Source organism: Seriola aureovittata, chromosome 7, assembly GCF_021018895.1.
Source record: "Seriola aureovittata isolate HTS-2021-v1 ecotype China chromosome 7, ASM2101889v1, whole genome shotgun sequence".
NCBI classification, from domain to species: Eukaryota; Metazoa; Chordata; class Actinopteri; order Carangiformes; family Carangidae; genus Seriola; species Seriola aureovittata.
Genome location: NC_079370.1, coordinates 7,206,779 through 7,340,666, shown reverse-complemented (window position 1 = coordinate 7,340,666; position 133,888 = coordinate 7,206,779). Strand labels below are relative to the sequence as shown.

Sequence of the window (133,888 nt, the reverse complement as noted above, 5' to 3'; positions counted from 1 at the left end):
AGCTCCTGGTCTGTTCACAGGCTCTGCGAGAAAAAAAAAAAAAAAAAAAAAAAAAAAAAATATACAGAAAACCTAAAATGGGTTGAGCTAACTTTTCATCCCCTTTGACCATGTTCTGGGCCCATCATCACTTCAATACAAGGTACATCTCAATTGCAGTCAGCCTTCCCTTAAAAAGGCATTACAGTTCATATTTAACCCAGTTTGGCCACGCTTTGAGCACTGGCAAAAACTTGTTTAAGAGCCCCCCCCCCCCCTTTATTTTTGTTCCTCTGAACAGCATTGACGGCATCTTGCAAGCATGTACCTTTGTAATGACTAATGGTCAGACCCAGTTGGCACTCGGCTGGTTTTGATCACCCACCCAAACCAGTCACATAAACCCAGCCCTATCCACAACCCCCGAGTGAGCCATCCCCACAAATCCCTCAAGGTCCCGACAACAGAAAGTACAGAAAACACTTAGCAGCAGCCTTGAAATCTCTGCGCACAGTGAGTGAGGGATACCAGAAATTCATTGTCTGAGTGTGACTATGACTGTGAGGTGAGAAAAGTGCAGTCATGGAAGACACTGTTGTGCTTCCTGCTTCCTCGCTCCAACTCCTTCACTTCTCATTGGCTCATCCATTATCAGCACGGTCAGAGTAGTCCAGTAGTCTCTTCAGGGCGCAGGCTGGGCCTGGACCTTCTCCGTCATCTGTCTGGCACTATAGTAGGACAAACTCAGGCCCATGATGGCCAGCATCATGGCTATCTGGTTGACAGCACGGTCCTGTGGCTGCGTCTGCACCTCACCAGCAACTTGCCTCTGCAGAGACAAAAAAACAAACAGGCCAAAAGGTCAGAGGTCAGCCTGAGCCAACAGTGAAAACAATGAGCCATTGAGATGTTCAACCCTGGATGGCCAAACCTGTGTAGAAGCAAACAAGTAACCATAGTTTGTCCTGAGATGTTTCTTCCTTTTAAAAAAAAAAAAAAAAAAAAAAAAAAAAAAAAAAAAAAAAAAAAAGATCTGAAATCTCCAACTTTAGTTCCATAGCCCTCTGAGCAAACCTTTGGCAAGAGCAGTGATTAAACATTTAGGAGGGGGAGAGATTTCAACAAAATGGGAACACAATGTCCCGAGTACAAACCATGCACCCAGAATCAAACGGTGGGTTGTGTATGATAAGGAATTACTGCCTACTTCAGATCATGCCCTCTGTATGTGGTTTCTATATGTACAGCCCCTCCTTGCGCTCTTCGAACCTTACAGGGCCTGAAGCAGTGACATAGGAATATCTCAGGCATCTGAGACAGCTGGCCACACACACACACAGCGCCAGACAAGACTTGACTTCTGGCGATACAGGTAGGACGAGCTACACGTGTTAGCAAAATGCTAGTATAGCACACAGTTAGTGTTAATGTGTTATAGAACCAACAAATAAGATTTTTTTTTTTTTTTTTTTTTTTTTTTTTTTTTTTTTTTTTTTTTTAAAAACAGATGTTTAGCACTCTCTTTGGATCATGCCAATTAAGCATGTAGTTGAACTGAGCAAAACATACAGTAACGTACAGTGGAACTGGCTGCTGAAATCCAGGTCAGACAGCTACCTGTCCCTACGTACTGAATTCAACCGCAGCTTCAGAATCTATCACGTCTTTGTCTCTTTACTAAGTCAGCATTTATCTGAGTTGATTTTATTTTTTTATAATGAACCATGTTGAAATATTTGTCCATTTAAACCAAAGAGCTGCATTTAAACAATCAACTGAAAAGTGGCCTGTGGTAGTGAAATCTTCAGTACAATTACTCAGCATTAGCAAAGTGAATTTACTGTCGTGCCCATGTGTCAAATCTTATGTAACAGCAATCAACTTTTCTACGGTGTGTTAAGCATTTGAGTCACTGTACAGCTATACGAGGGGACAGCCTTTGTTTTCAAATTAAAAGTAAATAGACGAACAAAAACGTCTACACAATGGCGAGGCATACGGAGGATCACTACTGATGAGTGGATTACGATGAGAGCAGGAGGAACAAAAGAAACTGAGGAAATGATATCACAATGATTAGTGTCACCCCTGATTATACTGGTGATGAAAGCGGATTGTGGGTCACAGAACAGCACTGGGCCCCTTGTCTGACAGCAGTTCAGATTATAGCCCGTGTAGGTAGGATAAAGACAACAGTGATGGATAAAAAGTGTAAACTTAAATTCCACAATTCTCCTGCAGACGGTTTAGTGGATGAAGATTAGATATAATTTCCCTGTATAAAGTATCCGTCACTCATTTTCCACATCAGAAACAATTAAAATCAAACAGTATGAAATTACAGGTCTGAAATTAAGAGTATTTGATCAGTTCAGTGTTCATTTGTAAACAGTGGTGAAGCTGAATATACCTGGAGGAGGCGGAAGTATCCAGGTGTCAGCCTGCCCAGTCTGATGATCATGTCTACAGATGTCGTGTTAGATGGGTTGGAGGGAAGAGCTGGGGCGGCTCTCAAGACCTATAAAGAAAATGGAGAATGCAATTGGTATCTGCAGAGCAATCAAACAGGAAAAAAAAAGGAGTAATGACGGATAAAGTTGCCAACACAGAAATAAAAACTAAAGTATCCACCTGATTGTTGCATCCCCGAAATACATCGAAAATATAAATCTAATATTGATATTAATATAGTCCTGTCTCGAGGGAGACAAATCTAGATATGACTTATGCTTTTATAGAAGTATCAGATACAACCGACTTTCCCTGTCAAACTTTCAATAATAAAAAAAATTAAAAGCACTTCTGCCAAAAGAGGAACAACAAAACTGCTGTTGGATTCCAAACTAAGCAAAGCAGTCTGATCCATGCATGAGGAAGGAACATCTCACGCCTGAGGCCATGGCACAAAACTGCACTGTGTGCAGATCCAATGATCGCCACACATAGAAACACAACATATACAGTAAGATTCTATGATCATATGTCTCACATCTGGAATTCCTTTGGGTCTGCCCCACTTCACACAGTTTGGCAAGTAGGTCAGATCCAAAAACCCTCTTTATTAAATTATCATGTTTGAACTATATCTGGACCGGAGCAACAGAGCCTCTATTCATGCTGCGTCATAACATTATGCAGCAAAGAAAAAGGACGATTTCATTAATTCACACAGACAATATTATATGTAACTGATCAATTAAGTGAAGTTTTATATGGTTACTGGACACAAATTGTTCAGACAGAATATCAGATAAAAGCTTATGGCGGGACAGACGTCCATCCAACTGTGAGTTTAGAACACAAAGTACTCAACAGGCAAAGCCCAAGATTTTAGCATTTTAAAACTGTACAAAGTGGATCATCTTAACGGGTGCAAGGTTGGGAAAATGGTCACCTTAAAAAGGCATCCCAGCAAGACTAGATGAAGAAGCAGAAGAGATTGTACATCACAAGACATAAGCTGCTAGGTGTTCGCTTCATAAACAAGAACAACCACCTGTCAAAGCCCATTTTCAGATGGGCTTCGATCAGTGCATCTGAGATTAGGGGTCCAGGGAAGGTGAGGTGGAGGATTGCGGAGAAGGTGAGACATATGTGAAGCATCAATGTACCAAACTGCTTGAGTTTCACCCCCAAGAGAAAAAGTAATGCAATCCAAGCTTAAAAAGTCACTCCGCGTGTCAAATCATGAAAAACCAACAGCTTGGGATTCCTCACCTTCAAAAAACAAAAACAAAAAGCCAGTCCAATGGGCCAGCAAGACCTTCTACTCCCCAGCCACGCTGAAAATCCAAACAGATGCCAAATGGTGATGAACTTGAGCTACTGAGAGCTCCTGCGCTGTGCTCCGCCTTTTTATACAACCATGCTCTCACCCAACCAGATCTGCGGGCTCGCCTACAAAATCCGCCCACTCTCAAACACATACACACTGCTGTCGAAATGCATTACTCTCTGTGGGTTGCTTTCCCAAACACACCCATTCCCACCTCCTTCCAAAACAAGAAAAACCCTTTGTGAGCTGTCGGGTATGATTTGCTCATTTGGTCAACACAAAGTAAAGAGGAATCAAACACAACAATAAGACATAGCAATGCTCTCTTAGAGCTTGCATGTCAAAGTGTAGGGTTACATAACCAGCTTGATTTATCCATTTAATCTCAAACTAGGGCAGAAATTAAATGACACAGACCTCAGGATTGTCAGTCAAGAACATCATAAACCTCCAGATTCTAAACATGGGACGATAAGTTCCCCTTTATTAACATTTATTTATTTTAGTTGAGTGTTTCAATTACTCCAGTGGCTGTTTGTGTTATATAATACGTTTCCATTTCACTGAACAAATAGTTGCAGTCTCTCTGCAAGGATCTTTGATAGAGACAGCCAGTGTTTACTTCATGCATTTTGAGTTTTAAGGGGTTTGATTGACATGGGATCTGCAAAAATACAGCATGACTTTTTTTTTTTTTTTTTTTTTTTAAAAAACAGTGAATAGTTTTGTAAGCAGTAAGCAGATACAAGTTGCACCTTGAACAAACACTACAGGAGCGTGGCTCAAACTCAGAAATGACTCATGTGTCTGATCTGCTACGACAAACAATTATCCAGGGCTTTTGGTTTTATTATCAACACTATGATTAGGAGATTAGGTTGGATTAAGTTGGTATATGACTCCCAGCAAGTCATTAATCTGATACAAGTAGGAGCCAAGACTAGTTAAACACCCAGTATATGGCTGGACCGCAATTTGGGAACACAGCAGGCACTTTGAAAAAGTAATGGCCAACAGAGAAACTCCAACACTGGCTGACTGAAGGTGTAACTTCATGACTCAGTCACGCAGCATTTGGCCAAATCTTTAAAATAGTGTAACTTGATCAGTCAGTCAGTCACTCACTCAGTCAGTCAGTCAGTCAGTCGCGTTTATAGAACTGGCCCCACTGTTGCGGTCTAACCAAAAAGGGGCTGACGCTTTTGACATCACTTTCCAGTGATCAATTGGCAATCTAATGGGCTGGATACCTGCAATGTGCCAGGCTGCCAGCGACTATGATTAGAAGCAGGGATGATGGCTTGTTTCCAAATGACAGGGACAACACGGGGAATGGCATTGCCTCTTCCACACAACAACAAGCACTTTCACCTCATTCACCTTTTGTGTCTTCTACTCACAAGCTAAAACTGAAAATCATCCAGCTGCTATATAATGTACACACAGCTGTCATTTCTTTTACCAGCTTCATGGACTTTATTATAACTTGAGTAGGTCAGAACTATTTTTAAGTTCTCTATTGTCATCTTCCTCAGCTAATTTGTTGACTACACATATCACAAATAGTTGAAATGCTTTGGCCTGTTTGCAAATACACCCTACACACACACACACTGCATGTCAGCTCAGGTATCACCTGCTAAGAGCTTGTAATGGAAACAATCACCTGGTCAGTACAGAAGTATGCCATACTTTGCTTAAAAAGGAGCACTCCGCCAATTTTACACATTTAATTCAATTTACTCACCATGCAGATCACTTCTCAGTCTGTCGTGTAATGTTTACAATTCTGACCCGGCTTTAAAAATATGTTTGTGTTAACACAGATAATCTCAGCTGCTGCTCAAAGACGTGTACAGTACCAGGAACAAAACGTCAAGTCATAACTTCTGAATGCCGCAAATACTAGCAGCTGATTCAGTTGCTGAGTAAGTGTGAAGGAGTGGTTCACTATACGCTCGGGTGCGAGGCCAAGTGAATCACCTGCAAACTATTCAGGTTTATCTGAGGCTTAACAAATGAATGAGGGTGTTTCTCATTTGTGTGGCACTTGTGGCCACATTTCAAAACACTGGCATGCGGGCTCAATGAGTGACTCGGAAGGACGTAGTAAAAACATTGGACTGTATGCTTAGGCATCTACGGACTCACGTCTCCTAACTGGCCAAAACTACGTCTTACTTAAAAACATTTCTTCATTTTCAGAGACACAAAATTGGCCTCGCCTGTTCATCTAAGTTGAATGCCATGAAAACACAAAGAGGGATAGGTCTGAATTAATTTACTTCATCTCTCCCTGAGACATTGTTAAAATGGGGGGGGGGGACAAAAAACACACACACACACACACACACACACACACACACACACACACACACACACTGCATGTCAGCTCAGGTATCACCTGCTAAGAGCTTGTAATGGAAACAATCACCTGGTCAGTTCAGAAGTATGCCATACTTTGCTTAAAAAGGAGCACTCCGCCAATTTTACACATTTAATTCAATTTACTCACCATGCAGATCACTTCTCAGTCTGTCGTGTAATGTTTACAATTCTGACCCGGCTTTAAAAATCCGTTTGTGTTAACACAGATAATCTCAGCTGCTGCTCAAAGACGTGTACAGTACCAGGAACAAAACGTCAAGTCATAACTTCTGAATGCCGCAAATACTAGCAGCTGATTCAGTTGCTGAGTAAGTGTGAAGGAGTGGTTCACTATACGCTCGGGTGCGAGGCCAAGTGAATCACCTGCAAACTATTCAGGTTTATCTGAGGCTTAACAAATGAATGAGGGTGTTTCTCATTTGTGTGGCACTTGTGGCCACATTTCAAAACACTGGCATGCGGGCTCAATGAGTGACTCGGAAGGACGTAGTAAAAACATTGGACTGTATGCTTAGGCATCTATGGACTCACGTCTCCTAACTGGCCAAAACTACGTCTTACTTAAAAACATTTCTTCATTTTCAGAGACACAAAATTGGCCTCGCCTGTTCATCTAAGTTGAATGCCATGAAAACACAAAGAGGGATAGGTCTGAATTAATTTACTTCATCTCTCCCTGAGACATTGTTAAAATGGGGGGGGGGGACAAAAAACACACACACACACACACACACACACACACACACACACACACACACACACACACTCTAAAGGATGTCAATCAGCATTAAAGCCACATGTGATGGGGCCTGTAAACAGTTACTGGGTACACAGTGTACCATCCCTGAAACGGCCAATCAAAACCAGTCAGCGCTGCTTCCTCGTTCTCTTGGTCCCGCCTTTTCACGTCACTTTTCACTCCCCGCTGCGGCCCGTCCATCTACAGCTGGGGCTCTCCTGTGAATGAGCGTCTTCAACAATAGCTGAGCTGTCATTGGCTGCAGCCGGACTATAGGCCGAGTACAAAATCTCCAGACAACAGTGTCTCAGGATTACGACATCATCATTATCATCATCAACAACCTCACTGTCTGTCTAGATGTGCTGTCACTGTGCTCCTCTGTCTGAGTATCTTCCACATTCATGAGTATGGCATGAACATGACTGTTGCCATGGTTTCTTGGTGTCACCAGGGTGGTTTTGCTGTGCTCTCCATCTGCACAAGCTCTTACTGGGTTGCTGTAACTGGCTACTACTAAACAAAGAAAACATAAATTCAGACTTCTGAAAAAACCCAAACTATTCAATAATTATGGGTCAGTATCTGAAAAAAAAAAAAAAAAGAATCTAGAAATTAATAAAAAATAAGGGTCGCAACTAATGATTATTTTACTAATCCCAAAAAATAAATGGCTTTTTCTTGAAGTTAGTTAAAAACGGTTTTGTGCATTAGCGGAAGACATACTCAAGGTGTACATGACAATGAAACCCAAGAAGCGGCCTCCATTTTGGGCCCCAGCTGTGAGGAAGCCAACATGGCTGAACCACAGACAAAGAAAAAGTTCTTGGGGGCAATTAACAGAAGAATAAAGCTTTGTCACTTAAATGAGCCAGATCAAGCTTTTTAAGCCAAACTGTTTGCCCACCCATTGTCACAGAGCCTCCCACCTAACTGGGCTGACACATGAGTGTAAATTCTTAAGGAGGGAAAAGTGAATACAACCTGTGATTTGTAGAGCAAAAGAAAAACCCAGGGTGGTAAACATTTAGCTTTTTGTGCCATCTGAAATGCCTTCATGTCAATTAAAAAGGCATCAAATAAATCACAAACCTTAAGGCGCATCAGAGTAACCATTAACACTTAATCTACATTCAAGTGACCCAGTTCACCTCGAGCTCTAACTGACTGTACTTCCAAGAAAACACCCTTTAAAGAGGAGGAGAAATGTGTTTTCCAGTATCTATATCTATACTGCCAGAGCACTAAATGTATAGATGACATGCCATGCACTAGAGGCCTCCACATGAAAAGGTCAGTTAAGATCCAGTCGGCAGTGCAGAGGAACTGAATGTATATAATTAAGCACTTTAAGATTCAGTTTTGGCATTTGCAGGATCTTTAGAAGCAAAAAGCCAAAAACTTACAAGATTTTCACATCAGTTTAACTCACACTTGCAATCTCAATCAAAGATGATGAAATTACAAAAAAGAATGCTGCCTGGACATTTAGAAAAATCACAGAAATGGTCTTGTAACACCCTCGTGGTCTCTTCTCTACATGTTCAAGAAATAAAAAAGGGGGGAAAAAAATCAAGTGCTTTTTTTTATTTTTCCTTTCCCCTTTTTCTATTATTATTTCTAAATTAAATGTTATTATATCCAATGGATATAATCCAGTTCATTTCTAATCTTTATTTGATTCCAGTCAGCAGCACTAGCTCTTTATTTATTTTTGTTTTGTTTTTTAAACTTCCTGATAATTTACTTAATGCAAAAGTTTCAATGAGTTTTTCTTTTTTTTAAAAACCTTGGACCAAACCGACTCTCTCATAATCAATCATCTGAGGAGGATGAACAAACATTTTAGATGGATCAAGTGGGGTTTTTTTTTTTTTTTTATAAGTCAGTATGAACTCTTGAAATAAAGATATCCAGTGTTTGTAAACGCGGGCTCAGAACTAAAAATGGATTTAGTTGAAGTTTTAAGTGAGAAAATAGAACTGACAAACAAAAAACATCACAACAGAGACAATGGGACACTTTTCTTTTCTCAGTCGGACGCTGAAGTTGAGAACCAGCCGCGTGTTTTATCACGGGTCACTCCTTCACTCTTTTCTTTCAAGCCCGGAAAAAAGCACAAGGAGTAAATGTGTGATCTTACCTGCAGCTGCTGTGAGGTTTGGGGCAGTTTTTTTTGGGAGGCCGCTCGGTCTGAGGAGGTTAAAGTAATACGCTGTGTTCAAGCTGTAGTCTTTATAGGAAGCCGGTAACATGTTGTATAGGGGAGGGGGGTGGGGCACTCAGAGCCCTACAGCACACACAAAGCATGTCACTGTGCATGTGAAGCACACAGACCCCCACGTATAGGCCGAATGAGCTCGTCCAACATATGTGCTTGCATGTCCTATGCATCTGGGGCACTTTGTGTTCCAGGTCATGCTGAAACACGTAGACGACTCATGCATGCCGTGTGTACCAGCTATGTTTCTTGGTGTATTTTGGTTTTTAAAAATGGCCTCTATGTGATGGCAGAATGCATTTGTTCATTTAAAAGACCTTAATTTATATTGAAAGGTCAAAGCGATTGTGGTACAAGTGGGAAAAGATCATCCTGCACGTTCAATAATGTGTTTCAGATTGACTGTAATTGCAGATGTGCACAAGTTTTATAACCTACAGTCTTTAATATTGTAGCCTGTATTTGCATCAGTTGAAATTGAAAGTTCAAGCTTGCCCTTGAAAAAAGCATCAAACTAAAGGTCCACTTTCTAAGTTCTGGAGCTTTTCACTATTATCATGGAAATTATTCAGATTTCCATTTTCGGATCACTCAGGAAAAAAAAAAAGAATCTTCAGTCCTCCAAACTGATCTGATTCAAAGGTCAGTCTTGACATTAATAACGTCTACACAATCTCAACACAAGGTCCACTCCTTAGCTGTTCTGGAGCTTTCGATCACTTCACACAACCTTCCTCCGCAGGTAGAGTTTTCACTGTTGTCACGCAACTGTGTGTGTTCAAGTTTCAATTACTTTCTGAACATTTTGAAGATGACCTCACCCTCGATGGCTAAGAAACATCTCTTTCAGCCTCAACTTTTAAGCCAACAAAAGATGTAACGCCCTTGAATTCCTCCGAAAAAATGGAAATTTCCTAAATATGTGAAAAAGATTTGGATTTGTAGTTTAGTTGTGAGCTTGAAAACAGCAGTTGACCTGCACATGGAAGTTACTCTGGACATAAATGTTCAAATTTCCATTTTGTATGTGAGCACACAAGCTTCAGGCAGTTAACTACCAGGAGAAGGACTTCAGATTCATGACGGCTTATTTCTTTCAGTTTCTTTGTGACTTTTAAAATTGTGCAGTTTGAGTAAATACACCTGTGTTTCTTTGTGTCACTGGTTTACTTTGGTTTAATATCAATCTAGTGCATTAAGTCTGAGGTATTCAGCCTTTTACTTGACTTGGTGTAAGCTAAGTGTGTTGCAGCTCACACTCCTCTCTATGCCACCCCTGACATATTTCTTCTGGTATCACCTTTCTCCGCGGCATTACCACATGTGAAGTAACATAACAGTTAACTGATTTATAATATGTGTTTACTCTATAGTATGTATAGGATATCATACTTTCTCTTCTAGTTCAGGAATGCATATGAGCCCAATGAGCCCGAGCATGATGGAGGGTGTTCCTACAGTCACCTTGACGGGTAATTTATCCACACACATACTTGCTTCTTGTTCGGCTCAAATATTCTGATATGTTCTGATGTTGTGAGATTGCTGATCTCTCACCCACAGTCCCAGTAAAACTTACGCAGTCATTGGTCATTATATAAATTTAGAGAAAGAAAGAAATTTAACCAGAAATATATTCAAGTTATTTTGATATTTTTATTTATTCTCAAGTGCTACCACAGTTTCCTGCATTGTACCTCAAAATGTAGGTGCCCTTTACTCACCATGTGTTGTCTGTTTATTTAAGAAAGAAAGAAAGAAAGAAAGAAAGAAAGAAAGAAAGAAAGAAAGAAAGAAAGAAAGAGAAAAGAAAAGGAAAGTTACATTTGACCCATATTTGAGCACTACTGTCACCGCTGAATCCTTACCGGAGATCACGGGAAATTAAACACACCAATTAACTATAGAGAAAAAAGAAAGCATCAGTGTCAAATCAAAACAAAACGCGTCATATTTGACCAAGTTTCTCAGGCTGTCCGAGTTACAGCAGAGGGAGACCCCAGCTGGAATAAACTCAAGTATTTGATCTGTCTGCGGTGATGTGGTACTGCCCTCTAGTGGCGTTATACTGTAAAGACACTGAGGGTTTTCCAAAGGTGGGAACCACTCTCAGCTTGGTGTTGCTTTTTTTTTTTTGAGAATATTTAGTTTTTGTACAAACTTTAAACATCCATGTCAATATTCCAGATAAAAATATTGTACTTCTCTGCCACTGCTTCTGTTTTGGCCAAAGATTTTACACTGAAAAGCAGTGGTTGGGTAACTGCAAAGGAACTGGCAGGGTGAAATGTAGTGGAGCAAAGTACAATATTCCCCCCGTGTATACCCAAGTATACCTATAAAGCAGTTTGTAATTAAAATATTCAAGTATCACTTCCTTAGAATGTACTTGAGTACACATACTTCACATAAAATATGATGTACTGATTATTAAACTGCCCAAAATTGAACCAAATTCAATATTGAAATTCTTCTCAGTGCATCAGTAATATCAGACTCAATACCTTTCTTCCATGTGTACCTTTAAATACATTTATTTTTGTAGTTAATTATTATTATACTACATCTCAGACAAATATTGTACTTTTTACTCTCGTTTATCTGATTGCTGGAGTTACTTTGTCAATTAACATTTTACACACAGCAGACGTCTTCGTTTTACCAAGTAATTATTGAGTACTAGATCTTATTTTCTTAAGACAAGTGAACCAAAAATTCTATATGCCATAATCTGCAACATTAAGATGGCATTTTTTAAAATAATGATCACTTGTAACAAGCACTTTCATTTTTAATAGTGTATTTTGCTATCTGTACTTCCTGCAGCTCTTATACTTTATTTGGAGTATTTTCAAACTGCAGAACTGGTACTTTTACCTGAGTAAGGGAAACTTCTTCCACTCCTGAGTTTGTGGTTTTCTTCCACTGCTGTTTTTTTCCAAGTCAGCCAAAGTTTAGTCATGTACAGTTATGGGGATTCATACAGGAGAGGAGCTGATGTTGTCAAAAATACACATCAGCTGTTTGAAAGACAGGCATGTGGGGAAAAAACCTAAAATTAATGTGGCCCTTTGAGATGAAGTAGCTTGCATTTGTTTTGTGACTGTCAGTTAAGACAATTCAAAGATCACTTCATCCTAACCCCCCCCCCCCCCGTCTCTTTAAGGTTTTCATCTCACGACAAAGTCACAGCAAAATGACATTTTGAAAATTTTTATTCAAGAACATTTAGATCAACCATGAAGTCAGAAAAGCTTCCTTTCCCCTAACAGAAACATAACTTAACAGAACTTTATATCAGATGATCAGGTTCACATCATACATGTTTTTGGGATGTATCAAACTTTTGACCTAATAACAGTATTTTTCTGTGGCATTTTCACTGACTACATCTAATGTCGACATACAGTGTTTCAAAACATTTGGTAAGCAAATCTTGTCATTAGTTAAACATTAAAATACAAGGGATAAAAGGTAAAATTCCTATTCTCCCTCAAATTTTAACAATATTCTTTAGCTGCCTTATGTTTAAAATTAGATTTAAAATCCAACTTGTTGGAAAATATCTATTATTCAGCAGTTTAAAATAAAAAAAACAGGATTAGACAAACTAAAAATGCCACTTCTACAAGATATGGACGGTATCGTTTTTAAATCGATATAAAATGGATATGAATGTGACGACAAAGTTTTGTTACATCAAGTGCAAGCCCAAAACAAACCTATAAATGACATTTGTAATATAAAACTTGGTAAAAAATACTTATTTAAAACTGTACAATCACCAAGTACACAGAGTGAGCACATCGACCGTTATTCATTTGGCTTCAGTGGCTTCGGCCTTTGGCTCCTAGGGACAGAAAATAAAACTGTGTTACATGCAGTGCTTGTTTTGGCATGACAGTACATTACCCTCAACTCTGACTGCCATATCATATTTTTCATCTTATTTAGTGTATTGCAGGGTGCTTGCAAGTTTGATGAAGTCAGAGACAGATCCTTTTAATACCAAATAAAATGGGAGGGGGTAAAAAAAATGTATTGACACAAGGTAAGTGCACCAATAAAACAACAACTTCTGATGTCTGAAACTTTATTCAAGATGCATAAATGGTAATAGTCCAAAAATGTGTTTGTGAATTTTCAGACATTTCCAGAACTTGCAGAAAGTCTATTGAGTTTGATTGGCAGTGTGTTTTTGAGTAAGTCATTTTGTATGCTTAAATTAACATTAAGCACCAAGTGTATGTGACAGGTCAGCAGCTGCGTTTTAGTATTGAGGAGTCTGCAAATAAAGAATCAATTCCTTCACACTAATATTAGTATCTTACATTCAGTGTGTTCTTTCTGTGTACCCTCAACACTCCTCACATATGAAGAAAAAGCAATAAACAACTCAATGTTATATTTGACTACTGTTTAAGGGAAACTTATAAAAACATGTTAATAATATTACAGAGTGGTGGATTATGGTAATTTGCCAACATGAATCATGTCCTACAGACACAAACCTCAGCCTTGGTGCTCCCGTTCTCAGCTGGTTTGGCCTTCTTTGCTTTGGGTCCCTTCTGCAAATTAACATGACAATTGATTAATAACAGATTACAGCTCCCTTGCTCGTATACAATTATCACATGCTTAAGAAAAATGAAGAAAAACAAGTGTACCAAAACATCTAAAACGTTTCTCAAAGGCTTTTGCCCTGAACTTATTGTCCTTTCCAGGGCCATGGATCTGTTTCACATGTGACACAGACAGAGGTGTTCTGCTGAGATCAGTGTTATCAATCAGTTTCATACTTTTGCTGCAGCTTTTTTCTTAGTCTCCACTGGTGCCGCTTTAGGTTTCTGCAAAACAAGAAGAAGGACATTTCAAATTGTATGTGACAATAGATAACACAATAGAAGTGCATGGGTGAAAAAACAACTGCTTGTGACACTAAGCATATTATCAATTAATAATCCCTGCTTTTTACTCTAACTGCAAAACACTGATAATAGGGTCTGTTACTTCCACTTGTACCTTACAAAAAGAAAAATAATTAAAAACTGATTTAATAAATTGATATAGAAAGGGAATTTATGTGCAATTAAAATAACACAGGTGATGGGCTTATCAATTTTAATGCTTCCTCTAAGTTATTCCTTGGAGGAAGCTGTTATCTCGAATCAACTATCTTGTGGATGAGAAATAAGAATTACAATCGTTCATAATTAATTGCTTAAGAGTGTTTCTCAGGAGCTTACCAAGGCCAGCCGTGGCGAACATCTTCTTTGCTATAGAGATATCAGGAAGAAAAACTTTTGTGATAAATGCAGATGTAGTTGCCTTATTTTTAATACATGACTGTAACTAAATACTTAGAGGCCCAAAGTGGCCATTGGACAGCTTATCCAGTCAAAATGACTTTAAACAGAAAAATTACATTTAAGGCGGGATTTAACCACAAATGTAGATATACTGAAAAATTCAAATACATTCTGAATTACTTTCTGACAAAAGAGCATCAGTGTAATATGAGTAATATAAATAAATACAAATATAAACAATATTTTTTTTTTTTTTTTTTACAAACCTCAGGGGGCACAATTTGCTGAAAAGACAAGAAACAGAAAAGCAGAATATTACAATTAGAATACCATCTTTATGACAAACTCATAACAACTCAAACATCACAATAATATTAAAAAGTCACAGGGTATCTTTCAGCAGACACGATCATGTACCGGCAGAAAAATAAAACACACAAGGCCTAAAGACAAATTAAGAAAATTTCCCCACTGCTGCCGATTCTCAAATTCACAAAGAACTTCCCGCGCATATTTGAATTCAAATTTGGGCTGTCCTGTCACCAGTACACCGCCTTGGCGCCCTGACAGCTTCCTTTGTTTTGTATCAGTGCGCGCCGACACACAGCTGTTGGGAAACTGATAAGATTACTACTTCACTAATCTGTACCTACCGCGATACGGTAAATGCAACCATACGTAAGGCTGCAGAGGTTGCGTACAAATCAACATTACATTTGAGCTGAGATTTTAATATACCCGAGTCATATTTATTTTTCTTAATATCTCATTTTTAAATGTTAAATTTGTATTTTTTTTTAAGAGCACAAGATGTTGCTACAGGATCGTGTAACCACTAATTACACGCAAAATTAACATAATCCTGGTGTAGCATTATAGCAATATATTATAAATGTTTATACAACTCTACATTTGTGCATTTACTGATACGCACTGGTGCACATAAACATCAGCAGATTTCGATATTTCAAAGCTATGGTTGAAAAACTGGCTAATGAAATATAAAAACAGCTTTAAAATCAACATACACGAACACGCCTGACTTTTCTGATTCAAAACAGTGGAGGAGGAGAAAAAAAAAAAAAAAAAAAAAACTCCCCTCCCCCCGCTCTTTCCTCAAATTTGCAGGTTATGTTTGAACTTATTTTGATAATTTCATTTGTTGACCATCTGTTCATTTCAAATCAACAGTTATGCATTCGTGTTAATGTTTTAACTATGCATTTGCAGCGTGAATCGAAAGTTTATTGTTGCGTTTTAACCTGTCAAGATTCCCCCCCAAATGAAGAGGGAAAACACAGACGGTGCCAAGAATTTAACACAAGCCCAATGACAACGACTGCACTAGTAAGAGCTTTGACGCAGACATGAAATTATCACCGTGTATTTTATAAAACTGTTTTTTTTTTTTTTTTAATCTGAATCGAAGATATTTTACATGACTAGCAACAATATAAACTTTTATTTTTTCGACGAATGGGAGGATGCCTGAACAGGTCTCCTGTCAGACCGCCATTGCTGTAACGTTTGTTGGGGATGATGACGTTCCTCTGATGCAGAAATGTCAAACGCTGCCTAACGTTAACCCCAAGTTAACAACACGAGCCTAATGCGCAGAGTTAAAATAAAATAAAAATACGAAATCTTACCTTCGTTTTGCCCATGTTGCTGGCAGGAAATGAACGGAAAGCTCAGAAAAAATTTACGTAAAATTTGGCTTTTTCGCGGAGAGATGACACACAACAACCAACCAGTCGCTGTGTAAAATGGCGAATGTATAATGCAAACGAATGTTTTTGTAGTTTATACACTGAAATATAAGAACGAAACCGGTTTGAACCAGTTTTGTATTTCGAAGTCTGTCATTGGATGTAGATATGTCACGTGTTTACAGGTACCACCCATTTGTTAAAGAGGCAGGAGGCAGCCTGGAAAATGCTTATTAGTGCCGCAGGGAGGCGCTGTATTCAAAGTTTCTCAGGGTATCTGCAGGAAAAGTTTTTAAAAAGGCACTGATTTTAGTTTCTTCAAAAAGTCCCTCAAAGGTAGGAGATGAAATTTACAAAGGTCCTAAATATTTTCTCTGGCCTGATATTAGCAGGTATTCTAATTGTAATATTCTGCAAATTCTGCAGTTTGTAAAAGTAAATTAGATTGTATTTCACCTTTTCAGTATATCGATGCTTGAGATTTGTGATTAACTGCTGCATTTAATGTAATTTTTCAGTTTGAAGTCATTTTGACTGGATAATCTGTCCAGCACCCACCTTAGGCCTGTAAATATTTAGTTAAAGTCATGCATTAGAAATAAGGTAACTCCATCTGCAATTATCACAGAAGTTTTTCTTCCTAATATCGCTATAGCAAAGACGTTCCCCATGGCTGGCCTTGATAAGGTCCTGAGAAACACACTTAAGAAATGGATTATGAACAATAACTATTTTGGCTTGTGATTATACTAACAGCTTCCTCTCCAAGGAATAACTTCAGCCTCTAAAAATTAATAAACCCATCTTATTTGAATTGCACATACATGTTCCATTTTATATCCTGTTATTAAAATCAAATTTTTAATTATTATTTTTTGTGACAAGAGGAGGTAACAAACCCTATTATCAGTGTTTTGCAGTTGGGATTATTAGCTAATAATATGCTTAGTGTCACAAGCTGTTGTTTTTTCACCCATGCACTTCTATTGTGTTATCTATTGTTACATACAGTTTCAAAATTTCCTTCTTCTTGTTTTGCAGAAACCTAATGCGACACCAGTGGAGACTTAGAAAAAAGCTGCGGCAAAAGTATGAAACTGATTGATAACACTAGCTGATCTCAACAGAACACCTCTGTCTGTGTCACATGTGAAACAGATTCATTGCCCTGGAAGGGACATTAAGTTTGACCAAGTTCAGGGCAAAAGCCTTTGAGAAACGTTTTAGATGCTCGGTAAATTAGTCTTAAGCATGTGATAATTGCATACCAGCAGGGGAGCTGTAATCTGTTTGTAATCAATTGTTATGCTTTTTTTGTAGAAGGGAACCTAAGTAATGGTCAAACCTGCCGAGAATGGGAGCTGCAAGACTGAGGTTTGTTTCTTTACGAGAGAGAGAGCTTCCTCTGTAATTGTTACACAATATATTTTTTCTTATAATATAAAAATACTCAGTTATAATTAAAAGTCCTGAAATGAAAATGTTATTCAAGTAGAACTACAGAAGTCTTATCAGTATATTACTTTATGTATCAAAAGTAAAAGTATTATTATACGATTATTATTACTGTTGCATGTTGATGTGTACGCAGCATTTTACTGCTGTAGTTGGTTGACGTTTGTTAATAATAATGTCTTAAGTATAGGTTAAGATATTAGATATCAGTACACTGAAAGACTGATGTAAGAACTGGGGCAACTGTTAATTGACAGTCAACAGTGACGTGTGCTACACAAGTACAAAGGTATGAGTCATACATCATTCAATCATATCTGACATACAGTAATCACTTTATTCTGTTAAGAAAGCTGGTCAAAATTTAGTTACTAGTTCATCAACATCACACTCAAGAGACAACACTTTCTTTGGGCCTCAACAAATATTAAAACAGCACTGATTTAGATTAATCCGGGTTACTGCTTTGGAAGCATTTCCAAAACAAAGGATCTCTGGGTTTCATTCGTAGAATCAGATCTTCCAAGCAACGGCATGCATCTGACACATAACTCACACAATTATTTAACTATATCTTGACCAGACATTTCCATGTATTAGACTTCTTTTCTTTTCTTTTTTCAAATCTACAGTCATAAATATCACAATTATTCTACAGCCCCATAGGGGTAAAATTGCCCTCTCATATCATACAAATAAGCAACAAAATGAAACTGTTCCCAGTTACTGTTCACTCTTCTCTTTTCCACAGAAGCCCTTTTGGGAAGGGGACGAGACAGATTTCATCCCCATTCCACCAACTGCTTTCGTCTTCAGAGTTTTCCTAGGCTAAGACACCTTCAGTGCATAAGTCATTAAAGAAAGAGTCTCTCTTGTGCTTCAGTGCTTCTAGGAAATCATGAACTCGTTCTTCCCGGCAGGCGGTGTGGTGCAGCAGTGCCTCTTGTCTTCTCTGGGCGTCGGCAGGTTTTCCATTCCCATGATGCTGCAGGTGCTCTGCTACACAGGCACGATCTGCCTCTAGCTGCAGTAAGGCCTGGTGATCTCGATGGAGGTCTCTAGCTTTCTAAAATAGAATACACACTGAGTTTTAATTAGACCTACATAAGCAGGAATTGTTTTAATTACTGATTAAAGACATGTCCTTTTTATTTTGGTGTCATTAACATAGATGTATGCTGTACAAACCGTTTTTGCAAGTAATAGGCCAGTATTACTTGCAAAAACGGTAAAAGATATTTCCTTTGTCTGTGAAAAAAGTGGCTGTGATAAACTGACCCATTCAGGTAAGGTAAGGTTGTCAGTCTTAGCTGTTTTGCAACAAAACATGCAGTTCTTTTAAATTTAATTTCTGTGATTTGGGCCCAAATAACTGATGTGCATATAACAATGTTTGGCATTTGTTGAGATTGTCCGAGTTGCTGAATCATTTCTGATGCAATACTTTCATATAGCAAATATCCTTAATTTTGATGAATATATTGATAACCAGTTATTTTTAAACTTGCCGACAAAGTTTCTCCTGCATTTGGAATATATTCCTTTGCGTTTTGATGTTTCTCACCTTGCTACATTGCATCAGTTTGTGAGTGTTTTAAAGTCATGATTGACTTTCCAAACCAACATACAACCAACTAAGGTTTGAGGAGGTCAGACAGACTCTGACCGTCTCCTTTAGTACTTTCGGTCCAGACAGATACACTGACTGAAAAGATACCTGCCACAATATTTCAAGGAGTGCAGTTGAATCAATAAAGGGTCAAAAAACAAACAAACAAATCTACACTCAGTTGGCAGTCAATATTCGATACACCTGGCTGAAACTAATGCAATAATACAACAGTCCTGCAGTAAATCCTCCGCTCATGACAGTTATAATGTTCAGTTTGTGTACTGTATTGTGTTATACGAACATGTGCTTCTATTATTTTGTCCACCCCATTTATATCAATAAAGGTAGGCTAACTATAACTGAAACATTTAATACAATGAAAAACAAATGGTGTCACAATAAAAGTCTTACCTGAATAGATTTGTGATTTAACTGATACTGGAGAATGGCTTCACACAAGTTCCAGAAAGAGTACTCTGGCCACAGAACTGACTGAAACACTAGACAGGAGTGGGAAGTCTGCGGGATAGAAGATAAAAGTGAATCAATACAAATGTCAGAGGTGAAGCTGTGAAGTGTTTGATAAAGTGTGATTTTGCAGGTCAAATTATTACTTGGTTAATAGTGTCTGTCATGGACTGAACCCCTAATTTGGTGTATAATACTTTATAGGCATAAAAGCAGTTATAGCAAAAATTTTATGTGAAAAACAGAGTGCTTTTCTAAGAGAAGTCCGATGATAAACATGTAAAGAAGGCAATCGAGTCTGTTATAGCTGACATGAACATGCTGTTTAAGACTGATGGCTTTATAAGATAACCCTTCATTAAAAATCAATTTAAAATTTTAAAGTCCTATGGAATGCAATTGCATAGTAACACATAATGTCATTCCAACCAGTTTTACGGGAAAAACAAAAAACACACTTGTATCATGTCTGTATCATGCATCATGACATGCATTCACAGGTCTTGCAGATATTTTTTGTCGACATCAAAGACACAGTAGTTGCAATGTCCACGTAAACTGAAAGCCTTATTCAAAGTTGTGGTTGGAGGTGAATACTTTGAGCAGAATAACCTGACATACAAGTCTAACTACCAAGGACTACAGCTACTGTAATTTCAAAAAATGTAATCATTACTGCTAATTTGCAGTGATCAACAAACACTAAATCAAGCTTGGAAATTCATATCTTCAATCTTACTTTAATGTTGTCAAAGTTTAAGTGAGATCCCTCAGGGGACATATTAAAAGACAACAACTCTCATCTTCAATTGGTGTCATCTTCCCACACAGTCATTCTCATCCTCACCTGCCAAAGAAGGAAGTCGCTGAGGCGCACCTCTCCAGAGGTGCGGATGAGCAGATCAGGATTGGGAGAGTTATTGCTGTACAGACACTCACTTAGCAGCGCTTCTGAAACATCACTGAGCACCACATAAAACACAAAACAGCTCATTAAAGAAACAGCTCCCCTGATTAAGATATAGACAGTTTAACTCAGTACTGTCTTGCCCATTGTTTACCTTGCTTTGATCAAGCCCTGCTCCACTCCCCAGGCCATTTCCCTGACTGCATTTGTGATTTCATATCTTGACGTGTAGGCGAAACACACATTCAGGAAACATCTGCAAAACAAGCATTTGTATAATTGAGGTGATTTATAATGTATAATCTATTTATGTCAGGTGCGTCTTAAAGTGATAACACTGAGTTACTAATGATGAGGGTCATAGAGGGAGAGGCTAAATTAATAAACATACTTATTGTGAGCCTTGGTTGTGATCACAGCTTTGGCAATCAGCTGCTGAAGGTCGAGTGGCAGCATGTCTAAGTCACCCAGCACCCGGATACACACACCATGCTTTTCCAGATTGTCCCTAAAGGAGGAGAGAGAAGCATGAAGAACAGGGAGAACAGCATGACTACAAAGCCGCTTAAAACGTGTCTGTCTGCATTTCCCATCCAGGATTGCACAAAGTGTTAGTATTCAGTGAGTACAGTTTGACACAGTCTGAAGTCCAGTGTCTTGTGTATGGGTAGTTAGTCACATGTTGGTGTTCAACACTAATCAGCCTCCATCATAAACCATCGTCTTGGTATCATCAGCCTTGTAAACATTAAAAGAATGGTTGCAAGATATCTTGATCCACATACTGAAAATACCCAGTGCCACAACAATCAAGATCAAAGATATTTCACAACTGCAGAGCCACAACAAATTCTAAACGCGCATTATATTTTGAGTTGATTGTGCTCATCAACTTCAGGGAATTGAGACATTTTCCAAAGAATGACGTGTTTCTTAAGAAAGGAGGAACAAAGTAAACATAAGCAGTGAAGCCAACATGCCACTTGACATCTTGGCCAAGGCAGAAGAAATTAGTCATGAGTAAAATATTCCTCTGTCTAAAAACATGAGGGTAGCTCTGGCAATCCAATAGCAGAGCTCTCTCTCTCTCTCTCTCTCAGCATCTAGTGGCTATTTCTGGAACTGTGGATTAACACACCTCTCTATTGGCTTCAAAATCCAACCATGGCAGATGTCAGTTAGATAAGTGTTTTTTTTCGACATCTATATTTGCACAGTTATAGCAAAATCCATGGGTGTAAACTAGACATCATGGCATATTGCATGTGAAAGAGACAGTATCAGTCAAAGTTGCAACAGAAATAATTGATATTGTGCACTCCTATTTATAAAGCAGCCTTTCTTCCCTTTGGTCACCCTGGCATCAGTCCATAGTAACTTACTCTGTGGGCAACACAGTGTTTATTAGTCGGTGTTGTTGTCTAATGTAATAAATTACGGGAAAAAAAATCCAATGTTTCTTCCCAGAGTCCTGTCGATGTCAACGTTATTGAGATTAAAACATCAACAGTGAGCTTTAATAGGACACAAAAACATCTGTGGCCCCATTAGCTGGCAACATTTAACAGGTGGTTTGATTCAATTTGGCAAAGCCTGATAATGAAATATGCAAGTTTCAGTCCTGCAAAGACACTTACTTTAAGTACACAGCAGTGCTGCAGCACTTCATCTGGTTCCTCTAAACTTTACTTTGAGTGTCTTATGATGTGTAAAATGTGACTAAGATGTCCCACAATCAACAGCAAAGTGAAAACCTATTTTAAAATGTTTAGAATCCCGAACTTGAAACTCACCGTTCCTCCAACAGCCTTTCAAATTTCTGCTTGGCCAGCTCCATCAGCCCATCCACTTCATCTTTAGTGCGTTTGAAGTTCTCAATGCTGAAGGCGTACACTGTCACCTCCGGGATGTTGAGATGCTTACACCAACGTAGTGTCTGGTGGGGAAGGGACAATGGATTACACATACATGAACAACCTATTTTATGCCCAGACTACATGTTTTTGCAAAGACAAGCTTTAAATCCAGTGCAGCCTCACCTCTGCCAGCTTGTTGAAGCCCTGCATATGCCCTTCCTGCCGCTCCATGTTTTTCTTACGTGCAAAGCGACGGTTGCCATCCATGATGAAGGCCACATGTTTAGGCATGGGTCCAGCCTGGGAGACACAGCACAGAGCAGGACAATCAAAGGAGATGTCAGGTGTACTGTTAATATTACAGCGATACAGAGCTGAAAGGATTTGTCAATCAAAAGAGAGGAAATAAAAAAAACAATTGTGATAATCAATCATTCAGTCATGGGTGATGTAAAATTCTGTCTTCTGTGACAGTAAACTCAATCTACATACTAGCTTCCAGACATTTCACAGTATTCATTAGCAGATGGCATATGAGGAACTTCCATCAGCTGACAAAGATCATGAGATACAGTTTAAAGCATGGAAAAAGTGGTTGCGTTTTCAAAACAAATATCTTGCTAAAAGCATTTTGCACTATTTACTGGCATTTCACAGACTTATGATTAATATAATTAATTAAGAATATCAATTGCAGATTACTTGATAAGAATTGTTAGTTGCAGCCCTACAGTGGTAGCTGATTGCTTCTGGGTGATAGAAACTAGTTACAGTTTCTGTCAGTTCTCATGTATGAAATTTACATTCAAGTCACATAACTAAGCCTCTGTATTTTCAAAAGAGACAGATGTATGCAAAAGAGACTTACCAAGTACTAACTTAACATGGTGAACATTTGCAAATGTCACAATTAATCAGTTTATTATTTCTCTATTTCCTAAGTTCATGGAGAAAAAAGTGACAGTATATTAACATTTGAAGAAAAGGGGTTTTTATATGTTTGCTGCAGGGGTAGTTTTTACTTCTATTCACTTCAAAAATCAGTAAAAAATGTAATTTGCCCAAACCTCTGCATTCAACTGTAGCCTCAATATAAATTGACAAACAACACATAACACCGTTCTTAATATATTTTTCTTTTACCCATTTGGATGATAACAATTTCTGACTGCTGTGCAATAAAAAAAAATAATTAAAATTTCTCAATTTCCTCTCCAAGTTGCCAGAAAAATGACATCTCCTTGCTCATTTCATAAAAAGTAAAAATAAAAAATAATATGAATATATGTTTTTTGTAAGGAAATATACAATGCAATGTAACACAAATTTAACTGATACTAAAACATAGTTTATTTTGTTCAAGGCATCTTGGCACAACTTGAGAAACAAATGAAAAATCTTTTTTATTGTGCAATGAAGCTAATGTTTCTTCATCTAGATGGTTTGAAGAGTCTCTGAGGATTCTGCAAATGCCTCCAGAAGTGGGGTAAGTGTTGTTTAATGATCTTGTGGGGTTTTTTTTCCAGAAATAAATTATGCTTAGCTGTGTGGCTCAAATGTATTGGCAGCACATGAGAGGCACTAACTGGAGCTAGACAAAGAGGTATAAGAGTACAGATTTAGGCTTACCTTTAGGACATTGGCTGAAATCTTTTCAAGCAGGTTTAATTCACCTTCCCGTATCCACGACATTTTCAGGCTTTAAACGGTCTGAAAATAGGCGATTAATGGTCTTATAAATATTTGTGAACGTTAACCTCATAAGCCAGCCTACTCTTGACGTTGAAAAAAAATCAAGTTACTATTTAAATCAAAGAATAATTATTCGAGTGTCTTATAATCGTCATTTTAAAAAATATTTCATTTTACATGCAGCCAATGAGGGATTCATCCGTTAACTGACAGCCTGTCTCACAAGACATGCAATGAACTTAACTGCTATGATGCTTAAAAAGCTCAAACCTAGACTCACATGGTCCAGAAAACACCTACTCTTAATGGCAACTGCTCAGTTCATTCAGACTATTGAAGCACACGCTGTCCTTCTTTCAAATTACTCTCATTTTATCACATTTCACAGACCTTCCAACTCACAGCTTTTTTACGATGACGACCTCTTCCGCACTGAAGTCAAGTGACGTTCGCACACGATGACGACTTCCTGTCACGTGCTAGTAGATTTCAGAGTAAATGGATGGACTGCTTTATTTTTTTTTTTCTCAGAGATGGGCGTTATCCTGCCCTTAATTGGCTACTGCTCTGTTAGGTTGTGGAATGAAAAGTGATGATTGGGTAGAGTTAGACTAATATTTCAGGGTAAAAACCAAACAGAGGCAGGGTAGATGCGGGTCTTCGCCCTCTGAGGGTCTGTAAAAAAGTAATGTGGATGCGTCTGCAGCCATAGGCGGAGCGAGGAGGGTGGCTTATGGGGATCCAGCCCCAGATGTTTTCCCAAAAGCCTCGAATCTTATATGGAGTTTATAAGAACATTATTTATATTTATATCTTAAACTTGGTGTCATTTCCTCTCTAGCTGGACCGGCAAATCAATGTAGCTCTATTAGTACTCTACTGGGGAAGTAGCCACATACAGGTCATGGACAACTTGTGGAGCATTTGGGCTTTACTCAAAAAACTTGATGGAAGCATCAGTAGGAATAGGAGTAGAGATGATGAGGGGAGTGGGAAATGAGTAAAAAGCTGAAGTTAAGGGAAGAAGAGAGGAGAAAAATATGTGATGAAGAACCAGGAGGAGAGGGGATGAGAACGGGTGAGAAGACCGTTTGGACCGCGGACTGTTCTCTGAGCCAGGCATGGACTCACTGAGGCCTTCCTGCTTTTTGTCTTCCATATTTAAAGCAAAGTTGGCGCCTTTCGCCCCAATGCCCGTATGCTCGCAGTCCATTAAAGCAGACAGATGCGCGCACTGAAAACTGTCACAGGTGAAAAGTTTCGGCGTTTGTTTGTTCCCCAGTTCACTTTTCTTATGCTGTTATTCAAATTATTCTGGCAAAGACTCGACCAGGTCTGGGCCCAGAGATCCGGCTGAAGTGCGGTCTGCCTGGTTTTCTGAGTCCAACAACCCACAACCAGGCACAAAGCACGCCACACGTGCCAGACGGCCATTACTGTTCTGGCGGTGGGCCTGAACGGCGTTTGTTAATTTCTTGCTAGTTTCCCCATACCAGCCCTTCCCTTAGATGAAGGATGGAATCAGATTACATAACATGCTGTTTTATTAAAAGACATATTTACACACAGAGTAAACCAGCATGAAGTCCACACGCAGCAGCAAAAATCAATAAGCTGCAGCTGTAAGTGAAGGTAAGTCCAACAGCAGCTGTGCACGAAGTTCAAGTAACTAATAAATAATAATCACAACGTTCATAAACATACAGTTCATTAATTTGAAAGCAATTCTGACTAAATGAAAGGCTTAAATGTCACATGAGTTACTCCTGGACCCAGAGACAGTTAAGTCTGTATTATCTGTCCTAAAGCTTTTAATTGAACCTCCCACATTAAGAGCAATTGAGTGCAAATCATGAACTAATACGGCAGAAGAACAGACTCTGGACACAAAGACTTGCAAATGTCATTCTAAAAAAGTGAAAGGCTTGTTTTCATCAGTCAGGCTATTAGAGTTATATAGCTGAAATTACTTTGAGCCACTAAATTACTTCACTAAACCCATAATCTACAGTAGCTGTGTAATGTACCGCCTAACAGGTCTCATCCAGATTTTGAATTGGATATGAAAATAACAATCAAAGCAAGCGTTTTATGGGAAGAAAGAGCAAACAAAAGCGGGAAAGATTTTTACCTTTCTGTTTCATCCAACTAATCAGCTGTATGAGAGACACACAGTTCAGGCAGTGGCCATCAGATATGTTTATATATTCAGTTACCTTGTGAAAACTGGTAATTAAGACATGTATCAAAGCTGACACATACTTTCAGTTGGTATTTATTTTGATTAGAACCAGATATGTAGCCACATTGGTAATTATGATTAAGAGTTGGCTGCTTAAATTACTGTTGCATCAATATTTTACTTTGGAATATTGTATAATGTGGCAAGTGAGAGATTCTCAGACTAACAAGACAGATCCTCACCAACACTGACTGACTTTTAAAGACACCTGCTGATCACTTCAACAAACTGCAGCCTCAGCAATGATTGAAATATGACTAAAAATAATGATTCCTGTCCCAAAACAGCAACAGGGCTGCTTTGTGACAGTGGTTGTAACTTGTTCATGTCAAAATGTTTTAACAAGTTGTCAAAAATCTGCCAAAGAGGCTGTGAAAGCAGACGAACTGAACCAATTATTTGTTGACATTTTACTTGATATGTGGTCTGGATTTAAATGTAGATTTATCATCTAAACATTAAATCTGTGAATTCTACTCCAGCATAATGTACAAAAATAGGTGTCAAAATTAGTGATGCTGTTCATGCCAAATTCACTCCCCACCTAAATTCAAAATAGCAACAACAGAAAATTTTTGCCTCTTTTTATGTGGCAGTAATGAATATTAGTCATGATTTTTTTCTTGGGCAACGATCATATTTTTCCCAAATGATGTACAAATGGCTTGATACAGTAAATTGTGCATGTAGCTGCTGAGAAAAATTCCCTGGGGGAGCATGTTCCCCTAAATATTGACTTAAGTTGGGGCCCAAATGTTTACATTTTTGCTAGTAAAATGGTAATCTTTGGGTTTTGTACATTTGGTAAATTTGAAGACATCAGGAAATTGTGAAATTTTTCACTCTTTCTGACATTTTAAATACTATTGCATTTATTTCACAGTATCATTTTCCCCAATGAGAGTTTGTTGAATGTGATTTAACAAATAAGACCATACATGCCCTGATGAGGAGTATGAAGAGAGGTGTGGTCCAAATAACTCCAAATTTACTCTGATTAAGCTGAAGAAAGTTGTGTTAGTTTGCTGTTATGATTACATCCTAGGGGATGAATACTCTGAGTGTCGTCAGCATAACAACAGAAACAGAGGTTTTGCCTCATGTGACCTAATGGGAACATTAAGATGGTGAAAAGAATGGGACCAAGTGTATAACTCTGAGGAATGTCACAGGAGATAAAGGCAGAGGATGAGGATGAGTTGCCAGTACAGACAGGGAAGGATCTGTTGGATAAATATGAAGACTGGTTTATCAGTTATGGTTTATGTATTTATTTGAAGTACTTGAGTATTTTCTTTTCATGCCACTTCTACTCCACTATTCGCGCCATCTCAGCCAACTACAACAGTAAAATGCTGCTTACACACTGATGTATCAGTACTAATAATCTAATGATATAATACAGTATAGCAGAACAGTCACTAGGGCCATTTTTCTGCACTGAGCCTACTGTGGTAAATATCAGGGGTACCTGAGTTTTTAAATTTTTTTTCACAGTCCATTAATACTACTTATACTTAACTGAAGGATTTGAATACTTTTAACACCACTATGTCATAATCACAGATTCATAACATTGATTTTGCCCTGACACTTACCCCTATTTCACATTTGCATATCTGCAGTGCAGTTCCCCCTTCAACCTCTGGGGTGTGACAGCAAGTTCATCAACAGTTCCTTTGCACTTTTTTAATGGCAAAGAAGAAGTTTCAGATTTTTGGGGGGTGAGGGGCTGGCCTTTTTTGTTCCGCTGGAGAATCCTGCTTGAACGGTGAGCAGGAGCACAACAGACCGACAAGAAATCACAACGCCGCGGATTAATCGGCTAAATCACGGCGCCGGGAGGGAGCACACTGCCCCGCGAAGGAAGAGTGGGTGGATTTAAGACGGTATCGCCCTCCAGCTCTGCCGTTACTAGCTCCAGGGTCAACGGGCAGGCAAGCAGCTGGCAGCTATCGTCGTTAGCCTCAACTCCTCTGCGGGTCTGGGGGGTACTGGTAGGGGCAGGGGGCGGGGGTACACCGAGAAGGGAGAAGACTACACGCCGAGGGGAGGGGGCTGGAAGTCTGAGACGCTTCCAGCCTGAAGGGGCCGGCGGTTTGGCCACAGCACCCCGGACTAGCTAGCTTGTACCCGCGCGGCTAAGTGAATGGGATGGAGCCGGGACCGTCTGGCGCTGGTAGGTTTATTTTTTTACTTTAATGGTTTAACGTGGGATCAATCAGGATATCCGAGTTATGGCTGCAGACACAGACTGCAGCTGCAAAAACGAGGCAACCGTAGCCTGGCCTTAGCGTCAGGGGGATGTACAAGGAGGTTTGGTGACAACCCCGTCTGTTGCACCGCAACGTTTAGAGAGGAGAGAGTGGGAGATGGAGGGGGCTCTCTTGCAGTCTGCATGCACAACACCTTGTAGGAAACGATATTATTTATCCAGATTTATAGCTGTAGACAAGCCTTTTGGAGCGCTGACAATATCCCCAGCCATGCGCGGGGGCAGGGAGGTCGTGGGAATCTCGGTGAGGAGGGACGAGATGAAGCCCGCCTTCAAGAAGCAGCAGCAGCGGCAGCACAGCAGCAGCTGGCTGCACCCCGCACACCACACCAGCCTCCCTTTTCAGTGACAGGTTATGGCTGCTCACACTGTTCAGGTTGGCTAAATAGTGTTTAATAACTGTACCTTACATGCGCACACTAGAGTCACAAGCATAGGCCTAACATCTGCGGAGACAGATGAATTATTTATTTATGTGAAACCAAAAATAATCTTAATTGTGATATGTGCACATCTGCTGTTGGAGTTGACAGAACCTGTTTTTAGACTTGGAAAGACTGAGAAGCATGTGTACTGCATTTGTATGTCGGGTTTTTCTCTGCATGCTTCACTTTAAGATTTACAGCTAGTGCTTATCACTGCCAGTGATTAACTTTATTTGGCAGTTTTCTTGGATGACACAGAGGTCCGGAAGCAACCAATTCAAACACAAACTGACTTTATACCCAGTTCTGAAGTGCATCTACTGAGGAAACTCTTGGACTCTTGCATTCATAAAACAGCTTTGAATCTGTCTTGAACTTTTGGAGGGCAGGGTTTATATATTGAATGTTTTTGTATACACAGGTAGTGATTTGAACTCTGAATCGTTTATGGATATGTTGTAAGCCTGGTTTTGAAATGACATTGTCATCCACGATACTGAACTTTGAATTCAGTTGAATAGGCTTGTTTTTATTTTTGAAGATGGGGGAAGGGTCCCCGGGGGCCCCTCATCTCAAAGTCTGCTTTTGTATTTGAAGTGCGATGATTCAATGTGCTATTTTCCAACATTGAGCTGATTGCCATGTTTAGTTCATGTTCAACAGCCAATTATTCAAAAAGCCAACTAGTTTTGCCAAAACAATTGATGCATAATTGGCTGTTCCTTCTCATTCATGTACTGTGGTGTCCTGACATGGGACGGGGTCTCCTACTAAACTTACGCTTTTGCTCTGTATTTGTAGGATTTAAAGGGTGTTTTCATCCAGCCATCCATTAGCTTATCGCTTATCCTTTGAGGGTTGCCTGGGGGGGCTTGAGGGGTCTTTTCATTGTGATAATTTTTTTTATTTCAATTGCAATTTGTTTTTGCATTGAAGCTCAGCATTAGCTTCACGGGAGATCTGCTAATGTCAAAACTGAATTATTTACAAGCTACATCGGAACTCAGAATGTAAAAAAAGATGTAATGTCTATTTTGAAAATGTGCTGAACCGTTGTTGTACTGCAAAGCTGACCAAAGGATCCTGAAACAGGCATTCGCCAGTTGGCCGTAAATGAACCAAACTTCAATGCACAAAAAACATTCATGATCCCCCAGATGAAATGTTAAAGTAGTCATTCCCATGTGACATGTGTTTATTATGTGTTATGTCACTGTAAAGACAGTAAATGGTGAGTGTCTTCACGTTATGATGCATCACTGAAACTCTGCCTTTAAGTCTTACCGCCCGGGAAAGACTGCTATTGTCTCGTGATATGTGAGTGCTGGCTGCGCTTCTCACCATCTGCCTTCACTGGCACGGGGGTGAAGTGTGTGTCATTGTGTGTGAGTGTGCGACGATTACAACGCACTCTAGACACTCGCATATTCACACACATACATGTTTTCTTGCACATAGAGTATGTGTGGTGAACACATGCCTAGTGTCTGTATTTATTGTGTTTTGTAAGATGTGTTGTGGTGATGTGTGATTCTACACATAGATACAGCATATTTATGTGTTTTATTGCTAATGTTACTCTTCCTGCCAGTTTGGCATTTTCTGAAGGCTTAGTGAACATGTGCTTGAGTAGTGTGTTTGACCCAAGGATTTCCATAGCAGCTATTTAAAGCAGGGCTTGTCCAGTTTGGGATACCCAGGCACGTTGGCCTGATGTGGGAACATGCTCAGCACAGGACCAGAGAGGCCAAGGTCTCTTCAGCATGACCACAGTGGCACCCTGCCTCCTCCCATCTCCTCCAACAGCCCTACACACACACACAGGTCCCCTGATATCCATGACAATAATGTGTTGCCGTGGTGTCTCCATGGTGAGGCTGGGAATGTAGAGGGGGGCCCCCTGCGTTTGTGTGTATCAGTGTGTGTTCGCCGTAGCAGGGGCGCTCCCTCTGTCATACACCCGTATTTGTGTGTGTGAGTGTGAGACAGAGGAGCAGGGCAGCTGGGGTCTTTGTTGTGGTGGAGGAGGGCTGTTCTCTAGGGACCCAGAGGTTAAGGCACTGGGGCCCTCTCAGGCAGGAGTCACAGCTAGCCTCACATCCAGCACCCAGTCTAGGACCCCCTCTGTATTAGACCTCCTGACTGGCTCAGACTTGTTTTTAAGACATGACGCTATTATGAACACTGAAGTCGCTGATCAGACAGAGAAAAATCTCATAGGTATATAGAATGTTGAAAAAAATAGTTGAACATGCCATAGTATGTTCCCCGGGCGCTCTGTGATGCCCTGAACATGATTGTTTTTGTCAGATCAACAGTTCAAATCCCAAGTACAATCGATTTACAGCAGGAAAAAACAGAAAATCCTGATCCTTGATAATCTATCCTTGATATCCTTAATTATCAAAATATTTGTTGACCTGTTTGTCAGGAACCACAAAACAGAAGTTTGTGTATTAAAAGAGCAGCAGTTGAATTACCAATATCCTCAAAAATCACATTTAAGCTTCAGACTGACATGAAATAACCAGATGGAACAAAATTGTCTCTTTAAACTTTTAACCACTTTGTGTAGAATTTCCATAAATGAGTTTCTGTTAATGATATGTAAAGATGCGTTTTTCTAATGTGTTGTTTTTCTTTCCCTTGCTATCATTTCTCCTTCTGTTTTCACCCCCCTCTCTTTCTTTTCCATCCTCATTTGACCTAATCTGGTTGTTCCCCCTCCTTCACTTCATGCCTTGTCAATATTCTCCTCCATCACCCTTTATCTTACTCCCTCTGTATCAAACTTCTCTCTCCCTCTCCCTGCACCCAAATACACAATTTGCTGCTTAACTTTTTCCTTCACATTGTTTTTCTTCTTTCCTATCACTCCCCTCCCTCTTCTTTCCGTTACTACCATTTGCTCTTGCGTCCACCTGTCATGTCCTCATGGCCCCTGCCTACGCTTCCTTCCTTCCTGGCTTTTGGCCACATTTCTTGTCCTCTTTGCCCTGCCTCTGCTGTTCACAACCACTTCCTTTGCCACCTCCTTACTTAACTGGCCATGCCTGTCCTCCGCTTTGACTTGTTCATTTTCTGTACTTGCTGTTGCTCTGTTCACACCCACTTTCCTCACCGTCATTGCTCCGAACCTCTTCCCCTCTGTTACCTGTCCTTGTCGATGGCTCGCTATCCCCTCTCTGTGCAGTGCCCATGGGGGTCTTCCCCCCACCCCTGCAGCAGGTGTTCCATGCCCCCCGCCGGCCAGGCATGGGTACCGTGGGCAAGCCCATCAAGCTGCTGGCCAACTATTTTGAGGTGGAGATCCCAAAGATGGACGTCTACCACTATGAGGTGGACATTAAGCCCGACAAGTGCCCACGACGAGTCAACAGGTAACGGCACATCCCAGTCATGGTATTTCCTGTATTTTCTGTGATGTCCTGCATTAAACTGAAAGATCAGTACTTGTCAGTTGTCATTTGTCATGAGTGGTTATTAACTTGTGGCAACAAAGCATGCATTTGAAGAAGTCAACAAGAGGCTGAAATGTCTGCTGTGTTTGAAATTGGATAATGAAACAGCCAACAGCCACTTGTAATCACTGTGTTGTCAGTCTTTCACAAGGCAGCCGTACCAGCTGCTTTCAACATGAACAAATCAATTGTAATTCTTTGTAATAGCTATTTATTTATTTTTACAGGTTGATTACCATATTTTATGTGGGGGAAATAATGAAAAGACTGTTGCAGCCAAAGCAAAGCTCTCCAGCACTCAAGCATGCTTTACCTAGACTGGTCTCAGTCATTTATGAAGGAGAACAAATATTGAATAGGGGTGCAGTATCAGTGGATATTCAATCATAAATTGCTCGAATCAGAGGAAAATAACCTGAACCTTGTGACCTACTTCAGCTATTTAAGCCAGTGAAACTTATTTTCCAAGCTTTATATTGTGTTATGTACTGTGCTTATTATGGAATGTTTATCTTCTGTGAAAAGGGCCTTGAAGGGCAAAAAACCAATGTGAAAGAAGCCCAAGTATCTGTGCAGAATCAGGCAAAAATTAAACACCAAGTATGCATGGGTTTCAGATCATATTGAGCAGCAGGAAGCCTTCTCTTCCTGCAGTAGCTGTGCCCAAGTGACAGGACAGATGGTGGAGTCACAAGTGAATCTGACTTAACTGACCCTTTCATCTCTGCTGGTGTTTACGCTGCGGAGTGTGCCTGAAGAAGCACTTGTATGCGTGGCCTAATCGTTTGCTGTCTGATGTAGGTTCAGTCAAAATGGTAGTTTCACAATCTATATGAAAAGGGTTCTGAAGATGTTATTGGATAGCAATAACATACTGTAAGTGGCTTTCCAATCGATGTTGGGATATGATGCAAGAGCAAGCGAGGCATGTTGCAGTTTACAAAAATTAGGATGGAACAGATTTATTGCAAACGAAATTCAAAATTCTATTTACTGTGAAAAGGGGATCTTTTTTTTTTTAGTTTGTTTAACTGTTCAGGTTAACATGAATTGCTATGTTAGTTGCTACATGCTCGTAAGCTTCAGTATTAGCTGTTTTTTCATGAAACTAATAAATAGTTCCATCCATTTTTTTTTTCAGCTGTAACAAATAAAAAAAAACAAAAAAGAGCTGCCATGTTCATGATTTGTCACATTTATTACTTTAATCCAGGCAATAAACAGTACATAAACATAAATTACGAAATTCAGGAGGGAATTGTGCTGTATGCTGTGCTGACCTCCGACTCTCCGGAGAGTCAATTCCTCTACAAAAAAAAAGAGACTGTCTTGCCTTTGAGGCAAAAGGGCAAGACGCCACAAAATACGTGTTTCATCATGTTTGATTCAGGAGAATTCATCCTTTCATGAAGGAATGATTGTCATTTTGCCTTTTACTCAGTTTTCTCTGCTCTTGATTCCAGATTGAAATTGTAGTGTCACGCTTGTGACTGTGAGGTGGTTTTCAATGAGATATGATTGGCTATCATGTCCCACCATTGCCTTGTGTGTGGTGTTATGTTATCAGGGGCAGGCTAGGAGCTGGAATATGATATATATAGGCTAACTTTGTTTTTGTCAATGTCTTGACACTAACCCAATCCTCAAGTTTACTGTCCCAGTGTGCCTTACTGATGGCCTCAGGCTATTGGATAATCGTTCATAATCATTTAAGATGGAGAAAAATAGCATGGAAAATGGAGAGTATCTGTCCTTTAATCTTGTAAACCTTTATAGACATTTAGCACAAAGTTACATTTGTGAGAATGGCATCTGGATGTTTGAAGCCAGATGTTCATATAAGAACATGGTGTGGCCGTTACTGTTGACCATATCATTTAGACTTGTGCAGCTTTAATCAATTAAATGCGTAATCTGTTTTTGCATGTTTCTTGAAGAGAAATTTATAGCTCATCTCAAAAAGAAACAACTTGACATAATTTATTTCTGTCAACTAAAACAGCCTTGACTCTGTACTTGTGTCCTTGTGTAACCTTCTGTTTTTGATTAAATAAACAATCTTTTGTTGAAATCCTTGAAGATCTCAGCAGTGGTTGTCGAGAGAGTCCTCCAGGAGAGTCCTTGAGCCCTACTGTCTCCCTCATTATCAAGGTTGTGAACAGCAAAAGGAACAAATGAAGCAAATCATTACTCTCCTATTTTTAATTAAACTCAGAAAACTTAAAATTCTAAAGAAGAACCACTGAAAATCTAACATTCAGAGAGGGTCTTCGAGCTTCAGTCTCTTCTGGCTTTAATGTTTGAGACAAAGCGTCCAAGAAGGCATGCAGAGGTCAAGCCCTTTGACCTTTCCTTTTTCAGAGTGACTCTTCATCCCCCCACACTTATATGAAGGCCAAGGCACTGTGCATTGAAAGGTGGTGGCCCCACGCCCACACCCTCTCTCTTTTTGTCCTTGCCTTCCCCTCCGTGACCATGAGATATTGCACCCACCAGCTGTATCCCGCTCGATCAATATTCCGTCATCTTGCAAACTGCCCCCCCCCCCCCGAACACAATAAGGGCATCTTGATCAGGCGATGGGTTTAATTGACAGAGTGTTATGTTTTTATGTGTCGCTTCCTACAGGGAGGTGGTGGAGTACATGGTGCAACACTTCAAGCCCCAGCTCTTTGGTGACAGGAAACCAGTGTATGATGGCAAGAAGAACATCTACACGGTGCTAGCACTTCCTATTGGGAGTGAGAAGGTAAATGTTTGCGGTGGCTTTGTTTTACACTGTTACACCACACCCTAATCCTCTGCTAATTTCTCCTCAGCGTTCAATAAGATGTATTATTAATTAAAGAGTTTCTCTAGCGGAGGAGGGGTCATTTCAACCACACTGAATAGCATGTTTTTAATTTCCTGTAGAGCCCATATGTCTATCCCCATATAAAAAATAATTACAAACACCTACTGTTTTAAGGAAGCACTCTCGCTGTCTGGTTAGACACTAATAGTTTTAAGTTATGTATATCTGTCCAGAAAATATAAGGCTGCAGTCAGTTAGCTTAGCATAAATACTGGAAACGGGGAAACAGCTTGCTTGGCTCTGTCCAGAAGAGTCCCTGAGACAGGCTAGCTGTTGCCCTGTTTCTGTTTCTTTTTTATGCTAAGCTAAGCTAACGGGGTTCCAGGTGTAGCTTCATATTTACAGACTTGAGGCTGGTAGTGATTTTCTCATCCAACAGGAAAATGAATCAGTAGCCCCTTTTTATAGCCAGGTCAAGGCAGGAATGTTGTGTCTTTATTTCGCCTAAGTCTTGTTCTTTACCTCTTCTCTCTGTTTCTGTCCTCTATCACTCCAGGTGGATTTTGAGGTAACCATCCCAGGCGAGGGTAAGGACAGAATCTTCAAGGTGTCTATCCGTTGGCTGGCCAAGGTTTCATGGCGCCTGCTGCAGGAGACTCTGGTCAGCGGCCGCCTGCAGGTCCCCCTCGACTCGGTTCAAGCCCTGGACGTGGCCATGCGCCACCTGGCCTCTATGAGGTACACCGCAGGAACCCTTTCTCTCTTAGTTACACCGGCACAGACACAAACACACACAGAAGGACTCTTACTCAAAAAGAGTTATATGCATGCCTGTCTTAAAAGCAGATTGGAAAATCATGTTTTTGCAGGTTATTTCTGCTGACATCTTAACCATGCAGCCAAGCAAGGTTAACTTGATTCTTCCATTCGCTTGCATCAGACCATCATAGCTCCAGGCGTCAGAGTCACTAAACAAAAGATGCTTGTTAGCTGAGACGTGTGTGAAAGTGTCCACTGAACAATGCTGAGCGGTGGAATAATGATAACTGGCTTGAGGACTTGACCTGAAAATGGTCAAAAAGGAAGTCCTCAAGCCACAAAAGTAATTTCAAAGATAATGTTTCCTCTTTTTTGTCCCTTTCTGAAAAAGACTTTTGTGGTTAATAGAGAACTGTTCCTTTGTCCAATATTGACCAATATCAGTGTTTTTGCACGGAGGTTTACTAATGGTTATTATGAACGGACTTATTCTGAAACCTCTTACATGACACATGAGCTCACACTGAAGTTATACTCTGAATTCAGTCAAGTCATTCTGAACGTTCATGATTTTCATTTTCGCAACCCCATCTCCTCTGATTAGGTACACTCCAGTGGGCCGTTCATTTTTCTCCCCACCTGAAGGATACTACCACCCACTGGGTGGGGGGAGGGAAGTCTGGTTTGGCTTCCACCAGTCTGTGCGCCCCGCCATGTGGAAGATGATGCTTAACATTGATGGTGAGTCACTGGAGACGAGCTCACCAGAGTGTGTAGTCAGTAGGTGATCTCAGTGTGCTTTTCCTGACATTGCATGACTGGGCCGAAACAATGGGACAGAAATTATGAAAAGTAAAATGTAATCTGGGACCAAAGATGATGTGTGAAGTGAAACATCTGTTTTGATTTATATTTATGATCTCATACACATAGGCTGCTTTCTATTGGCTGCTTGTAACATTAATTTGGCGCTGATGAATGCCTTACATTTTTAGGTGAATACTGACTAAAGGTTTGGACATCCACGCACCTTATGTTGAGTTCATCCTCTGACTTTTCTGGACCTGTTGCTGCTCTCTGTCTCCCTCTAGTGTCTGCCACGGCCTTCTACAAAGCCCAGCCTGTAATTGAGTTCATGTGTGAGGTTTTGGACATCCGCAACATCGACGAGCAGCCCAAGACTCTCACCGACTCACAAAGGGTCCGCTTCACAAAGGAGATTAAAGGTGGGCTACTGGACAGTGTGAAAGTCGCAGGCTGACATCACGATGAGCCCAAATAAAGAAATTATTTTTCACCTGCATGCCCCCATCCAAAGCATATTTGCTCATTTTACACTTGGCAAATGCATTGCAGAACTGTTTCATATAGATTATACGTTCAGACACTGTACATTTCTAATTCCCTTTTAACTTTGTGATTCTGGTGCTTTGTTATTTCACGAGAAGCTCTTTCAAGTGATCTTGTCTTTCTGTGTCATTGTGCGTTAATTTGTGTGTAACCCGTTTGTTGTCGGCAGGTTTGAAGGTGGAGGTGACCCACTGTGGCCAAATGAAGAGAAAGTATCGCGTATGCAATGTCACCAGACGTCCTGCCAGCCACCAGACGTAAGCACAGACACCGTTAAATCAAATTATATTACATTAATTTGACAGCACTTGATATACAAATATATCAACCACATGCATAACTGCTATGTACATTAGATCAAGTATATCTACTGGTTATCTTAATGCTTACATCTACATTATAAGGATAGTAGGAAGGATTATAAGGATACCCCCAAATTATCTGTATATGTTTTCATAGTCTACGTAAATGTATAAATAACTCAGAAACCTGCAAACCCGCATGTTATCACCCAATGGTTAATGTGCCAAGTTTGTTAGGAAATGGTTTCCTCATCCAGTAAATATGGAGCAGCATTAGCATTCATTTGCAGTTTTGTTTGTGTCCACCTGATGGGTTCCATATCTTAAGCCTAAGCTGCTAAATGCTCCACTATTTCCACTAGCCAGTCACGTAATTCTGTCTGTATGCTGTTTGCTTTATCAGAGCTTTTGGCTGAAAACAGCTGCTGGCTGCAGCTGGAAACAGGGTTGATGTGGACAGCGAGAGTGAATCAAAACAGTGAATTTGTGTGGCGGAAAAGCCAAAACATTGATCGATAAAGACACTGAAACGCTCCATAGAGCCAAGGAAAGCTGCAGAGCTGGGTGATAATTCTCTGTGGGGTGATCACCTTGAGCTGATCCTCTCACATATATGTTGACATTTGATCCTTGTTCATATCAAAATACTGATTATAGCAGCTTTAATGTGTACGTCAACACCTTTTCATCAGTATTTAATCCAAAACGATTCACGTTTAGAGCTAAAATGATTGTTTTGGAAGTTGTTTGACAGATGAGAAGTTTGGACTAAACAGGCAATTTTAATACATTACAGTGGAGTCTGATAATGTGTGTACATTTCCTTACTTTTTACATTTTGTTAATCAAATGATTAATTAAATAATTAAAAATATTTTTTTGACAATGGACTGTTGGGCACAATCTTCAATAAAACCCTTGCTGAACCTGTAAGTCGGGAGTCTGAAGACATGTGTCACTCAAAAGCTTTTGTAAACCACTACCAGAACATATGGTCATTCATTTTTCTCAACCTTTTTTTTTTTGTTGTTGTTGCCAGGTTTCCCCTCCAGCTCGAAAGTGGGCAGACAGTAGAATGTACAGTGGCCCAGTACTTCAAGCAGAAGTACAACCTGCAGCTAAAATACCCCCACCTGCCCTGTCTACAGGTGGGCCAGGAGCAGAAGCACACCTACCTGCCCCTGGAGGTGAGAAATGGACCTGTGATACAATAACTGCGGTCATCATTTAAACATTTAACCAACCCGAAAGTCATCATCTGTGATTGGGATTATTTGTTCAACACCGTGAACGCTGTCTTTAAAATTATTTCGGGCATTTTAAGGAACTAACGTTTACACCCTCACGAATTTGAATTTACTTGTTCCAGGTGTGTAACATTGTAGCAGGTCAACGATGCATCAAGAAACTGACAGATAATCAGACCTCCACTATGATCAAAGCCACAGCTCGTTCTGCACCTGACAGACAAGAGGAGATCAGCAGGCTGGTGAGTTGTAGAGAGAACTGGTGGGGGGAGGCCTCACAACTAATGTAGTAACACTGTATAGAAAATGTACTTCTCAGTGATTTTATAGCGTGTAAGTAACAAAGCCAGTGAGATATGATGGTGATCTTCTCTCGCCACAGATGAAGAACGCTAACTTCAACCTGGACCCGTACATCCAGGAGTTTGGGATCAAAGTGAAAGATGACATGGCTGAGGTGACGGGCAGAGTGCTCCCGGCCCCTATCCTGCAGTATGGAGGACGGGTAAAGAAAAATTATTCATTTATCAGCTCAAAGAAATCAGCTTTTGAGTTAAAAGAAATTAATTAAAATTGTAGTGTGCACCATTTAGTTGTAGATGTGACCTGATTTGGTTTAATCTTTCTCTCCTCTGGTCCTCTCACGCACAGAATCGTGCCATTGCTACCCCCAACCAGGGAGTGTGGGACATGAGAGGGAAGCAGTTTTATAATGGCATCGAGATCAAAGTGTGGGCGATTGCCTGCTTTGCCCCCCAGAAACAGTGCAGAGAAGAGGTGCTCAAGTAAGGACTAATGAGTGGGAGCAGTGGGAATTCATTTTTTGAAGCAGGATTAAATAATTTTCTCGATTAACATGTTTGGATGTCTTACATTTGATTATAGTAAGTCATTAGATCCTCTTTTAATTTAGCTTCTTTCACAGGAGAAAAAATGTTCACCCTTAATGCTGTATATTAAGCATCTTGAAGAAAGTAATTTCTGTCCTCACAAAGTACATTTCTTTTTAAAAACACTTCTGAAGACTTTGGGGCAGAGACGTAACATCATGGTACATGATCACACCTTGCTGAATCTTGCCCCAACTGCTCTGGTTTCCTCTCAGGAACTTCACAGACCAGCTGCGTAAGATCTCTAAGGATGCTGGGATGCCAATTCAGGGCCAGCCATGCTTCTGTAAATACGCCCAGGGAGCGGACAGTGTCGAGCCCATGTTCAGACACCTGAAGAACACCTACTCTGGACTTCAGCTCATCATCGTCATCCTGCCAGGAAAAACTCCTGTCTATGGTATGTTATTGTATGACTTTATTGTTGTTTGCATGTACAGCATATATGAATGTGTCACCGGCACGCCACAGTACAGTTGTGATACACATTGTGTTAGTGTATCATCGCAGGTTGTAGCTGTATGCAGCGCTACTGCTTAAGACAAATTTCCCTATGGGACAATAAAGTGTAATGTAGTTATCTCATCTTATTAGATACACACTCTGTCTGTTGTCTAATAATGTAGTTATCTCATCTTATTAGATACACACTCTGTCTGTTGTCTAATAATGTAGTTATCTCATCTTATTAGATACACACTCTGTCTGTTGTCTAATAATGTAGTTATCTCATTTTATTAGATACACACTCTGTCTTTTGTCATTTCACACAGACAAATAATGAAGTAATTAAAAAAGAAAGTGTCTAAAATAGTCATCAAACCACAGAACCATCTAAAAGACATACTGTGCTGTCAAAGCAAACACATCAGGAAGCTGAACTTGACAAAACGCGTCTTCATATCCCATTTCCGAACTGTGCCTTTTTAGCGGAGGTAAAGCGTGTGGGAGACACCCTCTTGGGCATGGCCACACAGTGTGTTCAGGTGAAGAACGTGGTGAAGACGTCACCTCAGACCCTCTCCAACCTCTGCCTCAAGATCAACGTGAAGCTGGGAGGCATCAACAACATCCTGGTGCCCCACCAACGGTGAGCTTCTGGTTGGCTGCTCTTGAATGAATAGCACCCATTTATGGCAGGAGAACAACAGAAGCAACTTTTCCATATATGTTCCTGTTAGACAAAAAAATTATACCATTCACACTGAAAACAAAGTTATTATATTTATAAGCTAGGGATTTTCAGTCAGTGAGAAGTGGCTTAAGTAAATTTTGTATTTTTCTTTTGGTTTTGGTCAACACCAAACAGCTACACTTTACAATTTAAGTCAAAGCCCACAAAGTGAAACTGGATGAACTAAATTGACCCATCTCAGCATTTGAGCCTGTGATGATGACATATCCATGTTGATAATATATCCTCAAAAGCAACCCCACGCTGTCTTTATGAGCAAGTGTAAATTGCATCTCTTCCTCCTCCATTCGCACTCTCAGGTCAGCAGTGTTTCAGCAGCCGGTTATCTTCCTGGGAGCAGATGTCACGCACCCCCCTGCTGGAGATGGCAAGAAGCCCTCCATCACTGCTGTAAGTCTCAGAAATAACGCCTTCATTAAGCCACACTAGTTGACCTTGGACACGATCTCAGGAAGAGGAAGAGAACAAACTTTGGTGTGTCACACAAACTTGTCAAATCTGGGCGTGCACGTTCAGCCCTCGGTCGGGGGCGGCAGTGGGCGGTGAAGTGCTTTTGGCTCTGGTCACACAATTGAAAGGAATTTTCTCATCACTCCTTCCTACTTAAAGACTAAATGATTACTTGAGTAATCAAAAGAAAATGCAGGTCATTTGATAATGGAAATAACTGTTAGTTGAAACAATAGATTGTGTGATCGGCTGTAGAAAGACAAGAAATTTCTATCTATCTATCTATCTATCTATCTATCTATCTATCTATCTATCTATCTATCTATCTATCTATCTATCTATCTGTTTATCGGGTTCTGAAGAAATGTTTGAAAGACTGGGTTTTAGTTTGCTGTTTATCAACATCTTTGTCAGTTACTGGATTTGGTCTAAGTGAGCTTTTAAAAATAATGTTATGTTTTAGTACAACTCTAAATTTGGCACCAAGATATTTACGAGAAGATAATACTTTATTTTCTAGTCCAAGAGAAACATTTATCTTCAGCTTCTATACAGTCAATTTTTTAACAACAACATCAGCTCAAGGCATTTGGCTGCCACTTTGTGTAGATAAACCAACAAGTCAAAGTAATGCATTTATATGCTTCATAGAATTCATCAGTATGAATGTCATGCAGGTTCTATCCTCTGCTTCTGTTGGACACAGCAACACCGAATACAGCCGTTCTGTGTCCGCTGTGACACACACAAATAGCTACAACATGATGAAAACCTACAGAACATCTGGTGAATACTTGCCTTTAAGGTCAATGGATGGTTGCCAACAGAGGGATTTGAACCTCGGTCTCTCTTTTTCAATCCACTTCAAAGCTGTAAAAACTTTTTTGTATCTATTTTTAAGGACATAGTTTTGTAAAGTGAAGTGAAGTCATATTGTAGTGTGGCTTCTCTGATTGCAGCCCAGATGCTAAGATGGGGGGGGGGGGGGGGGGGGCACTCCTTTTTATAGGCAAATCAGAAAACATCAAGGGCATGTAAATAATGCAAATGACCTCAGGATGTCAGAGAAAAACAAACGCACATGGTTGAGGTTGCTTGGTGACAGTGGCACTGGGTGGCCATGACGCACAGCAGCGGTGGTAAGAAAAGAATCCCACAGCCATAAATAATATGTTGGAGACAGAAGAGCTTCAACATCTTTAATCTCTAATAACGTTCAGCTCATATATAAACATCATCAATATTATCCACTATTATTTTGACTGTTAACATGAACATACAATAGAAATAAATAGGTGAATACTATTATGTTTTTGGACTGAGAAGCATTCATCACCTTCGGCTCTGGTAACTTGGGATGGGCAGTGGTAATTAATTTTGATTTTAATTGAAACCATCATTAGTTGTAGCCCTAATTTACAGCTTTATCAAGTATTGTGTACTCTCAGGCTGTTAATAACACTTACCAAGCAAGTTAGCCTGTAGAGCTGTAGAAGTGTTTTTGCTGATCGGAACATTTCAAAACACCAACTTACTCCTTTTCTGAGGCATCAAATTAGAGGTAAATGCCAAAGGGCACTCTACTTTGAAAGTCAAATTCGTAAGAAACGTCTGTAGATAATTTGACTTTTGTTTAAACTCGAATACACAGTAAATGAGTCTGAACAAAGAAAAAAGTATCGAACGACTAGTTAGTGAGCTCATCACTGACTCACTGTTCAAAAAGGAAATGACGTCAACCCTCGTCTGCCCTTGACCTCAGCTCAGCTGTGGTTGGCTGCATTGTTGCCTAGAAATCATGACAAACGCTTGAGTCACCGAGAGAGAGAGAGAGAGAGAGAGAGAGGGCGGAAAAAGGGCAAAGGAGAGTGGGTTTGCCTTGATCCTCCGGACTGGGGAGGAAACCTGTCGTGCAGTGGAAGGATTTGAGGGAGGAAAAATGAAAGGTTCACGTTGAGCCTCTCACACTTCCCAATCGCAGCCTCCAGGGGATGCCAGCATACAAAAGTACATTGGGACAAACGACTGGCAACTGTAACGGGACAATGAGACAGTGGCAGCATGAATACTATTAATAGACACTTTTATATTTTTTTCTCTGCAGCATATTTTGTTGTTTCTAATGCTTCTTTTTTTTTTATTATGTTTTAATTTGTGTGACAGTGGCTAGTTAGTCCACTAACATGATTTTTTTTTTGTTTCTCCATCATACATTTGACAGATGCCTTTATGCAAACCACTTTTTTTTTTTTTTGCCTATGTGTTACCAGTGTGACTTAAATCAATAACGCTGACAGTGCCACGTTCAACTCTATCCCTCTCTCTCAGGTGGTAGGCAGTATGGATGCTCATCCCAGCAGATACTGTGCCACAGTGCGAGTCCAGAGACCCAGGCAGGAGATCATTGAAGATTTGTCTTACATGGTGCGTGAGCTGCTTATTCAGTTCTACAAGTCGACTCGCTTCAAGCCCACCAGAATCATTTTCTACAGAGATGGCGTTCCTGAGGGACAGTTGCCGCAGGTAAGGGTTTGATATACTAGATGCCATTAGATTTCTGATTATTTTATTTGCATAATAATGGTAGCAAAGTGCATTTTTCTATAAAATTAACAATATAAGCTTAAGTGCTGATAAAGAATACTCTTGTGTGTAGATTCTCCATTACGAGCTCCTGGCCATCAGAGACGCATGCATCAAGCTGGAGAAAGACTATCAGCCTGGCATCACCTACATTGTGGTGCAGAAACGCCACCACACACGCCTCTTCTGTGCTGACAAGTCTGAAAGAGTGAGATTTTTATTATCTAACACAATTTGTGCTCATTTCAGAAGACATGCCTGTTTTCATATGTTTAATAACCATCACCTTGTGTCTTCTCTTGATAGATTGGGAAGAGTGGGAATATTCCTGCAGGGACTACAGTGGACACCAGCATCACTCATCCCTTTGAGTTTGACTTCTACCTGTGCAGCCATGCAGGCATACAGGTAACAAAATGCTCTTGTGCTCTTCAAATTGAACCAAATTTATTTATAAATCACATTTAAAAACAGCAAACAGCTGACCAAAGTGCTATACAACAAACTCTTGGGTAATTAAGTTTTTAAATTCCCTGAATGCCCTAGACTCCAATCCCACATATGGTTGTTTAGTTTTTAGCGCATATTTTTCATCTAATTTTCATTGCCTTCTCTCTGCCTCTAGGGTACCAGCCGGCCGTCTCATTACTACGTCCTTTGGGACGACAATCGTTTCACGGCTGATGAGTTACAGATTCTAACCTACCAGTTGTGCCACACTTACGTGCGTTGTACCCGCTCAGTCTCCATCCCTGCTCCAGCCTACTATGCTCGTCTTGTGGCCTTCCGTGCCCGCTATCATCTGGTGGACAAAGAACATGACAGGTTGGCGTGGTTATTAAAGAAACAACATAGGGTTTATGAAACTTTGACAGCCGGTGACCTCATTTTTGGTTCCCAAAAATTCTTACAACCCACAAAAATTGGAGAGTTTTCATGTTACAATGTGAATATTTAATATTTGATATGCAACACTTTCTGCCTGAGAAAATGACTCCATGTGGTGTTTGAACCCCAACTTTGAGAGACAGTGCGATTGGTTACTTTATTCCAATAATCACATATGAAGCGTCACTAATCTTTGTTCTCCATCTTCTCTCCCTGTCATGTCTGCAGTGGAGAGGGGAGCCACGTGTCTGGTCAGAGTAACGGTCGGGACCCACAGGCGCTGGCTAAGGCTGTTCAGATTCACCACGACACCCTGAGGACCATGTACTTCGCCTGAGCTACACAAACCATCACCACCATTGACCCCTCCCACCTCATTTCTACCTGAGTGGGCAGACGGCCCACCACCACCACCTCATCCCCATCCCTTATTCCCAATGACTGCCCACTACACATACTCCACAGACCTGCCAGTCAATCACCCAAATCCAAGAAACATAAGGCCCTTCACCTGTAAAACACAGGCAGACTCTACAGCCTCATGCACTCAAAAGGTTATGAATATTATTATTGTCATTTTTGTTGTTTTTACTTTACCAGGACTATTGCTCTTTTTATGTTGGATTTTTAAAACGTGGGTATTATTATGTAATTGTATTGTACGCTACCTTCACACTCCTATGTATGTAAGTATGCAATATGGATGGGAGGAAAATAGGCGATAAAAAGAAAAAAATCCTGAAAACTTTTTTAACTGCCACCACGATGCTGCCTCTTTACCCATCCGAGCGCCGGATGCCAGTGTTCCAAGCCCCTTAGTATGGGGATCCTCCAGAGGGGTGGTACTGGGCACGCACACTTACATGTATCATTTTAACGTTGTCATGAACTACATTCATGTTTTTAATGTTTTTTGAATAATGTTATTTTTTTAAAACAGCCTTGAGGAGTCTGAGGTATGGTACATTAGCACTTAGTGTTAGCATGTAGGTGCCACCAGTCCTGCACATAAGAGTTTGTTAGTACATGTGAGGCTAGCCCTCTGGTCTTTATATTAGCAGAGACAGAAAGAGCAGGTGTAGCATATCGTAGATACAGGAGAGAAATCCTGCCGCACTGTCTGTGCTGGTTAGCCAGTCCCTTAGAGATTTAGCCTATAGAGGCAAGCTTAGCATAACAATAGAGGGACCATTTGCATAGAGTGTATCAAATATACTTGCACCCCATGCACCTAAACCAGCATTATTAACCAGCCAAAAGTGATGCCAACCAATGGAAAAGGGGCACTTAAACAGGAAGATAATCTTTTATTTCTGTATGCATTGCTCTTTTAGGATATATGAGGCACTTTTTTTTATTTACTTATTGATTTATTTTACTTCGAAATGGTGAGACTTGTCTGTCCTGAGGCTTGACACACAGACTGCTTTTGAAGTTTTCACAACCGACACTCCCATAGCTTTCAGAACAAAGAGGTAACTAAGGCAATAGGCAAGGTCAACACTCCTCTGTAGATTTGAATACAGGCAAATACAAAGTCTGTGATCACTTAAGTGCTGCAAAGCTGAACTCACATTCAGCAATTGACCTTGTTCCATTCATTCTGCACATTCCAACATGTATCGGTGGAGATGATGCCAACGTCCACCCATGCGCTTCTTTCCGTACCTGTACACACCATTCTGCACCTGTCACACAAAGCTCTTCCCTCTGCAGCCATTTACAACTCATAGCCTGAATAGCAGAAGCACACACAACTCTGCCCTCTCAGTCTCTTTCGAAGCATGTAGAGACTTACCTCTTCAAATGCACTTGTCCCCTTATTTCCTTCTAAACCAAACTGTCCCCTTCTCCATTATCACCCTCTGTCCTTGCTGTCTGTTTTCACTTTTAACCTGCAGCATCCCCTGCCCCAGTCCCCTAGCTTGTGTTAGCCAATCCCCATTGGTGCTCTGTGTGCATGGGCGGCACAGATAGGGGATTGTTACAATGGACAGGGTGGGCTACTATTACTACTACTTAATATGCCCTGCCTTTACATCTAGTCACTTTCTGGATTAATGAAAAAAATGCATGTAATTATTTTAACGACTGGATATTCTGAGCCACCTTATTTTGGTTTTCGTAGAGGTAGGAGCCAAGCGCTCACCACTGCCTGTCAGTCGTTTTGCCTCGATTGTGTAATGGTTATAAAGACTGCTTTTTCCTTTTGTCATTATTATGAATATTGTGACTGGTGTCAGAGTGTATCCTCAAGAGGGCACTGTGGAGATGGTCTCAAAATTCCACCTCAGTTGCCGTTTAAGCGCCTCAAATCTTGTCTGATGGTCAGAGCCCCTTTGAGATGAAAGGGATCAAAAGATAAGAGATCAGATGAGTTTGATTTTTAAATCATGTTTATGAACTTGCATAATCAAAATGCCTTTGTACACCGTTTTACTGATCCTTCATTGTGTCCAAGGTGATTTGTATATATAAATATATAATATTAACCTGTTATGTATTTTGGCTCACCAGTTGCCGGGCCTTTCACAGTTGGGGCCAGTATTCTACCCCTCATTCTGTGCTAAAAAAAAAAAAAAAAAATCAGTATGGGGGCATTTCCCAGCACCACTGAAACCAGATGCAGTTCTTCACTCACTGAAGCCACAAAGCACCTTGCAAAGGGGGGAGACGAAATGGCAGTCACCCTGGAAATGCATCATGTGGACATCGGAGAGTCCACTCCTCTCCACACAGCCTCACTGTCTGACTAAGCAATATTGAAGCCACTGATCAAGACCAGTCCTTGTCATAGCACTTCCCAGTAGATTTGAATGAAAGGACGAAGCATATTATTTTGGCTCTGTATGTGATAGTATGGGAACTCTGTTGGGGAGGGTTATTTTTTAAAGAAAATAAAATTGTTTTTTATTACTCCTGTTTTTGTTTTTTAATTCCTTATTACTTGAGCTTATTCACTTGTTCACCTTCACCTATGGACCCCCACTACATATGTCCGTTTCATTATTTCAGGCTCTCCAGCTCCTGCTTCCATCAGAACTCCAGAGCTGAAATGATTAGTTGACTGACAGAAAATTAATGGAGAGCGGTAGCAATAAAGGTAAAGGTAATAAAAGTAGCAATTTTGATGATAGATTATAATTATTTTAGTCATTTTTTAAAAGCAAAAACACCAAATTTAACTGGTACCAGCTTCTCAAATGTGGATATTTTCTAGTTTTTGTAGGTTTCTCTGAAATTAAACTCAACATCTTTATGGTTTTTGACTGTTGCTCAGACAAAGAAAAGATAATGGGCATTTTTCTCTCTATTCTGACATTTTATAGACTAATCAAATATAAATAATGGTTGGATGTTCTGATTAAAATAATTGGGGTTTGCAACCCTAAAGTACTTCTATGACGGAATAATACTACTTTGCCTAAAGTTTTCTCTTAATTAAAATACAGAAAAAAGGAAGCAGTTTGTTAAAACTTTACAACAAATGAACTCTGTATAAAATAATACAAATTAGCTAGACTAGATTTTGACACAGTCCCTCTACAAGATATGGCCGCATGTAGTACAAATTTGTAGCACAAATTTGCGATTAATTATTATTTAGACAGTAATGACATGGAGTAAACTTGTTGCTTTTGGGGCCCCTTAGGAATGGGGGCCCCTGGGCAGTCTCCCACTTTGCCAAGTATATAGTCCAGCAATTCTTTACTTGGATTTTAGTTTAATCTACACTCTCCAAAAACTAATACTGAAGTCAGAACACAAAATAAAAAAGGATTCAGCAAGGTTTACACATTTTACATTACAACAGAGAAGTACCCTAAACTTCCAGTCTTCAAACAAAACTAGCTATTTACAGATTCGGATGTATTATAGGCTTTTAAAATCTCTTATCCAGTAATTTATTCATAGTATTGTAAACGTAGGGTTACCTTTGGGTGAAGGCGGAGTTGATCGTTCTGACGTCTGGTGACACAGAGCCCACCTCTTCCTGTCGGTGTCAGAAGGCAACTTCACCATATTTAGCTGGCTTGCCGAAGCCCTGCAGAGTTGATCTGTCAACCAGACTGAAAATTTTGACACTTATCGGTGGATACAGCCCGGTGTTGACAGCTTTATTTTGACACTGAGGTACAAACTACAGAAGACGACGTCGTTGGGATACGCTGCTTGAGGAGCGGGGCCGTGTCAGCGGCTCTTTTTAACGCGACAGAAGTAGCCGTCGTCTGTCAGAATTCCAACTATCCGACAGCCGAGCTAGCCAGCTAGCTAATTAGTGTAGCTACCCCGACGCTCGCTGTACCGTAGATACGGATTTATGTGGTTTCTGTTAACCTTCATCTATCGGTAGGAATTCATCTGGACTCAGAGAACCCGCTGTGATGATATCCTGACAGCTGCTCTCCCCCGTTCCAACCACTTTCCTAAGCCTGGCTAGCGAGCTAACTTGGCTAACTAGCAGGTTTTCACTGGCACTACGTTGCGTCGAGGAACTAGTAGCTTTCGCCGTGGCAGTGAAATCCGATTGGATACGTTGACAGTGTGCGAACGGCGGTGTGCGGGGACGCCGAAAACCCCCGGCCGGCGAAACGATCGTACCGAAGGGCCCCTTTTTGACGGTTCACAGGGAGGGGTGCTAGCAGAGACCAGGGTACTCGGCCACTCAGTGCTGCAGAGGCGGCGCACAGCCGAAGGAGACACCGGATTGAACGGAGGAAGAGTCCCAAACGTTTGACAACTGTGATCCGGGAAGTGAACCGGGCAGGGACCTCATGAATGGAAATCGGAACTACAGGTAAATTAATCCATAACGTCTCTTCACTAAGTTGTTGACTGTTGTACAGTAAATGTGTTGCTGTGTTAAATGTGTTACTTGCTAATGAAATGAAACACCGGGATGGATGGGTTGTTTCTGTGCTTGACAGCCAAGGGTGAAGTTAGAAGGTGTTAAACTGTAACTAGGGACTTTCTCATCCTCTGCTGTAAATTGGCCCAAACGTGAGTCACAATTGAAATGTTTTCACCGAACGACTCCCAGTCTTACGAGACTGAATTCAACTTATTCTTTGAATAAAAAAAGTAAAACATTTGGCTGCTATTATCAGTTTATAAGTCATTGTTCCCTAGGCGGTTAGTTCTGTCTCACACAGCTTACAACCATGGTGTTTTGTCTTCGTTTAACGGGTGCTGAGGTCTATGCCTGGTATTCCCCTTCAGTATCCCGCACTATTAAGCTGCTTCATGGTTTTAATGCTCATGTTGCAGAATAAGATGTTCAGTCCAAAACTAGCATGGCTAGTCACCTGAGAACTTGTGACTGAGGTTGAACTCTCTGTCCTTTTGTAGGCCCCCAGGCCGTGGTCACCCACTGACCCCACACCGACCTCAACATATTTAGCAGTAGTAGAGTGTAGGTCTCTTTGAGATTTAGCCTATTTTGCTTTGAGCACATAACATTTAGCTAATACTGTTTTCTAATTCTGAAATAGTGAGTAGGTAGGCAGCGGTTTTCTTAAGAACATTGACAGGATCTTTGGTTGTTCCTTGAGTTAAGTTAAGCCTGTGAGGTTTAGCTTACATATTCGCTTGAGTGTAAGAACCAGAAAACCTTGTTGTTGAAAATGTTTATCTGCTACAGTTGACCTCATGTAACCTTGCAAATTCCTGTCTAGTCCTGGTGATATTGCCAGCCTAGCCCATGGCTAATTAACATGTTTCTTTCTTGGTCGTAGTGGCAGTTAAACAACTGCCTGTCTTTGTCTCAGCTGTAACAGAAGCTGTCCTCTTATGTGACCATAAGCGAATACCAGGTAGTCTTGATCAGCCAGTGACACATGACACAGCAGTTGGCCCTTAACCCACCCCTCCTTCTCAAGAGGAGATCCATCTCTGCTGCCTACTGTCTCATTAGTATCTCAATCATCTCAATTCTCAGTTGGGACACTTCCCAGTGTTGGTAGCATAAGGGACCTTGAGGTGTTTCCCCAGTAACCGAGCACCTACATTAATGTCAAACAGACTATAACCGCTATTTGTCAGTGTTGGGGTAGGTGTGCGAGTTAACAGTATACAGTATACTGACTAATGATGAACCAGATTTAGTTAGTATTCTTTGATTAAGTTCAACCTATTCTTTGATTTTACTCCTATAACTACAGTATTGTAATTTGTGATATTTCTATTTTAACTAATCCACCCTAATTCTCAAGCTCCTCAGTATGGAGTCCATTAAAAAACAGACCTGGGGATTGGACAGGAGTGCTTTGGTGTTTGCTTGCAGCTCACTATTCTACAGCAGTCTGGGAAAAACATCAAATGCAATTTAATGTGGAGTACGCTGCTAGCCAGCCTTACGTTAAGTGTGTTAAGGAGTGCGGTTGATGCTTTCACTTTGGAAGATGTTAATACATTGATACAGTCAGACAGACACACATTTTACCGTACAATTTTGTGGCTTGTCCTTCTAAGTCACTGCGGTTCTTGATATTGTGTATGTTGATGTTGGTTCCTAATCTCATATCACAGGCCAACCAGTGACCCCTATGTCTGGGTGAATGATTAAAAGGAGGCCCTCCATCAGTCAGCCAGTGGCCCATAGAGTGGCGTGAGAAAATGCAAATTGAATGCACAGCCTGCTTAGAAACTGATAGTTACTCTTCTCCCCAGTAGTAGTCTAAGCAGCAGCACATGTGGCATGGAAACCATGGCTCTGGAGAGCTTAGCACCAGGGATATAATGAGTGCAAGGCCTTTGAGCCTTAAGCAAATCAAATCCATTTTGATGTGCTAACCCTGTGGTATGCCCACAAACAGCTAGTCATTTGATCTTGATATGATGTTACATTATGGTTGAGTTGCAAAGCAAGAACTGGTCAGAGATTTCAAATTATGGGCTTAGCATTGTTAACATTTCTGGAGGCCTCATAGATGACCATAATCTTAAAAGGAAAGATAGATATTTTATCATTCCTGGCTTACATGCAGGATGCAGTTATTGATTTCAGTCGCAGACCATCATTTAAATGGATTATTGTCATTTTAGAAAATATATGTTTATTCACTTTCCTGCTGAGAGTTAGATGAGTTAGTTGAGACGAGACGAGTTAGTTTAATAAGCTCCAGCCAGCAGCCGGTTTGCTTATCTAAGCAGAAAGACTGGAAACAGCGAAAAAACTGACTGCCTGGCTCTGTCCAAAGGTAACAAAACCTGGACATCAGGAACTCTAATGTCCACCAATTAACAGTTTTATTTTTCTTTAATTTTTGATATGTACAAAAAAAACAACAAATAAACCAGTTTTAGAACATCAGGTTGTGGTTTATGGGGGTTTATGTAATTAACTATTTCTTGGCAGGGCGTTTTAACTTCTAGCAACCTCAAAGTAGCGATAAACAAGATACCACATGTTAATTAGTGAGGTTTGGAGTAGCTGGGTGGCAGATTTTGTTACCTCAAGAGAGAGCAAGGCTAGCTGTTTCCCCTTTTCTAGTCTTTATTTTAAGCTAAGCTAACCGTCTGCTAGCTGTAGCTTCATACTTGTCTTACGGACATGAGAGTGGTATCGATCTTCTCATCTAACTCTCACCCAGAAAGGGGAAAAAGCATATTTCCCAAAATGTTAAACAATTCTTTTAATCACTTTGTTGCTCATATTGAGGCCAGCTGAGCAGAATACATGGTCAACCCATGAACATCAACTGTACAAGACCCTAGGTTTTTCTTATTATCACACAAACCTATTACCGTGGAGACGACACCATAAATGTACATGACATATACAGGGATGCAGTTTACTGGAAGACAATGAGATGGCAGATACAGCAGGGGGGGCTCCCCCACCCTCCACCTGTCACACCACACTTTGTAACCAGGTGGGATTTGAGTCGGCTGGAGATGACTCAGCTTGGTGTGAAAGGCTGTTCTGGTGGAGGTGGGTTTTGCTGTCCATGAATACAACTCTTAAGCAGAATGGTATTATTCATGAAGAACGTCTCTGGGGTATTTTTTTGAGGACATCTGAAATTAGCATACTTTCTTCTTGTTTGTCACGTTGATGTCATAGTCTTGTTCTTCTGCCAGTCTCTCTCTCCATTTCGTACCCCCCTTCTTTCTTTCTCTCACTTCTGTGTTTCCCGCTCTTTTTTTTGATTCACAGACAGTTACCACCCCCCCCCCCCTTCTTCCCTTCCTTGGTAACTGCTTCTATTTCCCTCTCTGTGCCTCAGTGGGAAACTGCCTTCCCTGTCACTCTCCTTGTATGCTCCTTCTCTGTGGATTTTGTACAGACAGTGGGGTCGGCTTTGAGGGAGGGCTTACTACTTGATTTGCAGTCTCTCCCCATAATACTTAGTTCATTCAAGCAGCCCATTGACAATAGACTACCCCCGTCCACAACCCCAGCCACCCATAAGGCTAACCATTGGCATATTGTTGTAGGTTTCTATGGAAGATGCGGTTTGCCGTTGCTCTTTAGGCTTATTGTGTCACAGAGAGATTTATCTTTGCTTTTATTTGACTAAAGAAAATTAAAAACCCTTTAATTTTTTCATGTCTCTTTATTTTTTAATCGTATGCTATAATTGGCATTAGGTCTGGCCAGTGTTAGCAATAATATTCTATCAATCAAAATAAGTACTAGGGACCAGAATCTGCCAGGAGCTGCTGAAATGATACTCAGCTCTCAATTTTGAGTATTGACATTTTGTCATATCTTACAATTTGTTTTGTAAATTTTGGTTACTTTATCACTTTTCTTTAAACAATTGATTAATGCTGTCAGTTTTTTTCAGTAATATAAGTTAAACAACAAAGGCAGCGTGCTCTCTATTGTGTATATTTTTGAGTATATTCAAAATATAAGCTCGACATGACAGTAGACAGAAAGAGCTTAGATAATGAAGCTCAGGTTTGTCTTTTTTAACTGTGGAAGTTGGTGCCAGAGTTAAATTCAGGCAGGTGCTGTTAGATGTTCAGTCTCCACTGATGTATCATCATTCTCCATGTTTTTTTTCTGTTTTCTGACCTATATATACACGTCCCTTTTAATACAGAGAAAAAAATGCTGTTTCAGCCCAGCACTCTCTGTGTAGTTTTACCTATTTGAACAAAGTAAATACCACCAAGTACATGCTCCAAATATACTGTGATTTTTCTGTATCATATTGTGAATCCCATGGCTCTGTGTGGAATATATCTTTCTCATGTTCACTGAAAAGTCTTATTCATGTGTCTGTGTGTGTGTAGTAGACTTATGAATAGCTCTGCCAGAGCTCTGACACATGCTGTTGTCAGAGTGTGGAGCTGACAGCAAACTCCTGCAAGTGGGCTGAGTAGACAGAGGGAAAAGTCAAGGGATCGTGCGTGCGTGCGTGCGTGCTTGTGCGGGTGGGGGGGGGGGTTCAGAGGAGTGTGAGTCGGAGAGAGGGAAAGGCTGAATGTTGTGATGTGTCACAGAGATTAGAAGCCAGAGCAGCCAGACCATGCTTCTTTTCCACCCCCTCCTCCCTCTGCTTTTGCTTTTCCCCTTCCTGAGATCTGTTTTTTGGGGGAGCTGAAAGGGGCTCATTTTAGGGGGAGGATATGGACAGGAAGAGAGGGAATTGGATGGAGAAGTCTGTGTGTTTTGTTGGGGGGCTCACTGCTGGACAGACAGAAATCCATCTGTTGATCAGTGGCTCAGAGACAGATTTGTGCAAATATCTCTCGTCAGTATTCCCTATATAGGCTGAAATTATGATCTAAAAGATTTTGAGTTGAGTTGTGCTTGTAAAGTGATGTTCATAAATAATTCCAGAGTTTTTTGTAAGTAAGTCAATCTTTGTAAACCTGTAAAGGAAATCTGTGTGAGAAATTCAAATTAACCAAAATGTTCCCACACTGCTGACTTGGATGTCTTGAGCGAATTAAACAAGCCTAACTTTTAGGTTTGATCAGTTAATCATGATTACACCAAAATAGTCATTTGACACACACAATTGGAAGACAATAATTTGTAGTATTACCAAATATACCGCTTGCCCTAACCTTAAATAGGATAGTGATTTCATTAATTACGTGTTATAGTGTTAACTGTGAAATGAAAAATGTATTTTTTAACATTAGAAAGAGCTCAACAGGCTGCTATGGTTGGTGGCTGGGGGGAGGGGGCTCCATCTTCTGGTATCACGATACGAGATTGGGGACGTTTGTATTCCGGTTTAGTGAAAGAAGAAGTGCTTTTGGGAACAGTGTGTACAGATACAAAGCAGAAAACTGCATGTAAAACTCAGGCTCGACCCAGGTGGGTTACACAAAACATTCAGTGTTTACCATTATTTTCTACTGCATCATCACATATAATTAAACCCTCCTGGATCATGGAAGAACCCACGCTGTCTCCCATCTGTCATCCATCTTGAAAATGTACTACACCTTTCAGAACCTGCAACAGAGATGAATGTAACAGAAACACATACTTTCTGATTGGACTCTATGAGTGGATTGTCATTATCCAATCAGATTCAGGGTCAAATTGTACTTTAGTGTCACACACTGAGTATTACATGCAGTTTTGTAACCTCACCACTGATATCATTTGTTCACAGATTTTATTCACAAAGTCTCTCATTTTTTTTTTAAACAAATACAAATCTTTTCTACATATATACAAACATGAATTTCAGGTTTACAAAGGTTGATTTAAATGCTTCCCTGCTGATTGTAATTAAAATGTAGACATGGTTTTACTTGTTTGTACTTTGGATACAAAATGATCTCAGGTCTAGACAGTACGCTTCATATTATTTACAGAGAACCAACAGTTCCCACCATGAGCAAGCACTTGACAGTGGCGAGGAAAACCTTCAATTGAGACACGATGAGTGAATGTCACTTTGCCAAAAAAACAAGTGCACTTTACCCGCATTAAGAGCACTACTGGATTATGTGAATAGCATCAAATTATAAGACGGGGAATAAGTTGCTTTCATACTTCTGTGAAGTTCTGTTGCTTGTTTCTTCTCCATTCTGATTGTTGGAGCTTTTGCATATGCTTATAATAAATACAATTCAGTGTGTCAGAAAAACTGTGAAGATCAGCAGCCAGGGATGAGGACTGTCCAAAGAAACAGGGTGATTGTATCTGGAAAGACGTGCTAATGCTCATTTTAAGTGTTATGAGCATAGCAAGTAATTTGGAAAAACCTGGCTTTTTAATGATGCTGACATGACACTTGCAATAATCTTAATCTTAAACTATAATATTGCTTTGGTTCTAATTAATTTATAAGGGCGCATGTAAACTGTCAGAGTAACAGAGCAGCTGTCATGCCCAGGTCAACATAGAAAGTCAACAACCCCTGGCCCCTGTCCACTGTTCCACTCAGGCTGCACCAGCAAGACTGTGAGGACAGAAGGCTCCATTTAACCTGCTCGAGCAGAATCTCCTGGTCAGTTTAACAGAGCTGGTGCTTTGTGTGTGAAAATGTGTGTAGTTTTTCAATTTGAATACCCATTGATTTCCATTTAAATCTAATTACATGAACAAGGTTATAAAATAACCCGTGGACAGTGCAGCTTCCTCAGGTTTTCCTATGGTTGTGTCAAATTCAACATGGCAAAGAAATGTAATATTAAAAAAATAAATGAATGGAATCTCACTTATGAAGCATGTACTGACTTTTTGCAGTACATTAATGTGGACCTTTTCAGTTGTAGCATTAAAATGCAGAATTTAACTGCACAACAGCTGCTAGCAAAGACAACAAGGTCAGCAATGCTTGTAATTCGTTATCCACGTTGCATTCACCACTGTTAGTCGTGACCCAATCAGGGAGTGTATGTGGCTGTCTGTGTCATCGTTTCCAAAAGCCTCAGTTTTTGCCTGTTTACACTACAATGCCACCCAGGAGTTTTCACACTAAAACGGGTCCAGCAGTGTCTCCAAAGTCTCCATTTTAGGGGCTGGAAAACTCGAAGTAGTAGTAGCAGTAGACGCCAGGCGTAAACTTAGAAAAAGCCATATGTTTTAAAACTATAATGAATTAGTGTGGATGTAGCCTGTGTGTAGCCATCTATCACCTACCTGTGTCAATAAGACTGACCATAATGCCACTGAGTCAGAACTGGCTTCTCATTGCAGATGATTCAAACACCCCCCCCCCCCCCCCCCAACTGCCCGCTTCACTCCATCTCCACTGAAAATATTTCCCTGTCATGTACACGCCTTCACTCTCACTCTCAGGTTTGTCCTGAGGGTGATGTCAACATTTTTGCATGTTGTTGTGACTGACCAGACCTTCGTCGGCTTGTCAGTATGTGGCTGCCTGCTGGTGTTTATCTGTGGCATCGACTCCCATAGGTGCCAGGTGCAACACTCTTGAGGTTGATGAGGGGACTAGGAGGGAGGAGTCTGACTGTGTGTTATGTGCATCAAACCTTCCTCGCCAGCTATCAGTCTTTCTGTGTGTGTGTGTGTGTGTGTGTGTGTGTGTGTGTGTGTGTGTGTGTGTGTGTGTGTGTGTGTGTGTGTGTGTGTGTGTGTGTGTGTGTGTGTGTGTCTGTGTGTGTCTGTGTGTGGTTTCTGCCTGCTGTGACTGACGCCATTGTGCCTCGCCACTGAGCACTCGCCCTGTTCCCACAGCTCAGGCCTCTCTGGATTAGAAACACAACAGCTGTATTGTGTGTGTATGTGTGCGTTGGTGTGTGGGCCTGTATGTGTGTGGACATGTGCACTCGTTAGCAGCGTGGCGTTTGTGTAGTGGGGGGAAGGGGGGTGGCTGAGGGGGTTAGCAGGGACTGGATGTCAGCCTAGCTTCTCACTATCCAGTTATTCTGGATCCCAGCCCACTATGTACAGTGTGTCTGTGTTGTGTTGCAAAGCAGCGGAGTGGAACGAGTTCACATTGCTGAGATGTTTCTGCAAAAATATTCATTGCTAAGAAACAGATCACATTTTTTGTTGTGTTTATATAATGTTTATTTTATATGCTTATTCCATGCGCACCATTGCATTGTAGCACTGGTGACTCTCTGGCTGGGTGGTATCACTCAGCTTTGTTTATAGTTAATTAACCAAGGTCAACCCTTGTGCTCACTACACATTTTCCACTGATGCAAAGAACGCATGCAATATTACTGCCTGCTTAGACGATGGTCCTGATGTGACAGCTGAAGAATGGACAAATCTTGAAGAAGAGAATGAAACTTGTAACATTAGTGTTACCAGTTACTCATTACTGTTAATGCATGATTTTGCCAGAGCTGACAATAAACTTTAATAAGCTGCCAGACACAAGTTACATTCAGGCACAATGGCACAGAAAACTAATTTCTAACCTTGATTAGTGTGTTATATATCTCTATGTTGTTCGATTTGAGGTTTGGCTAAACTGCAAAAGGTGCCTGCAGCTCTTCACCTAGCCAGTTGACTTGTGTAAAACTGATCTGCCAACAAAAAGTATGTCCAAATGTAGGGTTGCCAGCTAACCACACAAGCGGCGCACAAGATGAACTCAGTGCACAAGCAGAAAACTGAGGCTGTGTGTTCAGCGAAGTTTTGGCAGTGTGTGGAGAATATTGGGCATGATGAAGGATGGCGGAAAAGTGGATTATGTTGCGGGACTCGTAGGAGTAGTTTTCATACTGTATTTCTGCCATGAAACCATGTTACTGTTGGAGTACAGTGTAAGTGACATAAATTCAAGCTGACCACAGCGGCTGTTCTCTGAAACAGGAAACTACCGACATTTAAGCGCTATCTCTCAAGCCCGCAGGGTGTAAGCATATTAAGTTATAGATTTGGGTTGCCATTTCACTTATAGATTGACTGAAGGAATAATAATATTCATGAACTTGGTTTCATTGAAATGAACAGGAAATTATTTTACCTGTGACTGTGCATCCCTCATATTAATTGATAATTCCAGTTTTTCAGAGGCAGCAAATGGATAGAAATTAATGTTTGATTTGAAGAAAGAACTTTCTCATTGCAGCCTGTTGCTGATAGGATCTTAAAAGGTTGTGCATATCTTCAGTAAACAACAGCCTTTGTAATGATAAACCAACACTAGACCTATATTATAGAATGAATGATTTGCTTCACACTAAAGGGTAACAGAAAAAAGCTACTCTTGCAATAGGCTCAGGAATTGGGTGGCAATTTCCACACTTATCTCAGAGTTTCATTTACACCAAAATACACCAATAGTTCATTTTATTCATGGTCAAGAATGGCTTTCCCACCTTTGTCATCTCTTACTATCTGAATGTACAGGCTCAGGAAATGAGAAACATACTTATAGACGGGGAGGAATAAATCTTCTCTCCTCTGTTTGTTAAAGCATGTCCTTCCTGTAATTATCTGAAAGAGCACGCACAAACACGCAGTGCGGCATTTTTCATCTCCACAAGGGGAGGTTTCCTTGAACCCTTACACTCACTCGTACAGAGAGTCAATAAGCCTTTGATGTGTCTGTGTAGATTTGTGTTTGAGTTTTCACTTTGTCATAGCTGAGGGCAACATGTCATCTACCAGCAGAAGAGGGCACCGTATCCCTGACAAGTTCTTGATCAGTTTTCTGTGTTTAGTCTTGCAGTAAGTGGATGTTCCTGTAAACTGATGCAAGCATCTTTTTGTGTAAGGGGTTGTACAGCTTCCCACGAGCCCAGAGAGTGGCTGTTTTGACAGTCAGTGTCTCAGTCATCACATAAAAATAACAATATGTCTTGAACATTTAGTTTTTTTGATCTACCTGCATGTTGATTTGAACAGACACCCCACCCCACCTATCTTGACGGTTAAACCTCCCTCTCTGACCCTCTCGCTCCCGCTTCTTTGGACAGGCACATTTGTTATGTCTGTCTGTGGAGGGAACAGAGACGCGCAGTTTCCAAGAAGTACAGATAGGAAGGAGGTATTTGATGTGTTGCTGAATGATCAGGGTCGGGTTAGCTATTCAGAAAATGCTGCAAAACACATCTGTGTGACATGCCTGTGAGATTGTCAACATCTCAGCATGTTGCCTGCCATGTGCGTGATGTCGATGATCAGATGAGCCCATCTGTGTCGATTTGCGAAGCCAAAGTCCATTTTCTTAAGCTGCTGGTTGAATGGCTTCTACATTCTGGTTTCAAAAAGAAGATCAAACTTCATTAAAGAAAAAATCCTCCAGTGTAAAGAAGTACTTTTTAAAAATTTTTAACCTGTAACATTTCACCAGAGGGAGAGACATTTGTCCTTGGACAGATATGAATAGTATCTTTGTAACCACAATTGCAATGGGAACCTAAATATACCAACTGTCAGGCCTGTCATAATCAGTGGGATTTGCAGGAAGCCAAAAAATGCAGATGCAGGCTTGCCAAATATCATGGTGATGGGGCCATGATGTTTTGATGAGACCCACACAGCTTGTTTTTTTTAATGTCTGTTTGCATCTTGTCAGAATGCCACCAGACTGCGGGTGGTAGGTTAGTTACCTTTTTTTTTTTTTTTTTTTTTGAAGGGCTGACCTTGGGGATTGTGCTGTGTCAGGAATAATTTGCTTGTCTGAGTGTAAAAATTTGCAGCAGTTTGTCAACGTGTATGCATCTCTTTTGAAAAACGTCATGGAGCTCGTGCTGTGTTGCCAAAATGCCAACCGTCGCAACTCTGTGTAATGTGGGAAGCACAAACTCATTCTTTCGGTGTGTCTGTGCACAATACCACAGCTACAAATTACTGTATGTCTCTGTGTGTGGGTTTCATACAAAAACACAACCAAGTGGGTGGAATACCAAAACTTATCCCTGGGTTGTGTGTTCGTTTTTTTTTTGCTTTAAGTTTTCTTTTTTCTCACTGTAAGACCCGGTCGTTGCAGCTGTAATTCCTCCGTCATTTAGTCCAGAAGCAGGATGCTCCACTGTGTGTTTCTTGGTGGCTCTGTGACTCATACTGAACGGAAGCCAGTACCGAGAGGCAGATGAAAGCTGGAAAACACCAACCCTGCCCACTCTGTAAACCAGCCACTCCCTCATATTCTCCTCCTACTTGCCAACTTCACCAGAACCACCACAGCACCGAAAAAAAATAACAGAAGACCCTCTTGAAGTTTGCATTAGGGACTTGTGTGTGTTCTATCCTGTCCTGGCTTGAATTAGGACAAGTCCCACTCCATTGTAGACAGCCTTATTTCTGTAGCCTTAATGAAGACTTACCAGAATATCTGTCTTCCTTCTTTTCGTTGCTCTTGTCTGTGTGAAATTGGGCTTACCTCACAAGTTTCACCGAGGGCCCCAAAGGAATTACCATGACAAAAGTTTGTGTGCACATAGTTTTGTGTGAGAGGGACAGCCTCGGTAGGAATTCCAGACTTTCCTCTCTTTTTCATCATTTTATCCCAGCAGGCTATTTCAAACACGAGGCATTCACCCTCGATCAACCCTGTTAGCCTCCACTCCTCAGCCCACCAGAGGAGACACAGAAAAAAAAAAAAAAGGGAGCAGGGCAGAAGATGCATACATCCAAAACATCCCCAGTGTAAACAAACAGGGTTGCTCATGTTGTCTGCTGTTACCTCACAGAAGGTTTCTGTTCTGTTTAGGGGAGGGTTTTTTGAACTTCCCCTCAGCAGGGCCCTCAACACCACCATCACCCACACATGTGAGCCTATGAGTCAAATCAGTGATGAATCACACTCGACCATGACTCTCATTTATCAATGACACATTTGGGGCAGTTTTTTTGGTGGAGACTGGAGAGCACCAGGCCTACGGCTGTGGAGACAGAATGAGACAGTTGAATAAAACAGAGGAGAAAAAAAAAGGCCTCTGGGGCTAGAGGAGGGGGGGGCACAAAGAAAGCAACACTTGCCAGGCGAATGGATGTGTCTCATTTTGAGGTTTTGTGTAAAGATGGCTGTTACATAACAAAAGCAAAAAGGCACGATAGCATCATGAGTTTAATCCAGACATTGTATTGGCACGTCAGCAGAGCCATTTGTTCTCTCAAGTGTGATGTGGAGGGCAAGCCTCAGCAGACCCAAAAATAGCACTGACATGAGTGTGGCACATTAAGTTGAACAGAACTCACTGTTTCTGGATCAAAGTGACTCATTTCTAAGACATCTCATGGTTTCGGTTAAGTGTGTGTGTGTGTGTGTGTGTGTGTGTGTGTGTGTGTGTGTGTGTGTGTGTGTGTGTTGTGTGTGTGTGTGGTGTGTGTGTGTGTGTGTGTGTGTGTGTGTGTGTGTGGTGTGTGTGTGTGTGTGGTGTGTGTGTGTGTGTGTGTGTGTGTGTGTGTGTGTGTGGTGTGTGTGTGTGTGTGTGTGTGTGTGTGTGGTGTGTGTGTGTGTGTGTGTGGTGTGTGTGTGTGTGTGTTGTGTGTGTGTGTGTGTGTGGTGTGTGTGTGTGTGTGTGTGTGTGTGTGTGTGTGTGTGTGTGTGTGTTGTGTGTGTGTGTGTGTGTGTGTGTGTGTGTGTGTGTGTGTGTGTGTGTGTGTGTGTGTTGTGTGTGTGTGTGTGTGTGTGAGATACCATATTTTAGAACAAATTTGAGATCCGGGTAACTATAAGCAGATTGCCAAGCACATGTTCTGTTGATAGTACCACTACACAATTAACTGTAATTAATATCACACTGTATTGTCTATATACAATGTCTATTGTAGAACAATCCTTGGAAACGATGTGTGAGCAAAGTTTTTTCTTTTTTGTTGACTGGTTATTATACATTGACTTTTGCTTTCTGGTCCTCAATCAAATCAGAAAACCCTGTCATGAAAAGTGACCAAGATAATTGTCCTCACAGTGTTAGATGTTGATGAAATGTGACTGGAATGTCATTTTTCAGTCATTTCACGTCAGTCATCTTAGAGGGGCTGATCTTTTTATTTCCACCACAGTGAAATTAAACGGCTTTAGTGTAAACCCTGTATAACAGTCACATTATTCAGCTGTTGTGTTGTTGTTTTTTTAGCAACAGTGACAATGTTCATGGCATGATTTGAAAGGCAGAACTGTATCTTGCATCATACTTTTCTTTTTATTTCTATCCAGAATGCTTCATTTATCAAACCATGCACTTCCTGTTTCAGATACTGCACATATGGTCAATGCATTGGAGTAGCGTGTGTGTGTATTTTCAGGGTACACCTTGGTCCCTGTGTAACGTGCAGTTGTTTGCTTTAGAGTTGGTGCACCATGGAACACTCATGCACGTGTCAGGGTGTTTACAGTCGTGGCTGTGTTTTTTTCATCATGGGCGTGTATTGTTCATTTTGAAACTGGTTTTATTCCCCTGATACTTTTATAGCATCTCTGTGCTTTTCTCATTCTATCAGATCAAATCTGAAGTGACAGTTTATTGAGAGTCTGGTTGGTGTGTATGTTTGTGTCGTAAAATGTTTAAAATGTCAAAGTCAGTGTTTATTCCTGGTGTTTCTCCTATATAGCACCTTATCTTGACATTTGGAATTTCACTGTTTATTTTTTTCCACCATCAAGCACCTTGTTACAGTGTCTAACAAACTACTGACAGGGTAGTTTTAAGACAGAGAAATAGTTAATAATAAAATCATTCAGTTTTAACTTTGTATAGCATAGTTAAGTACTTCATAGCAAGGACACCTCAAATTTGGCTATTTAACTGTAACCAAGCTATCTACTCAGGGAGGACATTATAACTTAAAATGTAAATTTAAACTGTTTAAAAAGTAATTTATCAAATATACAAACATGTATGTCTTTGATAAACAAGTATCTGTCAGTAATGTCAGGTCGTTTAATACAACATGACCTTCACACATCCTGTCCCTGAATTACCTGAATCAGATCCACACTAAGCTTTATTTTCATCTATCCTCTCCTCCTTGTGGTCCTCTCAGGAGCCGTTGGGGCCCAGTCCCTATTCTCCATGCCTCGGCGGCCTGGCTATGGCACCATGGGGAAGCCCATCAAGCTGCTGGCCAACTGCTTCCAGGTGGAGATCCCCAAGATGGATGTCTACCTCTACGAGGTGGATATCAAGCCTGACAAGTGTCCACGGCGAGTCAACAGGTAAGATGGACCTTCTACTATCTTAAAAACCTCTCTTACACCCTTCTCTGATACAGTATTTACATTCAGAAATAAGTATTTAGCTAATATCTAATATAGAGCAGCTTGCAGTGAGTGAGCTCACGAGGTTGTAGTATCTTGCCAAAAGTGAAATGGCGGTTGATGGACGCCTGACATATTATTTGGGTGGGTTTTTATGACACTTACATTAATGATAAGACTTACACATGTAGGTACAGTATAACTGAAAGTCTGTGTGTGTTGTGCAGGGAGGTGGTTGACTCTATGGTGCAGCACTTCAAGGTGACAATCTTTGGGGATCGCAGGCCGGTCTACGATGGAAAGAAGAGCCTGTATACGGCCAACCCACTGCCTGTGGCACCTACTGGGGTGAGCTGGAAAAAAGAAAAGGACTCATACAAGTGCAGACACAATCATACTGCTTCTCCTCAGCGCCACCGGTGCATGTACACCATGTGTGATGTCTACATACACACAAACAGCAACATGGTGGAGTTTAAGTACATGCACATGGTCTACACTTGCACACTACATAAAACCTTAATAACCACCACTTGAAACCTCCCTTCACTTAGTGATCTAACAGTCTCTTTGCTGTTCCGCCTTCCCTTTTTCTTTTCCCCCCACAGGTGGACCTGGATGTCACTCTACCAGGTGAAGGAGGGAAAGATCGTCCCTTCAAGGTTTCCATCAAATTCGTGTCTCTGGTCAGCTGGCACATGCTCCACGAGGTGCTGACTGGCCGCAGCATGCCCGAGCCTCTGGAGCTGGATAAGCCCATCAGCACCAACCCTGTACACGCAGTGGATGTAGTCCTGCGACACCTGCCCTCAATGAAGTGAGCTGCTGATGTTTTTATTCAGCCTTTTTTTTTTTTTTTTTTATAAAGACTCAGAAGCCTGTGTTCACTCTTTTAATGTCAGTAATGTTAAAGAGAGATCTTTGAATAGTTGAACATGTCAAAGAAACTTCCTATTTATCCTCACCTGCGTGCTGCGTCTTCAGTCACCAAAACTTAAAGTCAAAAGATGAAAAATCAAACACCTTGTAAAAAATGATCTCTCTGATACTCATAGCAAAATATTTGTTTTGTCGTAGTGGCACAAGTATCAGCACTCTGATCTCAACGGAAATCAAACACCGCTTATATTGACTCTCACGAAGCGCCGTACTTGACCTCATATCATCTTCTACTCGATATCACTTTCCTCAGCCCCAGCAAGAGCACAGTTGAATGTAATATCACCAGCACTTTAATGAAAATCTTTTTCAGAGCATTATTAAAAAGTGGTTTTATCGACACCTTTCATTTAGCTCTTCTCGCAGGTGCCGGGAGCCCAGTATTACATTGGCATCTTGACACATTGTCAATGCAGGATTCACTGAGAAAAATCTAGCCCCTGTACAATTATTAATGTGTCTCCTGGGCAGAGTAATAAGAGGCTGATGGATCCAGGCAGTGTCACCACCCTCTTATTTCACTGATCTAGTTTCAGGCCATATTGAGGAGCAGCTGAATGTGAGACTATATAGCACATATTAACCCAGATTCTTAGTTCAGGATTTGTCAACTAGGTGTACATGTCCTGTCATCTCCCTGCACCCTTTCCTATTTGCCCCATGTTCTCCCCCTTTTCTTCATGTCTTTATTTCATGACTTTGATCATTCTCACCTCCCTGTTGTCTTTTATCTCTTCACTCTTTTTGCTCTTTTTTTTTTTTTTTTTTTTTTTTTTAATAATTGCTACTTTTCTCCATCAAGGTACACTCCGGTGGGTCGATCCTTCTTCTCAGCTCCAGAGGGCTATGACCATCCTCTGGGAGGTGGGAGGGAGGTTTGGTTTGGCTTCCATCAGTCTGTGCGGCCCGCTATGTGGAAGATGATGCTTAACATTGATGGTGAGAACCAAATGTCATTGTTTGCCTTGCTTTGATTTCGCTGTGATTGTAGTAGCTCACCCGAGGTTCAATATGGCCTCACAGCTTTAACAAGATGAATACAACAGTTGTTTCTATTGCTTACAGTCTGGCACACAATAAGATCTATGTTGGGTAATAACAGGAGTCCATACTTCAAAATATGCAGCGCTGTACTAGTTTCACACTATACCAGTTTTCTTTGTGATTCAGAAAAATAAAAATAAAACTGTCTTCTCCTGTACAGTCATGCAGAAATTGTTTGCTCTGTTCCTATGTCACAGCTGGGGAAATGAGATTTTAATAATTAAACAGATAGATTAGAATGACATGGAGCCTCCACGATACAAGCTATTTTTAGAGGTGCGTGCATGAGCAATTTACTTTCAGTGATGTTACGTTTGAGGAAATTGAATAGCTTTGTTTAACATAAATTTAATGTGACCGTGTCATACTCATGAGCAGGTTATTTCAATGGAACTGAATGAAGTTTGCAGGATGCTATATGAAGCAGCAGATATATTTACTTTTCATTTTCGTCTTCTTTTTTTTTCTTATCAAATCAAACTTGAAACTTTACATTCTGTAGTTTTACTTGGTGATGATGTTTCTTCTCCTCTGTCATCACAAGTTATTTAGTTATCCACCAACAGATTGAATTTTTCACAATGGTGCCAGTTCTGCTGGATGAGAACCAGTTTATCAGATACAAATTGAATGGTTCGAGATCTAGTTTGATAATTGGCTCCAGTCAGTTGTCCCCTTGTCAGCAGAAAAACTCAGTTTGATGACCGGGAATACTGAGCTAAAATTTCAATCTGTTATTATTTGTGTAAAATATGTTACTGAAAGGGTGGTAGAGAATGTGTTTTGCCATATGCACACTGTAGGAGGTTGTGTGTGTGTGTGTGTGTGTGTGTGTGTGTGTGTGTGTGTGTGTGTGTGTGTGTGTGTGTGTGTGTGTGTGTGTGTGTTAGTGTTAGGAGCTTGGAGGAAGGTAGCTCTTGGCTGGATGGGAACTGACTGGTTGCTGTGGAGACAGAGGGTAGCTTGTGAGAGTGTGTTGTTGTGCCTGCATGAGTTAGACGGGTGGGTGTTGCTGGGGTCAGGAGGGTAGATGTGTGGAGCATTTCCTTGAGACAGCTTTTGTTTTGCTTCAAGTGCTTGAAGCCTTTCTATTTGAGTGTTTCCCTCTCTACACTCTGATTCTCTCTTTGTCTCATTTTCCCGCCCTCTCATCCTTGGAAATCAATTGGTCACCTCAAGTCTCTTGTCTACTCTGCAACAGCAAACTAGAATGGCCAGTGTTTGCAAAGCATTTGTTTTCTGACTCTTCAGCATGGCATCGTGTACTGCAAATGCAACAAACTCCGCTCCCCGCACTAATTTTCACAAAGATCAAAGGCGCATATACCAAATAATTGTAATTACAGAGTCCTTTCTATTTTACACTTACATGACTGACTCAGAGACACTTCCACACACAGAGAAGTGGAAACACAATGCGTGGGCAGGATAATTAGAAGTGACGCCACTTCCTGTCAGTGTGTACGATGCAGTCATCTGCCTCCTTGTCACGATGTACGCTTGCAGTGCTTTCGTCAAACATATTGTCAGAGGAGGGCTTCTTACGTCACAGCAGCTGAGCCAGGTTATTTGTTAACAACCTCCTCAACCTCAACACCAGACTCTCTTCATCCTTATATGCCCATTTTTGAGTTTATTTGGATCTTCTTTGTTCTGTTTGCAGTCTCACCTGTCATATTTTAATTTTTTCTGTGCTTCACTCTTTCCATTTATTGAGATAAAGCATTATATCAGAACAGAGGGAACCTTACTACATCTGACAGTGTGAGATTCTCCACAGACCACAGACTTTGCATGGCATGAATTGCACTTTCTGTGTTCAGTCAGTGTTCCCACTACATTTATTTTGCATTGTGGGCTGACTAGACAAACATAATGTGAAAAGCCTTTATAAGAGATTCATAATAGCTACATTGTATTCCATCCCTGTGTTACAGTTCATCTGGTATTCAGATTGCTTTTGTTACTTGAAGGTCGGCATCATTTTGTTGCGTGAGTATTTCAAAGTAACCGCCTGTTTGAACATATGGACTTATGGAGGAATTTTAAACTGCGGAAAAGTGTTAAAGAACCTTTTTGTGGTTGTAAACAATGATGGCGTGTTTTGTGGGTGGAGCCAAACTGGTGGTAGAAAGTGACAGTTAGCGGCGTCAGGTGTCCATTTACACTAGAGGGACATCATTACACTAATAAAAAAACCCTTTGCAATGGCTGCTTTTTAAGGTTGAGCTGTTTGTCAGAATGGGAAGGACAGATACAGCAAACGTATCAGAGCCCTGCATGTCGAAAGATATGTCCAAGAGAGAGGTCAAGCCAGCACCCATGAGTCAGATCAATTTCAGCAAGCCAAAGAGAACAGCCGGCCAGCTCAAAGACATTCCTAGGAAAAGTGACAAGCTTCTTGTGAAAGGCTTGAACATAAATTGATTTCAGTATTATTAAGTTCATATTCAGTCATATTTATCATCAGTGAAAATATACAGCTAATTGTTTTGCTTTTGAAAACACTACAAGGGCATTTATCTCGACATGAAGTGATTGTTGAGGAGAGGTCTTAAATGTGCAGTTTCAAATGAAACATAAGACATATAACTAACGATCTAAGGGAGCTGAGAGGCCTTGCACTTACTGCAGCTATTCTCACCAGTTACGGACCTCAGTGACACAAATACTGCATCTGAATTAGACACAAACAAACCTACCAGTGCCACTTAGATCTGTTTACAACAAACAGCTAAAGGGCCTCCCAGCACATGTTCTAAAGGAGAAGTCTTGAGATGTTTCAGAGACTTAGAAAGAAGCTTACTTCAGATCATTGTGAAACCCTTGAGCTTACTACCAGGGAACAATCAAAACGCAGAGCCTGGCACACGCACAGAGAGAGCAGAATTACAGCCATAAACTTCTACCATTTGTGTAAGCTGGAGAGCCTATAGACATTGACATTAAAAACATCATGCATTATGATAAGACAGAAGATCTACGTGCACCAGTTGCACTCTGGGGGAGAGAAATGGAAGTTAGCTGGACTCTCTAGTCTTGTTCACCCAGACCACTTACATCTTTGTGCATCACCTGATGGGATTGTGGATTGCTATTTATGTTGGGGGAAGGGAACACTAGAGATTAAGTGCACATATGAATACAGAGAGGGCCTGACCAGATGTAATGAAGACCCACAGCTGTGCCTTGACAGATGTGCAGCTGAAGAGGAACCACTCCCACTGTTACCAAGTCCAGGTGCAGATTTTTGTGCATGATGTCCACTTCAGTGACTTTGTAGTTTGGACCAAACGGGTCATGGTCATCAATTGTATTGTGAGAGATGAAGACTTACTCCTGAGAGTCATGTCCAAGGCTGAACAACTATTCATCATCTATCTTCTACCAGAGCTGTTTACGCATTTCTCCTGAGATTAGCATTTCCTGTTTCCTATGGTTTGGAGCCAGTTTCTTAAAATATTGGAGATGACAGTATCTGTTACATTAAACCTAAAGGCAACGTCCTTATTGTTTACGGCCAAATACAGTTTCAGTAACACATCTAACAGATGGTCTTCCAGGCTCAAAGTTCCTCGTATCACGACTACTGTCTCTCAGTTTTGATAGCAACCATTCAAGAAGGTTACCTGTTTATTATTCGGAGCTTTCATACACAGACTCTGCCTTGAATAAGTGAACAATGTGAGAACAAAGTCTGGACTCCCTGAATCCATGGAGGTCTCCCCTGTAAAACATCCTCAGTCATTACATTGTGACACCAGTGATATTGTGTGGTGAAGTCATAGTATAAAGCAAATATCACAGATTCAGATTCATTAATCAAATGCTTGTTTATATACTGAGTGATGTTATAACTAAACTGTCTATGAACAATTTGGTTTGTTTACATGCTACTTCTGCTTTCAAGCTAATGTTGCTAACATTGTTCAATGGTGTTTACTGTTATGAAACAGCCTATGAAGAATGTCAGCTTTGTGATCGTTGCTGTTACTAATGTATTGTTACTTACTGCATTGTTGACTTTTCTCCGCTGTTTTTTCTGCCACCATAATGTGCGCACAACTCAGGTGACGAAACTGTGACGTCTCCAAAGTCTTCTAATGGGAACCGCCAGAACCGTCTTTGATTTTCCCTCACAGTCTGAGTCTTGTGTAATGCCAAAACAAAGTGCCCAGTAACCTATGTCATGCTATCAAAATATTTAGCTTAGATGTAACTGCAGCCAGTGGTGTAACATTGTTAGATTACAGAATCAAGTTGTTGTTATTCAATTTTTTTTTTTGTGTTAAATGACTCTCGTCTTTGCTTTATCTTGCAGTGTCTGCCACCGCTTTCTACAAGGCCCAGCCTGTCATCCAGTTCATGTGTGAAGTGCTGGACATCCACAACATAGACGAGCAGCCTCGCCCTCTCACAGACTCACACCGGGTCAAATTCACCAAAGAAATCAAAGGTGAAGCCCGGGGTGGGGGGGTTGTCAAGTGTACCTGCATGTGAGATAGATAGTTAAAACAATTAAATGAAAAATAAAAATGCATCATGTGTGCTGAAAGAGGAACAAGGAAAAGGGAAAGCATATGTCGTATCAAATCACATAGAAACACACTCTTAATGCTAATCCAACACTTCATGTTATTCACCAGGTTTGAAGGTGGAGGTGACGCACTGTGGAACCATGCGGAGGAAGTACCGCGTCTGCAACGTGACCCGTCGGCCTGCCAGCCATCAAACGTGAGTCAGCCTTCTGGGTGGGAGAGGGAACAGGAGACTCTGGGCGGAGTGTGTGGATAGGTTGGGGGCAGGGAGCACAGACCACAGAGGATGTGATCACCAGTTCACCACCAAACAAACCAGATAATGGTTGACTCATCTGACAACCATGCGGTCAAAATTAGTCATTCATTAGTGAAGTAGTGTGGATGTTGATCTTCCTTGCTGATATTCCTTTTAAATCACGATACAGACATCAAAAGGAATGGTCCCTATCTGTGGCAATGTCCCATGTAGCTGTTAGAATGCTATGGGTAATGATATTAAATGATATTTATTTAATGATTGCGAGCTTTGAAGGTAGGTGACTACGAGACTGGGTATTCACATTGAATATGTTTTCTCTTTGTAGGTTCCCTCTACAGTTGGAAAATGGCCAGACTGTAGAGCGTACTGTAGCCCAGTACTTCAGGGAGAAGTACAACCTGCAGCTTAAGTATCCACATTTGCCCTGTCTACAGGTGGGCCAGGAGCAAAAACACACCTACCTGCCCCTGGAGGTGAGATAAACCACTTCTCAGTTATTTCTCTTTGTTATGAGGTCTTATATTAAACATAACTCCAAACTTGATGAAATCTGCAGTGTACTGGGCGACTCCCAGGTGTGCCTGTATTTCAATTCTATAAATATTAAGCAGGGCGGCTGAAGAAAAAGCTTTTCCCAGAGAAATCTTTTGCTGGCTAAATAACAACTGAAATGATTAAAAATGCATGTCCCAAGCTTGGTTCAAACTTTTGCCTTTGTTTCCTTGTAGGTGTGTAACATTGTAGCTGGTCAACGATGCATCAAGAAGCTGACAGATAATCAGACCTCCACTATGATCAAAGCCACAGCTCGCTCTGCGCCAGACAGGCAGGAGGAGATCAGCAGGCTGGTGAGTTGTAGAGAGAACTGCTGAATCAAGGTCTCTTCTATCACTGTCACAGACACCATGTATAAATACTCAAATGACATTAAGTGATATTGGTCACACTTTATCTTACAGGTCTGTTATTTGCTAATGATTTCTTGAACGTTTCCTGGAAAGACCTAGTCTCTGATCACAGGAAAGGTAGACACAAAGTTCTGAGATTGTTATTTCAGTTATTTCAATTAGTTGTGCTAAGTTTATTATTGACTTCCAGATGAATTTCCATGAAAGAATTTGCTCAATATAAACCAGAGTGATTATTTATTACTCATCCATTTATTATCGGAAACTTTATACTTCATTCATGCTGACCTGCTGTTTTTGGACACATCTCACATTTTGCATGTTTAGCTCACCTGCTGTCCTCTGAATAAAAATCTCAAGGTTATGCTAGCTTCACATTTCTAAATAACTGCAAGTGTACCAACTGAACAATCTCTATTTTTACCTGTAGTTAGTACCAAATTATCTGGTTCTTTCTTGGGAACTTCTTAGGCAATTACTCGGAAATAAATTGGAATTTACAGACCCGTGAAATAAAGCATTACTGGTGGTATTTGTTGATCAATAGCCTGTCTTTTAATACTAATAAGTCGCTGATTATTCCTTCAGCATCAACATACTATAAATTTAAATTTAATTTTTGCTTTTGAATGAAAATGCTTTTGAAAATCCATTAAGTATTATACTTATAAATGGTCATATTAAGTATTTTTTCACAGATGTTAAAATATAGTAAGTTGCAGAAAACAAAAAAAGCAATACCATTTGTGAACCTGTTTTTTCAAGTGAAATTTGCTTATCAAGCAGAGTGTCATTTAATGCTGTGGGTTTAGATTAGGTTTAGATTACGTTTGAAGAGTACACCACAATGGTTTTATGAAGGGCTTGTGTTGCTGGGCTTGTCAACAGCTGGTTGCCATGCGCCTCCTCATGATATCAAATTGCTTGTTTTGTAATCACCTCATCCAGATTCCCATTTTATATCATTAACAGAGGCATGTCTGCGTGCTTGTCCATCGCATTTGACAGTTACAAGGCAGGTCTACGTAGGGTCAACAAAACGAGTCTTAACGACTTGTCACGTGTGTGAGGCTGCTGCAGTGTCGGCAGCGTATTGTTTATGGAGAGACTGATGGACTGTACACTGACTGTCTCCGCCATCAGATTAGCAATGCACATTTGGTACCTGTTGTTACTGTATTACCACGTCTCCCTATCTCTTCACCCAGGGGTAAAATGACTGGACTTGCTCACAGGAAATCATTGTAGACATCACTGTGGTGGTGTTTTCATTTAGATGCACTGTTGCTTGAAACTGACAAGGCAGTGTGGGTGGAATAGCAGAGGCTGGGAGGCAGCAAAGGATAAAACACGCAGATAAGCTTTGTCTGTCAGAACTACATAATGAATTCTATAATGTATTTGGATATCTAGCCAGCTGGGCTAATCATGTACCCTGTGCTTGCAGTCATGTTAGATTAGGGTGCAGACACCTGACATTCTGTGTCATGTCACCAATTTGTCATTACATTTTTCCTATCCAGCAACATACTAGACAATCATGAAAACAATAAAAATGGTGACTGCAAAAGAGAATCCGGATAAAAAGAATGTATAAAAAGGAAACTATTACCCATACGTACACCAGAGAGTACAGAAAAACAATGGCTCATTAGGATAATAAGCAAAGGCTGAAAAACCATGACAGCATAAGAACTTGGCACAGCAGCAAGCATTGTAGAGATCACATTTTCTAATATAATGCTCACTGAACTACTGCTGCACTTTGGCCCCATTCTCAAGAGAAATCACAGCTGCGTCACCAAATACAAATTTTGTCCTACTCTACAGAATCTGAGAAATAATTGTTTACACTGGTTATTCACAACAGCTCAATAAAATGTAGCTGGTGTAAAGGAACAGTTGACTTTTGTTGACCTTTATATATTGTGTACTATCTTAGTTTAGCAAGACTGGAAACAGGGAGGAACAGCTAGCCTGCCATGGTTTTACACTTTGTTTTTTGTATGGATTAATCAAATGAGATATATTCATTGGTGTGCCTTAGAGGCGCTTGTATTAAGGTTTTGTTAACTACAGACTGAGCCATGCTAAGCAAAGTTAACCAACTGCTGGCTGTAAGCTGATACTAACGGACAGATATGAGAGTGTTCCCATCTAACTCTGGGCAAGAAAGCAATTAAGCTTTTTTCCAATAATGTCGAACTCTTCCTGTTACTAAAACAAACCACAATGAGAGTGATCAGGTAAAGGAGACTCCAGCAGAGCACATGACTCTGTACTACAACCTTTCAGCATTGCAGTGGTCTTTACTCATGGCTGTTCTTAACAATGGTAGCCTGACGCTGTGTCCATTTTTCTCTCCGTGCTTTCTTGCAGGTGCGTAGTGCCAACTACGAGGCAGACCCATTTGTGCAGGAATTCCAGTTCAAGGTGCGCGACGAGATGGCCCACGTGACGGGGCGAGTGCTACCCGCCCCCATGCTGCAGTACGGCGGCAGGGTGAGCACAGAGCACTTTATGGTACCCTTCCTTTAAATCACGCCCATTCTCTCTGTTTGTCTGACACGCTCTCCCCTTCGTCAGCCTTTACTCCACTGTCTCTAAGGGGAACTAACTCACTGGCTTCTGTTTGAACTTCATGGTGTCAGTCTTTTCAGCTTATTTTTTGTGGTTAAGTCTCAATAGTGCAAATTTGGATTCCACCTTAAAAATGAAAATAAACAGGGCAGGAAAATCTTTGTCGATCTGCAACAAGGGTTATTTAAAAAAAAAATCATATAGGTCATCAATAGCTTCTGAACTAACTTTGCCTAATGTTAATCTTCATCTTTGAACTTAATAAGAGGTGGCTTTAAGAAGTTTCCAAAAGAAGCAGCTTATTGAGACTGAACCGCAGTGTTTATTAACATCTGTCTGTTTATCCTCTCTGAGGAGACACACCTTTATTATTGTACATTTCATGTGTGTATTACACAGAACTATGATGCCATTATGCAGACTACGCTGACCATGACACAAATCCTACATACCACAGAGTCCATCACAAGTGCATTACACTAGCTTCACAATAACATTCAAGGTTCACATCAAAACCACCTGATGATATTTTGTTATTTGTCTTGAAAGTTAAATGTTTCTCTGGTGAGAACTGAGCCTTTTCGCAAATGCATGTGTCTTCGAGTGATTTTTTTTTTTTTTTCCAGAGTGAATTTGTGTTTAAAAAAAAAAAAAAAAGAAAAAAAAGAGTGTTAATATATTCTGGTGTGGATGAAGACTGTGTGTGATTCCGTTTGGTTTTCAGAAAAATAAAAGTGTGTATGTGAGTATGTGCACACTAGTTTGTGCCTACTGGAGTGTGAGGTCTGTACGAACAGTATGAATGTGAATGAATGTTTGCCCACATGATCATGAGAACATGTGGTGAGACTGCGATGTTGTTTCAGAACCGCACTGTAGCGACGCCCAGCCACGGGGTGTGGGACATGAGAGGGAAGCAGTTCCACACCGGGGTGGAGATCAAGATGTGGGCCATTGCCTGCTTCGCCACACAGAGGCAGTGTCGGGAAGAAATCCTAAAGTATGATCATTTGCTTATGTGTTCTTTTCCTGTGATGTTTTCCCGCAGTCCTCTGAGATTCTGTTATCACTGTGCATGCAGTGACGAGTGTATTCGTGACAGTTTAAAGGACATATATTATGTTACTATTCAAACCACTTACCAGTTTTGCCTTTCTCACTGTAGAAATGTTGGAGATGATATTGTTTGTGTATTTTTGTCTCCATAACTTATAATCTGGTTTGTATTGACTATTTCAGTTTCAAATTATAACTAAAAAAGGTAGTATCTATTATCTCAGCAGTTTGCAGATGGCTGTGGTGTTTCTGCAGCCAGCATTAGGATTTTGTTTTATAAAGTATATTTAAAAAATTAATCCTAAAACCTAGCATTGTTATTTTATAAATCAAAAGAAAGAATTTTAACACCTAGATGGGAAAATGCAATACCTGTACAACAACTCAAGCTGCAATTTCAAGCACTCAGGCAAGATTTCTAAACTGCAGGGGTTATGTGACATTATGTTAATATGGATGTTAACATAGTAAATACTAAACATTATTTAGATTTTTGGCGTTTTTGGATGATAAATATGGGTAAATAGTTAAATAGATATATTTAAAATTGAAAACTTTCATAATTTAACCTGTTATAGAGTATTTATGCTGTTTGCTCATTTTCCAATCCAATTTTATTTATAAAGCACTTTTTAAAAACAACACTGTTGACCAAAGTGCTGTACAATAACAATGAAATACAAAAAAGACATAAACACAAGCAAAAAATCTCACATTAAAAGTACAAAAAAGACATAAAACATGTAAAAACAACAACAGTTAACCAATAAAAAGGCAACATCCCAGACTGTGTCAAAAGCCGAGGAAAAGAGGTGCGTTTTAAGAAGAGATTTAAAAACAGGCAGTGAGGCGGCCTGCCTAACGTGTAAAGGCAACTCCTTCCAGAGTTTGGGAGCCGCGGCTGCATATGCCCGATCCCCTCTGAGTTTCAGAGTCTCACCTGGTGTTCGGGGGCCACTAAGAGCAGCTGATCAGTGGACCTGAGAGACCACATACAGTTGAAGCAGGTCAGAGAGATAGGATGGAGCAAGACCATTCAGGGATTTATAGGCGAACAGAAGAATTTGTAAATTGATTCTGAAGTGCACAGGGAGCCAATGGAGCGAGGCTAGAATGGGGGAAATGTGCTCTCGCTTTTGTGCTCCAATTAAAAGGCAGCATTTTGAACCAACTGCAAACATGAGAGGGAAGCCTGGCTAACCCCAACATAAAGAGCATTGCTGTAGTCCAAACGAGTTGTAATAAAGGCACGTTTCACCTTTTCAAAGTCCTGCCTTGACAGAACAAACTTTACCTTGAATAACTGCCTCAATTGAAAAGAGCTTTTACAACAGAGCTGATCTGATTTTGCATTTACCATGAGCTTCTCTCGCATCATTCTCCTGACCGTTTAACCTTTCCTTCCTCATGTAGGGGTTTCACAGACCAGCTACGTAAAATCTCTAAGGATGCTGGGATGCCCATCCAAGGCCAGCCATGTTTCTGTAAATACGCCCAGGGAGCAGACAGTGTGGAGCCCATGTTCAGACACCTGAAAAACACCTACGCCGGACTACAGCTCATCATCGTCATCCTGCCGGGAAAGACTCCTGTCTACGGTTAGAAAAAGGCTTAAAAATAAATATTATATTAGGGTCCAGAGATATGCTTGTGGTCAAGATTGTGTGGAAACACTAATGCTATTCTGGGACTGAGTGCTGGTGCAGTATTCTCTCCTCCTCGGCTTCCCAAATGTATTGTCAGTGAGTGTGCTGCACACTCTATTAAAAAAGTATTCTTTCCTTTGTATTACATATTTTTTAATGTTTTGTATGTTTTTTTATCAGACTGTGAGTCTGAGAGAAAGTCCCAAATCTCAAAGTGTTTGCATGTATGACTTCTCTGTTGTATCTTTTATACTTAACAATGTTTGAATTTCTTTCACACTTGTGTCTTGTAAAGCTTTGAATTGGATTACTGAGCATGAGGTGAATAGTATTCCACTGCTTTCCCAAATCTCCATTTTGAGGGCTAGATTTTGAAAAGGGACATAATGTGTTTGTACTGCATTTACAAGGATAACATATTTTAAAATTTTAAATATGCTTACTTTTATTTATTTATTTTTTTGACGCTCACTTTTTTTCAAACACCCATAGCGGAGGTAAAGCGTGTGGGAGACACCCTCTTGGGCATGGCCACCCAGTGTGTTCAGGTGAAGAACGTGGTGAAGACGTCACCTCAGACCCTCTCCAACCTCTGCCTCAAGATCAACGTGAAGCTGGGAGGCATCAACAACATCCTGGTGCCTCATCAGCGGTCAGTCATGCTCTCCCTCTCCTCATGAATGGCAATGCCCTCGTAATGCTTGTTTAAAATGGCTTCTAACCATTTAAAAAAAAAAAATCTGTTTTGTGTTATTATATAAATATCTGTTACATACATGAGAATTTGGCCTGGTGATATTTGCACGGATGCCATAGTAATACATAAGCTACCAAGAAAGAAGACAGTTTATTTTATTGGTATAATTAATGTCTTTGCTCTCTTTCCTCAATCAATAGACCCTCAGTGTTTCAGCAGCCAGTTATCTTCTTGGGAGCAGATGTCACACATCCACCTGCTGGAGATGGGAAGAAGCCTTCAATTGCAGCAGTGAGTTTTTTTTCTTCATTTTCCACCTGACATTTTCTCCTGATTGGCATTTCTCTCTGAGTTCTCATCTCTCTTACTCCTTCATGCACTCCTCCACCACCCCCTGCAATCTATCACAACCACCCGCTCACTCATGCTACTTGTGGCCCTCTCCTCTCTCTCCCTGTGTTTCAGGTGGTAGGCAGTATGGACGCCCACCCCAGCAGGTACTGTGCCACTGTGCGGGTCCAGAGGCCCAGGCAGGAGGTCATCCAGGACCTGGCGTCCATGGTGCGGGAGTTGCTCATCCAGTTCTACAAGTCAACCCGCTACAAGCCCACCAGGATCATTTTCTACAGGGATGGAGTTTCGGAAGGCCAGTTCAGACAGGTCAGTTCTTACTTTATTTAGGTCTTTCACCAAAAAGATTGGTCGGAGTCCGAAGGAGGAAGCTGGAGGCAAAATTCTCCTTACTCTGTTTTTGAGTCATAATCCATATGTTTTAGATATGTCAGTACATTTGGGTAATGTTTATCTCTCTGTAGCTGATGGATACTGGTGAGGATGTGTGTGCGAGGCTGTGAATCTTTTTTTGCGGCTTCCTCAGGTGCTGTATTATGAGCTGCTGGCCATTCGTGAGGCCTGTATCAGCCTGGAGAAGGAGTACCAGCCAGGCATCACCTACATTGTTGTGCAAAAACGCCACCATACACGCCTCTTCTGTGCTGACCGCAACGAAAGAGTGAGTCCCCACCACACACAAACGCACACACTATTATTATGACACAGCGGCGGTGCGCATTAAAGTCAGTACAGTGTGTTATGTTTGAGTCCATATACTTTATTATGCTCTGCCAGCATGTTAAGTACTTGAAATGGGCCTCCTTAATTACCTTGTGTTGTCAATTGGACTATTCACCCTCCTAACCCCTGTAATTACATTCGATTAAAGAATTAGGGCCCAGTGCAAACCGAGAGCTCTGGAGTGGCACTCAAGGCCCCTAGAGTAAGACTGCACTAGTAACAACCTTATTTTCAGTGCACGCACTCTCATACGGAGCATTATGCTCTCCGGGCCATTAAGCTTTTAATTGGTTGGTTGGGAGCACTTGGTAAACCTTTGCCTGGGTCAATCCATCAACTAGTTGTTTTTTCAACAATTACAATTTTTACTTCCTGGCCTCATTTTTATGCTTTAAAAGCTTTGTTTTCCCTTGTTCTTTTCCTGCATCTTCCAATTTTTTTTTCTAGTTGTTTTTATTTTGATGGTGCAACAGAAAAACAGGGCATTAGTAGGGACTAACTGACCTTAACTTTGCTTTTGTCAGGTTGGACGTAGTGGAAACATTCCTGCTGGTACTACCGTGGATACGGACATCACACATCCCTACGAATTTGACTTTTACCTCTGCAGTCACGCTGGAATACAGGTCAGACCAACCTCTTGTCTTCTCTACCCAGCCTGCGACCTTTTACAGCAGTGTTTCATCACACTCTCCTCCGCTCAAATCTTAACGTCTGGAGACCGTGTGCTTTTGTGGATCCATGCATTTTTTCAAATAGATAGTAACAGAATTCAGAAATAAAATAGACACAAGAGAATAGAAGTAATATCTCACTAAAGATCCTTAGGAACTGGAGATTTACCCCTGCCTTTTTCACCAAGGTGCTGTCATTGTTCTTGTCCATAAGATGTTATGTGCTCATGTTATTTACACATGAAGGTTTAATTGTTTGACTGTTGTCATTTTATTTTTATACACTTGTCTCAGTGTATTTGTGTGATGTGTTTATTTTTTGTTTTATGTGAGCTCACCAAAGTAGATTGCTATCAATTGTATTAAAATGGAAATGAAGCACTGAATCTTGAATCTGAGTCCAATAATAATATAATTGCATCATTTAATTGTTTTCTTCCAGGGCACCAGTCGACCCTCCCACTACCATGTACTGTGGGACGACAATTGTTTTACCGCTGATGAGTTCCAGCTGCTCACCTACCAGTTGTGCCACACATACGTGCGCTGTACCCGCTCAGTCTCCATCCCTGCGCCAGCCTACTACGCCCACCTGGTGGCTTTCCGCGCCCGCTACCATCTGGTGGACAAAGAACATGACAGGTAAGGAGATCAGAGTGTCAGTGTCTTCTTTTTTAGACTCTGGATGAAAAGGTCCTGAACTCTTGTGTGTGTGTGTGTGTGTGTGTGTGTGTGTGTGTGTGTGTGTGTGTGTGTGTGTGTGTGTTTTGACAGCAGCTGTGTCTCGTATTACCGACTGCGCCACGTTTTTCTTGCACACCTGCCATTAATGTTTGTCATCCATCATAACGGCTTCTCTCCTGTCCACCCTGCAGCGCTGAGGGCAGCCATGTGTCTGGTCAGAGTAACGGTCGGGACCCACAGGCGCTGGCCAAAGCTGTTCAGATTCACCACGACACCCTGAGGACCATGTACTTCGCCTGAGCAACACCAACCCTCCCCAATCATTGCCACCCTTAACACACACAAACACACAAACACACACAGACGCAACCATGCACGCCTGGCTTGCCAGTCAAGGAGTCCTCATAGGTGCAAGTCCCGCCCCCCCACACGCCTAGTCAATCCGGACCTGACACTGTGCAGAGGAAAGCAGGGAGGAGGGAGGGGAGGAGGCACCCCCACACTGGACTGAGGATGCAAACGCTGCTTTAAAAACAAACAAGAGAGAAACTCAGCACTATTATGCAATATTAAACCAGCCAACTAGTTTATTTTCACCCTCATCAGGCCCCTTAGTCATTGCCCCTCCTATCTGTTTTCTCCTGTTTGTCTCCTTTACTCGTGGCTTAGTGGGTGTTGTTCTTGTTTGTTTTTTACTTTTCCCCTCCTTTGGCACAGTCTTTCTTTATGATCCACTAATCTGCTCCTTTGCCATCTACAGTACCTCAAGTCAGTTTGAGCAGCAGCACTTTTACATTCTGTCGGTTTTACTGTAGTTTGTTGTCGATTCTCCCCAGTGTTTGAAACGAAGGAGCAGAGAAGGAAGGGTCAGACTCTGGAGTCGGTCAGTGGTGTTTGATTTCCTTTGGAATATAGTTGTTTCATTGGACCAGAGGTCCTCTGAGTTGCCACTTTTATTTTTCTCCTTTCCTCTTGTTTCCTCGTCTCCTCCGTTCTGTCACTTTTCACTAGTGTATGAAATCACCAGTTACTTGTATGGAGCAACATGTTCCTTTGAGCACACTGCCACCTGTTGGCAACGAGGTATAAATGCCCCCTTAAAGTCACAACAAGTTGATGTTGTTGTCTTGTAAGGTTTCAGATCAGTTTTGATTTATCTTTAGCAGTCAGCTGTCACATTTAAGCGGGGGCAGTTTATATTGGCTGATATATCAATTGCTCAATTGCAGCCATCTATGAATTTTATTTAAAGTATAACACTGTTATTTGATTCTGGTTGTTTTTTTTTCCTTCTACATTATGTGAAATATTTTATGACTAACTTTTTTTTAATCACTTAAACATGTAATCTTATGTTTTTAATCTTAGTAGTTGTCATGCATTCATTTCCCTCAGTGCTTTATCTCACATTTCCCTCTCTTTAGTTTGAGATGGTGGTTAAACAGAGATCACGTCGACGGTTTCCTCTAGTGCAATAATCAGTTGAACGAAGGGAAGAGGATTTTAGGGGACTTGTACAACCCAAAAGAACAGTTACACATTTCATTTGAAAGTAAGGGTCCTCGGTAGGAGAAAGGTTTGCCACTTGCAAGGCACTTTCATGTGTTCCTCCTCTTGCAAGATGATTGATTCAGTATGTTTTATGAGTTTGCCCTTGCTGTTGGGCAACAATGGTGCAACGGCAGTTTTGGTGATTTTTCATGTTTTTACTTGAATTGAAGGATTTTATGCGTCTCTGTGGTTTGAGAAGATTTTATCATCAATGGGCATAATTTCAGAATTCCTGATTATCAGTTTGCTAATGAGGCTGATTTTCTTAATTCCTTAAAATTACTCATTTTGGAGAACAAAGCTTTTCATTTGACAGCAGCAAAGTGGAGTCTAAAGGCCATAAAGAGGTAGTATTCAAGTGCCTGGTGGAAGTTTAAGCGTTAAATGGTCAAAAGCTGCATAACCTATTATAGGGATCCTGTTTCAGTGGGTAAAAGAATCAAAAAGCATATTCCAACCAATGGACAGCATAAGATAGTTTGAAGCAAGGAAGTTTCACCTGATGCCTCTTATTCTTCTCAACAACTGTCTACTGACTTTTCTATACATCTCATTCAAATCATCCTAAGATCAATATATTTATTATGTTTGCCTAAACAGCAGTGTTAGCTGTTGGCTTTGCTTCGGAGCAGCATTCAAGCAAAGCAGGCCAAGTTGTCTTGCTTAATACTCACCAGATATGGATCCAGCTGCTACAGTGTGTTTGTACCTAATGGGCAGGGTTCATGGGCACGGAGTCAGCCTCGTAATAAACTAATTCTGTCAATAAACTCTTTCTTTCGGTAGACATCCAAGTCCAGGACTAGGTTTGATTCCTGTCCATGTAACCGGCCCAAAGCTGGGACTGGCTTCAGGGCAGAGCCGAGGAGTCGAGTGGATGACCGTCACTCGCAGCAGAAGTACAACTGCCTGTCGATTTGAATCGTGTATCTGGATTACAGTCACCACTTAGCTCCTCTGTGCCGCTGATGACCTGAAGCTCATCGGGGGGGGGAGGGGGGTGTTTTTAAAAGTTATCTGCACTAAAAGAAGCATGTGTTTCGGGACTGAACACAGGCGTGGTGCTACTCATTCTGAATTAGAATCTGAAGCTGAACCTCTTTACGAGACTGTATATGAGCAGGTGGGTAGGGTAGAAAACAGTAAACCTCACTCACTGAAGGACAGGAGAAGGTCCCACTGCTACGGTTGGCGCGGGGAGCTCAGTTGTTATGGTCAGGGTTGAGAACCTGTAAATGGTACATTGACGGACGTTCCCGAGGACAGTGAGGTATAATGTAGGGTCCTACATCCGCTGTTGCATTTGACTGCCTCTCATAGGCCAGCCTTCCAGTGTGGAAGCCAGTGGGTTTGAGCCTTCATGATATCACTAGTGTCTGAAAGCCTTTATAAAAAGCCAGATCGAAAGTATATTTGTACATTTTGAATTATGTAATGCACACCACTTATTTTTGCTAACAGAAAAAAATGTAGTCTAATTATTAATCTTAGTAATAAATGTATCATAAGTAATGGTTAAAAAGTTATAATAACAAAGTTTTATTATTGCAATAGACTGTTGACTTGTTCTTGTGTCACTGTATAACGTATAGTGTATGTGTGAACAGTGGTGGGGTTGTTAAAACTAGTGATGTGTGTTTGGACTGTCATACTGTTATTGATAGGGATGTGGACTTAAAACGCCTCTTGCTTTGATGTTTGGAAAAAAAAAAGCAGCAAGATGTTGAATGCTTATTTCTCTCCTTTTCTTTCTTTCTTTTTTTTTTGGATTCTTTGTATTAAGACATTACATCCTTATTGTGACGACAAACAGTAGAATAGAAGAAGAGACAGTTGATGTATTGAGCATCTGCTCTTGAATGTTCCCTGGTTTACTTCAACTGGTGCTGACGCCTGCTCCTTATCAAGAGGGAGAGTGAAAAAGGAATGGGCAAGTGGTTTTTGAAAGTGTTGTCGATCCATTTCGATGACATGTGATCAAAGAATAACCTAACAAGGGGTAGTAGTTCTCCATTCCTTTGTGTTAAAGCCTCCAGGGGATTTACGTTGGATTGCAACCTCTGTTGCTTCCCTCAGACTCCTCTCCTTACCCGAGCCTCTTCATGCGCTCACAAATACAAAGAGTTGGCCTCCCAGTAAATCTGTGGTGTGACAAAGCCTGTAATCTTATTGTTGCTCTCTTTCCCCTTTGCTCCCAAACATTTACACCCCAGTGCCAGAGGACTACATTCCACGGCCGTACAATCCCATCCGATTCCCCTGGGAGGCGTAAAAAAAGATTAGAGCTAAAGGACAATGTAGTGGGATATTGTGGGTTCTGTGATTAATTCAAGTATGTGTGTGTTTGGAAGGAATCAAAGCTGATCAGTGATAGCTTTGTCAGTATTTGGCAGGTTATGTTGGAAGTTGAACAAGTCTGAAGGTTGATGATGAGAATTAGAATCCATTTATAACTCGCTATCTCTGCTGTCTGTAATGGATGTTCAGTTTGTGTATAAACTACACTCTTGAGGGCAGTTGAACACATGTTTACATAGCAGATGTGTTTGCCTCGCTTACAACTGAAATGTCATCAGCTCTGCTTTGCAGATATTAGCTAGTAGAGAAGTGACCTAACACGAGCAAAACCATTTGGGGTCTGTGGAAGTGAACGCTTGAAGGGATACGAAGACATTTATTTATTCGGCCAATTTTTTCTCAACAGACATCTGTGTCACATAGCAAGGGGAAAGTCTTGTTTGTCCTTCCAGTTCTATTAAAATGAGTTGTGAGATTGGATTGAAATAAAAGGGTACACTCAGCTCACAGCTTGCAGCTAGCTGTGGCCTTTGGCTCTCAATTAGGATCATTAACAATATAGACAAGTCTTTTTATGGAAGCTGGAGAGCAAACATCTTACCCACAAAGTGATAACTGTCTGGTGGAGAAAAATAACCAAATTAACTTGAAAAGGTCAATGTGTCCTTTTTTAAATGGAAGTAAAGGTGTATTCCATTTTGAGTAATCAATCAATATCCCTGATTTTGGTTGCTCTCTGTTTGCAGTGGAAGGTAGCAATGGAGTGAGAAAAAAAGTCCACAGAAAGTGCCTTTCCTCTTGATGGTGCTGTAAATTGAAAGATGAAAATGTAAAATCAAAGAAATAGAATCTCCTTTTCAAGAACACATTGTGATGCAGGAATGGCTGCATTTTACACACACTGACTGTACAAGTTTATTCTATAGAGATGGCAATGCAAACTTGTGTATCTAGACATTAAGCCTACATAGAAACAGAATATTATGCCAAGTATATGGTTGTGGTTGAGCTTTCGCTTCCTAGTGCATTTAGTGTCTTGGACCAATGGTGTCGTTGGTACAGTAGAATGTGGGTGGGGTGGGTGAGGGTCATAGCTGACACTAGCGTGGTGTGACACAGCCCAGCCCACGAATGACAAACATAGCACAGCACTTTAGAGACTGCCACTCTCACTTAGACACATAGCCAAGAGGTTTCGATCTCTGTCCCTCCAGTCCCCTTCTTCCTCCTGTTCAGGAGGAGGACGAGAGGATCCAGACCTCAGCGTAAACGAGGAGTCAAAGAGATGTGTGTTACCAAACGAAGCAGTTGGTCATTAAAAGTGTGCCTCATGCTCTCGTGACTTTGTTGTTGGCTCGGTTGAGTCAGCCTGCTCTCGGGTGGCGGTTGTCCCTCTGGAACAGCCACTCGACACTTTGTTACAGTTAGGGCTGGGTGTCAAAACGTGATATCAGTACCTCCCAGATTTTTTGGCATCACCATTTTAAAGCATCCCCAAGTTTAAAAAAAAAAAAAAAAAAAAAAAAAAAGCAGTCCAGAACTTTTTACAATAGTAGATTTTTGCACTGAGGAATCAAGGTTTTCTTCTTGAAGGGCATTTTTACTAAGGAAAGCAACATGAGCAGGATCTAAATCTGACTGAAAAGGCAGAAAAAAGGCATGAAAGACAGAAAATATTTTTTTCTGCTGCACAGGGAAGTATGCTTTCATCAAATGTCATTTTACAGCAGGTATAGAGATGAAATCAACAGAACCAGTGTCAGTATTGAAACTCTTCTCACGATGCCCAGCCCTAGTAACAGCCCATGGCATTCTGTCATCTTAGTGCAATGCCCTGCCATGTGTCTTGTCCCTAATGGAGGGAATGTGTGCCCAGTAGTATCCCTGTCTTGAGCCGGTAGGGTGTCGACTGAAAAACCGAGGGTGGTCTGTAGTTCTGTGGGTACCTTTTCAGTCCAGGGGGTGAAATCTTTCTATTACAAGAGATCTCAAAAAACACTGCACCTCACTTACCTTGGTATGCTGCATATGTTATACTACATGAAAGAAAACTGCAAATTGCTTTTATTATGACATATAATGCTTGAGTAATGCCTGATTGCGATATTCTTATACAGTAACTATTTTAGAGTCAAAATAAGTATAACTGTAAAAAATATTCTCTGTTTTGTCTTAACACTTATCCGATTTTGAAAAATTGTTCTTGAGCCGACTTTTATTTTGTTGTCCTATTTAAATGTGTTGTTCTTTAAATATATATATGAAATATATATATGCGGAATATTTTATGGTGTATTTATTGAGAGTGCGTTTAAGCGGCTGGAGTCTCCGCATCATATTGCAACATGGTGGGGGCGGAGCCAGGAGGATGAGGCCTTTAGCCCCTCCCCCTCCATGTTGACGCCTTATTCTCCTAGACACGCAAGCACAACAATATGGAGGGGGGTACGAGGTGGAGGAAAAGCAGGGGGTGGGTTTGACTTGTCAAAAAATCGTGTGTTGAGTTCTGGTTAATAATCACAAGTCAACTCCCCCTCTTCCTTTTCTTAATATTCTTTACCCTCCACTCTTCTTGGACCACCTGAGAAGGCCCAACGCCAACCCCCACATGTTGCAGCTCATCTCTGATGAAGGGAACCATTTCTGAACCACACTGACTTGAGTGTCGAATAGCTGAGTTTTTTTCATCCCAAGCTGCTAACTGGTACGTTAGCCATTTAAATTCCCTGAGCCAGTAAAGGGCAGGTGGGAGAGCGTAAATTTAAAAAAAAAAAAAAAAAAAAAAAAAAGAAAAAGAAAAAAAAAAATGCGGGGGAAGGAAGAAAATATGTTGGAAAGGCAGAATTCTTTTGGATTATGGTGAAAAATTTAGTGTAGGCGTTGCTTCTTTCCTCTGAAATTGTCTCCTGTCAAGTTTTTTTTTTTTTTTTTTTTTTTGTTTGTTTGTTTTTCTTGTGCCAGAACATTTTACAGCAGGAACAGGTCTCATTCCACAAGAAAAGACATGCCTCAGCCTTAAGTGCGTTCTTACTTAATCGTCAGATTTCTATGTGACTTTGCAATGCCTATGTTGGGTGGCCTACCAAGAAAACAAGCCGACGCACTTGGTCTGCCCCGATATCCCCGACCGGCATCTTCATCACTTCCCGAGTCTCATGTAAACCACTAATACTGCTACAGAAACTAGTGAACTCTGATGTACGAACGAGTGGAAGCTTTTGACAGTTGCTCTGTCCCATTTGTACTGATGTCAGAACAAAACCAGGTCTGGGTCAAACCGTATTTGCAAACATTTTCTTGGCATTTGTTTTAACCAGATGAGCAGTGCTTACTGCCGCAGGACAATTCAGATAAACATATAAATCCTGAAGGACGTGAAAACATTTGGTAATTTGTCTTTTATACACATGTGCTGTTGTAAACTTATTGGTTATTCTATTGTCATTAATTGCAAATCCAAAGAAGAGTATTCTCAGATACAGTTTGACAGGAACCTGGGGGCTCCCCATAGTGCTGGATTACAGAGACCTGTGCCTGTATAATGAACCAAGGATGAATTGTGTTGTGATGAATTGCTGTTCTTCTATTCTTTTTTTTTTCTTTTTTGTTTTCTGTTGGTCGTCCTTCACCCCATCAGAGGATCAGAGACATGGAGCTTTTGAGTGTTGTCAGTCCTGTTCCAAAGCAAATAGGCCCTTTGCCCATGAAGCCAAATAAATTTTGGTTAATAAATGTTTACTGTAATGTTTACTCCCATGGCTATCAGATTGTTTAACCTGTTTTCATCCCATTAGCATTCCAATAACGACTACGAACCAAATATTGCAAAAGAGATTAGGCTCCTGATGCCGCTTTTCCCTTGTATACACAGAATGGTTTTGAAGACAGATACTTGACAGTGGCCAAGGATTTATTTTTTTTGTACGCTGATTGTTCAGGGTGTCATCTTTTTTTTTTTTTTTTTTTTAATGTAGCATCACTCTTGTGTCAGTCTTATTTCAAAAGTAAAGATCTTGGGCTCTGATACCTCTGAGTGAGGCACCAGCAAACGGATGTACACGCTGAACAGTGAACCTTCACCACCAGATGATCCATGTCTCAGTCTATGTCAGCCTATGTTGCAACGGCTCTGTTGTACCAACAGCTCAATTCCTTTCAGTTTTAAATGTCTTTCTTTTGTAACTCTCTCTTACAGGATGTTGGCCTTTTAGTGTTGCTTTGCTTCAGTTTGAAGTGTATCTTTGACTAATACTTGCAATAAAATGCTTTGCTTTACCTTGGTTGGTCTTGGTGAGATAATGTTGGGGATATTTTTTCAGGTTATGAGATATAACCATATTTCGGAATATACTATAGTAGCAGCAGAGACATGTAGGCCGGTCACCATTACAACTAAAATAAAGATATTGATTCATTTTGGCTGAGTTTTGTCACTGTTTTATGAAATGATGGCAAATGTAATCTGAAACCTGACTGGCTCTTTGTTTTCCTTAAATTTCACATCCAGCTGAATTTACTTTGACTGGAGTTGGTCCATGTTCATCTGGACTTGCTTAAGTTTCAATCTACCTTTTGGTTTGTAAGCCCACACTGCAACAGCCCTGCAAGCAATGCTTTGAGCTAAATGCTAACATCTGCATGCTCACAATGATAGTGTGACATGTTGATGTTCAACAGATGTACACTCCCAAAGTCCCAAATTTATACTACACACCAATTCTTTATGGTATGTAATACGAGCTCAATCATACGGTGGCCCAGACGAGTCAACACCATGCAAAAGCCACAACAAAAATGCAAAAGCCACAACAAAAATGCAAAAGCCACAACAAAAATGCAAAAGCCACAACATGAATACAAAGCAGCAGTGTGTATATATTGGTTTATACAAATGGCTTCTGCATTTGACCCATCTGGGCAACCGTACAATCATCATGCTATACAGTTTTAAGATATTAGCTGCTTAATGTGACAGTAAATGATACAGTATGTGAGGCATTGGTTGTCAAACTGCAATTCTGTGACATTATTGCTACTAAAACTTCACAAACACGAAAGTGTTTTTCATAAGATAAAGATTTTTTTGGATCTGTTTCGCCACCACCCACGATTCATTTTAATTTTGTACATCTGCAAGTAGCTCCTCCTTTTCATTGGTGCATTGAATTGTTTCACCACATACTCAAAGCGCATACGCACACAGCAGTGGGGAACCACATCCAGGCCAACAACCAGTGAGAGTAATCAGTAAAATGTTCATCGGCACCTACCAACAACAAACTGACACACTCATCTCAACAGTGCTGATCCCATTAACGAGCGCAAGTGTTTTCAGGTGAGATATCTTCAGTAGAAAGGAGCAGTGAGTCTACCTGAGTCTCCACACGCAGCCATGATAACACAGGTGCTTTCACTTATTTTCCCTGATTGCATCTCTTTGACTGTGTCGCTGTGTAAAAATTGTGACATGGATGTGTCTTTTTCTCCCCTGATGCCACATTGCACCTGTGAGCGCTTGATAAATTGCATCTATATTATCCCTTGATGGTCCATGATTTCACAGAATTCCCAACAAAGCTCAACATAGCATCAGCCTGAGCAAAAGGCTTAATCAGCCACAGTAACTGAAAACACCTGTGTGAGGCTTGGAAAAACTACAAAGTTGCCTTGAAATTAATGTAGAATTGTAACATTTAAATAGCTGCTTTAGCCTGCAGAGGCTCACCCATGTGTCATGCATTATCCCCTTGCCTTTATAAATCTGCAAGCGTGTGACACTGAGGTTACAACTAGAATTTAGATCCTATTTTTACACCTAAAATCTAAATTCTGCTTGTAACCTCAGTGTCACACGCTTGCAGGAATTTTGAGCACAAAGTTTTACAGTTTTGTGCTTTGTATTTGTTGAAAATCTGACTTCTGTCAAGCCCCAGGAAGGCAGGACTCAGCCCCTCAACCTATCAGGCCACACTTGATCCGGGCCTTGCTCAGTCTCTCCCTTTGTTTGCTGTAGCACATGAGTTGAATGTGATATTAACTGAAATAGGTTCCTGAAATTGACTGTGCTTCAGATGCAATATTTGATTAGATCCATGATTTTTGATATAGTTATTGCTGCTTCTTTGTTTAGATTAAGTAAATTATTGACATTTGTTATGATTACTGCCATTCCCTTGTTTGATAGTAAAGTGCCTTGATTAGATTTATTACCACTGTTTACTGATTATATTTTCATTTTCTTCAAACCATTAAAATCACCTATAGCAGTGAACTGCCTTCCTGAATGGAATAAACTGTTGAAAGGCTCTTCATATAAGATTTGGGGCTTTTGGGAAAACATCCCCCCCCGGCTCCGCCTATGTTTCAGCTCAGTGAGGTCTCCATTTAAAATGATTTATTTTGGATTAAAGTTCCCAAAACAAATGGAAGGAGTATCGTCTTATCACTCATACTCTTGTGTCACTATTGGTTTGCTGATTGACTCAAGTGAAAAACTGAATTAAACCTGTTATTTTTTGCAAAACGGTTTGTTTCTTCTTTTTCAGAACATCAGAGTTTTGCAACAAACTGGGGATGAATTAAGCTGCAGCACAATGTAATGAGAGAACAATAAACAGCAAATGATCAGTGCCTGGCAGGAACACTTCTCATCATTAAAAACATGGAGAGATGGATGCTTTGTGAGAAACCAGATGCTCTGCAGGGTGGGACTCAGCACTGATTATGTTCACATCTTAACTGTCAGCAACAGCTCAGTCCCCCCTGCGCCCAGCTACACCCAACTGACAAAATGATGGTGTTAATTTCTGTACATCATTTAAATAAGGGAGAGACACTGTTTAGTCAAGCAGATGTCCCTCTGTGGGCCTAAATGCAGCTGCCACAGTTTTCCCCCGCCTGAGAGTAGCACACTGATCGCTCATGATGGTACAGTAGCACTGTGACCAAGCCCGCCGTTAGAAGCTAAACCAGCTCTAAATCACATGTGACAGTAAATGCACTGCTGTGAAATTCAAAGCACGTTGTCTTTCTGGCCAATCAGTGAAGTCAAAACAGGTTTTCCACTAAGATTTCTGTACAATAATTACTAAATAGTTGCACAAACAAGAAGCAATATCGGGCATTTGACCAGAAGTTGCTTTGTTTGACTCTAACTCCAAATCTAGAGCGAAAATGTGGAGACACCAGTTACAGTATCAACAGATTCCTTTGGTCACTTGGCAGAAGCACAACAAGCTGTAAACACAAAACTTGCATACAATCATGAGTGACCCGTGACACATTTCATTTCACAGACTTGAGGTGTACATGCAAACCTGAGCCTAAAATAGGGCTTAACACTGCAGGGCTGCAAATTTCACTTATTTATTGCACACAAAAAAATAGTGACGTTTCGGGCATCTCAGCTCTTCTTTGTAATTGTTTCCCTATTCTCGTTATCTAAGCTTTAACAAAATATGAATTTGTCATCAATAAATGTCATTGAGTTACATATCAAGTAAAATATTTGGTTCAGTTGGGTCAGTTCGTCTTCTCTCCCAGCTTCTTTGGCAGAGTTTTGACAACTTGATAAAACATTTTGAACAAGTTACCAACCACTGTCACCAAAGTATGAGGAAAACTAAATAACATCACAGTCAAGCTGCTGTTTTGGGACAAGAATTGTTATTTTTTAGAGTTCATATTTCAATCATTGCTGAGGCTGCAGTTTGTTGAAGTGATCAGCAGGTGTCTTTAAAAGTCAGTCAGTGTTGGTGAGGATCTGTCTTGTTAGTCTGAGAATCTCTCACTTGCCACATTATACAATTTTCCAAAGTAAAATATTGATGCAACAGTAATTTAAGCAGCCAACTCTTAATCATAATTACCAATGTGGTTACATATCTGGTTCTAATTAAAATAAATACCAACTGAAAGTATGTGTCAGCTTTGATACGTGTCTTAATTACCAGTTTTTACAAGGTAACTGAATATATAAACATATCTGATGGCCACTGCCTGAACATGTGTCTCTCATACAGCTGATTAGTTGGATGAAACAGAAAGGTAAAAATCCTTCCTGCTTTTGTTTGCTCTTTCTTCCCATAAAACGCTTGCTTTGATTGAGAAGATTACTTTTCCATAACGAATATGAAACACAATCTTACACATGGCCTTTGTTGGTGTTCCTTTGCTAATTCGCTCTCCTTTTTTTTTCTTTTCCTCTCTTGCTTTTTGCCCTCGTCTCCGCAGGTTTCCTTGATTGGCAAAACCCCATACAAATGTGTATGTTTATGTATATATGTTTATATTGTAGCCATGCTATGTAAATATATAGCCATCCAAAAGCCTGTCAACATATGTTGATATTAGACAGGGTGGGCTCCAAAAGTCTGAGTAACATAAATACTTAACATAAATGCTCAAAAGAGGTCAGACCATATTAAAATGAAGACATGTTCATATACAATTTTTACTATGGGTATTTCATATATGTTATAAACTTAGGCCTATATCTTCATTCATCCAGGCTGTGAACATATGTGATAGTAATATATCCCCTTATAGGTGACATTTATTATATACAGTATATGTTATATATTACATTTCGGTATGGGGTATCTTTTGCCAAAGAAATTACTGAAAAATTAGCCATTGTTCACAAAATATCCGTCCTGTGGTGTTTTGCGTAAAATGTAAGTTACGCTGAATAAATGCTGTCACTATGGACTTTGCAGCAAATAATCTGAAGATCACCTAATTTCCAGGATGTTGCTTCACAGACTAAACAGATTTGAGGTTTAAAATTGAGTAAAGAGGATTCATTGTAAGACTGGCAGTGAGACCAAGTTTTCTGGGATCCTGCAGACACAGTGTGATGATTACATAAGCGTTGGATAGCCTTTATTTATTCAGGAAGTCTCACTGGGCTCAAGTTCTCTTTTGCAAGAGATATATTGAGAGCAAATCACAAGATCACAGAAGACAAGTCAGTCACACACAAAAAAATCTCTTCAGACAGGCATGCTCATTAAAATAGTAGAACTTTTAAATCCCTCAGAGAAATGAATGTCTCTGACTTCAGTTTGTTTCATCCTAGTAGTGAAGCGAAGAGTTTCCAAGTTCAGAGTTGGCATAGTTAACCTTTCCACAGTTCTCCTAACCCATGATCCAGTGTCATGATTGTTCACTTTAAAATAAGGATAACACATATGATATAATATGTGGTTTGTCTTTTCTTGCCTTTGTCTTCTTTTTACACCCATCATTGGCCTGGATTAACATGCAGCCCTGCAGTTCCACATCTCACCAGGGGTGGGAGCAGTTCACCAAGAAAAAAGTCTGACCTGGTGAGGAAAGGATATTCACCTGCAACATGTACAGGAGTGTTTGTGTGTGTTAAGTTTAATTTATCTTTATTTTAAGTCAGCTCTGACTGGATATTCATAACAATTTATATGGAGAAGTGCTAGTTGTCGTTCCTTTTATTCCACTCCCAAAACAAAATGATATACTGTAAATGAGTGTATAAATAAGATGTCTTAAAAATAAAAATATTTCTAATGGTGGAGTGAAGACTGCGTGCTATTAAGTCAATTTTCGTTCAGACCGGTTGAAGGTTTGTCTCAGAACTGTGTGTTAAACCCAAATCCACAATCGTAGAGAAAAGAAAATTGATTCAAAAATGTTTGTTTGAAAGTTGTAAATGTTAGGAAGATATTCACTCGGCCCTTCAAATCCAGACTTCCTTTTCTGTCTCTTCCTCTGTCAACTGTTCTCCACCCCTCTCCTCCTGGTTCTTCATCACATATTTTTCTCCTTTCTTCTTCCCTTAACTTCAGCTTTTCCCTCCTTTCTCACTCCCCTCATCATCTCTTCTCCTATTCCTGCTTCCTCTCCTTGTCCACAGGTTTGTCCCGACCTTTCCCTCATGTCTCGCCCAGCTCGCTGAAAATGAAACCATCAAGTGTTTTGAGTAAAGCCCAAATGCTCCACAAGTTGTCGGGTGACCTGTATGTGGCTACTCCCCCGGTACAGAACTAATAGAGCCCCATTGATTTGCTGTTCCAGTTTGAGAGACTCAGAGGAAATGACACAAGGTTGAAGTTATAAATATAAACTAGAAAATTCTGAATGTGCCTGCTGCTTGCCATGTACTTCACTCCTCACGTTTCAATCTGTATAAAGGACGTTACTTTCAGTTTCATTCATGTCGAATTTTTTAAGGAGTTACAGGGCTGTAAACTAACTTTTTGGCTCACCTGCCAAGGGGACCGGTAGATGAAAAAATCTACCGGCCAAGTAAATTTTTTACTGGCCAAGTAATAAATTGCCTCTTTTTGTTACATATACATCTGTTTCAGTACTTTTCATTGAGATAACAGTATTATATAGCGATATATATATTAGGAAAGAGACCAAAATATTATTCAAAATACATTTTTAATATTTTTAATATTCAAAACATTGTGAACATGGACAGTGCCAGTACCAGTTAACCTCCTGTTCTGATAACAAATGATAATAACAAAATTCAAGGAAAATAAAAAAAAAAATAGAAAAGAACAAAGTGGATCAGTGCATGATCTTTGGTCTCTTCTGATAAAGACGTCAGAGCAGTCACGGCAGGTTGAGTGAAGAGATGCTCGGACTGAGCCCGAGACACTGATTTGCAAACAGCGTGACATTTTTCTTCCTTCGTGCTCTCGGATGGTCTCGAGTTTCATCGTTTTATTGCCAACCACAAATTAATTGGTGCGCTGCTTTCTCCCCTATACTCTTTCTTTGTGGGTCACTCACACCGGGTATGTGCCTCCACATTGCTGCGCCGGAACAACACTGCGCGGGCTGGTGGTGACGCGTGGAGGCTGATTTATACTACTGCGTCAAGTCGACGCCGTCACGACGCAGAGCCTCTGCGTCGACGTGAACCCCCGACACAGAGCCTCTGCGTTCGTCAACGTGCACCTCCAAAAATGTCTAGGCATTTTATCGCAGCAATGTTTTGCTATATTGTGAGAAACACTTACCTGCCCCATGGCATGTAGCCCTCCAAAATTAAGTCGCCAGGGGAATATTTTAGTCGCATTTGGCGAGTGGCGACCGTTAGTTTACAGCCCTGAGGAGTTATAGAGGTTCTCCCACTCTAGTAATGACATCATCTACTCTCGCTCTGAACAACACACACCCATTATAAAGTCTGAAACGGTCTAAAAATGACACAAAACGTAAAGTGCAATTTTGTGGAAACCGTAATAGTTGTCATAATTGGGTTAAATTGGGATGATTTAACCCAAAACAATCTCAAGTCTGTGACCTGTTTAACATTTCAACCATTTTTCTTCATTGAAGTATGATGCAGCAGTAGAGCTCTTCTCTATGGGAATTTTTTCACCTTTTATTGCCATTTATGTCACTATGGTTACTCGAATGGCTTAAAAAAGTCATAGCACACCATTCCCAGATTGAGCTGCACGCATCAATATATATATTGTCTGGGTGTTCTCAAAGCTGCTGAACTAGTCACGCGCCAAAATTTCGATATGGAAGATGAATAAGACGAATAAGTATGCAGAATAAGTACATATAGGCAGATAATAATGTCAGGGCTTTAGATGACAAATGACCTGGTAGCACAAGGTATTATCATGGACGTCAACCTGCTAAAAAAGGATCCCCCAGTAGCAGAAGGCCATCCCAGCGCCAGACTTGGCGTCAGTTGAATAAAGTCAGCAACTATAGCATAGTTTGTGATTGACTGGTGAGATAATTAAAAGTGATCTTTATCTAATCTTTATGATGTTTGGGCAAACACTCAACTTCGACAGGGCTTCTTTTATCCATTAAGTTTGGCAACACTGGCACCTGGTTAGCTTATCTTTGCACAATGCAAACAAGGGGAAACGGCAAGTCTGGCTCAGTCCAAAGGTATTGAAATCCACCTATGTAGCAGCAACTCTAAAGCACACTACTTAATTATATATCTTTTGTTAAATTGGTACAAAAACCAAAGTGTAAAAATGTAAAAGTCAGTGTTTTGTGGTGGGTTATGTGCAGGGACAGGATTTCCTATAGCCTTTATGTTAAGCTAACTATCTCATGGCTCTAGATGAATATTTATCATACGGTGAGAATGCTATTAATCTACAAATTAAGTTTTTATACAAGAAAACTGCAACAGTAAATACTTTTTGTAGGAAATGTAACGCTGACTGGCCTTTCTAGTTTTCTAGCTGAATGAAGATATGTTGTTAATTTATGTATTCGGCAAGTCACAAACATGTTGACACCGACCGTATCGGCCTTTACCAAGTCACAGTCGTGCACTTCCATCCACGCCGACCACCTCCCAGCTGTTTATAAATGTAGAGCATATATTCAATAATGATAATAATGATAAAAATATTTGCTGTCCTAAATCTCAGCAAGAAATCAAGTAAGCACATTTCCCCAAATCAAATGTCAACCAGCTCTCAGTCTCTGACTATAAATAGCTACTCAAGTTTTTCCTCTAATCACACCAGACCACCCATTCTCCTTTTGTTCGCCCTCCACTGGTCTCTTATCTATAACCATGAATATGTAGAGTTCTAGCAAGGAAATCCAGCTGTGATAAGAAAACATGTCTGGAATGCACAGAGAGACATTGAATAATTGGAGGTCAACAGAGGGAAGACTGGCTGCTGATGGTTCTCATGGATGTATCATGGATCAGTGCGCTGCTCTTTACCGCTCCGCAGAGAGAGAGAGAGAGAGAGAGAGAGAGAGAGAGAGAGAGAGAGAGAGAGAGAGAGTACAATGCACCCCACAAACAAGAATCTGGACCTGAATCAGCTTGTGTGTGCGTGTGTGCGTGTGTGCGTGTGTGCGTGCCCCTGACTGCAGGGATGGTGATAAGATAATATTGAGTTGTCAGGGATCAGCAGACAGTCTTTTCTATTTTATGGACTGTGAGAATTATGATGGACCATTCTAACAGTTTGTCCTTCCTGCCAATTTATTCAGTCACTGTACACTTGTCATCCAGTGTCTGCAATGTATCTGTAATGAATTTGATTATTTACAGATAATTTCAATGAGGATTTTACAACAGAATTAATCATTAAGAGCCTGCTCTTTTCATCACATAATTATTTTAAGCCATGGTAGCAGCGTGGCCAATGCCAGTGTGTTGGTCCGTCCCTTTGCTCCAGACTTAAATGTCTCAACAATTACTGAATGGATTGCCATGAAATTTGGTACAGACGCTCATGGTGCCTGAAGGAGGAAGCCTAATAATTATGAAGATCCCTAGACTGTTAATGTAGTGCCACCATCAGGTCAAACTTTCAATTTGGCTGACACTCCAAGTGCACTTTAGTCTTTAGTGCTAATTAGAAAATGTTAGCATGCTAACACGCAACAGTTGTTGAACATTATACTGAACCTGCTGAGCACCAGCATTGCTAGCATTGTCATTTTGAATGTTAGCATGTTGACGTTGGCATTTAGCTAAACTCATGAGTACAGCCTCACAGAGTTAACAAGGCGGTAGACTTTTTTTTTTTTTTTTTTTTACAGCAGCGGCTTTGTGGAGTAAATTGTGCGTTACAGAGTCAATTCATGTTTGATATTTTTAATCTTTTCTCTGCAGACTGCTGCTCTGGGCCAAAACCGGCATAGAGTGAAGATAATTCAGCCACTTTTGGGGGAAATACTGACCAAACTTTTGAGAGAATAAACACAGTTTGAATTGTAGACAAAATTACATTTCAGTCAGTTTTCCATTTAAAGATAAGTCTGGCAATTTCTTTTCTTTTTTAATTCTTTTTTCTTTGCTATTGTGAACAAATACCATAAAAACAATGAATCTGTCTCTCAATACTTTTGGACCTCCCTACCCTGTTTGTGGCACTCAGTCCCAAGCTGCATACATCATGTTTTGAAGATGGCTAATTGTTTTGTCTAAATAAGCTGGACATTATAATACTTACCTGTATTACCTTACCTTACCTTTGCTGGACCAGCCACAGATGTGTTGCTCTGAGTAATTACAGTATAGCTGAATGATGTATGATGGACTGATACAAAACAGCCTACAATATCAGCTTCATCATAATGAATGATGTCACCCAGTGCAATGGTGTGACTCATTTAAACTGTTGTGGACAGTGGATGTCTATGAAAAATGCAAATAAGCTAAATCAGGCTTTATTTTTTTATGAGGATCAGTTCATTATTGGTTTTGATAGATATATATTCTTTATAATAAATGCCCTGTGTACCCTTAGTAGGAGCACATTTTTCATACTTATCATATGGGGCCAGCTTCAGAGGATGTTCTGCAACTTGCAGGTTCAGCTCCACATGATGAATGTGCCTCTGCTGCGCCTCCATCTCCTCTGTGGCCTGATGGGAAGCGCATGAATGCAAGGGAGCACAGGGTGCACTAACAATACAATGAGAGCAGTGCTAATGGGCTTGTGTGTGGGGGGTGGGGTGGGGGGTTGGCAGATATCTGGGTAAAGAAGTTGTTTGAGAAATGTTCTGGCCCCCTTTAACGCTTATACTGTCAAAAATGCTCTCGAGAGGGGTAATCTACACACGGTGATGTATGTTTTATATATTGCCTGCATTTTCAACTTTACAGACTCTGAAGCTGACATGCAGCATTTGTTTCATGCAGGGCAGATGCATTTAGAGTGAAGGCACATTACTAACTCTGAGCAACAGTCTGGCTTCAGGGGTGAGTGATCTGTATTCCACTCCCATCACTCTAGTTTTCATTTATTTTCATAATATTTCATCATTGTCTTTTCCACCTCAGGATGTGGCCTAAGGGAGCTATAAACCGCATCCACCATTCTTGTATCAGCATTAAGGTTCGGCAATATTGGGGACTTTTGTAGCTGCGAATGAAGCAACATTTCTGTGATAGATTTTGAAATATTGGCAATGAAAGCAAAAATGATCTTTGGCTAAATTTCGCAGAGGCACGCCTAAACTTTCATGGCAGATGTTCAATTGCTTTTTCCTCCCACACCTGATATAACTTGTTCTCCATTTGACCTCTGGGTTTCCGTTTCCTCCAAGTGGCCCAATGTAGCTCTGGATTAATGGGTTCATTTCTTATGCAGTGTGATTGGTTTACTGTGAAAGTTAACATAGCTGGAATGGATGATAATGTATCGGGTGTTATCTGTCGCACACAATCTGCAGTGTTTGGATGAACACCAAGATCTCTAACAAAACACAACATAATAAAAATGAGCAGGAATCCCACAGGATAAATTTATCCTCAAAATTATTAAACAATTGAATACACAATGGGTTTGGACCACAGCTCGCTTAAAGAGCAACATATCAAGCTCCATTCAAGCATTCACTGCCAAATCAGCAAAACAAGAGGAGTTAAGTTTGAGATTCTACTGGAACCCGTAAACACATCAAAGACAAGTTCAGGCTGAATTTAATTTGATATCCTCATTCGTTTAACCACTTTCATCTTTTGTCAAGTGAATAAATTTGATTACAAAAGAATTATTTAATATTTAATATGACCTTTTCATAACACTTTTTCTATAACCACTCTAAATCTGCATCAACAATAGAAAATAACGATATAATATTATATTATATAATAGTGTTATTCTGAAAAATCCATATTTGAAGCTAATGAGAGATTTTGAAAGGCTGATAAATGGAACATTTGGAAAGTTTCCAAATGCTGTTGCTGAGCATTATCTACACGGTTGGTACTTTTATATTATATTATAGCGGTTTATTTGTGATGCAAGCTAGCAGTTATTATACCAACTGTTGAAGGCTAAAGTGTCATAATTTCAATAATTTAAGTAAATGCTAAATTACTGTTGGGCTAACTGTTATGTATTTTAGTCTTTTTCTCTTTTACTCTTGTGGACTTCATGTGTATGTGTATCAGATTCAACACTGTGTTTTACCTCAAATGGGGGCTTCATGTTGTTCTTTCACCCCTGATAATTTGTTTTCCCCCAGCATGAGGGGCAACATGACTAATTTGACGGCTATTTTTGTGACTCCAGTGTCTTTGTTACTGCATTAATTCATTTTTACAACAAAGGGTAACTCCTGATTTTGTAATCTCATCTTTTTCTGATTTGTAATCGTCAAATTGCTTCCATTTAAGATTTCAGCTGCTGTCTTCACCCTTTATTTTAAGGGTGTTGATCTCGATGCGTAGCTGTGAACCTAAATGCTTAGTGAAGGCAGAAGATTTGTAAAAACTTGTAGTAATAGCAGATGAGAAAAAAGATAACAGAGCTCACAACTCTGTACTCATGAAAAATTTAAGCCAAACTGTCTTCTCAAACTGAAACGGTCTTCTTAAGATTTATTCAAGTGAATTGTTGAATTAGTAATTTTCTGTCACAGTTTGTGTGGGGATTTTATTACGAAGACAATACAGTACATTAAAATACATTGCAAAGTTGATACAAGCTTACAAAATGATCATTGTTTTTACTGTTAAATACACAGTGTCAGGTGCAGCCCAGCAGGAGGCAGTGTACAGACACTGCCGGCACTTCAAGATGAATATCCATTTTTAGATATTTTTTATTTGCCAGCAAGCAGTTCACTCTTCACATTGTTCCACTGCAGTGTAAGGTCATACTGCTCACAGGACAGGAAGTCCCTCCCTCATAGTCAAGTCCATTCACCGTTCTCCTCTCGTAGACCTCTGAATAACAAAAAATGAAGCCCTGGACCTTTTTCTTTTTTTAGATGGAAGCATCCAAAGGTTCGTGCAGTCTCTCTCTTCTGTAACTGTGCCTGTGTTTCCTGAAAAGAAACCAAGAGATAAATTTAGACCAAACAGCACTGACAAACCATACACTGGCTTGAGCTGACTGTGATTGTTGTATTGTCAGCAGACACACCCTGGCCTGTCATACTCCATGTGTGTCATATATCATGTGGGAGGACTCTATAGCTTCTCACTGTTTTCACTTTGTACCCTCATTTTTCTCTCTCTCCTTTCTAAAGGAGCTACTCCCCTGTGTCTTATTTTCTCTCAGTGTATGGTTTTATGATCAGAGCATAGCCTGAAATGAGATTTGTGACTGTGCCTGCCGCTGTCTATGTGCATTACTGTACCACCACAGCAGAAATGCCAGCACTCCTCCAAACAGCAGCAGGAGGACGAGACACACTATAGCTGCCGTCGTTCCTCTGCCCTCTGTCTCACACGGTGCTGTCGAGTAGGAAAAAGAAGATGATGAGATGAGGGGGAGAAATAAAAAATAAAATAAAAACAAGTCATCTGACATGGCTGCTCTTAAAGGCCAGAGAGGTCCACTGCAAAACGTCTGCACAGTCACTTATACTGACTCTAAGAGCACAAGCTAACAGGAGGTATCCTGAAATACCCTGAGTGTCTTCGGATCATCACGCCTCTTGGCAGATACGAAGAACTGCATTTGTCTTGCCTGTTTAGCAGCAGGAGCGGTAGTGGTGGTAGTGATTTATTGATCGCACTGTGGAAAATCCTTTATCACTGAAACACCACCAGTGATACAATACACAGAACAAAGTGCAATCAGGACACGGCTCAGGTAGACACAAGCCATGGTATAAAGGAGTCTGATGAGCTGACTTTAAATAAGATGTCAGTAGGCACAGCCACCTTTTCATCCTATCGACTGTTGTCATGATCTCATAATTGAAGTATTTGGCTCCTTTTTATGTCAGTAAATGTAGTGACACAGCAGTTTAAAGTACTTTATTAGTACAGGTCTTTTCACTTGGTACAAATATGGAACTATTGTTTGCAAAATGAACTTAATCTATCAAACTTTAAACTTCTCATGAAGTGTGAATGTAGAATGTTCCCTTTGAAAATATCATATTTATTATTAATGGGTCATTATTACTGATGCATTAAGGTGCATCGAGCATTTGTTAATGAGTAGATTCTAACTACTTCACATACAGCTGGGTAGTTAAATCCTTCACCAATCATGCATGTTTGATTTGCATGCATTTTTTTAAGGCTGCTCATATATTTTGTATGTAAAACTGTAATGTGCAAAGCTGTCAGATAAATGTGAAATGAAGTAAAAAGTACAATATTTTATTCTGGAATTTCTTGGTTGTGTAGCAGCAGCATAAAATAGATTTTTTTACATAAAGTACAAAGGTGTACCTGATGTTTTTTTTGGCTACTTGGAACATCACAACAAGCTGTACGCACAACACTGACATGTTGATATGGTGAAGTTGTTTGAAAACAGTTTCCTATTCCTATTTACACATCCAGCAGACAGGGAGCAACCTTATCATTTATTTGGAGTTCTGTTTCTGGCCACCAAGATTCAGTCTCCACCAGGAAGGTGAAGGGAAATATCAGGCCCTGTAGCTGCTAAATTCTCCGCTATGTCCACCACCTAGTGGCTAACTCTGTATGTCTGCTGTTTGGTGATAGCAGGCCAGAGCTTTTCACCTGACTGTGTCTGGAAGCAACACTGATGTATGTTGGGGCCATAAACCAAAACAATGAGCTGAAAGATGCTAAAACGCTGTAGAGCTGATGGAAAATACAAAGTCAGGTGGCCATAGTTATTTTTTCCATTGTTAATATTAATTTGTGTATCTTTAAGAAAGGTAAATAATACAGCAAATGCACTTTGCAAATCTCTGCAAACTGCACACAGGCCATACATTTCCAAGCACAATGTTAGAGGCACAGACAAACAACAGTGTCAAAATCCTACCTGCAGTGTAGGTGGCAGAACTGTAACCCAGTTTGTTGCTAACCACACAGGTGAAGTGGCCACATATAGGGGTCATGGTCACTGACAATGTCGCTCCATCTGGTGAGACATTTCCTACAGTCTTGGTGATGGTGGCTCTCTCGTGGAGCCAGTAGAAGCGTGGGTCCGTCCCCCAGGCCTCGCCGCAAACCAGTGAGGAGTGAGACACATTGATGCTGACGGACACGTGGTTCACCGCCTCTGGAAAGGTAGAAGAACAGAGTGTGAAAATGGGTGACAACCATGGAGGTAAAAATGTATAGCTGGATAGAAACAAGGGGAGATATGAAGTGTTCAGCTGTAGGCGTCGATCTATTATAAAATGAGAATAATGGCACATGGCCGTCCGAGAGGGTCTAAGACAGAGAATCATGGGAGATGTTTAATGCTGTCAGGAGAAACTGGCTCAGTTTCACAGACTATAATGGGACCGGAGAGTGAGGCCTAATGTCGGAGAATGGGATGATGGAAAACCCTGAAAGCTGAGAGAGCAGATGTAGAGAAGAGTGGAGCTGATGAATTGATACCGTTAGAGCAGACAGATGAGAGTAAAAGCAAAGAAGCTTTTGACGGAAAACTAGAAAGCTACAGTGAGACCGAAATCATCTAGGAGCACAGAAACAAAGAGAGAGACCCACAAAGCGGTGCCCATAGGCAAATTTCATTTCATTATTAAATGAGACAACCGCCATCAGAAAGAAACAATGCCTGCTGGCGTGAAATTAAAGCACATTCATAAAACCATTGGTAATTGTTGGAGTTAACTCTCCAAAGGTCAGCTGAAGATCATTTGAAATATTTCTGCTTTCATATCATTACCCTGAGATGTATGTTTATGAGACTTCTTCTTTTTTTAATTTATTTTTAACATAAACTGCTGTTGTAAAAATTAAAACAAGACTATGTAATGCTGCTCCGGAGCAGCTGCTAAATGGACTTTGTGGTTGTTTTTATCAGCAAAGAAATACAGTCGAAAATTGATTTGAGATAGAGAAAACATGCAAATCCTTCAAATGTCGGTCACTTAACACTCCATTTTTAGCTTGAACACACCTTCAGAAAAGTCCATTCACTGTGACGGGGGTGTGGTATACCAGGGAACATCATAGATCTTTTACAGAGTTGTATTTTTCAGCCTACAGGAGAGTAAGGGAAGGAAGTAACGTCTGTAGAATTGGACCAGGATCAGTTGAATACTGATAAAGTATTGACTCAAGTTCTTTAAAATGATTATTCAATTATTGAAATTGATTGATTTTTAACTACCCTATCAATTGAGTAATTGTTTCAGCATCATCTGCAATGTGCACAAGAGACTTCACAGTAAATTCCTTCACATGCCGTGCATCATACTGTACCATATTCCCTGACAATGCATTGTGCAGGGGTCTTGGCTCCTGTGTGATCCGTCACAGTCACAGTGTACACACCGCCGTCCGCTCTGCTGTATTCATTAATCTGAAGTGTCGTTTCCTGCTGCTCCACGTTCACACGGACCTTTGGCCTCGTGCCAACACACTTGAAGCTGTTGCCAGGGCAGGTAGCCAGTGTCACTCTCGTGGGGGCTATTCCAGTTTCGGGCTCCCGTTCCCAGGTTACCGTGGAGACCTCCTCCAGGGGTCCGTGCTCTATCCGGGCCTTCAGAACCAGAGCGGAGCCGGGGATTACATGCACAGGCTGCTCACTGAGGATGTGCACTGACATACACTGGAGGCCACATGGCACTGAGGGCAGAGAGTGGACCATTTCTGTGTTACTTCATGCTCATCAGTGTCTGGTGCTTAAACTCACCTGCCTCATACAGTATGTTTTCCTGTTCTGCTGGCCACGATGACCCAAAGTATTTCATATTCATCAGTTTTGACCTTTTAGGGTTTGCACTGCATTTGGGCAGAACGGGAAGCTAATAAAACAAACAGTGGCATAATACTTCATCTCCGTCCTCAGTATGTGCTTTATGAATATGTATGGCTGCTTTCTGTCAAACAATGTCAAGCGATGATTTATAGTGCACAACAGCCATGCCTAATGTGATATCCATCAAACCACATCAATATCCTAAAATCTGTGTCACAACTGCAGTGGACCTGGTAAGCCTGTGTGCATTTACCTCAAGGAGTATTAATCATGTGTCTTAACTTGATAGGCAAAGGATGGAGGAGATGTAAATAATGCAAATGTGGCCATCAATGCAAACAGCAGTTTACAGCAGTTCTTTTGCATGTGTGTCAGAGTGCTCTCGGAGATTTGAAGGATAGCTTCACAATTTTGCAAATCTATCTTTAAACAGTAGTCAGGTGCCCATGTGTACAGTGAAATCATTTGTTATGACCACTATAAGAACCTTTCCTAATGCACTTTCAGTGAAGTGAACAGTCCTGGCAAAAGACTTCTTGTCTTCTTGTTAAAAAACAACCCCATAGGTTGTCTGTGCAGGCAGCTTGTTCTAAGCCATAGTTACGCTGATGGGACTTTCACACAGTGATTGCTGTTCATTTCCTGTGTGAAACATATAGTCAACTTGTTTCTTCTCATCATGACTGGTCTACGTGCTTTAACGTTTGTTTATTATTGTCACCATGATGACAAAGGTCCTTTAATCTTAATGAAGTTTTTACTCTAACCCAAACTGTGATCTTTCCCTAAACCTAACCAAGTAATTATGATGCCTGAAGTTAACCAACCTGTTACCACAAACTTATTCTTGTTGCCATGATGACGAAGGCCCTGCTGGTACACGCCTACGGGTTGTATCCGAGGGTACGGACAAACGACCTATATGGTTGTTTCGGTTGGATGACTGGTTGGTCTTTACTAAGGCTTCAGCAGTCTGTGTTAGACAAATCAATTGGATATCTCCTAGAGTTACAGCCAAATTCCCTTTAGTGTCTCTGCACAAAGTGTTTCCTTGTTGAGCTGCAGTGGAAGGATAGACACAAAGAGGCCATTTGTACTAAAAAGGCTGTAACTTTAGAAGATATCCACTTGATTTGTCTAACTCAGACTGCTGAAGCCCTGCATTACCTTCGGATAAACTCTTGAATGTATTCCTGCACAAAATAAGGACTGTGGATTTTGTCCCCCCACCCCTTATACTGAAAGCACAGGAGGAAAGATTACAGCAGGCGAAACCTGCTTTAGCGTTCCATGGGCAACTGACTGTTGTCTTAAGACTGACTTCATATTTTATTTTATTCGTTTTTCACTAAAAATCATTAGGATGGTGCCGACAACAAAAAGTCTTACTTAAGAGAAGCAGCAGGGCAACTCTCCAGCACAGGAAATTCTGTCGATCCATAACACCTGCTGATGTAGAGAGAGAACAGAGAGAGGAATTTGTCCATGACCTCAGCAACAGCACACCATTTCCTCTGTACTCATGCAACAGGGGTGCCACCATAGCAAGACTAATAACACCACCTCCAAAGAAAATGCGAAATTAGAGTGAGAGCAACAAACAATTAAAGCAGCATGTACCTCTATTAAAAATGTAATCCAAATGGTTGGGGTATTCTTTTTTTTGTTCTTAATTTATTTGTGAAGTATCCAAAGAAAAACAGTATTGGCACTGCAGACGGCACTAGATTCAGAAGTTGGAACAAAATGAGGACAGGTCTGCTGCCAAAATTAAAATGAACCCCCTCAAGCACAGCTGCTACAAGAAAAAACACAGAGAGAGGAAATACTGATAGCAGCGCAGGAACACAACCCAACCTGCATGCATTAAATATAACCTGGAATTCACCTTGCTGTTTACCTTGAAGTTATCCACATCAAAACCCAGGAGTAGGATTCACGTACCTTTCCAAAGGTGAGGCAAACAATACTGTCGAGCCTGAGCTCCTCCGCTCTGTGTTCACTTTCTCAGAGGTTAAGGTGCAATGCGACTCAATCAGCGAGTAGATTTATGGCCCAAAATAAAACAATATCTTCAAAGCAATTGCCATCGAGAAATAATCTAGTTACAGATGAGAGTTCCAGATCTACAGCTGTTACAGCAAACAACATCAAACAGATGTGAAGCTAAAATGTTTGTGGACCTTCTTCTTCTCTCTCTGGCCTTTTGTGTCTGCCTGTCAGGTCCAGTCAGTGAGTCACGTATAGGCGTCACCTTATTTTCAAGCAGTTTCCTCCCCCCCCTCCAACTCCCCCCTCTCTTTCCTGTACAGTAGAGGGTTCTTTCTGCTTTGTGTTTTAAATAAGTGAACTTTCCATTGTAAAATCCCCCCCCCCCCCCATCCTTTCTCTGACCTGTGTCCGAGCACATGCTCCCACAACAATACAACATGTTTGATTTTGGATTTTCACACCACTGTTTTTGCACTGTTAGTAAACAGATATAAAAGAGATAAAATGCAATGGTATTCTTTTGAAGGGAAACCAATGACAATGTTGGAACTGAGTCTTATGAAACAGGCTTTGTACTGCAGATTTCTTATCCAGCATGAACACCATTTGCCCTAAAGACACTATACTTTGTCTTGGCTTTGGAATGTAAAGATGAGCTAATATATGAATTACTCTATTCCAATTGTTTTCACGAATTGTTCCTCGCATGCAACTGAGAGACATCTCCAAGCATGTAAAGGGGAATGCCAATGATTTTACTCTCTTTCCCCTGGGAGAGTTTGGTTGGTCTGTGTGAAGTTGGAGAGAAGACCCTTAAATTCAAAGTCTGCTTCATTAACAGTGAATCCGGTGCTGATTTAATGGAGTCATATTGGAATTAAGGTCATGTTGTGGCCTTTTCCAGCACATATAAATCTGAATTTAAGCATCAGCTGGTGGCAAGAACAGGGAAGAAAAATCTCCCATCAAACAAGATGATGTAATAAGATCAAAAGCTCCAGAACAGCTACTAAATAGCCTTGAGATGAGATTGTTTTGTCAGCTGAAGACCTATTTTACTCTACTAGAGCAGTGAAACATAATGACATCAGTTATTTCAGGCTTAGCTCTGCAGTTTTTCACTTTAGGAAATGCATCCTGGGGCTCAGATATAAAAGGTGATTTAAAACTGATTATAAATCCATTTGTATTTGCAGAGGGGTTGTGAATAATCATGGGAATAACAGCTGTGGCTCCCTCCGAGTCTTTTGTCTAGAGAAGAGTGCTGTTAGCTGGGATTAGCCAGTGGGTGGCACTAATACATCAGCTGAAAAAAATCAACACTTTGCCCTCGTATTGGCCTCTTTTCCTTTTTTTTTTTCATAAATCAACATATGCTTCTGGTTCCATATGCAAAATAATTAGTGTCTGCTTTTGCTTCACATTTATCCATATCATTGCAGTGAACAAATTAAGAAAAGAAAGGAAGGCATAATGTTATTACCTCCATACAATTTTATCAGCCAATTCATCAGATCATAACTTCCGTGTTACACGTGAGGAGTGATAATATAAATGACCATGAATTATGAATGTCCAAAGGGCAACAATAACCATTAAGAGAAAATAAAATTATTATATCCTCTGAAAAGTGATATGGTTTCTGTTATCAGTGTGGCACTATCTCATTCGCTCATCAATATGAATTTCATTAATCTAAAACCCTTTCAACAAAACTGAAACATAAGAAAAATGAGTTTAAACCCATTACATTTATCTATGTATTTATGTAACCAATTACATTACATTCATGAACATGTTTTTGTCATATGTGGACTGTAAAATATCGAATACTGTAAGATTTACTTTTCGTATTTACTCCTTGATTCTTAATGTTATCATTCAACGTATCATATCAACATGTCAACGCTATAGTGGACAGAAACAATGCACATCTATTAAAGTACTGTACTTAAATACAATTTTGAGGTCCTTGACTTGAGTATTTACATGTTATGCTATTTTAGTTTTCAGTTTTATTTGATTTTAATTAAATTAATACATTTTATTTTGTTAATTTCATCATGCTTTTATGTTAAATCTTAATCTGAAAAGTTTAGTGGAATACAACGTCTACAATATTTCCCTCGTACGGCACAATTTTACCTTGGAACAGTGCTTGCACATATATGGCTGCGGACCCTTTAAGAGAACAGGTGTGTCCTTGAAAGGTAACAGTCAAGGAACAGGAAGTAAACGCTTTAATTAGCAAACACAAGCCAATACGCAGCTATTTTTCGGTACAAAAATGAACGTGACTGCAGGGGAAAAATACTTCGGTGAGTCTTAAAAAGCTGATTCTCTTATCAGTGCTCAGGAGACAATATTTGTCTTTTTGTCAGCTATAAACTGAACTGAATGGTGTGTGTATATATAGCACAGTAATAATAGCAAGGCTCCTGTACAGCCTTTATTGGACAAAGTCTGTTAAAAAAAAAAAACTACTAAAAACTGCTAAGATTTATCAGACTTCATAGCAAAAGTAATTTTGTATATTAAAGAGTTTAATCTCTCCACAGACCGGCCTGACTGACGACATGAGACAACCTTTGCTCCTTATCAGTCTGTCACTGGCAGGTAAAACAATTTGCACTGACAGACACCTCTTCCGTTCAAATGGTTCAAAAAGCTCACAGAAGTCTCTAAAGAGTATCGGTAGAGTCAGTACTGTGGGGGAAAAAAACAGGGCAGGGAAGAGAAGCTGTGGTATTCCAGACACGTGTTTAAAACAATTGCATTTCAAGTAGAAAGCTCGCCTTAACTGCTCTTAAACCTGCGCGGCTGCATTCCCATCTGTGCACTGACTACTGAGTGACGTGATGCCTTCACGGACTCCTCCCTGGCTCCTGCATCTGAGCTTTCAGGCTGACCCAGAATGACTGGGAGATTTTTGTTTCTGTTTGTGTTGTTTTGTTGATAGGGATGGGCGATGCTATCGTTTTAGAATATAATGACAAGCTACACGGCTGTTGTTCATGCATGAACAAAAGGCCTCCTGCCAATACAGGTACTTGGTGGTTGTTCATGAAAATAAAACTTCAACATGGTTATTATTAAGTCCAACTGAACTGGCATTTAAAAACAAATACCATGGCCTGTAACCTGACCATTATGATTCGATAAATAAACACAGGGAAGACAATATCCTGAACTTTTACACTTTCAAAACACGTGTAATACAAAAATATAACAAATATTTCATATAGATGCATAAGTTGAGCCTTAATCAAAAAATAAACATGAAAATTATTTGTGAAGATGATCTGAAGGAGGAATCCTGTGATATGGGTGTTGTTGTGTCTCCAAGGCCTGGTCACCAGCACAACATGCAAAATTTAACTAACGAGGCTGGTGGTGAAGATCAAAACCAACAATGTATTGATTTCTCTAACAAGTATTGTCCATGAAGCCAGAGCCTGATGTGGCTTATTCCTCTATTACAAACATGAGTTTATTTTGAATCGATCCCACATGCCGTAAAAACACTTAAGAAATGCACTGTGGTTCTCATCTGTTTAGGAAAACTACATAAAACCTTTTACATAAAAAATTAAAAACCATATATATTTTTTGTCTTTAATGATTTACGACTCAAGTAGGAACGAATGGGCTTGGAGGATTGACAAGTGGGAAAATGTTGACAGGCTAACACATCGCTGGTTTTGATCTTTCATGCCATTTGTGACATTTATATGTTTGTAGAGATCTTGTATGAGTAGTGTATCTGTTATTGTAGTACCAATTTTTTCCATTCAAAATTTCTTGTTAGGGTTATACTGGTTATACTGGTATGACAGTATTGGATCCATGAAAATGAAAACGATCAAGCAGCAAAGATCTACTTTTGGTGTTTGTGCTGCTGCAGCAAGATGAGCAAAGAAAATAAGCACTGGGAATGTAAATGATATTTTAATTTGTTCATTAACTAAGGGTTGTTGTTCATGCATGAAAGATAATAATTAAAGTAATAATCAGCAACATTTTCATATAATTAAATATTCATTTAGCGGCTGTCTATTGGCAATTGATATTACACAAAAGTGAAACAACCTACACTGTTCGTAAAAAGCTTTTTTTTTCTGTTCTAAACGCCTGCGGTTTGGTAGATGTGTCTCTGACAAGGATCCTTTGGTGCACAAGAAGTTATTTATTTTACATTTCCAGAAACAGCTGTTAGCTTGGAAGAGACGGATTATTAGAATGAACAGTTATACCCATCAGACCCACATTCAGAAACCTGAAGCTCAGCAATGGGAAGTGGAAACTTTTCTGGCTGCCAGTTAATCTCTGTGGTTTACAGTTTTATCATCGGTTAATTTCATTGCACTTATTGTCATGATTTCTGGGCTCCTTGCCATTGTTCATTCAAGGTATCTGCATCTAAATCACTTACACAGTTTTATATTAGCTATAGTAATCAGTTGTAAGATATTCAATTCTTACAGTCATATTTCCAACAGGACATGAAGGTAACTGAAACTGTGCTGCGTCACCCGTGGGTGATCCTCCCTCCTGACTCGATGAGTCTTTATCTTTCTGTCTCTACTGTAAAAGCAACGAGGCCACTGATATTTCCAATCGAGCGCCGAAACACTTGTTGTCTTTAACGCCTCAGTGTGGAAACCTGAACGCAATCCATATAGCTGCTGGCTCTTGTCATTTTATACTTGGCTCCCCTGTGAGAATCGTGTAAAGGCAGTCCAGCGAGACTGATCAAGACCATATTGATTAGAATCACTACAATTCATTGGCCAGAGCGCTCTTGCGTGGTAGCTTTATATGCCAGTAAAAGGGCACTGAAAATTCAGTCTGGGTTTCCCTGCCTTAATCTGTAATACCAACACAAACAAGAGGAAGCACTGGCAGCCAAATACAAAAACAGCAGATTCTTTTTTTTTTTTCCCATCCATCCTCACTCACATACAGATTACAAATGGACAAACAGCATACAACAGTTAAATGCCTGAATGTGTAAAATCAATGGTTCTTTATAACGTTTTTGAAAAATTGCCTATGCACCGCTGATTCTTGAGAAGGGAGACGGCAAATATGATTCTGACACGGCTTATGTTAAGTCAGGCTAACAAAAACACAAAATAGATGTTTAGCTTGGGATCACTTACAATCCAAAAAACATGGTGTGAAATCTGCAAGGAAAAAAAGAGTGTGTGTACCTTACTAATGGGTTTTTACCCCTTGAGCCCAGTCTGTGTGTATCTATAGATTTAGTTCTCTGCAGTGGTGAGAGCAGTATTAATACCTTTCTGGGCCTCAAACAATTATTTAAATGGAACCGTCTGAGAAGTTTAGAGGGGAAACCGCTAACAACTCTTAAACATCTGAAAGGTGACAAGGGGCCCCAACAAGACATTGTTAATTTGTAACGTCTCATAAGATAGAAATGTTTGAACCAGTGGTTTGATCTTTCATAGTACATTGTGTTGTTTATCATGTAAAACCTGCAACTATAGCTGTCAAAATTTACACCTGAAATGTTGTGGAGTAGAAGTATAAAGTAGCATAAAATGGAAAGAGTCAATTAAAGCACTTAATTAAGTAGAAAATGTACTTTTCTGCAACTAATTCTCCTTTTTTTTCTGATTAGTTCTCCTCTCTGCCGACGTGCTGCTCGCTCAGGACCAGGTACAGATCGAGTTCCAGATCGACCCGGTGCTGGTTCAAACTGGTACTGAGATAGTGTTTACAGTGCTGACAGTGCCTCAGGTCCTGTCTGTGACATGGGAGTACCAAGGAGGAGTGGCTCTGGGTCTGTGGGCTGGGGGAAATGCAGTGGTTGATACAGTGCCCCAGTTCCAGGGCAGGGTCACCATCACCGCCACCCAGCTCCGAATCGGAAGCGCCCAGCTCCGGGACGCGGGGAACTACACAGTGAATGTGGTCCCCATTGCTACCACAGGCCTGACTTCTAACTCCAGATCAATACAGCTGAGGGTGTTTGGTAAGAGATAAACAGTGTGCCCGTCAGTTCATTTTAAGAGAGACGAGGAGGGAAGTAGAAGATGGGAGGGCTGGTGGAGTGAGCAGGAAAGGGAGGTTTTGAGTGAAGCGATAATGTTAAGGAGGACCAGAAGGGAGTAAAGAGAGAGGAGAGGGAGGATTTGGGAAGTAAGAGAATTAGTCTGGGAGGTATAATGAAATTAGTGACCCATAGTAGGCGAGGTAAAATTAATGAAAAAGGAGGAGGGGATGAAGCTAGTGGCTCGGGGCTTTATGCTAATCAAAACTCATTTGATATGCGGCGCTCATGCTCTTAGATGTTTGATATTGTAGCATTTTAAATGTAGCGTTACATCTACATTCAGTACATACAGTACTTGCATTCATTTACAGTCAGTACTGTTATAGAGTTTGAACTTGAGCTCAGTGTCTCTCTTTATTTTCAGTCGTCCACCCACGCCACAGGGATGATGTACTCTCTTTCTCATCCCTGTTACCACAAGCAGTATTTGGGGGGGGGGGGTCACATCCTCGTAACTCACAACAGCTAGCTCATGACATTGAACAGGTGAATCCTTGAACAGGACTCTCAACCTCCCACTTACTCACCCAAACTTACTCTGGGAATGAGAAGCAGCTAAAACTCTAAAATATAAAATGCTACTTCTGAGTCACAGGCAAGTGGAAAATCTGCAGAAATGCAAGTGATTGGAGCTATTTAGTAGTTGCTTGAATGTTTGTTTGTTTGCTGTTGCTGCTGTGGTTCTCTCTTAGTCACTGCCTCCTCCTCTGTCCATACGCCCTCTCTTCTCCCTCTCCAATTATTTAACTTAGGCTGCCCGCCAAGAGGCATCTCAGCTACCACTCATACCGTCTGCCCCCTTATTCACCATCTGTGCTTCTATCTGAATCCTGTCCCTTCCCAGCTCTCACTTGCTTTGATTACAACAAATTATCCTCCACAGAATAATAAAACTGCCCTCTATTGTCCTGTCACTCCAACTTTTGAAGTGTGTTCTCTTATACTGTCATGCTCTATACCAACAGTAATAATGCCATTAGATACCTCTCCTGGGTAGTTCTGTATTCTGTTAGAGAAATCTTTATTTTTTTATTCTCCCTGTAGTTCCAGTGGCCGGGGTGAGTCTGGCTGTTCCCTCAGTGGCGGTGGAGGGGAGAAATGTGTCTCTTAGTTGTACATGGACTGCTGGGACAGAGACTACAGTCGAGTGGGGAAAAGGAGGCACAGCCATCACTGCAGACTCCAGGATCACCATCTCAGATGGCTCTCTGGTCATCAACCCCGCCAGACGGGATGATACCGGGGAGTACACATGTATCGTCAGCAACCTTGTCAGCGCCCAAACTGCCACAGAGAGGCTCACTGTCTTCTGTGAGTTTACACTGATCAAGACAAGTGGCAGCTAATCTGCTGTAGTCACTGCAAATAACAGTAGCTTATCTGCTTATCCATATTGCACTGCATACAGTGTGCTGAATCACACTCAGATTGCACAGGACATTCTTCCATAAGCTTATTGTGCTGCTTCTGTCTTCATCACATAATTAATTCTAATGTGACAGTCTTACAGTAATATGCTGCAATGACTACCCTCCGCATTCCTGTTCTCTAACATCTAACAGTGCACATTTGCACTTAAGCCAATGTATGGCAACTTAGAGAAAGTGAGAATAGATTGAATCTGAGCTATCACCCTCACGGGGGATGTTGCAGTACTGCTTTCTGATTAAAAGTCATAAAAATAGAGGTGCAGCTAATGATTATTTTTCTTATTGGTTCATCTCCAGATATTTTCAGTCTATGTACTCTGAGAAAATAGTGTAAAATACCACTTTCCCAGAAGCTAAACCGACATTTTGAAATGTCATGTTTTGTATGATCAACAGCTCAATACTTAGAGACATTTAATTTACAATAATATGAAACAGAGCCACAAATCTGCACGTTTGAGAAGTTAGACAAAGCTAGTATTTAGCGTTTTTGCTTGATGAATGATTTATTATTACGATTAATTTGAAATTAATTGAATGACAATCATCAATTAATAAATTACACATTGTTTTGTTGACCAGCCATTTTTGAGAAATATGCTTATTTGGTTAAATGGTCTGTTTAATATGAAGCTGGAGCCAGCAGCCTGTTAGCTTAGTTTAGCTTAGCTTGGCTTAGCATAAAGACTGGAAACAGGGGAAACAACCAGCCTTCCTCCAGCACTTGTAAAGCTCGGAAAATGATTATGTAATATTTAAAATTTTGAATCCATCCAAAAACTAAAGTGTAAAAACAAGTTGTGGTTTTACACGGGGTTATGTGCTAGACTGTTTCTTGAGTGAGCACATTGACTTGTAGTCACATTGAGGTTGCCAGGCAACCAGCGGAGACTCCAGGTACTATAGTCAGTGAATAAGCTTATTTCCCAAATGTCGAACCATTCCTATTAGGAATCTGTTTTACTTTTTATTGCCATATATAGCCTGAAATGAGAGTCTTTTTTAGGGGTAGTATGTAAATTCTGTGTTGAACAGCAGGCTGCAGTAACTCGAAGTGTTTCCTCTTTTACTTTCTTCAGCCTCTGTGCAGGATGTTGAATGCACAATGTCCCTCGTGTATAATGTGTGTGTTCGAATCAGATTTTCCTTGTTGTACTTGAGCACCAAATGTTTTTGATGGTGATAATGATGTCCTCTGCTCATCACCAAACCAGATGGCCCGGACACCCCTGTACTGACCAAGGAAACCCCAAAAGAGTGTGTCGGTGGAGGGGATGTATTGTTGGGACAGACGGCGCGCCTCACCTGCGATTCTGACTCGCTGCCCCCTGCCCTCTTCTCATGGCAACGTGATGGGCAGACTGTAGCATCGGGCCAGCCGGGCAGCGGGGTGCTCATCCTTCAGACTTTCTCAACCAATCAGAGTGGCCGGTACGTCTGCACGGCCAGAAACAGCATCACTGGAGGCACATCGGAGCAGGGGACAGACTTGGCCATCGTGGGTGAGTTATGGTGGACGCTGACCTCCTTGTGACTGATAATGATGACGGTTGGTTTTGGACTCCGTCCCTGTATCTGTCTTCGCGACAGGAGAGGGACAGAAAGTATCCTGGGAGATTGATCTGGTGGGAATGTGGTCAAAGTCATTCAGTGACTTACACACACACACACACACACACACACACACACACACACACACACACACACACCAACTTTCCTCTCTTTATTTTCATTTCTTTCTCTCCCTCTCTCTCTGCTGTACTTCATCATCTTCCCTCTTCGCCTCTATCTTTTTTTTTTTTCTTTTTCTCCTCTTGTCTGTCTGAGCTCTAGACTCATTATCTTTATTAATTCTGCCCCTTTGACACCATTCTTTCTATTTCAGACACGTGTCTGAACGTAGGGGAAGTGGTGGGGATCGTGATTGGAAGTTTGCTGCTGATCATAATCATTGTGCTCCTCATCCTGCTCATTGTTTTTCTCTTGCGAAGGAGGAGGGGTAAGTCTGTTTTCTCGATCATGGTCATTTTGTTTGTCCACTTTTCATTTAATTGTACATTATTTTGAGTCAAACACTTTGTAAAAGGATGTTTTAAGGATCTCTATGTCCATTTGTGCTTTCCATAATAGCTCAGCCACCTTTTCTTGCACTTAAGTGTTATTTTGTTTGCTATTTCTATTACTACAGGTCACTCAGGACGAAGGGATGCTCTGGTTTATCCGAAGACAAACCGAAATCCCCATCTTATAGTAAGCCACTATAGCAGTTTGCATATGATTCACCATTGATTTTGTCTTTATCTTGTCCATGTGATGATACTTGAGGGCTTTCCACAAATTAATACCTCTATTCCATCTTTCTTCTGCTGTCTCTTCTCACCCTACCCTCATTTTTCATTTGCTCCCATTAAGCCTCCAGATCCACAACCTAATGGTGCAAGGGAATTGGGCCAAGGTCCCCACCCCACCCTCTATCACACACACACCCGCCAACCTGACCGCCTATACACCGCTGCGCGTGAAAACAGTGGCAACCAACAGGCACTGCCACTGAACGGCCTGCATATCTCTGACACACACCAACACAATGATCATACCCACACAAATGGAGTCCGACACAATGCTATTCAGAACACCAATTCATACCCGCACAATGGCATTGACAACCCGGCTTTCACACACACTGATGCTCAGAATGCAAACACACTCACAAACACACAGCGGCAAAACTCTAACATTCTCATACAGGCAGGCACTGCCCAGGGCGGCACCCAACCTCCGGCGGTCCACGTCAGCCTTAACACACTGCCACAAACTGCCCAGCATAACAACAATGCACATATGCCCACCATTCATGTCAATCTTAACTCATACCCAGCCAACGGCCAACTGACTCAGCAAGACAGCTTATTTCCTCTTACCAACACAGCTAATGTCAACGCTTCACAAACCCAACAAAACCTGCCACATACAGAGCAATCAAGTCCCAGAATGCAAAGTGGGCAATCCTACCCTAGTGACTCCCGAGTGAATGGTCACATAGACGCAGCTCAGCCTGGACTTATACCAACTGGATACACACATTTTAACAGTAATAACATTTCCCAGCGAAATGCAGACACACAGACCTACCAGCAGGACACAGGCCATCACAGCCGCTCTGACAGAAACTCAGAAAGACATGATGCCACTCCGCGCTCCACCCGTCGACAGGTGCCATGGGATCGCCTCCGAGGGACACCGTCGTATCCTGGTATGCATCAAAGAGGACAATCATCACCTGAGATCCCCTCTGACACTACAGACTACACTGCCTATCCTCCCATGCCAGAGGCAAGAACGCCAAACAGATCTCAGGCTCCACCTCAGAGCCAAAACACTTTGTGGAGCAGAGCTCCAACCAGACAAGAGGCACCATCAGTGCACAGACAGTCGCAAAGCCGTTCAGCTGATCTTCGAAGCCCAAACACTCGCAATGTAACACAGCTTGAGGCTGCACACAACACACACAGAAGCCCCCGCACACAAAGGGAGAGTGCTCAGCGAGACATCAGAGATCCGCCTCGTAGCCAGACCGCCCCCAGGCAGGAAGCCACACACAGCAATAGCCCCCAGGCGCTGCCTCTCATGAGCCAGCAGGCCTCTGTAGGACACTCTACCATGTCACAAAGACCCACAACACAACAGGGACTGACTGCACCACAGGGTGCAGATACAAGAGTTTTGGCTGATCCTAATCACCTTCCACAGGCACACATGGCCCACCAACATAGAGCAGCACCGATCCAAACACCACCACAAGGTCTGGGCATGCAGTCACAGCCTGTCATACATGGTGCCAATCACACTAGCCAAGGAGGCACAGTTCCAGTCCCATACCATTCTGCCCAGCCTAATTCCAGTAACCTAACCCAGGCCGCACTTAAATCCCACACTGAGAATGCGCAAGTATTTCAGAGTCGGAAACAACAGACCCAGGCTGCCCTGCTTCACCCAGGACCGAAGGCTCAAGCTCCTGCCGCTGGGGCTCAGCATCCACCAATTCCTCCTCCTGTTATACCCCTCGCACAGTTCCAGACCCTCCCCAAGACGCACACTCAACACAAATCCCCAACTAGACGTCCTCACCCCGCCAGGCCCCCCGTCAACATACCAGTGGCTCAACGAAACCTACAACAGCGGACCAATGCGCATCGCCATCCTGGAAATGGCCATGTGCATGCCGGTGCACACAGGCATGCCCATGCCCATGGCCACACCCACACCCATGCCCACGGCCACGGGCACCCGGCCCACTTCACCAACCCACGACAGGTGAGTGAGACACAGCATGAGAGTTTGAAACTGCAGCCAACAGGTACCATATGTTTGCTGATTAAACAGATTTCCAACACATGGTTCTCTCTCAGATGTACACTTGCAGCTGTCATTTCATGTCATGCTTCCTGTTTACTTCCATGTGTGCAGTGTTGTAGGCCCACTTCTACCTGTACTGTCTCCTCAACAGTTTGTGCTTCTGTCTGCAGTAGGCATTGCTTGAAGGATGCTTGACAGCGCCCTTTAACTGGATGTTGCATTTTTATGATTGGCAGTCGTCCCTTTGCCATAAAAATGTATTTAGTCTTGAGTGTTTGTGACACTGTGGCAGTTTTTTAAAAGTAGCATTGTGTGTCTGAGGCTCTGCTTCTTCTCAGTGACATGTTGGCAATGAAGGGGTTGTTGTGTCTTTCCAGCAACAGGCTCACAGAGGGAGACCAAGATGATGACAGATGTCAGCAGACTACACTCTAGAACCGTCCCACATCCACTGACACGAACAAACAGCTGACAGACATGATCCAATATACCACCAAGCAAGACTGACTGCGTAAGGTTCTGCACTCAGAAAAGCTGTCACGCCATGGTATCTCATTACTAAAGTCATTGTTTTTTGTTAAAGAAATGAATGTGTCTTCCATGGGGATGATAAAATATAACTTTTTTAAATTCAGTCCTGCTTGACAAATCATCTCTAAGATGAAGGCTTAATCTGCCCTTTTTCTAAATATTTACCAGTATGCCAAATGATACATGAAGGATTTTCACAGAAAATGTTCTTCCGTCAACAACACCTCTCTCCAAACACACACAGACCCGGACCCACATGTATTGTACTGTTTGTGTTTTCTGGAGCGCTGGTCGAGCTTCAAACTTTGCCAAGAGCCTGCCCAGAGAAGACAAGTTCAGTGATCCATAGCTCCTGACCAAGCTCACGTCCACTCATGCATTCCTCATGAAAACTGAACAACCCTACCTTGACAAAATGCTCTTGAGGTGCTTGCATGAATATCTGTGTCTTAGGAAGGTCTAATAGTGACAAACAGTAAAGTAAATGAGAAGGGGACCCTGCACAAGACGGCCTTGACCCTTAGGAGCAGTGACAATTATGAAATAAGAAATTAGCCGTAGGGGGCTGGTCTTAATCTACGTGGAACTATTTATTTTGCACCCTCTGTTTACAGATGCCTCTTACTTCACTTCTCAATTAAGGAGATTCGCCTCAGTGCCGCTCGGAAGTAATGCTCAGCTAACTATGAAGGGGATACGACGAATGGATGGCGCTTATTAATTAGATGCTTTTATGTGACTTAAATGACTTGGAAAATAATCACACCCGCGTATGAATGAAGGCTTCACAAAGACCTGAGCTGCCATGCTTTCTGCTGAAAAAGCACAGTGTTGCAATTTGCTTTTCTTCACTGGGTCATGGACAGCACATTAAAAATGATTGGACGTCATTCTTACTTTTCAGATTATGTATTAATTGGTTTATAATGTTTTTTTTTTGTACTCAGGGGTGTACTTGTGGAAATTGGTTATTTAGTTTGCACCAAGTGATATCAATGCTATTGTCATTAATTATGATCAAATTCATCTGTACTTTAAAAAATAACGCTGGTGATAGTCTATATTTTTCTTATAGTCAATGTCCCATGTCAAAAAAAAAACTAACCACGAACCGATTGTACTCACAAGTATTGTGTGTGTAGCCAAACTCATTCTAATGTGCTATAGACAAGAGCTCCACTGTTGTCCAGATACTAATAAAAACAGATTAATCAGCCAGACTGTTGTACTGGGAGACATGGTCCATCATTACGGTAAACATGGTCGCAGCAGTTTGTTTGAGTTAATTGCACATATATCATCATGCTGCTGTAACTACTCACTAGAGCACCAAATGTGTATTAATCCCCCGCTGAAAATAGTCCCAGACAAATGCGCTATTTAATGCTGTGTGAGCAACGTTTCCTAAAAGCTACAGTGCCCAGCTGTTTCTGGAAATGAATTAGCCCCTTTTGAAAACAAAACTACATATTTGCAACCTGTTTCTGAAGTTTTCAGTTTTCAGTAGAAACAAATAGACGTTGAGAGACGGATTAGAGCCCAGTTGGTTTTTGTCTTTTCATGGGACTTGTTGAGAATTAAAAAAAAGAAAGAAAGAAAGAAAGAATAATCCCTGTCTTTTGATATCAAAATACATATTGAACACATCACATCTGGTGGCCCCAACCTTACATCTGGAGCCTGAGATTTATGTTACTGCCTTGAAAAATTGTGCCGTTTTTTAAAAATTAATGCTTGTAAATAATTTATACAGATGTTGAATATCCATGTGTGATGCTTCAAGCACACTATTATTATTTATCTTTGCTCCTCAGGAAGGGTTTGTACATTGTGTGGGTTTTATGAAATGTTTTATCAGTAACAATAAAGGATTTTTGTCATTATGTGTGTTTTGCATATAACCCGGGCAAAGTCTATTGAACAAAACCATGGAACATTGGGTTGTTATTTCCATCCACAGTGGAAGTCACTTGCCTAGACTATTCACAGCAGGACTTTATTTTACCTCCACTTTCAAAAATGAACATATTTTTTCAAAACATGAGGATCTTTTCATTTTCAGTAGAAAAAAAAAACCTACTCACACATGTTGGCAGTACGTTAGACCACAAAAGCACCTATTTATGCTGGTGTTCCTCTGAATCACAGTGCTGTTTTCAGTCTGGGCATATTTCTGTTCACTCTGTCTATAGTGCTAATTATGCATGGCGCCTCTGTACACCAAGCACTGTTGTTGATTCTCCTCAGATAAATCTGTTCCTTCGGTTTGTTGTGGAGGTGCAGAGCGTGTGTTTGGATCACAGCTCCATCAGTCTCCCAATCCCCTGCTCCCACTTGTACGTCACCTCTGATGAACAGTCCTGTGGCTCACTATTGGAGACACTTCACGGTAGTCTAGCACTGTAATGAGTGGAGATGGAGTGCATTTGAGTACCTGCACTAGAAAAGGTTACAGCATTGCCTACCGGTTCCAGATGAAAGCTGTGATTTATGAAAAGTTTGGAGCAGTTTTACAAATGCACCACTTTGTATACTATACTTTGTCTTTGGAGTGAAGTGTGTTGTTTATGGGCTACACAACTGAAATTACAAGGCACTCTGTAGTCTTGAAACACACAACAGCAAACCTCAAACGCTGATGTGGCCACCTTCCCTGGGCCAATTTGCATGTAAATCTGCTCGTGTTGTTTTAGTATTCTGATTTACCGTGATTTACTGTGACTGCTGCAAGTAATTGTAATTGTTTATGCTTCCCTTTGGAGGCATAAATTAAAGGCAAACATAACTGAAGTGCGGTGTGTGCAAATAGGGCATTTTTTGTGTTGATGAATGCACGTTACGGTGTGTGTCAAACTGCAACAGTGAGCCTCCCTGACTCAAGTGTGGAGGGAGCCAGTGTTGATTTCTCTCCGGAGACTGCAGTAGATTTTCTCAGAAAAACTTAATACCACAAGATGGCCAGTATAATTCTAATCCAGTTCTAATTTAAATTCAGTCTAGCTCAGCAGGCTCACATATTCTCATAGATGTGATGGCATTTTGAAATAACAGAGGAGGTGTCATAAGGCCCAGACAGACTTTAGTCCAATTAACAAATATCTCCAAGTGAGTTAAAGATCATGATGTCGCCTTTTTGGCCACATTTGCTCACTGCAGTGATGCCACATTTTCTCCACCGCCAGGGAAAAGAAAGGGGTCAGGCATAGTAGTCCTATCATCACTAAAATGAACTGGTAAATCCTTTGAGATCCACGTGTCCATCCCTGTCAGAGTGTCCTTGAGCAAGACGCCGAACCTCTGCCTCTGTGCACTGACCCCCTTTAGTGAAATTGCACATGAATATGAGTCTCAGAGGGATATGAAATGAAACAAATTTATGATTAAACTTTACACACAAGGGAAACTGAACAAAAAAAAAAAAAAAAACTGAACATTTTAGAGTGTGACAGAATGACCCTGAATTTATAGCTTCAGTCTGCGCCACAGCCATCTATCCATTCATAATGTCCTTGAGCTGGACAGTGAATCCCCAACAGTTCACTAACTGTAAATCGCTCTAGATGGGAGTGTCTAAAATGTAAATCATAAGCTGAAACTGCACTGTGGCAGTCAGGGACTCCATCCCTGCTCATCCCACAAGGGGGAGCCATGTGAGAGGACTTCTGAGGTTATCTATTGATCATTTCCCACCATTTCTTCTCCCCACGGCCTTCACCATCTGTGCAACTTTGATGGTGGCTGCAGAAATTAAAAAACAAGCCATAGGCAAAGTTTTTCTTGTCTTTAGTCCAGCACACAAAAAAAAAACTGTACAACCAAATACTGTGCAGTGACAAGGAAATCCGCAGTTGTCACAGAATTGTTTATGGATGCTTAAAGGTGAACTGCTGCCTTCAGTGATACACATCAAACACAATGGCTTCAAAGAGTTTTGCGTTTTATCGTAATCTTTTGTTGATTCAATTGAGCATATCATATTGTGTTTCATATCTTCACCATGCTTTCTCTTTCAAATAAAGGCAGATTCTTTTACAGATATTTCTCTGTAAAATAAATCAGAGACAATTCTGTGGAGTCCTTGTAGAAAGCATTTCCAATAGATCTTAGATGTCATCTATGGCATTGAAATATAACAGTGAAAAATCTATTTGTCTTTGATACTGTACTGTAGGTGTGGGTATTCACAGATGTTTCCCATTGTTAAGAAACAGAATTTTTAAATGATCAAGCATTTTAGGTTTTACAGTGAAAGTATTAGACATTATCGCTCTCTAGCGTATTGGGCTGTAGTGGAAAAAGGACTTAAAATAAAACCACACATCACACCCACCATAATGGCGCAAAATCTAATTTCTACCAAGTATTTTTCAAGGAAACAGAGGTTCACAGTTTGCGGAAGCTGCCAGATGACAGTACACAGAAATCTTTTGTTAGATGTTCAAAGAGAGAGCAGATTCTTCGAACTGCGGTGCAGATAGTTCTCGTAATTAAGCCATGTGTTGCAGCAAGAAATCCAATGTCAGCAGAAAAAAAAGAAAGATGATTGTACCAAACAGAGCAGATGCAAGAGTACAGTAGTGAGCTGCAAGAATAGAAAGGAATGAAATCCATAACATTAAATGTTTTTTTGCTTCACACTCTGTTTACTTCACTTCTGTCTTTCTACTCATTTTACTCGTGACACAAACACGTTACTTTTATGAGTCTTATGAAGGCTTAACGACATGTAACACTTCTCGGAGGAATTAGTGTTGTCACAGTGAACATTCCTCTACAAAAATAATAGATGCTACAGTTCTGTTAGACCTTCACTTTTGCTGAATAGCAGCAACTAAGGCCACAAATGAAATTTACTGGCCAAAGGTAAATGCTAAAATGTAGTGTAACGGTGGCACAAGTAGAAAATAGTCATAAAGTTAGTGCACTGATTCAATAATGTCAGCAGTATATGTCACATGCCAGACCAAGAAAGGCTGCAGCAGCAAAAACCCCTGAGTGTGTTGACTTGAACAAGAGAGTGTTTAACTGCTGCTGAATTCAACTTCTCATCTGATAGAAGACAAATTAGTCTTCTTTCAGAAGGAAACTCACATAGTATATTGCTGCTCAGGTTCTACATGGGCAATACATGCCAGTTAAACCACCCACACACCTTAAAGTAGATATTCACACATCCCAACATACCAACCAGAGGTGGCCGAGATCAGGTGGCGAATCCAGTAGCGCTGTGCAGATAACAGGAGTTTCCATAAAGTGAGTTTGTCTCTCTATGACCTGTCCAACAAGTTGTGCAAAAGATTATGGGAGTTTGCTTTATTCATCAGTTCAGCCTAGAGCCCCCCTGCTTTGAACACTGTCAGGCTGAGGTACTGTAGGTAGGTCTCTGTATGCACAGTGCACTAAAAGCCTGATTAAACAAGCAGGCGCCTTCCTGTCCTTCATGTCATGCCTGGAGTGAAGACCCACATACCTTTTTATCATAAGCCTGTCAGCAGAGCTTTAAATACCCTGCAGGACAGAGGCTATACTCTACTATTAGCTTGACTTCTATTTGCATGACTTAGACTGGATAGATTTCATTCACTGCTTGACTGGTTTGTGCTTCCAGCCTACTTTCTGGGAAGTGAAAACCAGAGTAAATCAAAAATACTTCTTGGTTGTAATCCATGCTAGATTAAGAGTATATAGAATCGCTATCTCTGTGGGTGTTTATTAAAGCCCAGCCAATACAGAAACATCCATCAGATTAGCTTATCAAAGAGTCTTGACAAACATGCAGTGTATGCACTGAGGGCATGGTATTGTGCACTATGTGACTGCAAAGCTGTGATCTGCTTCGCTGCCAGCTCACGTGCTGCAGACTACTGTAAACTATGGACCCTGCTGAACACACTAAGTAATGATGCCACTGTTTTTAAATTACCCCATGTGCTCCTTCTGCACTGTGTACTGTGTGCATTTCCATCCACCATCCAAGTTAATACAGATATCCTGTTATCAGCTGACAGTAATGGCCAGGCTCTTGTTTACATCCCTGCATCCTTGTTAAGTACAATATGTGGCCTCAGTGAGCGAATGTGTGTAATCTGATATGGATGTGTTGCCCTACTTATTTGGGCTCAGCAGCTCAGCCTGACTACTTTTAAATTCTAAATATATCTTTTACACCCACAGTATGATGACAATTTTCTTTTGATTGACAGTTGAGTCAATTGTATTACATTTATCACCGTTTTAGCAACTCATTAAAAAAATCAAAGTGGAGTCAAATTTGCTGCCATTGGTCTAAAAAAAATGTAGTGTTTAGTGCACTTTAGAGTTTTAATACAAAAAACATAAAATAAATAAAAACACTTTACTTTAGTCCCTTATTTAGAATTTATAAACTGTGAATGAACACTGTGATTGAAAGGTATGTTGCAGTGAGAATAATGTGCCATGAGAGTTCACATCATTAATTACATTTATTATAAAAGATGTGGCTGAAAGCTCCTTAAGAAATCTAGTAAATTAAAGAGGTTTTGTAAACTAAACTGAAACTTGAAACTCTGTCATATAGTTGATCCTCATCAATCAGTTTTGCAGATGAAGGTATAATGTTTCCACAAAATTAAATGTTTTACAGGTATCTGCTTACAACTATATTATAGTGTGTTATAAACCATTTATGGCTGCTTATAGATGCTAAAAAATGGAAGAGCTATTAACGAACAAAAAATAAGTGTTACCAACAAAAAAGACACGCAAGAAAGAAAGAAAAAATTAAAATAAAATTTATCAAAGATGATGTAATGTTGATCACAGACGTGAGTACTGGGGCTGACATACAGGTCCATAGTCATTCATTTAGTCACTGCTGTAATTGTAATCATCAGTGTCATTATTAGACATTTGGGAAAGAGGCATCAATAATACCTTGGTCTACTGCTCAAATCAAATATAAAAGGACTGGCCCCAAAATCAAACTAAGTGGTTGCTGAGTCCAGTTTTGGGTGGTATGGGGAGAAATAGGTGACATGCAACAGTGCTGATCACCTGAAAACTAAATAGATACTTATTGCCTCACACATAAAATTACCTACCAACCCTCTGTTGGTTTTAATTTTCATACATCAAATAATTAATAGTTTTTTTTTCAGACTAAGTCATTTGTAAACATCAACTTAAGCTCCACTAACCTGTGTTGTGCTTTTATTATTTCTGCCATTTAAAACTAAATGATTAATCAGGCAAATTACCTGATAATGAAAACAAACATTGGTTGCCAACCTTGTGAGTACCAATGTTCCAGCTTTCATCTAATTTTTTTTACATGACTTTATGGTGCAAAATGTAGCCTTGTGAGTCTTGGAATATCCATCAAAATGCTATACAAAGCCAGCCAAGGCAGAAGCGAACTAAAAGGCTTCTTATGGTCACTGTGGCCACCAGGGGGCACCCAAGAGTGCTTGAAATGCATCATCATGAGATCTTTACATATATGTATGTATATACATATATGTATGTATATACATATATATATATATATATATATATATATATATATATATATATATAAATATGCCTTATGATACTGTTGTTTTTATGTCATTTTCTGCCTTCCTATACTATGACATTTTATTGTACTATGACGTTTTTATGACTTTTCATTTTTTGACGATTTCATTCCTTGCTATAGTATGATGTTTTGTGATGTTTTTATGCCTCACTGTAGTATGACGTTTTTGGATAATTTTATGCCTTAATATACTATGATGTTTTTTGATGTTTTTATGCCTTACTATTCTTTTATGTTTTTTGACGTATTTTGCCTTACTACACTTTATTTTTATGTCTTATTATACTATGACGTTTTTATAATATAATGGTTTTGACATTTTTTGCCTCACTATATTATGATGCTTTTATGCTTAACTATACTTTTAAGTTTTTGTGATATTTTATGACTTACTTTATTATAATGTTTTTATTACATTATAAGCCTTACTATACTGTGACAATTTTTGGCGTTTTTATGCCTTACTATAGTATGACAATTTTTTATGTCTTTTGATGTTTTTATGCCTTACTATAATATGATGTTGTTATATCTAACTATACTATGACATTTTTTCACGTTTTCATGCCTTACTATACGATGACGATTTTTGGTGTTTTTATGCCTTACTATAGTATGACAATTTTTTGACATTTTTACGCCTTACTATACTCTGATGTTGGTATGTCTTACTATACTATGACGTTTTTATAACATTTTATGCCTTACTATACTTCAACATTTTTCATGTTTTCATGCCTTACTATACTATGACAATTTTTGACGTTTTTATGCCTTACTATACTATGACAAATTTTGGCGTTTTTATGCCTTACTATAGTATGATGTTTTTTGACGTCTTTGACGTTTTTATGCCTTACTATAATATGATGTTGGTATGTCTTACTATACTATATGACATTTTTATTACATTTTATGCCTTATTTTACTGTGACCATTTTTGGGTTTTTTTGCCTTACTATACTATGACCATTTTTGGTATTTTTATGCCTCACTATACTGTTATGTTTTTGAGGTTTTTATGCCTTACTATACTATGATGTTGTTTTTACATTTAATGCCTTATTTTACTGTGACCATTTTTGGAATTTTTTTGCCTTACAATACTATGACGATTTTTTTACATTTTTTGACGTCCTCTGATGCTGTTACGCCTTACTATACTATGACGTTTTTATTACATTTTATGCCTTATTTTACTATGACCATTTTTGGCGTTTGTATGCCTTAATATAATATGACATTTTTTCACTTTTTTACGCTTACTATACTATGTTGTTGTTATTAAATTTCATGCCTTATTTTACTGTAATCATTTTTGGTTTTTTTGCCTAACTATAGTATGACCATTTTTGGCGTTTTTATGCCTAACTATAGTATGACCATTTTTGGCGTTTTTATGCCTTACTATATTATGATAATTTTTTCGCATTTTTTGACGTCTTCTGACGTTTTCATGCCTTACTTTGATATGATGTTGTTATGCCTTACTATATTATGACTTTTTTTATTACATTTTATGCCTTATTCTAATATGACCATTTTTGGGTTTTTTTTGTGCCTAAAGATAGTATGACCAGTTTTGGTATTTTTATGCCTTACTACAGTATGATGTTTTTTGAGATTTTAATGCCTTACTATACTATGACGTTTTTTCACTTTTTTACGCCTTACTATACTATGACGTTTTTATTACATTTTATGCCTTATTTTACTGTGACCATTTTTCGATTATTTTTGCCTAATGATAGTATGACCAGTTTTGGTATTTTTATGCCTTACTATAGTATGATGTTTTTTGATGTTTTTTGAGATTTTAATGCCTTACTATACTATGACGTTTTTTATCTTTTTTACACCTTACTATACTATGACGTTTTTATTATATTTTATGCCTTATTTTACTTTGACCATTTTTGGATTTTTTTTGCCTAATGATAGTATGACCAATTTTGGTATTTTTTTGTCTTACAATACTATGACATTTTTTGACATCTTCTGATGTTGTTACGCCTTACTATACTATGATGTTTTTATTACAATTTGCCTTGTTTTACTATGACCATTTTTTTATGCCTCACTATACTGTTATGTTTTTGAGGTTATTATGCCTTACTATACTGTAATGTTTTTTGAGGTTTTTATGCCTTACTATACTATGATGTTGTTTTAACATTTCATGCCTTATTGTACTGTGACCATTTTTGGAATTTTTTTGCCTTCCTATAGTATAGGCGTTTTTATGCATTACAATACTATGACGATTTATGGCATTCTTTGACGACTTCTGATGTTTTTATGCCTTACTTTGCTATGATGTTGTTGCGCCTTACTATACTTTGACGTTTTCATTACATTTTGTGCCTTATTGTACTATGATCTTTTTTGATGTTTTTGAGATTTTTATGCCTTACTATAACATGTTGTTGGTATGCCTTCCTATACTATGACCTTTTTATTATATTTTATGTCTTACTATATTATGACTTTTTTTAAGTTTTCATGCCTTACTATACTATGACCATTTTTGGCGTTTTTACAACTTACTATAGTTTGACGATTTTTGGCCTTTTTATGCCTTACTATAGTATGATATTGGTATGCCTTACTGTACTATGACGTTTTTATTACATTTTATGCCTTACTATACAATGATGTTGTTATGCCTTACTATATGATGACCATTTTTGGTATTTTTAAGCCTTACTATAGTATGACTTTTTTTGACATCTTTGACCATTTTATGCCTTTGTATAATATGATGCTGGTATGCCTTACTAAATTATGTCGTTTTTATTACATTTTATGCCTTTTTGCTATGACAGTTTTTGAAATTGTTTGACGTTTTTCGACTATTTTATGCCTTACTGTGCTTTGATGTATTCATATCTTACTAAACTATGATGTTTTTATAGTATTTTATGCCTTACTATATTATGACCATTTTTGGCGTTTTTCTGCCTTACTATAGTATGACATTTTTTCAAATTTCTTCACATTTTTTGACGTTTTTTTGCCATTTTTATGCCTTACTATACTATGATGTTGGTATGCCTTACTCTACTATGACCATTTTTGGTGTTTTTATGCCTTATTATAGTATTACGATTTTTGGTGTTTTTATGTTTTACTATAGTATGATGTTTTTTGACGTTTTTTTGATATTTTCGTGGCAATACTATACTATTTCTTTGAGAAGAGGTGATACGCCAGTACAATGGTTAGAACTGCTGCCTCTCAATCTCAAGATTGTAAGTTCAAATCCCAGGCATGGTACCTTTCTATGTAGGTTTTATATGTTCCCCCGAATTCCAAGTAAATTTACATATGCCTAAATATACTATGGAGTTATTATGACATTTTTATACCTTACTATACTATTATGTTGTTATGCCTGACTATACTATGCAGATCTTTGGCGTTTTTATGACTTGCTATACTATGACATTTTTTCACTTTTTTATGCCGTAATAGAGTATGACTATAGTGGCGTTTTTATGACTCACTATACTATGATGATTTTTGGAGTTGTTATGCCTTACTATAGTATGACGTTTTTTGACGTTTTTATCCCACACTATAAAAAAATTTTCTGTGACTGAGTGACATGCCAGTACAATGGTTAGAACTGCTGCTTCTAATGTGAAGATTGTAGGTTCAAATCCCAGGTATGGTACCTTTCTTTGTGAATTTTATATGTTCTCGCGAATTCCAAATACATTTACATACGCCTAAATATACTATGGACTTATTATAACCTTTTTTATGCCTAACTATTATGTTGTTATGCCTTGTCATAATATGATTTTTTTGACATTCTAATGCCTGACTATGGTATTAGATTTTTTCACTTTTTTATGCCATACTATTCTATGACCATTTTTGGCTTTTTTATGACTCACTATACTATGATGATTTTTGGTGTTTTTGGTGTAAATACTCTACTATTCCTTTGTGATGCAGTGACACGCCAGTACAATGGTTAGAGCTGCTGCCTCTCAAACTGAGGGTTGTAGGCTCAAATCCCAGGCATGGTACCTTCCTTTGTGGATTTTATATTCTCCCAAATTCCAATATGCCTTATTTTACAATGAACATTTTTGGTGTTTTTATGCCTTACTATACTATGACGTTTTTATTACATTGTATGCCTTATTTTATTGTGAGCATTTTTGGTGTTTTTATACCTCAATATACTTTAACGTTTTTGACGTTTTTATGCCTTACTATACTATGACGTTTTTATTACATTTTATGCCTTATTTCACTGTGACCAATTTTGTTTTGTTTTTTTGCCTTACTATAGTATGACCATTTTTGACGTTTTTATGCCTTACTATACTATGACAATCTTATTACTTTTATATGCCTGGCTATACTATGACCATTTTTGGCCTTTTTATGCCTTACTATACTATGTCGTTTTCATGACTTTTTATGCCTTACTATACTATGACTTTTTATGCCTTACTATACTATGACTTTTTTATGACTTTTTATGCCTTACTATACTATGACGTTTTTATGACTTTTTATGCCTTACTATACTATGACTTTTTATACCTTACTATACTATGTCGTTTTTATGACTTTGTATGCCTTACAATGCTATGTCGTTTTTATGACTTTGTGTGCCTTACAATGCTATGTGGTTTTTATGACTTTTTATGCCTTACTATACGATGACATTGTTATGACTTTTTATGCCTAACTTATACTATGACTTTTTATGCCTTAATATACACTGATGTTTTTATGACTTTTTATGCCTATGTTGTTTTTATGACTTTTTATGCCTTACTATACTATGACTTTTTATGCCTTATAATACTATGACGTTTTTATGACTTTTTATGCCTCACTATACTTTCACTTTTTATGACTTTTTATGCCTTACTATACTATGACTTTTTATGCCTTACTATACTATGACTTTTTATGACTTTTTATGCCTTACTATACTATGACTTTTTATGCCTTACTATACTATGACTTTTTATGCCTTATAATACTATGACGTTTATATGACTTTTTATGCCTTACTATACTATGACTTTTTATGCCTTATAATACTATGACGTTTTTATGACTTTTTATGCCTTACTATACCATGTCATTTTTAAGACTTTTTATGCCTTACTTATACTATGACTTTTTATGCCTTAATATACACTGATGTTTTTATGACTTTTTATGCCTATGTTGTTTTTATGACTTTTTATGCCTTACTATACTATGACTTTTTATGCCTTATAATACTATGACGTTTTTATGACTTTTTATGCCTCACTATACTTTCACTTTTTATGACTTTTTATGCCTTACTATACTATGACTTTTTATGCCTTACTATACTATGACTTTTTATGACTTTTTATGCCTTACTATACTATGACTTTTTATGCCTTACTATACTATGACTTTTTATGCCTTATAATACTATGACGTTTATATGACTTTTTATGCCTTACTATACTATGACTTTTTATGCCTTATAATACTATGACGTTTATATGACTTTTTATGCCTTACTATACCATGTCATTTTTAAGACTTTTTATGCCTTACTATACTATGACTTTTTATGTCTCACTATACTATCACGTTTTATGACTTTTTATTCCTTACTATACTATGTCGTTTTTATTACTTTTTTTGCCTTACTATATTATGACTTTTTATTCCTTACTATATTATGACTTTTTATTCCTTACTATACTATGTCGTTTTTATTACTTTTTTTGCCTTACTATATTATGACTTTTTAAGCCTCACTATATTATGACTTTTTATGCCTTATTATACGATGAAGTTTTTAAAACTTTTTATGCCTAACTATACTATGTCGTTTTTATGAATTTTTATGCCTTACTGTACTATGACATTTTTATGACTTTCAATGCCTTACTATGCTATGACTTTTTATGCCTTACTATACTATAACGTTTTTATGACTTTTATGCCTTAGTATACTATGACATTTTTAGGACTTTTTATGCCTTACTATACTATGACTTTTTATGCCGTAATATACTATGTCGTTTTTATAACTTTTCATGCCTTACTATACTATGACGTTTTTATGACTTTTTATGCCTAAATATATTGTAGTTTTTATGACTTTTAAGGCATTACTATGCTATGACTTTTTATGCCTAACTATACTATAAAATTTTTATGACTTTTTATGCCTTAGTAAACTATGACATTTTTATGACTTTTTATGGCTTGCTATACTATGAATTTTTATGCCTTACTATACCATGACTTTTTATGCCTTACTATACTATGTCATTTTTATGACTTATTATGCCTTACTATACTATGTTGTTTTTATGACTTTTTATTCCTTACTATACTATGTCGTTTTTATGACTTTTTATGCCTTACTATACTATGACTTTTTATGCCTTACTATACTATGTTGTTTTTATGAGTTTTCATGCCTTACTATACTATGACGTTTTTGTGACTTTTTATGCCTAAATATATTTTGTCGTTTTTATGACTTTTTATGCCTTACTATGCTATGACTTTTTATGCATTACTATAGTTTAACGTTTTTATGACTTTTTATGCCTTAGTGTACTATGTCATTTTTATGACTTTTTATGACTTTTTATGCCTTACTATACTATGACTTTTTATTCCTTACTATACTATGTCGTTTTCATGAGTTTTTATGCATTACTATACTATGACGTTTTTATGAATTTTTATGCCTAAATATGTTTTGTCGTTTTTATGACTTTTAATGCCTTACTATGCTATGACTTTTTATGCCTTACTATACTATGTTGTTTTTATGACTTTTTATGCCTTAGTATACTATGTCGTTTTCATGACTTTTTATGCCTTACTATACTATGACTTTTTATGCCTTACTATACTATGTTGTTTTTATGAGTTTTCATGCCTTACTATACTATGACATTTTTATGACTTTTTATGCCTAAATATGTTTTGTCGTTTTTATGACTTTTAATGCCTTACTATGCTATGTTGTTTTTATGACTTACTATAGTTTAACGTTTTTATGACTTTTTATGCCTTAGTATACTATGTCATTTTTATGACTTTTTATGCCTTACTATACTATGACTTTTTATACTTCATTATACTATCACTTTTTATGCCTTACTATACTATGTCATTTTTATGACTTATTATGCCTTACTATACTATGTTGTTTTTATGACTTTTTATTCCTTACTATACTATATCGTTTTTATGACTTTTTATACCTTACTATACTATGACTTTTTATGCCTTACTATACTATGACTTTTTATGCCTTATAATACTATAACGTTTTTATGTCTTTTTACGCCTTACTATACTATGACTTTTTATGCCTTA

The 133,888-nt window shown here is 40.0% G+C and overlaps 6 protein-coding genes and 2 long non-coding RNA genes across 23 annotated transcripts in view; 4 read left to right on the top strand and 4 right to left on the bottom strand.

Moving 5' to 3' along the window:
- The window catches only part of LOC130171684 (putative transmembrane protein ZNF593OS), an 11,463-nt gene extending 637 nt beyond the window's left edge, over nt 1-10,826 (bottom strand). The window contains exons 1-3 of one of the 4 annotated variants that reach the window (XR_008828187.1): nt 9,025-10,826; nt 2,390-2,497; nt 1-808 (exon numbers count right to left, since the gene is read on the bottom strand). The exon at nt 1-808 is cut by the window's left edge and continues 637 nt beyond it. Coding sequence is in view for 2 of the 4 variants with exons in the window: in XM_056379769.1 (XP_056235744.1) it covers nt 662-808; nt 2,390-2,497; nt 3,374-3,436 (318 nt within the window). In the remaining 2 variants the exon portion in view is untranslated. The other 3 variants (XR_008828186.1, XM_056379770.1, XM_056379769.1) reach the window with 3 other exon arrangements.
- Nucleotides 10,827-12,299: 1,473 nt separating this feature from the next.
- On the bottom strand, nt 12,300-16,258 carry LOC130172471 (uncharacterized). Its single transcript, XR_008828267.1, has 6 exons — nt 16,061-16,258; nt 14,678-14,695; nt 14,349-14,378; nt 13,902-13,949; nt 13,614-13,670; nt 12,300-12,952 (listed from the first exon to the last, which is right to left on the bottom strand). It is a non-coding gene; the product is annotated as an uncharacterized LOC130172471 (long non-coding RNA).
- Nucleotides 14,702-17,743, top strand: LOC130172472 (uncharacterized). The gene is made up of 3 exons (XR_008828268.1): nt 14,702-15,758; nt 17,162-17,209; nt 17,441-17,743. It is a non-coding gene; the product is annotated as an uncharacterized LOC130172472 (long non-coding RNA).
- Nucleotides 17,744-17,886: 143 nt separating this feature from the next.
- dhdds (dehydrodolichyl diphosphate synthase) lies at nt 17,887-24,579 on the bottom strand. 4 transcript variants are annotated; one of them, XM_056381227.1, is made up of 9 exons: nt 24,513-24,579; nt 24,048-24,128; nt 22,602-22,718; nt 22,356-22,498; nt 20,954-21,070; nt 20,717-20,818; nt 20,503-20,617; nt 19,599-19,706; nt 17,887-18,641 (listed from the first exon to the last, which is right to left on the bottom strand). In XM_056381227.1, exons 2-9 carry the CDS (start codon nt 24,108-24,110, stop codon nt 18,399-18,401), a joined length of 1,008 nt encoding a protein of 335 aa, XP_056237202.1. In that variant the 5' UTR covers nt 24,111-24,128; nt 24,513-24,579; the 3' UTR covers nt 17,887-18,398. The 4 variants fall into 4 exon arrangements, with proteins under 4 accessions (XP_056237202.1, XP_056237200.1, XP_056237201.1 ...); XM_056381225.1 differs by having other exon boundaries at nt 24,501-24,561; XM_056381226.1 differs by having other exon boundaries at nt 24,411-24,535.
- Nucleotides 24,580-28,050: 3,471 nt separating this feature from the next.
- On the top strand, nt 28,051-47,887 carry ago1 (argonaute RISC component 1). The gene is made up of 19 exons (XM_056381430.1): nt 28,051-28,531; nt 32,246-32,432; nt 35,142-35,262; nt 35,864-36,045; nt 36,671-36,807; nt 37,158-37,292; nt 37,586-37,673; nt 38,758-38,905; nt 39,088-39,207; nt 39,348-39,470; nt 39,617-39,750; nt 40,071-40,255; nt 40,786-40,945; nt 41,350-41,440; nt 43,829-44,023; nt 44,157-44,291; nt 44,390-44,491; nt 44,709-44,908; nt 45,200-47,887. Exons 1-19 carry the CDS (start codon nt 28,507-28,509, stop codon nt 45,306-45,308), a joined length of 2,577 nt encoding a protein of 858 aa, XP_056237405.1. The 5' UTR covers nt 28,051-28,506; the 3' UTR covers nt 45,309-47,887.
- Nucleotides 47,888-48,988: 1,101 nt separating this feature from the next.
- Nucleotides 48,989-88,252, top strand: LOC130172605 (protein argonaute-3). 2 transcript variants are annotated; one of them, XM_056381428.1, is made up of 19 exons: nt 48,989-49,769; nt 63,813-63,984; nt 64,254-64,374; nt 64,635-64,843; nt 65,768-65,904; nt 70,331-70,465; nt 70,656-70,743; nt 71,135-71,282; nt 71,538-71,657; nt 74,097-74,240; nt 75,164-75,297; nt 76,767-76,951; nt 77,492-77,651; nt 77,897-77,987; nt 78,162-78,356; nt 78,574-78,708; nt 79,295-79,396; nt 79,887-80,086; nt 80,320-88,252. In XM_056381428.1, exons 1-19 carry the CDS (start codon nt 49,751-49,753, stop codon nt 80,426-80,428), a joined length of 2,604 nt encoding a protein of 867 aa, XP_056237403.1. In that variant the 5' UTR covers nt 48,989-49,750; the 3' UTR covers nt 80,429-88,252. The 2 variants fall into 2 exon arrangements, with proteins under 2 accessions (XP_056237403.1, XP_056237404.1); XM_056381429.1 differs by having other exon boundaries at nt 48,990-49,769; nt 74,097-74,219.
- A 12,035-nt stretch (nt 88,253-100,287) lies between these two features.
- Nucleotides 100,288-115,529, bottom strand: si:dkeyp-97a10.2 (uncharacterized). 8 transcript variants are annotated; one of them, XM_056381106.1, is made up of 6 exons: nt 106,528-106,830; nt 105,973-106,032; nt 104,085-104,450; nt 102,688-102,927; nt 101,072-101,168; nt 100,288-100,756 (listed from the first exon to the last, which is right to left on the bottom strand). In XM_056381106.1, the coding sequence occupies exons 2-6, from the start codon at nt 106,022-106,024 to the stop codon at nt 100,696-100,698; spliced, it is 816 nt and encodes a 271-aa protein (XP_056237081.1). In that variant the 5' UTR covers nt 106,025-106,032; nt 106,528-106,830; the 3' UTR covers nt 100,288-100,695. The 8 variants fall into 8 exon arrangements, with proteins under 8 accessions (XP_056237081.1, XP_056237077.1, XP_056237079.1 ...); XM_056381102.1 differs by lacking the exon at nt 106,528-106,830 and adding an exon at nt 115,390-115,529 and having other exon boundaries at nt 100,288-101,168; XM_056381104.1 differs by lacking the exon at nt 106,528-106,830 and adding an exon at nt 115,390-115,507 and having other exon boundaries at nt 100,288-101,168; nt 105,973-106,029.
- Nucleotides 108,509-120,854, top strand: si:dkeyp-97a10.3 (uncharacterized). 2 transcript variants are annotated; one of them, XM_056381098.1, is made up of 9 exons: nt 108,509-108,893; nt 109,134-109,191; nt 112,220-112,573; nt 113,699-113,965; nt 115,299-115,586; nt 115,970-116,083; nt 116,273-116,334; nt 116,497-118,398; nt 118,824-120,854. In XM_056381098.1, exons 2-9 carry the CDS (start codon nt 109,152-109,154, stop codon nt 118,845-118,847), a joined length of 3,051 nt encoding a protein of 1,016 aa, XP_056237073.1. In that variant the 5' UTR covers nt 108,509-108,893; nt 109,134-109,151; the 3' UTR covers nt 118,848-120,854. The 2 variants fall into 2 exon arrangements, with proteins under 2 accessions (XP_056237073.1, XP_056237072.1); XM_056381097.1 differs by having other exon boundaries at nt 108,510-108,893; nt 118,818-120,854.
- The last annotated feature ends 13,034 nt before the right edge of the window (nt 120,855-133,888 follow it).

Excerpts from the sequence above, each read along its gene's own strand:
- dhdds (XM_056381227.1), bottom strand. The coding sequence starts at position 24,110 with ATGTCGTGGATACGGGAAGGTGAATTAAACCTGCTTGAAAAGATTTCA. Across the intron at positions 22,719-24,047 it reads TTTCAGCCAATGTCCTAAAG|GCTGGACCCATGCCTAAACA; the intron begins GTAAGCCTAAAT and ends TGTGTCTCCCAG. Across the intron at positions 20,618-20,716 it reads CAGGGCTTGATCAAAGCAAG|TGATGTTTCAGAAGCGCTGC; the intron begins GTAAACAATGGG and ends TGTGGTGCTCAG.
- ago1 (XM_056381430.1), top strand. The coding sequence starts at position 28,507 with ATGGAGCCGGGACCGTCTGGCGCTG. Across the intron at positions 32,433-35,141 it reads TGCCCACGACGAGTCAACAG|GGAGGTGGTGGAGTACATGG; the intron begins GTAACGGCACAT and ends CGCTTCCTACAG. Across the intron at positions 40,256-40,785 it reads AGGAAAAACTCCTGTCTATG|CGGAGGTAAAGCGTGTGGGA; the intron begins GTATGTTATTGT and ends GTGCCTTTTTAG.
- LOC130172605 (XM_056381428.1), top strand. Across the intron at positions 65,905-70,330 it reads GATGATGCTTAACATTGATG|TGTCTGCCACCGCTTTCTAC; the intron begins GTGAGAACCAAA and ends TTTATCTTGCAG. Across the intron at positions 71,283-71,537 it reads ACACCTACCTGCCCCTGGAG|GTGTGTAACATTGTAGCTGG; the intron begins GTGAGATAAACC and ends GTTTCCTTGTAG.
- si:dkeyp-97a10.2 (XM_056381102.1), bottom strand. The coding sequence starts at position 106,024 with ATGGATCGACAGAATTTCCTGTGCTGGAGAGTTGCCCTGCTGCTTCTC. Across the intron at positions 102,928-104,084 it reads ATGCATTGTCAGGGAATATG|AGGCGGTGAACCACGTGTCC; the intron begins GTACAGTATGAT and ends CTACCTTTCCAG. Across the intron at positions 101,169-102,687 it reads TTCTGCCACCTACACTGCAG|CACCGTGTGAGACAGAGGGC; the intron begins GTAGGATTTTGA and ends CCTACTCGACAG.
- si:dkeyp-97a10.3 (XM_056381097.1), top strand. The coding sequence starts at position 109,152 with ATGAGACAACCTTTGCTCCTTATCAGTCTGTCACTGGCAG. Across the intron at positions 109,192-112,219 it reads TATCAGTCTGTCACTGGCAG|TTCTCCTCTCTGCCGACGTG; the intron begins GTAAAACAATTT and ends TTTTCTGATTAG. Across the intron at positions 116,335-116,496 it reads ACCGAAATCCCCATCTTATA|CCTCCAGATCCACAACCTAA; the intron begins GTAAGCCACTAT and ends GCTCCCATTAAG.